General features: G+C 43.3%; 6 protein-coding genes and 1 pseudogene across 31 annotated transcripts; 5 read left to right on the top strand and 2 right to left on the bottom strand.

The window, feature by feature from the left end:
* The first annotated feature begins 5,719 nt into the window (after positions 1-5,719).
* LOC110524197 (retinal homeobox protein Rx1-like) lies at positions 5,720-16,615 on the top strand. The gene is made up of 4 exons (XM_021603619.3): positions 5,720-6,093; positions 8,000-8,390; positions 11,509-11,762; positions 13,002-16,615. Exons 2-4 carry the CDS (start codon positions 8,117-8,119, stop codon positions 13,440-13,442), a joined length of 969 nt encoding a protein of 322 aa, XP_021459294.2. The 5' UTR covers positions 5,720-6,093; positions 8,000-8,116; the 3' UTR covers positions 13,443-16,615.
* Positions 16,616-24,425: 7,810 nt separating this feature from the next.
* LOC110524198 (calcium homeostasis endoplasmic reticulum protein) lies at positions 24,426-38,342 on the top strand. 2 transcript variants are annotated; one of them, XM_021603621.3, is made up of 18 exons: positions 24,525-24,724; positions 27,817-27,990; positions 28,257-28,295; positions 28,993-29,156; positions 29,412-29,549; positions 29,783-29,934; positions 30,121-30,232; positions 32,229-32,318; positions 32,550-32,745; positions 33,033-33,193; positions 34,963-35,419; positions 35,636-35,886; positions 36,006-36,139; positions 36,225-36,311; positions 36,547-36,684; positions 36,889-37,044; positions 37,273-37,553; positions 37,687-38,342. In XM_021603621.3, the coding sequence occupies exons 1-18, from the start codon at positions 24,700-24,702 to the stop codon at positions 37,722-37,724; spliced, it is 2,793 nt and encodes a 930-aa protein (XP_021459296.2). In that variant the 5' UTR covers positions 24,525-24,699; the 3' UTR covers positions 37,725-38,342. The 2 variants fall into 2 exon arrangements, with proteins under 2 accessions (XP_090091572.1, XP_021459296.2); XM_090235446.1 differs by lacking the exon at positions 28,257-28,295 and having other exon boundaries at positions 24,426-24,724.
* Positions 38,343-46,358: 8,016 nt separating this feature from the next.
* On the bottom strand, positions 46,359-49,363 carry LOC118964630 (uncharacterized; annotated as a pseudogene). The gene is made up of 4 exons (XR_016496450.1): positions 49,295-49,363; positions 47,266-47,960; positions 46,800-47,186; positions 46,359-46,634 (listed from the first exon to the last, which is right to left on the bottom strand). The product of XR_016496450.1 is annotated as an uncharacterized LOC118964630 (transcript).
* Positions 49,364-50,332: 969 nt separating this feature from the next.
* On the top strand, positions 50,333-54,952 carry LOC110524201 (calreticulin). The gene is made up of 9 exons (XM_021603624.3): positions 50,333-50,613; positions 51,382-51,483; positions 51,764-51,967; positions 52,198-52,292; positions 52,394-52,603; positions 53,154-53,267; positions 53,510-53,653; positions 53,736-53,828; positions 53,968-54,952. The coding sequence occupies exons 1-9, from the start codon at positions 50,388-50,390 to the stop codon at positions 54,163-54,165; spliced, it is 1,386 nt and encodes a 461-aa protein (XP_021459299.3). The 5' UTR covers positions 50,333-50,387; the 3' UTR covers positions 54,166-54,952.
* Positions 54,953-55,519: 567 nt separating this feature from the next.
* On the top strand, positions 55,520-64,408 carry LOC110524200 (lysine-specific demethylase RAD23A). Its single transcript, XM_021603623.3, has 10 exons — positions 55,520-55,778; positions 57,323-57,404; positions 57,528-57,607; positions 57,862-58,253; positions 58,344-58,390; positions 58,494-58,621; positions 58,934-59,111; positions 61,156-61,385; positions 61,597-61,743; positions 61,872-64,408. The coding sequence occupies exons 1-10, from the start codon at positions 55,710-55,712 to the stop codon at positions 61,983-61,985; spliced, it is 1,467 nt and encodes a 488-aa protein (XP_021459298.2). The 5' UTR covers positions 55,520-55,709; the 3' UTR covers positions 61,986-64,408.
* A 112-nt stretch (positions 64,409-64,520) lies between these two features.
* On the top strand, positions 64,521-102,817 carry LOC110524202 (epidermal growth factor receptor substrate 15-like 1). 24 transcript variants are annotated; one of them, XM_036977987.2, is made up of 27 exons: positions 64,530-64,627; positions 65,732-65,773; positions 65,955-66,044; positions 66,582-66,629; positions 66,749-66,844; positions 67,062-67,127; positions 67,313-67,498; positions 67,636-67,881; positions 67,996-68,153; positions 68,235-68,412; positions 69,000-69,062; positions 70,072-70,160; positions 72,141-72,173; positions 72,342-72,414; positions 72,605-72,766; positions 74,255-74,452; positions 75,879-76,043; positions 78,183-78,288; positions 78,694-78,750; positions 79,375-79,532; positions 79,644-79,716; positions 82,831-82,985; positions 83,201-83,294; positions 88,614-88,634; positions 96,512-96,720; positions 98,663-98,679; positions 99,109-102,817. In XM_036977987.2, the coding sequence occupies exons 1-27, from the start codon at positions 64,601-64,603 to the stop codon at positions 99,176-99,178; spliced, it is 2,880 nt and encodes a 959-aa protein (XP_036833882.2). In that variant the 5' UTR covers positions 64,530-64,600; the 3' UTR covers positions 99,179-102,817. The 24 variants fall into 24 exon arrangements, 22 of the variants coding, with proteins under 22 accessions (XP_090091558.1, XP_021459306.3, XP_090091563.1 ...); XM_036977986.2 differs by having other exon boundaries at positions 96,512-96,673; XM_090235432.1 differs by lacking the exon at positions 72,141-72,173 and having other exon boundaries at positions 64,521-64,627; positions 96,512-96,673.
* A 10,070-nt stretch (positions 102,818-112,887) lies between these two features.
* LOC110524203 (Kruppel-like factor 2a) lies at positions 112,888-116,140 on the bottom strand. Its single transcript, XM_021603643.3, has 3 exons — positions 115,109-116,140; positions 113,960-114,890; positions 112,888-113,833 (listed from the first exon to the last, which is right to left on the bottom strand). The coding sequence occupies exons 1-3, from the start codon at positions 115,184-115,186 to the stop codon at positions 113,658-113,660; spliced, it is 1,185 nt and encodes a 394-aa protein (XP_021459318.1). The 5' UTR covers positions 115,187-116,140; the 3' UTR covers positions 112,888-113,657.
* Positions 116,141-144,179: the final 28,039 nt, after the last annotated feature.

Raw genomic sequence — 144,179 nt, forward strand, 5'->3', positions numbered from 1 at the left:
TTTTTAAACTTTAGTTTATTAGTCAATATTTTCTTAACTCTATTTCTTGAACTGCGTTGTTGGTTAAGGGCTTGTAAGTAAGCATTTCACAGTAAGGTCTGCACCTGTTGTATTCGGAAGATGTGACGAATAAAATTTGATTTGATTTAGTCACATTATGGCAGACAGAGAACAACTGATTTGGCCAGGAGCATTGTTCCTGAACAGCTTTTTATTACGTTAAAGTTAGGCAACCTAAAACTAATCTACATAGCATCTTAAACTTATCTTTAGACTTCAAATCAAATCAAAGTCTATTTGTCACATGCGCCGAATACAACAGGTGCGCTGAATGCAACCTTTCAGTGAAACGCTTACTTACAGGCTCTAACCAATGGTGCGAAAAAAAAGGTATGTGTGTGTGTAGGTAAGTAAAGAAATAAAACAACAGTAAAAAGACATTTGAAAAAAGAGTAGCAAGGCTTTATACAGACACCTGTTAGTCAGGCTTATTGAGGTAGTATGGACATGTACTGTAGGTATCTTAAAGTGACTATGCATATATGATGAACAGAGAGTAGCAGAAGCGTAAAAAGAGGGGTTGGAGGGTGGTGGGAAACAATGCAGATAGCCCAAGGTAGTATGTACATGAATGTATAGTTAAAGTGACCATGCATATAAGATAAACAGAGAGTAGCAACAGCGTAAAAGAGGGGTTGGGTCGGTGACACAATGCAAATAGTCCGGGTAACCATCTGGTTACCTCTTCAGGAGTCTTATGGCTTGGGTGTAAAAACTGTTGAGAAGCCTTTTTGTCCTAGACTTGGCACTCCGGTACCGCTTGCCATGCAGTAGTAGAGAGAACAGTCTATGACTGGGGTGGCTGTTGTCTTTGACATTTTTTAGGGCCTTCCTCTGATATCGCCTGATGTAGAGGTCCTAGATGGCAGGCAGCTTTGCCCCAGTGATATACTGGGCCGTACGCACTACCCTCTGAAGTGCCTTGCGGTAGGAGGCCAAGGAATTGCTGTACCAGGCAGTTATGCAACCGGTCAGGATGCTCTCCATGTTGCAGCTGTAGAACCTTTTGAGGATATCAGGACCCATGCCAAATTTTTTTTGTTTCCTGAGGGGGAATAGGCTTTGTCGTGCCCTCTTCACGACTGTCTTGGTGTGTTTGAACCAATGTAGTTTGTTGTTGATGGAAATTGAAGCTCTGAACCTGCTCCACTACAGCCCCGTCGATGAGAATGGGGACGTGCTCGGTGCTCCTTTTCCTGTAGTCCACAATCATCTCCTTAGTCTTAGTTACGTTGAGGAATACGATGTTATTCTGGCACCACCCAGCCAGGTCTCTGACCTCCCTATTGGCTGTCTCGTCGTTGTCGGTGATCAGGCCTACCACTGTTGTGTCATCAGCAAACTTAATGATGGTGTTGGAGTCGTGCCTGGCCATGCAGTCGTGGGTGAACAGGGAGTACAGGAGGGGACTGAGCACGCACCCCTGGGGAGCTCCAGTGTTGAGGATCAGCGTGGCAGATGTGTTGCTACCTACCCTCACCACCTGGGGGCGGCCTGTCAGGAAGTCCAGGATCCAGTTGTAGAGGGAGGTGTGTAGTCCCAGGTTCCTTAGCTTGGTGATGAGCTTTGAGGGTACTATGGTGCTGAACGCTGAGCTGAAGTCAATGAACAGCATTCTCACATAGGTGTTCCTTTTGTCCAGGTGGGAAAGGGCAGTGTGGAGTGCAATAGAGATTGCATCATCTGTGGATCTGTTTGGGCGGTATGCAAATTGGAGTGGGACTCCGGCCGCAAAACCTGAACCTATAGGGGAGGGTCTGGGTGGGCGTCTGTCCGCGGTGGCGGCTCTGGCGCGGGACGTGGATCCCAACTTCAACACAGTTTTTCTCCGCCTCATTGTCCCCCTCCATGGCCTCCTAAACAAGGCGACCCTCGCCGCCGACCTCGGACTGGGGACCCTAGAAATGGGTCCCGAATGGACGGGAGATTCCGGCAGCGCCGGACAGGCGGGAGACTCCGGCAGCGCCGGACAGGTGGGAGACTCCGGCAGCTCCGGAGTGAAGGGCGGCTCTGGCAGCTCCTGGCTGGCTGACGGCTCTGGCAGGTCCTGGCTGGCTGACGGCTCTGGCAGCTCCTGGCTGGTTGACGGCTCTAGCAGCTCCTGGCTGGTTGACGGCTCAGGACAGACGGGAGACTCTGGCGGCTCAGGACAGACGGGAGACTCTGGAGGCTCAGGACAGAAGGAAGGCTCTGGCAGCGCTGGACAGGCGGGAGCACCTGTAGGCAGAAGACGGAGAGACAGCCTGGTGCGGGGGGGCTGCCTGGAGCTCTTGAGCACCAGGCCTGCCCAACCTTACCTGGTTGAATGCTCCCGGTAGCCAGGCCAATGCGGCAAGGTGGAATAGCCCGCACTGGGCTGGCGAACCAGGGACACCATACGTAAGGCTGGTGCCATGTACGCCGGCCCGAGGAGACGCACTGGAGACCAGATGCGTAAAGCCGGCTTCATGGCACCTGGCTCGATGCCCACTCTAGCCCGGCTGATATGAGGCACCGGGCTATGCACACGCACTGGGTAGACTGTGCGCTCCACCGCATAACGAGGTGCCTGCCCGGTCCCTCTCTCTCTCCTATAAGCACGGGAAGTTGGCGCATGTCTCCTACCTGGCTTCACCACAATCCCCATGTTCCCCCCCAAGAAATGTTTGGGGCTGCCTCCAGCCGCGCTGCCGTGCTGCCTCCTCATACCAGCGCCTCTCTGCCTTCGCTGCCTCCAGCTCTGCCTTGGGACAGCGATATTCCCCTGGCTGTGCCCAGGGTCCTTTACCGTCCATAATCTCCTCCCAAGTCCAGGAGTCTTATGTTCACTGCTGCTGCCCATTACCACGCCGCTTGGTCCTTTTGTTGTTGATGTTTCTGTAACGGCAGATCTCCTCTTCGTCTGAAGAGGAGTAAGGATCGGACCAAGATGCAGCGTGGTAAGTGTCCATAATGTTTTTAATAAAGACAAATGAACACTTGAACAAAACAATAAACGATAACGTGAAATCTACAAAAACCGAAAACGTACCGTGTGGCGACAAACACACACACGGAAACAAACACCCACAAACCAACAGTGAAACCCAGGCTGCCTAAGTATGATTCTCAATCAGAGACAACTAACGACACCTGCCTCTGATTGAGAACCATACTAGGCCGAAACAGAAACCAAACATAGAAAAACAAACATAGACTGCCCACCCCAACTCACGCCCTGACCATACTAAATAAAGACAAAACAAAGGAAATAAAGGTCAGAACGTGTCAATTTTTCTACTTTTTTTTTTTTTAATTGTTGTTTGTGATTGTTTTTGCTGCCATTGACAAGCCAACATTCCCGTTAAAACTATTAAAGAGATTAAATTAAACTATTATTGGTAGTCTGGTAAACTTTCATTGGTAGTCTACAACCAGAGATCTCAATGTTAACTCTTCTTTCACTGAACATTCCACATTCAATTCAATTCAATTAGCTGCGCAACCACACTTTCACGTCTTTAAAATTGAATTTCATTGGAGCCAACACTGGATGCCATCTATAACTGACATACATAAAACAATTTCTGCCTGGGTTAATCCACAAACAAAATAAAAACGGATGTGCTGATCCACCATGGGCTCTGCCGCCTCAGCCATACTGTCAATGTATCATCAACACGTTCACTCCTATTTATAGAGTTTATCTTGTGCTTGCTACAAAAAAAAAGTTTGTTATGTTGTGATCATGTAACGATCTTCTTCATCTGAGGAACAGGAATAGGAAGGTTCAGACCAATATGCAGCGTGGTACGTGTCCATGTTAAATTTATTACAACTGAACACAAAATAACAAACGTGAAACAACGAAAATCGAAACAGTTCTGTATGGTGAAAACACAGACACAGAAAACAACTACCCACAAACACCAGGTGGGAACAGGCTACCTAAGTATGGTTCTCAATCAGAGACAACGATGCCAGCTGCCTCTGATTGGGAACCATACCAGGCCAAACACATAGAAATAGAAAACATAGAACACAAAACATAGAATGCCCACCCCAACTCACGCCCTGACCAAACTAAAATAGAGACATAAAAAAGGAGCTAAGGTCAGGACGTGACAGATCATGAGAAAATGATCATGTGATCTCGACAAAACAACTTTTGATATGTTGTGACCACAAAAAATATATATTTTGGCATATCGATAAAACAATATTTTTTTAATGAATTCACATGTCCTCACTGGACTTCCGTAGAGGTCCTCGGAAATCTCTGGAAAAGTCCTTAATCTCATTAAAGGAAGGGTTGATCTCTGTGGCACTCAACCTCTCCAAGCCCAGGCAAGGTTTCAGAGTGGCCAACTGGTGCAAATACTCTCTTAAAACAACAGCATCCTCCCAAATACCTCCATCGGCACAGGAACATGTTTATGTGACAAAAAGTTATAGATGGGCCAATATGAATTATGTTAGTAAATAATGTAATTGTTTTTGTTTCTTGTATTTTGTAACCTTTTTAGTCATATGCTAATCTTAATTTTGATTCCTCATGCATTATCACCGTGATTTATTCAAAATAAACCACAGAAAATTGATTCAAATAGTGTTATGTGACAAAATTCCATTCATTGTTTCTATGTGTCATAGTGATTTAGTATATGTGGATTGACCATGGTATGATCATGTAATGAACACTTGCAACAATTAGTCCAAGCCAATTGACACAATTCGGGTTAAATCCTTAATGAGCTGTTAAACAGGTCTGAGATCACTCCTCTTGAATTGATCTGGTCACTAATTGTTTATTTTCTTTATTGGACATATTATGTCCACTAGCCATCATACATTTTGTAGCTACAGGTTGTAAACATATTACTTTATGTTAATTATGCCCCATTACATAGGTGTGCTATAGATGTGTATAATTGGATGTTTTACAAGTTCAGTATGACCACATCCAGTGTATTAATGTAATACATCCAGTGTATTATTTGAAAACATTATTTTTTACATTACTATTTGTTAATTGAGGTACATTTTAATTTCATTGTTTTTAACCTCTCTCCAAGTTAGGCAAGTTAATTGCATTTAATTGCATTAGTTTTCCCCCATGTTTAATTCCCCTCATTAGTGATGGGTCATTGCTTGATTTACTACTTGCAATACTAATTGCCTCAAGAAGTAAAAGCTCCATGCTGATGACTGTCATTTGCTTTTCTGTTTTTCTATTGCAAACGAACAAACTGATTTGAAATACATATTGCTAATTATATTATCTGTCACTTTTCATGTTGCATAAATACATTTGAAATAGGTTGTAGCTGGATATTTACTTTGACTTCTGATTTAAGTTTAATATTAAAACGTTTTATTCTATAATACGTTAAATTAATATTTACTCAAAATTGAAAGCTTTTCAAAATGTTTTAAAAAATGTGTCAACATGAGTTCAGGTCTTCACGCTGTTCTCCATTCTCATGCACCATGTATAACTTGTCCCTACCAGAGTTTTTATGTAGTCTTTCTCTGGAATAATGAGGGGATTAGTGAAAACTTTCAGTCAGACCTTTGTCTTTAAAACAATAGATTTCTGAAAGAAAGTCTTGTCATGGCTTCATTAGCCCCAGCCTCCTCCTGTGGGGTGAATGTAAGCTACATTTACTGCAATTACTTGACTAGAAAACAACTGTCAATCATTCTTAAAGGGGAAGGATTCCAATTAATAACCTCTTTAATCCGCTCATTTTATTTCCATTCACCAGCACTAGGTTACTCTCTCTCTGCACTTTGAAAAGACTATAGCCTGCAACAAAACCACATTAGTTGTCAAGCTTGTTTTGTGCACACACGTTTTGTTGTGTTTTTCAGCGTATTATGCACATTGTTTTTGAAGAAAGGCTAGAGAGGATGCAAGGTAAAATAGACAGGGCTTGAGATTTGCGCGGCTTTGGTGTGCAGCACCCGGACAAGGGGCGTGAACTACCTCAGTAGTTGAAGTGAAGTGTTGGAGGAAACAGGTGGAATATTGACAGTTCAACTTCATGCGCTCAGCACGTCATTTCTTCAAAGGTATGTTCAAACCGCTATTACTATTACCACCGCAAATGTTTGTGACATTTAGGCAACTATAAAAGAAAGGTTAACGTTTTATTAGTCTAACATAATGTGTCTATATGACATTTAAATCGGAGGAGATGGACACTGAAAGTGAGAATGTTGTTAGTATTGGAAACCATTTTTGTTTTCCACAAAGTATAGAATTACAGTATCAGCTAAATATAAAATACAAAGATTCTGCATTTTAAGGACTATGCATTGTACTTTGTATATTTTAATACAACAATGATATGCCTAGTGCTTAAACATGTGCTCTTGAATATCATTCAACTATATTATATTGAATATCATAGAATACAATGCAACAGAGTACAATACAATACAACTATGCAAATGTATAATATGTAGGGCATAGTTACATTTTGTTAATTTCACATTTGGTCCTTTTAAGTTTATGTATATTTATTCAGTAAAGGGTTTCTTACCTCTACTGTATAAAGCAACGTATTACAATTTCATGGTTAATATTTTATAAATTCATGTTAACCAAGATTTTGCTCCAAAGCAAAGTTTTTTTTCTGTCAAATGTAACTTTTGCCCTAAACTTCAAGCTGTGGGCCTGTCCATGTCATTATAAACGTGTTAAATATAGCTATGTAAATAAGATATTTCAGAAAGCAATTTATCAACTTGTCTTTGATTAACAACAATATCAACAAGGCAGGTCCTACAGGCCCTAGTTCTGTCACACCTGGACTACTGACCAGTCATGTGGTCAGGTCCCACATAGGGGGACTTGGGAAAATTACAACTGTCCCAGAACAGGGCAGCACGGCTGGCCCTTAAATGTACACGTAGAGCTAACATTAATAATATGCATGTCAATCTCGCAAGGCTCAAGGTGGAGGAGAGATTGACATCATCACTAATTGTTTTTGTGAGCGGTACTGACATGTTGAATGCACCAAGATGTCTGTTTAAACTACAAGCACACAGCTTGGACACCCATGCATACCCCACAAGACATGCCACCAGAGGTCTCTTCACAGTTCCCAAGTCCAGAACAGACTTTGGGAGGCACACAGTACTACATAGAGCCACGACTACAAGGAACTCTATTCCACATCAAGTAACTCACGCCAGCAGTAAAACCAGATAAAACAAAACGGATACAAATACACCTTATGGAACAGCAAACACACACATACAAACTCACATACCATACACACTCTACACACACGTACACCTGTATTGTGTATTGTAGTAGAGTAGTGGCTTGAGGGCACACTTAATGGATTGTGAAATCTGTTTTAAAATCTATTTTAACGTTTAACATTTTTATTCTAATGTATTATGCCTTCATTTTTGCTGGCCCCAGGAGCAGCTAATGGTGATCCATAATAAATACAAATACAGATTGATTTTATGTTAATGCTTTATAATATACTAAAGTCTATCACGTCAATCACACCTATCAATTTCATTGCACTCAATGTGCTTGGTAATGAGTTTATGCAATAGAATAAAGAGGCTCTGTCTTTTATCATCCGCTTTATAATTATATCATGGCTCATTAAAAGATAAACCTCAGTGACAGATCCATGTTCTGATAGACAACACATATACCATAAACACCATTTAACTATTGCTGTATAGCACATTGTGACATCGGCTGACGTAAAAAGGGCTTTAGAAATACATTTGATTGATTGATTGATTTAGCCCCCCAAAATGTTTGCTGATATTTTGTTGATATTGAATAGATTATGTTAGTACAATTATTGATTGTATGTTATAGTGGTGGTAGGTAGTACTAGTAGTATATGAGAGTGTTTGAGAATGTTGATGTGGCACTACTAAATGGCAAAGACTCAAGACTGGCTTCTGATCATGTGATGACTGTGACTTTGTTTTGCAGGTGCACAGAACTTGTGGAGGACATCTTTAAAACTCATCCTTGGACCTGTTCCTTCACAAAGCCGAGCCAAGTCTACTTTCCCCCGCTAAAGGATAGAGAGAGCATCCAAACGTTCAAATGCATTTATCACTGGATACCATGAGCATGGTGGACGACAGCTGCCTCTCACCCAGTAACTTCCACGAGATGGTGAAAGGAGGGGGGGCGGCGATGGGGGGCCGCGTCCACAGCATTGATGTCATCCTGGGCTTCAGCAAAGACCAGGACCCCCTGCTCAGCCCATCTGGGGGCCCAGGGCTTCACAAAGTGGGCGTGGATGACCTGGGAGACCCTGGGAAGCAGGACCCAGCACAGCCCTACGGGCACCTCTCAGAGCAGCAGTCCTACCATGGTGAGTCTCTTAGGTGTGAGATAAACACTCCACTGGGCATACTGTAAATCACTGTTCTGATTCTAGGGCATTTATGGCCAGCCCACTCTCTGCATGTACAGTATATGTTTGAGGCCAAAACACATTAAGACACGTCGACACGTCGCTGGTGTTCATAAGTTATCAATCAAGCCCTCTCACTTCAAGCTTTGCTGCATTTGATAGGAACATACTGCATGTAGGAAGCAGCTAAGATTATGTCAAGGAGACAGAAGATTGATTGTATTAAATGTATTGTATTGATTACCAAGGGGGACATTTTATTGTCACAGTCATACAATAAGGCACATTACAGACTTAAAGTGTGGCATTAAAACACACACAATCACATGCAATCTAGATGGCAGGGGAAGACACCAAACAAATACATGATAATGTGTATTTTTCATTTAATTCTAATTTTCATACCAACATTTAATTTAAGTGGACCACAAAGTGTGTCGGAGGATCCTGTCTATGATGCCTGAACTTGCACACTTCCCTTTGTCTTTTTGTGATGTAATGATTAGCAGCTTTACTTAAGTCATTAAGACTTGATTATTTCCATTGCATCAATGCGTTGAGGCGACGATGACCTCAATGGCTGCATTGGTTGTAGCCTTGCAGAGAGTCCGGGTCGTTTCTCAACAGCTCACAGAATGAAATAGAACATTATATTGTATCTCTAGGGGGGGGGGCAGTAGATGACATGTGTCTGTACCTTGTAAATACTGTGAAATCATGCTGAGATTGAGAGATAAATCACAAAACAAGACGGTGAGGGGGTTTCATCCCAAATCCCATCCCCTTGTGGAATTCCCCTAATCTTCTCTTGGACACAGATGAGATTTTACAGTGGTGCAGTTTCATTTCATTAACATTTCAACTCTGCATAAAATGTGACGTTTTTTAATCTATGGTAGTTTTTACATTCTGGTTACTATCTATGGGGTCATAAAAACAAAGGTTTTAGTGAAACACGTAGCACAAACCAGCATTTGATGACTCATGAAATTACAACGTAATTGGAAGTGTCTTATGACAGTGTTGGTAATTATAAAATATGATCATAAGCACTGTTCAACCAGTGCAACAGCAATGGCTAAATTCTTGTTTGTTTCCACTTAATATTCAGCACTTATTTACATGTCCTTAACACATAACTGACTTGTTAGTCATCCCTGTTCCGTCTGAATGGGCATTTTGTACTACATCGCGTCACTTTGTCCCCTCCACATTGAGGTTTTCTGCTGGACTGTAAACATGACAAGGTCTTTAGACGGGCGGTTCCGACAGGCCGACAGGCAGGGAGCTGGTCACTGAACCCAGCCTGACCCCTCCATTGTGCCACTATGGGCATTGTCGTAGGCTGTTAATGAGAGATAGATCAATGGACCCCAAAATCCTCCTAGCTGGCCCTGTCTGGGAATTGAAGGTTTTTCTTGGCTTTCTGTCCTGATTCTATCAAGCACTGGCTTGATATGAAGATCCATTCAGCAAGGTTTGGGTTTGTTAGTTCCTACTCGTCATGGGTTTGAACTGGGTTGGGCTAGCCATATTTAGTTTGGTGATTGTGCAATAAGGTTTCTTTCATCAAGTTTTTGCTAAACACTGTAAAGTAATGGTATCCATAGTTGGGGTCGCGACCTGGTCGCCAAAATTTAAATAATATTTTATTTATTTATAATTTAACAAAGAGTACAGATTATTGTATGGGACGATGTACAAACGTTTTTCAGAAAAATAATTAGAAGAAAAAATATGAAAAAATATGAAAATGTAATGAATTGAAGGTTATTTGTTGATGTAAAAATTGAAATGTACAGTTTTTTAAGATTGTGCTTGGTTGGGGTGAGGTCTCGAGAAATTATTGGGGGAAAAAATTAAATTCTGAAATTCTGGTGAAAAAGTTTGAATACCACTGCTGTAAAGTGAAACACCCAAAGAGTCCCTATCTCTCCATGTGCTATACAGTTATGTGGTCATTGGGAACTGGTCATGAATATCACCCACAATACCAAACCAAACTGACAACCTATTACTTTTATGTGAGGGACAAATTACAGAATTGACAAGAGAGTAATGTTACCATTATGAAGTAATATTTCAAATGTGTCAATAAAGGCTGTCCCAATAAAGTGTCCCGATAGATAATGTGTTTACCAATAATGAATTATACCATACAGGACTAGTGCACAGATCACTGCTATGATGGCAGAAGCGTAGACAACTGATCTGATGGTCATCTTTGTGCCCAATATAATTTGATTACCCTTTTTTGATAATTCCAATTCAACAACCACGATGACAGCGTTTTATGGCTTTTACCTTGTAATGTTTACAGTATTTTCCTGATTATGGGACTGATACAAATGAAGGTCCTACGTAGATTACAGTTAAGAATACATGGAAGCTATCAGAGGAATTAACAGGCTGCATCTGTTTCCCTCTGAGGATTAGTGGAAACCTGCAGTGAAAGCCTTAGCGAGTCAGCGCCGTGTATGCTGTTCATGTATGCTGTTCATGTATGCTGCTCATGTATGCTGCTCATGTATGCTTCGTTACAAGGCAGGAGGACAATCTATATGTCTTTCTGCATGCGTAGAGTAAGGCACAACTTCAGCTTTATTTGGCCTACAGTAGCCTATTGTTGCAGGTGTCAAATGTGTGTGTCCTGGGACGTTTTCAGAACAAACAAGTTATTAAGGGTTTGTGGAGCTCATTTGAATATTCCATGTTTTCAGCTTTTGTCAACCCCTAACTCTTCAACAGCTAGACCTTTCTTCACTGTCTTTTTCCTATTTTCCCATTTCAATGATTTTTCATTCACATTGGCCTTTTAATTGTGAAGAATCCCTGTCTAGCGAAGACAGACGTTGATTAGACATAACATATGGCTATTGATGATAGGAGAGCCTGAAACCAACATTTGTCTCACAAGCTAACGATACTTAACTATGCAAAGCTTGAGAATGAACGACTTACCTTTGCAAAGAAAGCCAAAGAAGCTTGTTTGGTTAAATCAAAATGAGTCCAAGTCACTTTGTTGATGGTTTCATCTAATGTGAATCTCTTCCCTCTCTCGCTATGGGCTCTACAGATTCAGGACTGTACTCGGACAAGTGTGATGGGGAAATTAGTGATCTGAGGAAGAGTGTGGATAGCAATGGAGGGAAAAGTCCGGAGCCCTGCGAGGAAGAGCAGCCCAAGAAGAAGCACCGACGCAACCGCACCACCTTCACCACGTACCAGCTGCACGAGCTGGAGCGTGCCTTCGAGAAGTCTCATTACCCCGACGTGTACAGCCGTGAGGAGCTGGCTATGAAGGTTAACCTGCCTGAAGTCAGAGTTCAGGTAGGTTTGTCCACCACCACTTTTACTGGTACTGTGCTCTGCCCTGGTCAACTCCTCTGACTTTCTTGCCAATCATTGTGACTAGGAGTGGACTCAAATACTAACATCTCTGATCAGGTGCAACCTTGATCCAATGTGAATTCAGCCACCAGGTAAATTGATTGAAGCTGAATATCAATCATCCATCAAATGTATTTATAAAGCCTTTTTTACATCAGCAGGTGAGTTAAATGGTTAAAGGGCTTATGTTTTCTAATGAAAAACCTCAGTGGGTCAGAAATACCTTCTCTGAATCTTTAGATGATAATGGTGAGTGACGATAGGAGATCTTTACTGTTGGGCCGATTTCTAGATCCTCAGGAGCTTCAAGGTCACTCACAGCAGGCGTTACACTATAAATACAGACAAGTAACAAAGCAAGCTGTGTCCTGCCCACACAAGCTCAGGTCAGACATAAGAAGGTTGTCTTAGCAGGGCATAGTGCAGAAAAAAGGGCAAGGTCTTATAGCAAAATCTAAGGGCAAAGTCTTAAAGCACGGCAAAATGACACAGTAGGTATGGATGAAGGTCGAAATGATTAAGATTGGTCAGTACAGTTAAAATACTCTGTACTGTAAATACAACTATAGCTGTTGTTCACCAAGCGCCCAGGGCAATTGATTGGAGTGTATTACAATTGGCAAATTGCTTATTTTTCCAATCCAACAAAATGTAGAAATCCAAAATACTAACCATTCAAGAATACCACTGTTCAATTAGTTGATGATTATTTATTTAGATGGTTTACTTGAATAGAGACGATGCAGCTAAAATATTGATATTATGGACTTGACCTGCTGAGGGATGACGTTTTACTGTAGGGCCTGAACATGCTCCACATCAGCACATTATGCCCATAGGTGCTCTGAGACTCCAGTAGGTACCAAACTTTAAATTAAGACAAGTGTCACTGTCCAAACCTTGCTGACAATGGCTCAGGTCCCAGGTTCTCTAGGGACATCCCAACAATTGTGCAAGACAGCAGTGCAAAGGGGGCTAAGTCTTAGAGCAGGCCAAAACAAGGACAACACTGGAGGTCTCAGAACATTTCAATACAATGATTCTTTATTTATGAGGATACTAAGAAACCAAAATAGGTAGCTTGATAAAGCACAATTCTAAACCCATTTGGTACCAATTGGAACGATCGGTGCTGTAAATACTCTGGACTATAAATCCAAACCCTCTGCCTTCCTCTAGGTGTGGTTCCAGAACCGCAGAGCCAAATGGAGGCGCCAGGAGAAGATGGACGCCAGCACCATGAAGCTGCATGACTCGCCCATGCTCTCCTTCAACCGGCCACCCATGCACAGCAACATGGGGCCCATGAGCAACGCCCTCCCCCTGGACCCCTGGCTGACCTCCCCTCTGTCCAGCGCCACCCCAGTCCACAGCATCCCGGGTTTCATGGGCCCAGGACAAGGCCTGCAGGGTGGCTACCCCAGCCACAGCTTCCTCAACAGCCCACCCATGGGCCAAGGGATGCAGTCCATGGCACCACCCCCATACCAGTGTTCCGGTCCTTTCACCGACAAATACCCAATGGAGGACGTGGACCAGAGGAGCTCCAGCATCGCCGCACTGAGGATGAAAGCCAAGGAACACATCCAGTCCATGGACAAAACCTGGCAGCCCATGTGATGGTCTGAGGAGGGCTATTGAAACTGTTTCCAGTCATGATTGGGGTTTTGGGCCATGATAATGGCATTTTTCACACAACAGGATTGCAGTGATGGCACCAACAAATGCTCAGTTACGACTGATGATATTTCTAAGATTTCCAACACCAGTGACATTTCTACCCTTTGTCAGCACTAGAATGGTTCTTGGTCTCTTTTTTGATTTCCATACTAGTGATGTGAAGGATTGGAAGTTGATGCATATTTTGTGTGCCACTATTCAAAAAGGTTTTTAATCTGGATTCTATGACACAGAATGTCAAGAAAGGCCTCGCAAAGGTAACTACACAAACATCCATTTTCCAAAAGGACTGCAAAGACTGCTCAAATTAACAAGGTTATGATAGAATACTTTTTTTTTTTTTATGAACTTTTATGAAGCAACTGGAACAAGGATTCCACTGGACACTAATTGCCCTTGATGGCAACTTTTAGATGTTTTATCCTAATCTAATAGTTTGGATTTCATATAAAAGGCAACAAATACTTCCTTCTCAGTAATTCTATAAAAATGCAAACACTGTACACTCTAGTCAGGTTTTGGGCCAGGCCTAATTGTGCCATTAGCTAAAGATCTATAACCATTCTTGCTTGTGACAAAGCACAATGCAATGTCTATGTAGCTCAGACCACAACTTGTCCAGCCACTGAGCTACTTGACACAGAAAATCCCAAAGAGTATTGGGTATTTTAAGTTTGTAATGCAGATCACTCAGCCTGTCCATGTGTTAATTTTGTTACTCAATGGTCTTTTATTTTTTGCAAGAGTAGTTTTAATGTTTTTGTTCTTTGCTGTTAACCATTGAATCTAATAATAAGTATACACCAACTCACGTCCCCTCCAAATCCTTTCATAAAATACATTCTGCAGAGTGCTCACACACGGTCACATTTAACTCTGCAAATTAAGGTTTGTGTATTTTCCTAATTAATCCAATTGTCTAATTTATCATGAATTTTACAGGTCAATTAACCAGTAATTCTCTCAGTATTTGTGAATGGCCATGCCATGTCTCCCATAATAGTAGTTGAAGGTTGCGGCAGTATGAATCGCTATGTCTATGACCCTGAAACACAGAATCATTCATCCAGTTATAATGGTCAGGTTATTTCAACACCTGGAGAAGAAGGATACCACCGCCACCTTGGATGAAACACTACATTTCTGTCTGTCTCGACTGCACTTATAGTGGAGAGCCTCTGTCCACACCGTGGGTTGTGGGGTCATGGTTGAGATATCCTGGCTCAAGCTTTCAGGGAGCTTTCAGCTGGGGATGCGTAAAACAATCTGTCATGCTATTTCATTTGAGAAGACGAGATGAACACCTTCTAACACCCAATTAACATCTATGAAAGTGATTTACTCCTAGTCGTCATTGACTTGAGGAAGATTGATGGTTGCCCTGAGGCTAACTTCAGACTGCAAACACACATGTCGATATACACACCATAGACTGCACACACACACTGATATCAACACCTTCTTTCACGATCTGGTAGGCCAAACAATGTAAGGCTCTTCTTTCTTGAGAATTGTTCTTGAGGAGTGCTACATATTAAAAGCCAATCTCTGAATTTGATGGCACCCTCAGTATGTGACATCTTGATTCTCTGAGGAAGCAATAACTGTTTTAGTAATTTTTTTGGAGAGCTGCTAAACATGTTTGGGTCAGTCGAAAAGAGTGATCTATGGCGTAAGCCTCCTACAGTGAGAAGGGAAGCCAGGAGACCTCCCTCTCACACGGAAGGGGTGGGAATAGGACAGGGGGACAGAGCGAAAGAGGCCACTGAAGTAACTTTTTATTTTTTTTTTTTGCCTCAGTGGCTGTTGGAGAAGAAAACGTGTTGGCAGCTTGGCCTTCCGTCACTGTGTGTACGTGCAGAGCAGCAGAAGGAGAACGGTCTGATGTGTCACCCTACATAGTTTCCTCTTTGTTCGGCACAATTGATCCAAGCCATCTTCTTTGTCTAAAGTCCGAGGGGGAAAACGGTCACAGACTGCACTAAATAGGCCTCTGTAGCGAGACCCCGGGAATGAAAAAAGAGCATGAATAGTCTATTCTGGCATATGTCGAAGAGATACTACATGGGGTGTACGGGTCCATTGTGGCATAATGTTTTGATAATGACTATATGCATATTTCATATGGTTTATGTATGGTAAAAAAGACAATCTTCGACCACGTTGTTAAATGATAACGTGTCATATCAAGGGCTACATAGGATTAAACATTTCTGATGTAAAATAATTTAGCATTTTGATTTTGACAATACTTTTACCAGGTAAATATTATTCATCCTATTGCAATGTGCAAGTGGTAACATTTAATTACTATTATTTCAGTGATAGTGTGTAGACTATCACAATATGGAGGAAGGAAATTCCATTACACAAAAGTGGAAATGTTGTAGCATTTGTTTTGAAAGGAAACTCAAAATGTTGCCGGACATATGATTTGTTCAGAGTGACAGAGTAGAACGGTTTAAAAAAAGTTTCCACAGAATTGTCAGTTCATCCAACTTACTGTTTGACTGGAGTTTACAACGTATTAGTTCTGTGTTACTGCAGATATAAATATGTTTCTTTGTCATAGACAGTAAAAGCCCCATTGGTCAATACACAAAGTAATATTCAGATGTTTTACTGATGTGTTATGGGATTCTATGCTCACCTCTCACGCTCAACATTGCTGATTTGCTAATTACGTCGGCTGTTCTTTTTTTTCTAATTTAATTGCAGTTGTCTAGTTTTTATGTTATCAGTGCATACTCTTTAGCTGTTAACTCTAGTCAGGTATTTTCAGGACCTCACACCCAACATAGAAACAGGGTTAGTTTGAACATTAAACAATATGTTTAGAAATGTTTGTTCCTCATGTGATACTGGGATCAAGATTAAGCCAAAGTTTAGATATAAAAAATATTTTAAAAATGCACTAGAAACTTGGGAAGTTTATTTTAGGTTTATATCTGAAAATATACAGGACACTTTTTATATCCCCATATAGACATCCTATTCGTTATATGTTCTAGTTCTGTTACTGTTTACTTTTATTTTGTCTGAAATGTTGATGTCCATGTTCTAGAAAACTTTAATATCTACTTAAAAAAATAAACAAATATAGTTTGATAGAATTGTTGTCTTCTGTCTCCTTTATCCTATCTACTCTATAAATCCACTGACTGTGAATATCTATCTACTGTAAATCTCTGAATATAAATGGATGGCTATAGGACGGTATCTGAAGTATATTATTAGGCCTACTGTAGTATGTGAGGGATAGAGATAGGATCTGACACAGTGGAGAAGTAGCCTCTCTTCGTCCCAGCCCCTCCTCTCCTCTCCCCTGGTCCCTGGCTGGTGGCATGGTGCCAGCCCGTTAGGAAGATGAGGCTCCAATCAATCAGGCTCCCAGGGGGGGGGCCCGGCCACAGGGCCCGCTGCTCGCTAATTGCCCCTGGGCGCTGCCGCTGCAGCACATGTTCACAGTGGGCTGTACCTGCCGCGCTTGCCTCTCCAGCATGTGAACCACACTCCCGGACAGATGGAAGCCCGGGAGGACCTCTCACCAGGGGCCATCTGGGGCCAAAACGTGAACAGTGAACACAACAGTGTGGGGAATGTAAAAACAAAAACATGATTTTAATCTGAATATTCTTTTTGGATCTGTGTGTGTTTGTAACTACCTGGTGTTTTTTTTGTGTGGAGGTCATTTAATGACAGATTATAAACTAAACTGTGTTGGAGAAAATGTTTTGGCAGACAAACAATTAAGCAATCACCCTTTAACCTTCAGAAAATATTTTCTCTCATCAGTAAAGCACACGTGCTGCTATATTGTTATTGGAGATCCAATCTAAACAGTGTTCTCCCAGAGCCAAACAAACAGCACTCTGTGTGGATTTCCATGGGAGGACATGGACATCCTAATCATGAGGGGGTAGGTGGGGTGGGGGGGGGACAAGAGAGAGGGAGTGTTAGCAATAGAGAGAGAGAGAGAGACACCGAGACAAAATGTTAGTGTGGAAGCGAGAGAGAGGGAGAGCAAGACAGAGAGCGAGAGCAGGGTGGGAGTAGTGAGGGTGGGATGGCTGCTCATCAGGGTTAATGATGTAGAAAATCCCCCAATTAGAGCCTTTTCCTGCGGGCCAGGATGAGTTCAGAGCAGGGTCCTCTGACAGCTCAGGGATTAGTGCCTGGGCCAGGCCGGGCCTGAGCAGACACTGACTGCTGGACATCTTGGCCGGGGCCGGGGTAGGCATGCGTTGCGCTGGAGTGAGGGGCACAAAGAAAAGCATGGGAAAAGAGCAGCAGATCAACATAGAAGCTTTTGTTGGGCGCGCTGTGCGAAATCCAACCATCTCCTCCAATTCCATTCTCATTCTGAATCAGGGCCAACACAGTGTGTTTGTGATTTATAGTCAGCATGCTATGTTGTCCACACACGGTGTTGGGAATGCTTCACAAATTGACCCCCAGCAACCCAGCAACCCATAAAAACATTGTTTTCATTCTTATTGTCGGCGACAAAACATTTATGAGTTAATGGATTCTTGATGATAGTCTAGTGTAGTCATCAATGTCTAGTGTCTTATATATTGACAACGGAAATCCAAAAATGTCTGTCAAAATTATTCTGTCTTTTTCCCAGGATACGGTTTTCTCCAGTCTGCAATATTGATGGTGAATTCTACATTGAATCAGTACATAAAGAATCCTCAAACATCTGGATTGCTTAAAAAAACAAACATCTTGTCCACATGCTTCGCAATGAACAATGAATAAAAAAAGATGTCACGAATGCTTAGAGTCCTACATCTATCAAGACACACTAACCTGAGATTAATCCTTGACCCTAGTCCCAGCCAGCTGCTAAGAAGATTGAAGCTGAGCATCCCACTGTCTTCTCATGCTAGAGTACACAGTGTTATAATTTTCTCCTCCCTTTATCAGGGAAGGGGTTTCATTTGTCAGTGAATAAGCAAAGAAATGGAACCGTAGTCCAATAAGCAGAGACAATGAAAGGACGGCTAGAGATTATCTGTTAAATATGTTAAAGGTCCAATCATATGTTAAAGGTCCAATCATATGTTAAAGGTCCAATGCAGCCATTTGTTTCTCAATATCAAATCATTTTTGGGATTTTTGACTACACTGGGCCTTTAACAGAGAGGTACAGTATAACAAAGTTGTTTTGTGTGTTTTGGATCCCCTCTCCCTTTACCCTAGTTTTCTCCATCTCTTATGCTCTGTAAACACAAAACAAAACATTTATTTACAAGGTCAGAGCTACTGCAATGAAATAAAGATGGGACACCCGAAGGTGGCTGACCAGCAAGATTAGTAGAGCGCAAAAAATAAAAATGGCTTACTCCATGAATCACTCACTCAATTGTCAATTAATACAATAAGTTTGTAAGTAGCAACAACAAAGTCTCTAACGACTAATTAATTGCATAATCTATTATTTTGTTCCCTATTCCGGTGCCTCTAAAGGGGCCGGGCTGGAGTTAACAGGCTGATTGGGAGGACGCGTTCCTTAGTGGGGATAGTAAGGGAAAGGAGCGGAATTAATTGGGTTTGATTAAGAGAGCCTTTCAATGGGACACAGCTTTTTCGCATGACATAATTGGAGGTCAGTGAGAGAGGGGGGTGTGAGTGGAGGATTTGTAGGCTGGCGCCAGTGTTTAGTGTCCTCCCCCCTCACACTTGTAGAGAAATATGGTGTGTGTCTCGTGTTGTAAACCTCCATAGGCTCAATCACCAGAAAAAACACATTGGGATAGCGTGTCCGAGGGCCTGCTATGCATTCAGTGTACAGGAGGCTGCTGAGGGGAGGAAGGCTCATAATAATTACTGGAGCGGAGTGAATGAAGGATATCAAACACATGGAAAGAATATATTTATAAATAAATAATAAATAAATAAATATATTTATATATATATACACATACATACACATATACAGTTGAAGTCGGAAGTTTATATACACCTTAGCCAAATACATTTAAACTCAGTTTCACAATTCCTGACATTTAATCCTACAAAAAAATTCCCTGTCTTAGGTCAGTTAGGATCACCACTTTATTTTAAGAATGTGAAATGTCAGAATAATAGTAGAGAGAATTATTTATTTCAGCTTTTATTTCTTTCATCACATTCCCAGTGGGTCAGAAGTTTACATACACTCAATTAGTATTTGGTAGCATTGCCTATACATTTTTTAAACTTGGGTCAAACATTTCAGGTAGCCTTCCACAAGCTTCCCACAATAAGTTGGGTGAATTTTGGCCCATTCCTCCTGACAGAGCTGGTGTAACTGTCAGGTGTGTAGGCCTCCTTGCTCACGCACGCTTTTTCAGTTCTGCCTACAAACTTTCTATGGGATTGAGGTCAGGGCTTTGTGATGACCACTCCAATTCCTTGACTTTGTTGTCCTTAAAGCCATTTTGCCACAACTTTGGACGTATGCTTTGGGTCATTGTCCATTTGGAAGAACTTTTTGCGACCAAGCTTTAACTTCCTGACTGATGTCTTGAGATGTTGCTTCAATATGTCCAAATAATTTTCCGTCCTCATGATGCCATCTATTTTGTGACGTGCACCAGTCCCTCCTGCAGCAAAGCACCTCCACAAAATGATGCTGCCACCCCTGTGCTTCACGGTTGGAATGGTGTTCTTCAGCTTGCAAGCCTCCCCCTTTTTCCTCCAAACATAACAATGGTCATTACGGCCAAACAGTTCTATTTTTGTTTCATCAGACCAGAGGACGTTTCTCCAAAAGGTATGATCTTTGTCCCCATGTGCAGTTGCAAACCGTAGCCTGGATTTTTATATGGTGGTTTTTGAGCAGTGGCTTCTTCCTTGCTGAGCGGCCTTTCAGGTTATATCAATATAGCACTCGTTTTACTGTGGATATAGATACTTTTGTACCTGTTTCCTCCAGCATTATTTACAAGGTCCGTTGCTGTTGTTCTGGGATTGATTTGCACTTTTCGCACCAAAGTACATTCATCTCTAGGAGACAGAGCGGTATGACGGCTGTGTGGTCCCATGGTGTTTATACTTGCGTACTATTGTTTGTACAGATGAACGTGGTACCTTCAGGCGTTTAGAAATCACTCCCAAGGATGAACCAGACTTGTGGTCATCTACAATTGTTTTTCTGAGGTCTTGGCTGATTTATTTTGATTTTCCCATGATGTCAAGCAAAGAGGCACTGAGTTTGAAGGTAGGCCTTGAAATACATCCACAGGTACACCTCCAATTGACTGAAATTATGTCAATTAGCCTAACAGAAGCTAAAGCCATGACATCACTTTCTGGAATATTCCAAGCTGTTTAAAGGCACAGTCAATTTAGTGTATGTAAACTTCTGACCCACTGGAATTGTGATACAGTGAATTATAAGTGAAATAGTCTGTCTGTAAACAGTTGTTGAAAAAATTACTTGTGTCATGCACAAAGTAGATGTCCTAACCGACTTGCCAAAACTATAGTTTGTTAACAAGAAATTTGTGGAGTGGTTGAAAAATGAGTTTTAATGACTCCAACCTAAGTGTATGTAAACTTCCGACTTCATCTGGATATATATATATATACCAAAAATATTTATGGGGGATTGGAAATGATGCAGACAATTACATTGATGGAAGCCACAATCTATCAGCAATATTAAAGCTAATCTACCCCCCAAAATAAAAACTGTGTTTGATGAGTTCAATACCATTCCATTTATTCCATTCCAGCCATTACTATGAGGATGGCAGCTAGTCTAAAAGACGCTAGTTCGAATCCCGAGCCGACAAGGTGAAACATCTGTCGATGTGCCCTTGAACAAGGCACTTAACCCTAATTGCTCCGTTGATAATGGCAGACTGTGACCCTACTGTCCAAGGGTCTCTCAGGGGGAGTTGGGATATGCAAAAAAAACTATTTCCAATTCACACGTGTATAATACATACTTGTACATGTGTGAAATAGGACAAATACAAGCACCCACCCAATTATTATTATGATGAGCCTGTCCTCCCCAATTAAGGTGCCACCAACCTCCTGTGATTCAGTGTGAGATTATTGTGACTTCTGTTCTGCTACTTTAAAACCATTATTATAGTGCGTGGACAACACCCTCAATAATCCCAGATCGTTAATAATGCAGATGACGTACAAACACGTAAACAATACTTTTCGTGGACATGTCAGCCACACACCGCCATGCAGGAGCTGTTAGGGGAGACACACCTGGTATAATCAGTCTGCTCATTGTGTTTGTATAATCTTGTTACACTATAATCTATCACGGGGTAGGAGCGAGACAAGCCATCCCTACAGTAAATCCCAAAATATAATCCACATGCATTGTCCTCACGTCACATAACTAGATTATCAAAGACCTTATCCTAAATCTGTGCATTTTCCACTTTATCTCCACTTGAATGATTAACATTTGTGAACTATGGCAATTGGCAAGGGTACTTGCTCTGGCCCCAAAAGACTCCTAACGCCACCTATCGTTGGCATTTGAAAACGCATCTCCTACATTCAACTAATTTCCTGAGATTCCCAATATCAATGTATGGCCTACAACCAGTCAATACAGACACAAATGTGCTTACTGTACATTTCTGAAATAGCTTATTCCAGTTACTAATAAGCATGAACCCATTAAGGAAATGACTGTACAAACTTAAATCCCCTTGGATTTCTGAGGAATTTAAAAGTTTTATGGTTGTGTGGGATGAGGCAAAAGGTATGGCAAATAAGTTTGGCAGCACAACCGATTGGAACATATACTGCAATTGAGAAATCATTTGACTTAACTGAATAAAAAGAAGTAGAAACTGTATTATGAAACAAAGATAAATGGAATAAAGAATGATAGTAAAAAGCTTTGGAGCAACTTAAATGACATTTTGGGAAAAAAGACAAACTCAGCTCCATCATTCATTGAATCACATTGGTCACATTCATCACAAAAGCCACTGATATTGCCAACTACTTCAATAATTTTTTCATTGGCAAGATTAGCAAACTTAGGCATGACATGCCAGCAACAAACACTGACACTACACATCTAAGTATATCTGACTAATTTTAATGTAGAATTCCATAAAGTGAGTGTGGAAGAGGTGAAAAAATTATGACAATCCACTGGGGTCTGACAACTTGGATGGACAATTACTGAGGAAAATAGAGACGATATTTCCACTCATATTTGCCATATTTTCAATTAAAGCTGACTAGAAAGTGTGTGCCCCAGGCTTGGAGGGAAGCAAACGTCTCTCCACTACCTAAGAATAGTAAAATCCCCTTTACTGGCTCAAATAGCCGAACAATCAACCTGTAACCAACCCTTAACTAACTTTTGGAAAAAATGGTGTTTGACCAGATACAATGCTATTTTACAGTAAACAAATTGACAACAGACTTTCAGCACGCTTATAGGGAAAGACATTCAACAAGCACAGCACATACACAAATGACAGAGAGAAATTGATAGTAAAAATATTGTGGGGTCTGTTTTGTTAGACTTCAGTGCGGCTTTTGACATTATCAATCATAGTCTGCTGCTGGAAAAATGTATAGGTTATGGCTTTTACACCCCCTGCTATATTGTGTATAAAGGGTTACCTGTCTAACAGAAAACAGAGTGTGTTCTTAATGGAAGCCTCTCCAACATAATCCAGGTAGAATCAGGAATCCCCCAGAGCAGCTGTCTAGGCCCTTCACATTTGTTTATCTTTACTAACAACATGCCACTGGCTTTGAGAAATGTTAGTGTGTTTATGTATGCAGATGACTCAACACTATAGATGTCAGCTACTACAGCGACTGAAATGACAGCAACACTTAACAAAGAGCTGTAGTTAGTTTGAGAATGGGTGGCACGGAATAAGTAAGTCCTAAATATTTAAAAAACATAAAGCATTGTATTTGGGACACATCATTCACTAAACCCTTAACCTCAACTAAAACTTGTAATGAATAATGTGGAAATTTAGCAAGTTGAGGTGACTAAACTGCTTGGAGTAACCCTGGATTGTAAACTGTCATGGTAAAAACATATTGATGCAACAGCAGCTAAGATTGGGAGAAGAATGTCCATAATAAGCGCTGCTCTGCCTTCTTAACAACACTATCAACAAGGCTCTACGGGCCCTAGTTTGTTGCAACTGGACTACTGTTCAGGGGGTCAATGCAAATAGTCCAGGTAGCCATTTGATTAATTGTTCAGCAGTCTAATGGCTTGGGTGTAGAAGCTGTTTAGGAGCCTTTTGGTCACAGACTTGGCGCTCCGGTACTGCTTGCCGTGGGGTAGCAGAGAGAACAGTTTATGACTTGGGTGGCTGGAGTCTTTGACAATTTTATTGCCTTCCTCTGACACCGCCCGATATAGAGGTCCTGGATGGTAGGGAGCTCAGTCCCAGTGATGTATTGGGCCATACACACTACCCTCTGTAGTGATTTATGGTCAGATGCCAAGCAGTTGCCATGCCAAGTGGTGATGCAGTAGTTAAGGCGCTCTCAATGGTGCAGCTGTAGAACTTTTTGAGGATCTGAGGGCCCATGTCAAATATTTTAAGCCTCCTGAGGGGGAAGAGGTGTTGTCGCGCTCTCTTCATGACTGTGTTGGTGTGTTTGGACCATGACAGGTCCTTAGTGATGTGGACACCGAGGAACTTGAAGCTCTTGACCCACTCCACTTCAGTCCCGTCAATGTGAAATGGTGGCGTGCTCGACCCTCTGTTTCCTGTAGTCCACAATAAGCTACTTCGTCTTGCTGACGTTGAGGGAGAGGTTGTGTCCTGGCACCACACTGCTAGGTCTCTGACCTCCTCCCTATAGGCAATCTCATTATCATTAGGCTATGCAAGAAATGGTTAATTGTAAATAGGAGTCATCATATTTTGGGAGGGTGAAAAGTAGTGAATCATCATACCTAGTTTTAATGACGCGGAGGTTGGACTTACCTGTGTACTCTTTCAGTCCTCCCAGTGCTTGTTAAGACACTGGGGGACGCTGTAGCATGGTAGCTGCTTTACTCTGGACAGTGGCGCCCTAAAGTCCGCGAAGTACTTCCGGTACCAGAGTATCTAACATTTTGTAATGCTGCTGTATTTTTTAACCACACAGCTAGGTAGAATTTTCACAAATTAATTCCCTCCGTGGGTCTTTGAGGTTTTTCGGTCTCGCTGTTACTTGATTGAAGACAAACATGGATATTCCTACAGCTCCTGAGGGTTTGTATCTTTCATTTTGATTAGCTAAAAATGCTAACGTTACCTTGCTAAATTAGTTAGCATGCAAAAGCCAGCTAGGCATATGATTGCCGTGACCGATTTAGAATAGTTTTTGTAGCTAGCTTATTTTATTAACTAATTAATAATTTTAAAATTAGCTCCCTAACCTTCATGGACAGTGTTTTTTTTAAACTACATAGCTAGCTGGCGTCGATAGTATAGTCGCGCATGCGTCGATTTTGCCTGGAGAATCCGACATTGAATTGCATATAATACCGCGTTCAAACCAACTGGGAACTCGGAAACATACGAGGTCAAATCAGGACGTCAGTGATTTTCAGGTCGGAGTTTCCAGTTGTTTTGAATGCGGCATTATTGCATTGGATTCAACGTTGTGCATGAATTAGCGTTTGTATCAGGAAATGTTCCTCTTACGAGATCTACAAGCCAGAATGTTGAATATAATAAAACATGTGGGCTCCCGAGTGGCGCAGCAGTCTAAGGCACTGCATCTCAGTGCTAGAGGCGTTACTGGTTCGATTCCCGACTGTATCACAACCGGCCGTGGTTGGGAGTACCATAGGGCAGAGCACAATTGGCCCAGCGTCATCCGGGTTTGGCTAGGTGTGCCTTTATTGTAAATAATAGTAGTTCTTAACACTTTATTATTTTTTATTAACTTATTCAGGGCAGCCAAATTGAGACCAGGTTCTCATTCCCAATGGTGCCTTGTGTACAAACGTTTTCTCAAACTGGGAGAAAAATTAACATTACAAATAAAACAAGAAAATGATATAAAACTACAGTTTCAACAAATAAACCACTACAATCAATCGAAGCACCTGCAATCCTCAATTGCTTAATTCAACACCAGAGTCTTAAACTGTCCTAGCGGCACCAGGGAATCAAGATGCAAGGAATTTTGTAGGTTATTACAACAATGGGCGGCACTAAAAACGAAAGGAGGATTTACCTAAATTTGTCGAGACCAGAGTGACCAATCCTGTGAGTAGGTTTGGTAGCTCATTCTGTTCTACGTTAGCAACGAAGTTTGATAGGTTGGGAGCTTGTGTAGTAGAGCTTTGTAAACAAAACGGGAATAATGAAGTGATCTATTGGACTTTAATGAGGACCAGCCAACCTTGTGATACATGATGCAGTGATGAGTATTAAAACATTCACCTGTGATAAAGCGAAGTGCGGCTTCCAAAGGTTTAAGAGTACTTGCTGCTGCAATCTGGTCAAAAGTGTCACCATATTCAAGAACTGGCAGGAAAGTTGGCTGTACAATCTGCTTCCTGCTATTTAGGGAGAGGCAAGATCTATTTCTAAAAAATAATCCCACTTTATCCCACTTAGCTTTTTAACAAGCTCATCCATACAAGCTCACCCATACATACATACATACATACATACAGAAGAGTCAACAGATCATTCTCAAACCACTTGCGAGATGCAGGCTTATTTCAGTCAACCTTTACTGATTGTCTGGGCGGCTGGTCCTTTTGCGTGTAGTAATCTGAGACAATATCTCCACAGGAAAGTATAAATACATCAACTTTTCAAAGCGCTGGTAGTGCGTTCAGATCCCCATCACCTGAAACGTGTGCAGAACCATGTAAACTCGAGCTCGGCAAGTATGCATGTATGTATGTATGCAATGTATGTATGCAAGTATGCATGTATTTTCATCTTGTGCACATGCCTCAGGTGATCTACCAGAACGGTCTACCCGTGCTTTGAAAAGTTGATGTAATTATACTTTACTCTAGATATACTGATGGGAGTCTATTAAGCTGGCCCTGTTATGCATAGTTTGCACCGAATGAAGCAATTTTTTATTTAACTAGGCAAGTCAGTTAAGAACAAATTCTTATTTACGATGACGGCCTACCCCGGCCAAACCCTAACCCGGACGATGCTGGGCCAATTGTGCGACACTCTATGGGACTCCCAATCATGGCCGGTTGTGATACAGCCTGTAATCGAACCAGGGTCTGTAGTGACGCCTCTAGCACTGAGATGCAGTGCTTTAAGACCGACGGGCGCCACTCAGGAGCCCTGAAATTCATTACTAATTATTGACCTTAATTCATCCACCAAGTACAAGGGTGGAGTGGAAACTCGGCCATTTGTGGAATGAGTTCGACATGTGGGGTAGAGGAGTTTAATATATAAACAAATCACAACGCAATGGTGAGGTGAACAGTGTGATGGAATATTTTAAATAAAGGGTTCATTAATCATCGGCTTCCAAATAAACAAATTCAAAGATTTTTTTTATGCATCTAAAAAAAAAACGTTCATCAATGATCGCGTTTTCAAATCATTGACGTGTCCACTTCTTGAGCTTCGAATCCATAAACTAAAGGGTCTATCCGAACATATCCACCTGTGCTCAGTGTGTGGTGTGTGCCGTTGTTACCATTTAACCATGCAGATTGACCCCATTCCATACACACACCTTTCAAACAGGATGTACAAAAGCTTGTGCTTAGCATCAAAACAGTGCAGGGCCCTAACAAACAGTAAAGGCTCCTTTCCTCTCCCCATTCCCCCGCCCGTTTTGATCTAAATCGCAAGTCAAAATGACCTTTTATTGTCCCCACCACATTACCTGTGTAATGGTCATGCTGTTTAATCATCATCTTGATATGCCACACCTGTCGGATGGATTATCTTGGCAAAAGATAAATGCTCACTAACAGGAATGTAAACACATTTGTGCACAACATTTTTGAGAAATAAGCTTTTTGTGCATATGGAACAATTCTGGAATATTTTATTTCAGCTCATGAAACATGGGACCAGCGTTTTTATATTTTCGTTCAGTGTAGTAAAATACGGTATACCGCCCAGCCCTAGCGTCGATGTTGTCCCTCATGTACTTTTCTGCCCACCTTTACACAGTTACCTTGCACAGTACGTAAAGAGGGGTGCCCCAGGTTTCAGGGTCTCATAATAACCTGATCAAGATTGCTTTGCTTTAAATTATGTGCCGAGTTAGCTAACTTAACAATAATAGAACCCCTAAATGGATGTCATGCTGTCAGAAATCATGTGACTCACCAAAAACGTTTCTCTCTCCACAGATCAAGAGCTGAAAAATGTCATTGACAAACTGGCGCAGTTTGTGGCTCGAAATGGCCCCGAGTTTGAGAAGATGACAATGGAGAAACAGAAGGACAATCCCAAGTTCTCTTTTCTGTTTGGTGGGGACTTCTTCACCTATTACCGGTGCAAGCTTGCTATGGAACACCACCAGCGTATGTAGTTCATATAGCTATCAATTCAACTTGTCTTGTCTTAGATTCCAATGCCAACAGTCTTTTTTTTTATCCCATTTTGCAGCAGGTTTGGAACACAACCACCACGTGCAGATATTGTAGCCTAGCTTGTGACATCTGCTCACAATTTTTTTAGTCATTGCAGGAAGAAGACCAGACCTGAATTGATTTCTATATAATAGATAGGCTATATCTGTGGCTGTTTGTATGCCACTGTATTGTAATGTGTGCTTCTCCCCACGTAGATCCTACTACCCACGAGTGTGAGGAGTATAAATTGGAAGGTATTTACTGGGATGATAGAGGTCCCAACTTGCACATTTTACTCGACATTCATCTGGTGTTTTTGCATCACCGGTGCTTGAAGGCTTTGTTTTTGTATTGTTTATCATGTTTGTATTTTTCAATCATGATCATTTTAAAATGGAGGATACCCCGACTACTGGTGTAGATCGTATTCCTTCTATTTTCGTTATTGTCTAAAACATTCTCGTTTTAGATTTTTTTCAACCACAGTTCAAGTTTGGACTTTGCAAGGCCTAAGTATGTCAGTTTGCTAAGAGTTTTTGGTTTTCTTGATGCTTGTTGATATCAGATGCAGATTTATGTTTTTGTTCGTTGCGTGTGATTCTATGCTGCTGCAAAGTGTGACTTAAAAATCCACATGCTCTCCTGTTACAAAATTGGGTTTCAGAGATACTGCAAAATGCTTCATGGTTTTTCAATCTCAATTCTTTTGAAGTATAAAGCAATTGAGTACAAATGAAGATGAGGACATTCCTTTCATGAAGCTAGTTGCATGTAAAATGCCCTTGTTTTAGTACTAGCTTTTCTTTTGAGGAATTTTATTTCATTGTTTTTTTTAGGCCACCTTGTCAAGTACCTGTGCAAATGACAAAAAGCATCGAGAGTACAATGAAAATGTTTTCTTTATCATGCTTTTTATCCTTAAATCACTGACATTTTGGCCTTATTTTGCAGATCTTTATAATCCACCCGGTAAGGAAGTCCCAGATGTCCCTCCGCCAATTGCGATCCTGGCTCCGCCCCCCATTGCCCCTGCCACGCCCTCTCTGGATGAACTCATCCAGCAGAGCCAATGGAATCTGCAGCAGCAAGAACAGCACCTGCTCACTCTCAGACAGGTACGGGTCACTGTACCCCAGGGTCAGTCAGTCTTGATTAGTTGAGTCAGATATGTTAGTGCTGGGCTGGTGCAAAAACCTGCACACACTGGCCCTCCAATGTCACAGACTGACCATCGCTACCATATCCTATATTCTTTGGTCATAAAATGTGCGAGACAGAATACACAAAGTTTCCAAGCAAATACATTTTACAGCTGCTGTTTATTTCCCTAGATGTCCAGACTGAAATGGTTGTCATTTGTTTGATTCCAGGAGCAAGTGACGGCAGCCATAGCTCTGGCCATGGAGCAGCAGACCCAGAAACTGCTAGCGGAGACTCAGCAGGACATCTCTGAATTTGACAACCTGCTGCAGCCCATCATTGACACCTGCACTAAAGACGCCATCTCGGTACGTTCATGAATTTGTCATGACGTTCATGACGACATGAACAATAGATGAACTGGAGAATGCTCTGGTATATTTAGTCAGTTGTATGTTTCTCTCCGGTTCCTTCTGTAGAAAGGTTTGTGGTCATACACACATCTTCATTAACAGGGCTAATAAAGAACACTAGTATAGAACAACAAGGCCCGCACAGTGTTAAAGCTCCCAATCCGAAACTGATCTTTGTTTCCTCCCAGGCTGGTAAGAACTGGATGTTCAACAACGCCAAGGGCCCGCTGCACTGTGAGCTGATGTGCTCACACCTCCGGAACCGCATCACAGCCGACGCAGCCCACTTCGAACTCCGCCTTCACCTCATCTATCTCACCAATGATGTCCTCCATCACTGGTAGAAGCATGATGAAAATGAGGCTTTGTTTTTACTCTCAGAATGCCACACATACACCGACTGCGCTTCTTTGTATTTTAAACTCTTCAAACAAAACTAACTTGCTTGCGCTCGATAATGGAAGTAATTATGTCATGCATTGTATTCGTGGTTAGTTAAGTGAACCTTGTCTTGTTGTCCTACCAGTCAGAGGAAGCAGCAGAGGGACCTGCTGGCAGCGCTGCAGAAGGTGGTGGTCCCCATCTACTGCACCAGCTTCCTGGCTGTAGAGGAGGACAAGCAGCAGAAGGTTACGCGGGTAAGTGGACTGCCTGTTCAATGGAGACATTGTTCCATATAAACTCAGCAAAATAAAGAAATGTCCCTTTTTCAGGACCCTGTCTTTCAAAGATAATTCGTAAAAATCCAAATAACTTCACAGCTCTTCATTGTAAAGGGTTTAAACACTGTTTCCCATGCTTGTTCAATGAACTATAAACAATTAATGAACATGCACCTGTGGATCGGTCGTTAAGACAATAACAGCTTACAGACGGTAGGCAATTAAGGTCACAGTTATGAAAACTTAGGACACTAAAGAGGCCTTTCTACTGACTATGAAAAACACAGAAATAAAGATGCTCAGGGTCCCTGCTCATCTGCATGAACGTGCTTTAGGCATGCTGCAAGGAGGCATGAGGACTGTAGATATGGCCAGGTCAATAAATTGCAATGTCCATACTGTGAGATGCCTAAGACAGCGCTACAGGGAGACAGGATGGACAGCCGATTATCCTCGCAGTGGCAGACCACGTGTAATAACACCTGCACAGGATCGGTACATCCGAACATCACACCTGCGGGACAGGTACAGGATGGCAACAACTGCCCGAGTTACACCAGGAACGCACCAGGAACTCCATCAGAGCTCAGACTGTCCGCAATAGGCTGAGAGGCTGGACTGTTGTTGGCCTGTTGTCTGGTGAGGACCTGCCTTACATCACTGGCAACAACATCGCCTATGGGCACAAACCTACCGTTGCTGGACCAGACAGGACTGGCAAAAAGTGCTCTTCACTGACGAGTTGCGGTTTTGTCTCACCAGGGGTGACGTTCGGATTCGCGTTTATCGTCGAAGGAATGAGCGTTACACCGAGGCCTGTACCCTAGAATGGGATCGATTTGGAGGTGGAGAGTCCGTCATGGTCTGGGGCGGTGTGTCACAGCATCATCGGACTGAGCTTGTTGTCATTGCAGGCAATCTCAACGCTGTGCGTTACAGGGAACACATCCTCCTCCCTCATGTGGGACCCTTCCTGCAGGCTCATCCTGACATGACCCTCCAGCATGACAATGCCATCAGCCATACTGCTCATTCTGTGTGTGATTTCCTGCAAGACAGGAATGTCAGTGTTCTGCCATGGCCAGCGACGAGCCCGGATCTCAATCCCATTGACCTGTTGGATCGGAGGGTGAGGGCTAGGGCCCAGGTGCCTTGGTGGAAGAGTGGGGTAACTTATTTTTTTATTTTACCCCCTTTTTCTCCCCAATTTTGTGGTATCCAATTGTTAGTAGTTACCGTCTTGTTTCATCGCTCCCGTACGGGCTCGGGAGAGACGTAGGTCGATAGTCATGCGTCTTCCGAAACACAACCCAACCAAGCCGCACTGCTTCTTAACACAGCGTGCATCCAACCCGGAAGCCAGCCGCACCAATGTGTCGGAGGAAACACCGTACACCTAGCGACCTGGTCAGTGTGAACTGCGCCTGGCCCGCCACAGGAGTCGCTAGTGTGCGATGAGACAAGGATATCCCTACCGGCCAAACCCTCCCTAACCCGGATGACGCTGGGCCAATTGTGCGTCGCCCCATGCACCTCCCAGTCGCGGCCGGCCACGACAGAGCCTGGGCTCGAACCGAGAGTCTCTGGTGGCACAGCTAGCACTGCGATGCAGTGCCTTAGACTACTGCTCCACCCGGGAGGCCTGTGGGGTAACTTCTTACAGCAAGAAATGGCAAATCTGGTGCAGTCCATGAGGAGGAGATGCACTGCAGTACTTAATGCAGCTGGTGGCCACACCAGATACTGACTGTTACTTTTGATTTTGACCTCCCCTTTGTTCACGGACACATTATTCCATTTCTGTTAGTCAAATGTCTGTGGAACTTGTTCAGTTTGTCTCAGTTGTTGAATCCTGTGTTCATACAAATATTTACACATGTTAAAAGTTTGCTGAAAATAAACAAATTTTTTGCTGAGTTTAGATGTTGCCTGTGGTCTGAATGACACCCTCTGTTTCTCATTTCTCTCACAGCTCCTGCAGCTCTGGGAAAAGAATGGCTACTTCGACGAGGTGACGATCCAGCAATTACAGAGTCCAGCTGTGGGCCTGGGCCAGTATCAGGTGAGGACTGAGGCTTGTTGCCTAGTAAAGTGAAATACTGCAAGTCGGCTGACCATTAAAAGGATTGGACTTTGAGGTGAACCACATACACGTCCTACCCCATACCCCTAGTTCCATCAACATAGAATAACATTTATTTTTTTGAAATTTAATTGATTTACTCCGGCTAGGCCAGTCATCACTCGAGTGTTCTCTGTATAACACTAGCGGTGGCCCTCCCCTCTCTCCCAGGCCTCTCTGATCACAGAGTACGCTGCGGTGGTGCAGCCCGTTCAGCTGGCCTTCCAGCAGCAGATCCAGACCCTGAAGACGCAGCACGAGGAGTTTGTGGCCAACCTGACGGTGCAGCAGACTGCAGCTGCCGCAGCAGCAGTGAGCCAGCTAGCTGCAGCAGAGCCCGACGTTAAGGCAGTCACCACTCAGCCTGGTGAGGGGAGAGAGAAACATACTCGCGCACACACCCTCATAAACACTTTTGTTTGCATGTTGATGAGGCTGTTGGTCTGTCAGCAAAACATCACTGTAGGGATGCAGGTGACTGGTTTGATTGGACTTTTTAATCTGTCTCTCTTGCATACAGACCCACAAACACACACACACACACACACACACACTAAGCAATTCATGTTATTACGTTTACATGTTGATTATATATCTTTAGCCATATTTACCCTTTAACCAAATATCCTTCTCTCTGTCTTGTGGTGTCGACAGGAGAGGTGAAGGCATCCATGTCTGGCCCTCCTGGTGATTATGACGGAGCCCCGCCCAGATCAGACCCGGGTGCTAACAACACTGGCCACTCTGATAACTCCTCCTCCAAACCCTGGTTCGACCCACAACACATGCCTGGAGGCTGGAACCCCAATCAGCCTGTAAGCTTGTCCTACTGTGTTGTTTATATGCACTGTGTCACTCTTCCCTTTTTATAATGTACAACTCTCAAACTGATATAAGGAATAGTCTGTTGATATACAGTGCTAGTCAAAAGTTTGGACACCTACTCATTCCAGGGTTTTTCTTTATTTGTACTATTTCCTACATTGTAGAATAATTGTAAAGACATAAAAACTATGAAATAACACATGGAATTAAACAAATCAAAATGTATTTTATATTTGAGATTGTTCAAAGTAGCCACCCTTTGCCTTGATGACAGCTTAGCACACTCTTGGCATTCTCTCATCCAGCTTCATGAGGTAGTCACCTGAAATGCATTTCAAGTAACAGGTGTGCCTTGTTAAAAGTACTTTTGTGGAATTTCTTTCCTTAATGCGTTTGAGCCAATCAGTTGTGTTGTGACATGGTAAGGTGGTATACAGAAGATAGCCCTATTTGCTAAAAGATCATTTCCATATTATGGCAAGAACTGCTCAAATAAACAGAGAGAAACAACCGTCTATAATTACTTTAAGACATGGAGGTCAGTCAATATGGAGATTTTCAAGAACTTAAAAAGTTTCTTCAAGTGCAGTCGCAAGAACCATCAAGCGCTATGATGACACTGGCTCTCATGAAGACCGCCACAGGAAAGGAAGACCCAGAGTTACCTCTGCTGCAGAGGATAAGTTCATTAGTGTTAACTGCACCTCAGATTGCAGCCCAGATAAATGCTTCAGAGTTGAAGTAACAGACGCATCTCAACAACTGTTCAGAGAAGACTGCGTGAATCAGGCCTTCATGGTCAAATTGCTGCAACAACAAAAAAAAAACACCAATAAGAAGAAGAGACTTGCTTGGGCCAAGAAACACGAGCAATGGACAATAGACCAGTAGAAATCTGTATTTTGGTCTGATGAGTCCAAATTTGAGATTTTTGGTTCCAACCGCCGTGTCTTGGTGAGGCACAGAGTACGGTGAACGGATGATCTCTGCATGTGTGGTTCCCACTGTGAAGCATGGAAGAGGTGGTGTAATGGTATTACTAGTGACACTGTGATTCATTTAGAATTCAAGGCACACTTAACCAGCATGGCTACCACAGCATTCTGCAGCGATACGCCATCCCATCTGGTTTGTGCTTAGTGGGACTACATTTGTTTGTCAACAGGACAATGACCCAACACACCTCCAGACTGTGTTAGGGATATTTTACCAAGAAGGAGGGTGATGAAGTGCTGCATCCGATGACCTGGCCTCCACAATTCCCCAACCTCAACCCAATTGAGATGGTTTGGGATGAGTTGGACCCGCAGAGTGAATTGAAATCAGCCAACAAGTGCTCAGCATATGTGGCAACTGTTTGAAGACTGTTGGAAAAGCATTCCAGATGAAGCTGGTTGAGAGAATGCCAAGAGTGTGCAAAGCTGTCATCAAGGCAAAGGGTGGCTACTTTAAAGAATCTAAAATATATTTTGATTTGTTTAACAACTTTTTGGTTACTACATGATACCATGTGTTATTTCATCGTTTTGTGGTCTTCACTATAATTCTACAATGTAGCATCGTTAGGTGTCCAAACTTTTTACTGGTATTGTATTTACAGGTTTACTGTTTTCATAGTTGAACAGATAGGAACTACAGTCAATCTATCGAATCAGTCCTATGCAAACAAACTGAGTTGATGGATGAGTGAGTGGTGAAGGTACGGTAACATGGAAGATGAGTGTCCGTTTAAACACCCGTTATTTTTGTCCCCTCTCAGCCTCCGTTTGACCCTACCCAGGCGCCCCCGCCTTGCCCACCCTGGAACAGCCACGAAGGCATGTGGAACGAACAGAGGGGGGACCCCAGCTGGAGCGGAGGCCCTCCAAGGGGGGAGGGCGGTCCCTGGAGCGGAGGGGGAGGACAGAACGAGCCCCCTCCCAACTGGAGCGGTCAGTACGACCAGCCCCCCTGGAGCAACCAGGGACCCGACCAGCCCCCATGGGGCCAGAGAGAGCCCCCATTCCCCCGCATGCAGAGGCCTCCCCACTTCAGAGGGCCCTTCCCGCCCCACCAGCAAGGGCCCCCTCCCTTCAACCAGCCGCCCCCGCCTCCCCACAACTTCGGACGGTTTCCTCCACGCTTCATGCAGGATGACTTCCCACCCAGACACCACTTTGAGAGGCCACCCTACCCTCCACACCGCTTTGACTACCCACAGGGAGACTTTCCCGGAGGTAAGAATCCAGGACAGGTTCCACCATGGGAACTCATTATTCACTGTTTAACTTTTCTATGACTATTGTATAAACACCCTTCTGGCTGATTTTTCCTGACCACCATCCATAGTGACAGTACACATATTGATTTACATGATCATTTGGGACTGACCGTTCTATCTAAAACATGTCATTTAACTGAGTTGCTCCCCTTGCCCCTGCGTGTTGACCAAGACATGGGCCCCCCGCCCCACCACCACCCCAGCCAGAGGATCCCTCCTCCGGGCATGGGGGGAGGAGAGCACCCTCCCTGGGGGGGTAACCAGCACCCTGACTTCGGCCCCCCGCCCCACGGCTTCAACGGACATTCCCCCCATATGAGGCAGCGGCTGTCCCCGGCTCACGTCAACCAGGACGACCCCAGCCTGGTCCCCAACGTCCCTTACTTCGACCTGCCCGCCGGACTCATGGCCCCTCTAGTCAAAGTGAGTAGCACGGGATGAAGATTATTGCTTTTCAAGGCTACATTTTCCACATCTCACTATGTATTTCTCGGGCCCCAGTGATTTAAACAGTTGTTTTCCACCTGTTTTATATGCGTAAGCTTGAAGACCATGAATACAAAGCCTTGGATCCCAAAGACATCCGCCTTCCTCCCCCCATGCCCCCAAGTGATCGCCTGCTCGCTGCTGTGGAGGCCTTCTACAGCCCTCCATCCCATGATAGACCCAGGAACAGGTAAAACAAACATTTTCGCTTCATGTGCTTGAGTGATCAATGCAATGTGTTGGCTCTATTGATTGCAATGTCTTTTGCCGGTCAGTGAGGGCTGGGAACAGAACGGCCTGTATGAGTTCTTCAGAGCCAAGATGAGAGCCAGGAGGAAAAAGGGCCAGGAGAAACACAACAGGTGAGACCGGCTGCCTGCTAACCAGCCTTATGTCTCGCACGCACACACACATTTAATGGACTTATCTGTAGTACAAGGAGACTTTAGGTACCACTTAACCTAAAATAAATGTGCCTTTGAAATCCACAGGCAAAATACAAATGCTTTGTTAGTCTGGCTCTCTGTTTCCCATCTGTAAGTACTATATGAGAGATGAGTGCTCTAACGAAGTGTGTGTTCTCTCTGTCTCTCCCAGTGCCCACGGGGGTAGTCGTTCACACAGCCGTTCTCGTAGTCGGGGCCGCTCCTCATCTCGTTCCAGCTCCAGCTCCTCCAAGTCCTCCCGCTCCTCCTCGCGGTCCCGCTCTCGCTCCTACTCCAGGTCACGCTCCAGGTACATGCAGAGGGGTTTCTTCCTGATTTAACAGGAATTGCAGATTTCGTCAGGAATACTATCAGATACGCCTGTACGATACAGTGGAGATGTATTGGTAGACCGTTTTCCTCATTTGGTTGGCGGTTAGGTGGTGTTAAGTAACACTGTGGAGTGAACGTCGTCAAGTTTGACGGATCATGTTGTTTATCTTCCCCTCCACAGGAGCAGGAGCCGATCCAGGTCGTCCCGCAGTCGCTCTCGTTCCAGGTCTCGCTCCAGATCTCGCTCTCCTGACAAGAGACGGCTAGAGAAGCCCGGACATGCCTCTGCCCCCACCCCCGCCATCGCCTCCCAGAAGTCCCGTAGCCCCTCCCCTCCGTAAGTCCCTCTAATCTCGGTGTGCAATGTATCCTGCTCTTAACACATCATATCGCCTCTGGCATAATGCTTACAAATCGGTGCATATCAAAGGAATAGGGGCTTGGGGAGGGTCGGGACCGTAACTATGCCATTGACATAATGGAGACAGTCACTCTCACATTGAACATTTAAAGCAGAGCATTGAAGGCTGTAGATTACTGAATGTATTGGTTGTGATCTCCACAGCACTAATTCTGGGCTTGGAGCAGCCCCTTCTATCCTGCCTCCAGACAGCAGGCTGGGAGAGGAGAACAAGGGCCATCAACTGCTCATGAAAATGGGCTGGAGTGGTTCAGGGGGGCTTGGCGCGAAGGAGCAGGGCATCCAGGACCCCATCAAGGGGGGAGAACTCCGGGACAAGTGGGACCAGTATAAAGGAGTGGGGGTGTCACTGGACGACCCTTATGAGAACTACCGCAGGAACAAGAGTTACAATTTTGTAGCTCGCATGAAAGCCAGGGAGGAAGGTAGGAATTTATCAAGTGATCTCTGTAGGTCTTTTTGAAAATATTGCAATGAAATTCTGACATTGTGGACAGGTGTATTTGTAGGTGATATGACAAACAAAAATGTATAATAACCAATGTGTGTTTATTTCAGTGAATCGGGAACCACAGGAGCCCCCTCCCGCTGAATGACGTGCATCATAAAGCAAGCAACCCCTACCCAGAACACACCTCTTCATAATTAGTTGTTTGTACAGAATAATGGTTTTAACCGTACGTTTCCCTCTATCCGTTTGCAAAATACCAGAAAGTTGGGGTGCTTTTTAGTTTTAATGTTGCTTTTCTTGTGGAACTTGTTCATGTATTCTTCTCATGTTCCAGGATCAAGTCATCAAGACTTGGAGATGGACAGAAATAGTATTGTGTTGCTCTTTTGAAACAAAAAGAAAATCCCACAAAACATAGGAGTGCACATGGAATCAATGGGATGTCAGCTATAATTGTGAATCAGTTTACCCTCTACTAACCACATTACCTGGCTACCTAAACTCCTTGCTCCGCCCACGGTCGTTAGTTTCTTCTCTGCTATGAAGTATGTAGCAGAACGATAGAGCAGCGGAAGAATGAAGTTTAAGTCGTCAGGCAACTAACCACATACTGTAGAGAAATAAAGCATTTTAAATACTTGTTTTGACATTCTGTTTGGATAAATGCACTCACAATTAGTTAACCTCAACCTAGATTAAAAGAAATGTAAAAAGAATTGTCTGAGAAATTTCATAAAACCAATAAATTAAACCAAATTTCAAATGTCTACATATCCTCATTGATCTGTATAAAATTCGAAACAAGGTCGGATCATGACGTCATTGATCTTCAGGTCGTAGCTCTAGAAAGAGGCCGGATTTACTATTCCGAGTTCAAAACGTATTTTCCCAGTCGGAGCTCGTTTATTCCCGACTTCCCAGCTGTCTTGAACTCACTGAAGTCGCAGTGCCGAGTTAAGTTGTTTGAGCGCGGCACAAATCATGCTTCAGTGACAGCATGGCCAATGTTTAGAATTTTTAACTTGGAAAAGAGCCCCTTAATCACAGATTTGGGACACCTCTGTCACTGATTCCTTCCAAACCAGTCATTGTTGAATTTGCGATTTCCAACTTGTTGTGTAATGTTTATGTCCAATTGCCGATGAGCACCGATGTTTTATCTATAACTTCTCTTCATATGACAAGGATTAAAAATGATTTGCCAGTAGATTGTTGACTTGATTCATGATGACTGCTGGCCCAGATTACTAAAGTTTGTTGACATGATCAGTCCAATCAAAGCTACTGTACATATAACGTGATATGTCATTTTATCTGTGGCCAATGACTAAGTATTTGTGGATGGGCTCTTCTAATGTAACTATGGCAGCACCCAAAGGGCTAGAATTTTCGGGGTCTAGCCTTAGACTTGGGGGTGACATAGCGTCCCTATGAGTGTCAGAACACTGAGCCAATCACAGCGCAAGCTCTGTATTTTCTTCAGGCTTGACCCACCACCACAGAATGCACTGAGCTAGGCTGAAACACCTGCATTTTGGAGCTGCCTTACTCAAGAAAACAAGAGACCATGTTTGTATGTGTCTTTATTAACTCAATGATATATATATATATATATATATTTTTTTTTTTACATTGTTTGCAAACATATGTGAGACACTATTAATGCCAAAATAACATGCAAAATAGGGGGGCTCAAAACGGGTCTCCACTGATACATTTGAATAGATTGTCCTTTTTGATGATAGGTAATTTCCCAAGCCCCAATACATTAAATGTTTTTTAATAGAGAATGGTAAAGTACCATATATTCTCAGTGTCAGATGTAGTGGAGCTCCATCATTTCCTGAAGAATCTCCTCCAAGATTCAATCCCACTACAAATCTAGTCAATTCAGGAAAGGTGGAAAAACTCTGAAAATGTCAATTTTTGTCTTGGGTCATGATGACTACAAATGCACAGAAGTGTGAATTGCAATTGGGTCCACAGCAAATATGGTCGACAGTCCCTCAGATAAGAGTGACAAGGAGCGGCGTTTGACTATCAATTATTCCTTCAGTACTACACGAGTGTGTAGCGATTAATTTATGATTGGGCATTAGAGTAGCCTACCTCCTTGGTGTCCTCCAGGGTGGTGTATGTGTAGTCTGCAGGGACTGTAGGAGTGGAGGTGGCGGCTGGTCTGGACAAAGTGTCTGGTGAGAGCCAGCTGCTGCCTCAGCATGTTGAGTGCAAACACAGCAGGGCTGTATGCACTGAGGGCTGGGGATGAGAGAGACAATAGAGGTGTGGTCAGTAGGACGAAGAGCTGAGCCTTTCCTATTTAGATAAGAGATTATGCTTCAGGCATTGTGTTAAACAATGGTGACAATGAGGTCACCAAAACCAATGATGTATACTGAAATCAAATATAAATGCAACGTGCAACAATTTCTAAGATTTTACTGAGTTACAGATCATATAAGGAAATCAGTCAATTGAAATACATTAATTAGGCCCTAATCTATGGATTTCACACGACTGGGCATGGGTACAGCCATAGGTGGGTCTGGGAGTGCATAGACCAACCCACTGGGGAGCCAGGCCCAGCCAATCAGGATGAGTTTTTCCCCACAAAAGAGCTTTATTAAAGACAGAAAAGGCCTCAGCCCCTACCACCCGCAGGTGATCCCGCAGGTGATGAAGCCAGATGTGGAGTTCCTGACCTGACGTGGTTACATGTGGTCTGTAGTTGTGAGGCCAGTTGGATGTACTGCCAAATTCTCTAAAACGACATGGTTACACGTCGTTATGGTGGAGAAATTAACATTCAACTCTGGCAACAGCTCTGGTATACATTCCTGCAGTCAACATGCCAAATGCACACTCCCTCAAAACTTGACACATCTGTGGCATTGTGTTGTGACAAAACTGCACATTTTATGCCTTTTATTGTCCCCAGCACAAGGTGCACCTGTGTAATGAGCACGTTGTTTAATCAGCTTCTTGATATGCCACACCTGTCAGGTAGATGGATTCTCTTGGTGAAGGTGAAACGCTCACTAACAGGGACCTAAACAAATTTATGCCCAAAATATGAGGAATAGGCTTTTTGTGCCTATGGAAAATTTCTGGGATTGTTTTTTTCGGCTCATGTAACATGTGCACCATTAATCAACGTTTCATCAAAAGTGCCGGTTTTAGCTAATTTTCAACCGCAGTCCCTGGGCAGGTTATTAAAAACAATTACAATATAGACAATAGAAACATAGGACAAGCAAGACATATCATACAGACATAGCAACATAGAACAAAAGGCAGAAAGACAAAATTCATAAAAGCAACAAAGTGTTTCCACACCTCACAAGCTACAGACAACAGATAACATGGAAAGCGGCAACACACAGCTAGGGACCATGTTCGGAAATCTGATTGACCTTTAGCCATGTCTTCAAGCATTTTGTGAAAGTGTGATATGTGGTGCAGTTATGTGTGTGTGATGGCAGTGTATTCCAGACATAGGAAGCTCTCGCAGAGAAAACGGATTTACTAATGGTGCTTTTCCTTAAGGGAACTATACAGTCACCTCTCATGGCAGACCTTGTGGATCTGCTGCCATATGTTTGGGTTTCCTGTTTAACAAAAATACTGAGTGGAGGGGGAGCCAGGCCATTTAGGATCTTGAATACAAGACATGCATCGGTGTATTGCACAATATTTTCCCAACTCAGGAGCTCATGCTTTCTGAGGATGTAACAGTGATGATGGCTATTGGGCTTCCTATCAAGCACTTTGAGAGCCTGTTTGTAGACAGGCTGAATAGGTCTTCATGTTGTACAGCAAGCTTGGGCCCTACTAGTCAAGCAGTATGTTAAGTGGGGGAGTATCATAGATTTGAAGTACAGTTTTGCTACCTCTGTAGTCAAACAATTTCGTATAAATCGGAAATTAGCTAGGTTGAATTTGGTTATTTGAATTACCTTTTTCACATGCTTTTTAAAAGAGGTTGGAATCAAGTATGATGCCAAGGTACTTAAAATCAGATACCACCTGGAGCTTCTCCCCTGACACATCTGTTGCCCTCTTTGTGAAGAACATGCAAACAGTTTTTTTCACATTGAGATGCAAACATGAGTCACTGAGCCACTTTGTAACCTGGACCATTACAGTAGTGAGTTCTTTTGCAGCTTGTTGTTTGCTCTTTGCATGCACATACAGTGCCTTGCGAAAGTATTCGGCCCCCTTGAACTTTGCGACCTTTTGCCACATTTCAGGCTTCAAACATAAAGATATAAAACTGTATTTTTTTTGTGAAGAATCAACAACAAGTGGGACACAATCATGAAGTGGAACGACATTTATTGGATATTTCAAACTTTTTTAACAAATCAAAAACTGAAAAATTGGGCGTGCAAAATTATTCAGCCCCCTTAAGTTAATACTTTGTAGCGCCACCTTTTGCTGCGATTACAGCTGTAAGTCGCTTGGGGTATGTCTCTATCAGTTTTGCACATCGAGAGACTGAAATGTTTTCCCATTCCTCCTTGCAAAACAGCTCGAGCTCAGTGAGGTTGGATGGAGAGCATTTGTGAACAGCAGTTTCAGTTCTTTCCATAGATTCTCGATTGGATTCAGGTCTGGACTTTGACTTGGCCATTCTAACACCTGGATATGTTTATTTTTGAACCATTCCATTGTAGATTTTGCTTTATGTTTTGGATCATTGTCTTGTTGGAAGACAAATCTCCATCCCAGTCTCAGGTCTTTTGCAGACTCCATCAGGTTTTCTTCCAGAATGGTCCTGTATTTGGCTCCATCCATCTTCCCATCAATTTTAACCATCTTCTCTGTCCCTGCTGAAGAAAAGCAGGCCCAAACCATGATGCTGCCACCACCATGTTTGACAGTGGGGATGGTGTGTTCAGCTGTGTTGCTTTTACGCCAAACATAACGTTTTGCATTGTTGCCAAAAAGTTCCATTTTGGTTTCATCTGACCAGAGCACCTTCTTCCACATGTTTGGTGTGTCTCCCAGGTGGCTTGTGGCAAACTTTAAACGACACTTTTTATGGATATCTTTAAGAAATGTCTTTCTTCTTGCCACTCTTCCATAAAGGCCAGATTTGTGCAATATACGACTGATTGTTGTCCTATGGACAGAGTCTCCCACCTCAGCTGTAGATCTCTGCAGTTCATCCAGAGTGATCATGGGCCTCTTGGCTGCATCTCTGATCAGTCTTCTCCTTGTATGAGCTGAAAGTTTAGAGGGACGGCCGGGTCTTGGTAGATTTGCAGTGGTCTAATACTCCTTCCATTTCAATATTATCGCTTGCACAGTGCTCCTTGGGATGTTTAAAGCTTGGGAAATCTTTCTGTATCCAAATCCGGCTTTAAACTTCTTCACAACAGTATCTTGGACCTGCCTGGTGTGTTCCTTGTTCTTCATGATGCTCTCTGCGCTTTTGACGGACCTCTGAGACTATCACAGTGCAGGTGCATTTATACGGAGACTTGATTACACACAGGTGGATTGTATTTATCATCATTAGTCATTTAGGTCAACATTGGATCATTCAGAGATCCTCACTGAACTTCTGGAGAGAGTTTGCTGCACTGAAAGTAAAGGGGCTGAATAATTTTGCACGCCCAATTTTTCAGTTTTTGATTTGTTAAAAAAGTTTGAAATATCCAATAAATGTCGTTCCACTTTATGATTGTGTCCCACTTGTTGTTGATTCTTCACAAAAAAATACAGTTTTATATCTTTATGTTTGAAGCCTGAAATGTGGCAAAAGGTCGCAAAGTTCAAGGGGGCCGAATACTTTCGCAAGGCACTGTATATCACTGTATCATCTGCATACATTTGAATTTCAGACCCAGTACAGACAGAAGGCAGATCATTAATGCACAGGCTGAACAGGAGGGGCCCCAGTATTGACCCTTGGGGCACGCCCACATCATAGCTAAGAGTGGGCGACAGATCATTCTCACTCTGACACACTGAGTTCTGCCTTCAAGGTATGATTTCATCCATCTCAAGGCAACAGGGGAAAAGTTGAACTTGGACAATTTTGTGATGAGAATCTCATGGTTAACAGTATCAAAAGCCTTCCTTAGGTCCAGAAACACAGCCCCAACAACGCCCCCTTTGTCCATCTTGGACTTCACATTTTCCAGAAGAAAGCCCGTATCTGTGGAGTGTTTGCCCTGAAGCCAAACTGCATGGAGTGGAATGTGAAGGGGCTGCTGTTGAGGTGGGCAATCAGTTGTTCTGCTACACACTTTTCAAAAACCTTTGACACCACAGGTAGTATACTAATGGGCCTGTAGTTACTCACGTCAGCAGGGTCGCCTGATTTAAAGATGGCCGTTATTATGGCCGACTTCCATACCCTTGGAAACACCCCGAGACCAATAGATGTGTTGGTGACCTTAGTAATGGGGCTAATGAGTGACTCTTTGTAGTTTTTAAGAAAGGTAGAGTCCAGCCCAAACACATCTTTGGCTTTAGAGTTCTTTAGTGAGCTAATCACCTTGTTCACCTTTGACTCAGAAACCTCCCTTATGATGAAGACAGGTTGAGCATCATTTACTAGCACTGATCCCAAGATACCAGTGGAGGGGTTCTGTGTCAGTACCCTGACAGAGTCAATAAAGTAGGAATTGAAGGCTATTGCTATTTCGACTGCATCCTGTGTTGGATTGTTATTCACCATGATTTCTAGTCTTTTTGCAGTGTTACTATGGGCTTTCCCTGTTAACTTTTTTAGATTCTCCGAGATCAGTTTAGAATTTCCCTTTGCTTCACCAATTATGTTAATAAAAATAGTTTGCTTTTGCCTGTCTGATTTCTTTCAACACTTTATTTCTCAACATGGTAAACCTACGTCTGTCATGCTCTAATTTGGATTTTAGGGCTATTTTTAGAGCATAATCTCGTTCTTTCATCAATTTCTCCATTTAGCCAAGGAAGAGTTCTCTTTTGGCCGGGTTTGGATTTGATTTTCTTTAGGAAACCATTTATTGTAGTCTGGATTGTGGATAGAAAAACTTGACTATCAGCTTCCACGTCTGTATAGGACAAGAGATCATTCCAGTTAATTCCCCAAAATAGCTTAATTCACTCTTAGGTATTCTTAGTTGATCCGGCTTTCTAACAGTAGAGAGGTTAAACCTGCTCTTAGACAGCTTTCTGGCTATAAGTGTCAGATTATGATCAGATAGCCCAGTAACCATATTGAATGATTTATGTTTAGCTCACATAATATAACTTAAAAGTATGCATTAAGGTGTCTGTAATAGTATACATGTGGCAAAAACAAATGTAGATATTAGATGCATTTCTATAGCTCCCTTTAAAAAAATTACAATGGTGGGAGAGTGCCAAGATGGTATAGGCACAGTGGCTTCAAAACAGCGCCACCTGTCAATCATCTAGTGTATATATAAATCACTGGGTGAAACAGTGCATCAACTACTGTAGCATAAAATCCCAAAACTACTTTAGAAGTTTGAGGCTCAACTGAGAAATGTTATTATATGGGTTTATTGTTGTTTTTTTATGAGCGAGAATTCTGCCTCTATCATCTGAACCGTGGCTGTAAAGACACACCCTCCACGGGCTCTGCACTGACTCGCCATGGGTTAGATCCACATAGGCCATCCCAACCGCCGGCCCTTGGGCTGCCATACTTACACAGACAGGGGAATGACAGACAGGTATAAATGACACTGACTAAAATGCTAATGTTTTTCTTTGTTGCAAATGTTCCTGTACTTAGTTAGTGGACAAACCGGTGGACCAGGTGAAGGCCAGTCTGGTTGGGTCTGCATCTCGGACAAGGTGAAGGCCAGTCCGTCTGGTTGGGTCTGCATCTCGGACAAGGTGAAGGCCAGTCCGTCTGGTTGGGTCTGCATCTCGGACAAGGTGAAGGCCAGTCCGTCTGGTTGGGTCTGCATCTCGGACAAGGTGAAGGCCATTCCGTCTGGTTGGGTCTGCATCTCGGACAAGGTGAAGGCCAGTCCGTCTGGTTGGGTCTGCATCTCGGACAAGGTGAAGGCCAGTCCGTCTGGTTGGGTCTGCATCTCGGACAAGGTGAAGGCCATTCCGTCTGGTTGGGTCTGCATCTCGGACAAGGTGAAGGCCAGTCTGGTTGGGTCTGCATCTCGGACAAGGTGAAGGCCAGTCCGTCTGGTTGGGTCTGCATCTCGGACAAGGTGAAGGCCAGTCCGTCTGGTTGGGTCTGCATCTCGGACAAGGTGAAGGCCATTCCGTCTGGTTGGGTCTGCATCTCGGACAAGGTGAAGGCCAGTCCGTCTGGTTGGGTCTGCATCTCGGACAAGGTGAAGGCCAGTCCGTCTGGTTGGGTCTGCATCTCGGACAAGGTGAAGGCCATTCCGTCTGGTTGGGTCTGCATCTCGGACAAGGTGAAGGCCAGTCAGTCTGGTTGGGTCTGCATCTCGGACAAGGTGAAGGCCAGTCCGTCTGGTTGGGTCTGCATCTCGGACAAGGTGAAGGCCAGTCCGTCTGGTTGGGTCTGCATCTCGGACAAGGTGAAGGCCAGTCAGTCTGGTTGGGTCTGCACTGGGGCCTCTCTCACACACCTGGGCGAGCGTCTCTTCAAAACTTGAGACGGCATGATAGTTTCAGCCACAGAGTGGGAGCGAGATGACCTGGAATAGAAAGCCCTGCTGCCACGGAATTAATCAGCCATTTTACTGTAGTCTGTGGTTGATGTGGGACTGATTGTCCTTCTCTGAGACACTGGAGTACTTGTCGCTCCAAGATGTGTCTGAGACGCTGTAGTCCATGACCTCGCTGACCTCCCAACGCATCTTTGTCCCCGTCTCTGTCTCCCAGGTGCTCGGAGATCTCGCTGACACTACTCCGGTCTGTTTCAGTCTTGATCTCACTCTCAGTCACTCTTGTAGTCCTCCCTGGGCTCTTCTGATGGGATCCTCTCCTCACACCTCCAGTACCACTGGCTGTCATTATCACACACTTTTTTCTTTTTTTTTCTCCGACATTCCAAGCGTGACCGGTGCAAGGTCGTCCAGTGGCATAATATTAATGTTGAATTCTGCAGAGAAAACATGACTTCATGAATCAACTGGACTGAGTAAATTATATCAAAAACACTCTCTCTGGTTAACTACCACTCAAAACATTTTCTTGAAGAAAGTTTCTCATTTCGCATTGCTTTTCACTACAACTCTACAGACATTCGACAAATGACCTGGCTTACCATCAGAGACTCCACTTCTCTCACTGATGGCAGGTCCTCAGAGAAGAGCTCCGCCAAAACGTCCAGGGCCTCTGGGAAGAGCTCCACCAGGGAGCACATCTCACTGAGGGGTGACACTGAGGACCGGGAGGGTTTGAGGTGCCTGGCCCGTGGGGATCCCTGACTGCCTGGGGAGGGGGCGTAGGGAGGATAGGGCGATGGAGGGAGGACTACTGAGGCACTGCGGATGGAGAGAAAAGGACTGCGCTGGTCCAGGGCTCGGCTGGAGAAGCGACTGGGTGATCCGCTGCACGGAGGAGAGGGTGGAGAGCGGGACTGGGCTCTGACTGAAGATGATCGGTCTGCCAGTGGAGGTGAGGGGGAAACCTGGCTGCTTTGGATGAACAACTGTGGAATATAAGAAAAAGGACATATGGGTGGTTAGATTACACATTGCTGGTACTAAATTGCTACTATTGTGAGCTACCTTTCTAGTTGTCATCTGTGAAGATTCTCTTGCTTCTTTGTGCAGGCTATACTCTGACGACTCAAAAGAGCCCACCAGGAGTTTCCTCATATCCTCCTCATCTCTGTCCAGAGTCACACCTCTACCGGCCACCCTTATTGGAGTACCGGGTTTGGAACTACCCTATGGCGTGGCATCAAGATCCAGGCCTTTCTCCTTAGACGCTACAGCAGGTGATACATGCACTCTCTTCTTCAGGAAGCGTTTCCCCTTCATGCTGAGGTCACTGCTGGACTGGGCAGGCAGGGGCTTCTCCTTCTCCTGGGGGGCTGTTGGTATACGCCTATCAGCCAACAGCGCTGATCCATCCCTGGCCTGTTGACGATTTCGGATGCGGTTCTCTATGACAGCCAGTCGGCTCAGGGCCGCGCTCTGTGAGCTCCTCTGTGATGTGGACTCGACTGACTATGTCTGAGTCCAGCTCAGGGCTGGAGGTTGGCTGGTAGCTGCAGCAGGTGGAGGGAGAACCTGCTCCCCCCACCCCCTCGAAAGCCCTCTGGTGGTGGGTCATCCCTCTCCAGCTTTTTGTTGATGACGTCATTGGGTTGGTCACTCACCGAGTCCTCTAAGGATAACAATAGGTCGCTCAGGTCCTGGAATGGGGTTTGTCCGGCTTGTGAAGTGTTTCTCCTATTGGCAATGACATCCACATATCCCTGGGGAGATAACAATAATGTCAAACATTCTGTGTATACTTTCTGGCCACGATTCTTGGATTTTGGGGTAGGTAGCTAAATTACCAAGCATTGAGTGTATTAAGTGGTGGACTTTTGGTTGTCCTTTTGGCCACATTTGAATCAAATAAAATCGTATTTGTCACATGCGCCGAATACAACAGCTGTAGATCTGACTTTTTTACAGAACTGAAAAAGCGTGTGCGAGCAAGGAGGCCTACAAACCTAACTCAGTTACACCAGCTCTGTCGGGAGGAATGGGACAAAATTCACCCAAATTATTGTGGTAAACTTGTGGAAGGAAACCCAAAACGTTTGACCCAAGTTAAACAATTTAAAGGCAATGCTACCCAATACTAATTGAGTGTATGTAAACCTCTGACGCACTGGGAATGTGATGAAAGAAATAAAAGCTGAAATAAATCCTTCTCTCTACTATTATTCTGACATTTCACATTCTTAAAGTAAAGTGGTGATCCTTACTGACATAAGACAGGGAATTCTTACTGGGATTAAATGTCAGGAATTGTGAAAAGTCTGAGTTTAAATGTATTTGGCTAAGGTGTATGTAAACTTCCGACTTAAACTGTATATACGTATACCTGGTTCTACTAGCTAACTATTCAATAATACATTTGGTCTGCAAATCATTTTAGTTGTTGTTCGTCGTTTTGATCATAAAATAAATGCATGAGTCGAGAGTTTTGGAAACAGCAAAGCTATGCTTATCGTGGCAGTTAAAAATTAAAGTAAATTAGCTACTTAGCCTACTAAGAAGCCTAAATGTACAGTACACTGGTCAGCTAGAGCGCTCTGCTTTGCAAAGTCATGTAGACTACAACACGTACACAATTGCGCACAGTTACAATGTATCCACCTGATTAGATGTATCCGTTTTGAGATTAACCTTGTAGCAATTACACTGTGTCCAACTTCACCGTAAACGGCGACCCTCATACCCACGGGACCGAGTCGTGGTTTATCAGAGGGATAATTGGGCCCAAAATCTGTCTTCTCCAGCAGGTGGCGATTTTTGTATGGAGGTCAAAGAGTGTCGAATTTGGTTAATAAAACATGGAATGTATTATTTCCTAAGTGTGACTTATTTGATCGAATATAAGTTTCGTAATGATTAGGTTGTTACGAGTGCACTGATATAAGTAGGACACATGACACATGACATCCAGGCAACTTTGAGAAATAACACTTTATATCGAAGTTGGGCCTGGTCGTCACTAGTTACCACCCGCCAGTTTCTAATGTTTACGATAGGCCAAGCCAATTTTGACTTTGTGGCTGTGGAAACTGTTGTTTACACGCGTATCTTCCCTCTCCTTGGCTGGAATGGTGCCACATGATCTTGCCTCCTCCCGACTGCCTTCCATTTTTTAATACATTATTTCATATACATTTCATTGTTAGAGCGGCCCCTAGAGTATCTGGTCAAAATAATAGGTCATCTGTACGCGTCGACACATTCTACGGAAACCTGCATGGAAAACGTCATCTTTGAGAAAAGGCAGTTAATTTTTCTTAATTATTTATGTATTAACAGTAACATGCAAAACATAATAGCCAGAGGCATTCCACAAAGAAATTAGACATTTAAAAAAAAAATACAACTAATCCATATTATATCAACAGACATATAGCGAATACATGTTTTTGACATTTTGTTTTGTATACGTTTTAAAAGACTCTAAATTGTTTTCCAAATCAGATTTTTTTAATTAATAAAAGAAAAGGGCCTTTTTCTTCATAAATTGCGTGCGTTCTTTCTCCTCGCCTCGCCCATTAGAGGAGAAGGTTAGGGGGGCGGGACCTCTTACTTTTGGGTTTAAGAAGGGGCGAGGAGAGAGGATACGAGGAGGGTGCAATTGAGATTATCCCTATGGAGTCATGACGTCTGAGTTTTATGGTATGGTTAGTGACCAAGAAAGCCTTTATTGTGTCACATGATTTCGTGGTGTGTGTCAACCTTGAGCAAGGGTGTATGACGTTCAATTTACTTTATTGCGGTGTGGAAAGTTGTGTTTTATTAGGAATTTATGGAAACATTTGGACATAATGCACATTTGAATAATCACACTTGGTTCCAAAAATAAATTAATGTTCATCCTCAATCTTACAAATTTCCACAACATAAAACAATATTTTCTGTCCACAATCATTGCTCCTCGCAAATTCAGAGAAATTATTTCAAATATGGCCCGCTCTTCGATGTGGAGGAGTTTTAGAATTTGCCTCTAACCTCTGGTCCCAGGGTCAGCGGTTAGTTAAAGCTTTGGGATTGGGCAATATGATGCCAGACCTATGGCGAGGGACTACTTCGGCCTCGAGCCGATGTGTAATCCGAGCACTTCCGAAAGATAAATCGTGGTCTCATTTCATTGGACAAGATCTCGTCCAATGAGCCACGGCCATCTGTGCAGGAATAGGGAGTTAGAAATGATCATATTACCTGTTTCCTTCAGCGTTTATAACCGACTTTCAGTGAAAAGCAGCACACACAGTTTACCTGTACAGCGGGACGGTGAAAGCATGAGGGTCGCAGTGGCAATATTAGCAGTTTTTGCGTCGGTAGCTGTCACCATTGACGCTACTGTATACTTCAAGGAACAATTTCAGGATGGAGGTAAACGTGCCTTTTGTTTTTCTGATCATTCCTAAAATGTTTCTATATGATAGATAATGGTTTGGGGATCAAGGGCCCATACGTACCTCTTTTCTAGGTCAAATTTTAATCAACCATTTATGTTCTTTATACCTGGAATAGTCAATATCCAGACTATGGACTCCATTATGTCATTTCTATTGTTGAAACAACTTTTCTGTAATGTGGAACATGAGCTCTACACCCTGTTCGCCATGCACTCATTTAAAATGGACATCTTTAAAGTGAATGGATATCATAAAATATCATTATGGTCAGCCTTTTTTACACTGATCACTGTGTAGAAAACACACACCTTTTTTTTTTATTTAGAAAAATACATTTTGTAATAGTATCAAAGGGAAATAAATAAAAAAATTCCCCCCTCAAAATATAGAATTCAGCAGTGCACTGATCTGATCATAAGAAGTTCTTTCACTTGGCTTCTTTGACAGCCTGCAGTATTTATTCAATCGTGATCTTTATTTAACTAGGCAAGTCAGTTAAAAAACTATTCTTATTTACAATGACGGCCTACCCTGGCCAAACCCTCTCCTAACCCGGACGATGCTGGGCCAATTGTGCGCCACCCTATGGGACTCCTGATCACAGCCGGTTGTGGTACAGCCCGGGAATGAACCAGGGCCTGTAGTGACTCCTCTAGCACTGAGATGCAGTGCCTTAGACTGCTGTGCCACTCGAGATACTTCCCCAGATCCGGACTAATGCGATTGTAAATGTTGTTTTCAGATGCATGGAAGAGTCGGTGGCTTGTATCAGAGCACAAGTCAGACTATGGCGAGTGGAAACTGACTGCTGGGAAGTTTTATGGTGACGCTGAGGCCGATAAAGGTGAGCTGAATGGGAATATATTGTAGTTTGATCACGGCAAGATGTTTCATTATGGAGATTTTGCCAGATCTGAGTTTGCATATGCCAAATGGTTGGAAATGGCTCCTTAGATTGTGGATTGTTCGAAATGCAAATATATAAAATGTATTCTCTGGTCTCCAACCCTAATCAAAATGTAATCCACATGACACAGTACAGTATCACTATGCATCACTCACCTCCTATACCTGGGTTCAATTAAACCTACTGATGCTAATGTGTCTTCTTACCTGTCTCGCAGGTCTCCAGACCAGCCAGGATGCCCGTTTCTATGCTCTCTCCAGCCGCTTTGAACCCTTCAGCAACGAGGGAAAGTCCCTGGTGGTCCAGTTCACTGTCAAACACGAGCAGAAGATTGACTGTGGGGGCGGATATGTCAAAATCTTCCCAGCAGACCTAGACCAGGCAGCTATGCACGGGGACTCGCAGTATTACATCATGTTTGGTGAGTGTGTACAGAGCACCACTAAGTTTTTCTGACTGAGGAGTGACTTTTAGTCAGAGATGAATCCCTCTGTTATTTTCGTGACCCTCGGTCATTTACATTTTTGTCATTTAGCAGAGACATTCATTCAGTGAGACATTTTTTAGAAATGCCTGGATTTTACTGGTATATTCTGTATTTTATTGACCTAACAATCAATAGGTTAAATTCTTTAACCATCCATCCCACAGGGCCTGACATCTGTGGCTACAGCACCAAGAAGGTTCATGTCATCTTCAACTACAAAGGCAAGAACCACCTCATCAAGAAAGAAATCAAATGCAAGGTATGCCATTTTAAAATCCCTCAGCTTTGCATTCCTTTACTGCATATTACCTGCCAGGTCTGACCTCTAACCTCTGCTGTTCTCCCCTTTTGTCTTTTCAGGATGACGAGCTGACACATCTGTACACTCTGATCCTGAACCCGGACCAGACATACGAGGTGAAGATCAACAATGAGAAGGTGGAGTCAGGCACTCTGGAGGATGACTGGGACATTTTGCCCCCAAAGACTGTCAAGGACCCCGAGGCCAAGAAGCCAGAGGACTGGGACGACAGGGCCAAAATCGACGACCCTACCGACACCAAGCCAGAGGTGAGCCTCTTTGAATGAAGAGATTTGATCGAACATAAGCCAGCATGGATATAAGTCCTATCAGAATCAGGTTTGAGAAATGTTATGCAAAGTCTACAGTAACATATAATGAGAGGTACTGCTACTGGGAATGACAAAGCAATGAAGAGGTGGGTACTTTTTTCCCCCATTGGTGTCCAGGCAGTACTGTTTCGCTATTCAGCCCAGTGCATTTAGTCAGAAAACACAGTTCCACCAATCCACTTTGTCAAATGAACAGATGATCCCAAAGTTCCCCCAAGGCTAGTTACTCTTACATAAAGGCCACAAAATGGAATCAGCACAGTCTATAACGAGTTGATAGGTATCACATTTGCTTTTGCCACAGTATGGACCCATTGTGTTTAACAAATGGTCTTTCTTCCTGCATTTAACAGTAAATGGACTAAGGCCAATGAGCACAAGCTTTATTTTGTCCTGGTTTAGTTTCAGGAGTGATCTCTTTTGTCAAAGCACATTGTTTAGTTCTGTCACTGACCAAGTTGTAACTAATATTGAACTTTCTCACTAGGACTGGGAGAAGCCTGAGAACATCCCTGACCCTGATGCTAAGATCCCTGAGGACTGGGATGTGGACATGGATGGCGAGTGGGAGCCTCCTATGATCCCCAACCCAGAGTACCAGGTACAGACTGAGTTTGTACCAGTTGCTGATAACACTTAAATATAACTTTCATGAATAAGTTATAAATGCTTATAAAACTTTTATGTTAGTACGTTGTAGAATACGCATGTATGCATAGCATATACTTATAAATAGTTTAATTCTTATTAATAAGTTATCAGTGTTTTCCTTCCATGATTTTAAATCTGCATTATACAGCTAGTGCACCACAGGTAGTCTTATAACTGGCCTTATCTTTCCAGGGAGAGTGGAAGGCAAAGCAGATTGACAACCCTGACTACAAAGGTGCCTGGGTGCACCCTGAGATCGATAACCCTGAGTACACAGCCGATGCCGCCATCTACAAGTTTAACAACATTGGAGTGTTGGGTCTGGACCTGTGGCAGGTATGTTAGACCTCAGACAGTGAATGTTGTTGTTGAAGGGTAATTATGAGCTTGATGTTAAAGTTGCCTCTTTTTTTTATAGGTGAAGTCTGGCACCATCTTTGACAACTTCCTGATCGGTGATGATATAAAAGAGGCTGAGGAGTTTGGAAACGAGACATGGGGAGCTACAAAGGTAGGATTTTGTTATTTTCATAAGTTTCTGTTTTTCATAACTTTGTATGAGTTCAGTTTGATATTCATTTTCAAATGTAAGACACATATACCAGTCCCACAGCACTCTCTCTCAATGACCCATTTTCCTTTGCAAACAGGAACCAGAAAAGAAAATGAAGGATGCACAGGAGGAGGAGGAGAGGACAGCAAGAGAGGAGGAGGAGAAGAGCAAGAAGGACACTGCTGATGATGAGGGGGATGAAGATGAGGATGATGAGCCAGAGGAGGAGGACGATGACAGCCCAATGGAAGAGGAGGAAGGGGAAGATCCCAAGAAGGACAAGGACGAGTTGTAAATGAAACCGGATAGAGGACGTGTCTGTCCTGCCCGATCTCCTCGCCGACGGAGTGACTGCTGTGCATCATCACATTGAGTAATACCCTATGGACTTGGCACTCCTGTGAAAACCTATTTTTCAGGTGTAGGGGTGGGAAAGGGGCAGGCAATGTTTGCCTTTTTTAAGAGGTTCACTTTTTTTTGGAAAGAGTTTAGGGTTGAAGAACTGAGTTTAAGTTTTTAGTTTCCGTCAGTTTAATTTAAGATATTTTCCCCTTTGTTCAGAATGTGGTCTATCATGTCCATGTGTCCTACAGTTTCTCTAGGTGCTGCTGCCACCGGCTCCCTTGCTTTTATCATCAGCTACCATCAGTTCATCCCTTCAGTGTCAAAGAAAATGATTATTTCCCCAAATTTGTCATCAATCTTACCAGATGTTGTCTATGTTGGGAAACAAATCAGGGGCATATCAGTTGTTGTTTCTTTATACTTTTTCTCTAAATGATTTATTTTTATACTGTTGTATGCAGTACTGTACTATACATTATTATTATTATCATTAACATCTGTTTAATTTATTCCCACAATCGTCCTCTGTATGTCCAACCATTCCCATGCTCTGTGTTGTACATGTTGCCCCACAGGCCTTGCTTTAGTTGTATGGCAGCTGCAGAGATGACTGTATGAGACTTAAGGATCTAAACTGTGACTGTCTTTTTTTTGTTTTTGTTTCTCAAAACATGCGACTGTCCCCATGGCACACTGTCTTTTGAGTTTCAGTAAATAAATGAAGCTTTTTCTTTCAATAGTACTGTTAAGTATTTCTAGTAAAGTTAGCTCCTGATTTTGTGATATGGGTTGGTCTTAGCATTTCTAAAATGGGGTTGAAGACCTACCGTAGACACGCTGTCAAACAATATCAAAGTGGAAATCTCTAAACGTGTCTTGTGATGCTGATCTGGACATTTACCTTGAAGGCTGAGATACTACTAAGGCAAACTTTTACATGAGTAGAGACACTCTTGACCATGCTTGGGTGTGTTTTCCCATCCTGAGGACACTCCGAAGGCGATGGGCCTTTTCGCCTAAACTGTATTCTGGGACAATCCATACACGGATACTTAAATGCATGCAATTTTGACATTACTCAACACAACTCTTTGTTTCCATTCTAAGTTTACAATTCCTTGACTAATACTTTTATGAATGAATATTTATGTCAGTCATGTTTTAAATGCTCTTTTAAATCCCCCAAAATAATTTACTAAGTCATTTCGTTTTAAGAGGTGGGACTAGACGGCATTTGATATTGGGTAAACCATCACATGCACGTGCCATCGATTAATTTAGATCCACGAGGTACAGTATACCCCCTAGCCCCTAGCAGTATGTCTTGTCTCAGGCCGCAAGTAGATGGCGTCTGACTACACTACAACACAACCAATACAGCGAGATAGCTGAGTCACAGAACTAGGTAGGCTACTGTGGAAAAAGCAACAGTACAGAAACGGGTGTGAACACGGTTATAGAAGCACCTGGCAATTATCGGGAATCGTCTTGAAGATGTTGTCCATAACGTTGAAGACTCTTCAGCAGCAAACGTTTAAAATCGAAATAGATCCAGAACTAACCGTGAGTACTGAGTAGTGGAAGTTAGTGACTCTGGTAAATACGCTCGAGGCCGGGGGAGAGGGGCTTGGAGCAACCAGGGCCTTGGCCAATGCGATCTAATCTGGAGAGGGGGGTGCTATTTTATATCATGTTTTCATTGTTCATGTCACATTGTAACTGTTGGGTGTTGGTGTCAAATCGCGATTTTCGTTGCGGTTAAGAGATTACTTTGCAGTATCCTCATGAATGACGATGCAAGATTTCACGAGCCTGGTATAGGTACCACGGAGGCGCACTCGTGTACCCCTTTTTCTGGACTGTAGGAATTGGGTGGAGGGGGGCGTTCTGTACATTTGTTATGACAAATGTGTGTATTTGTTTATACACTTTAGGCCTACATCGAATTTGTGTTTTGTATAAAAGAGGCTGTTAAATTACCCCCCTCTAGCAATAACAGTAAATGAAAATGAGTAGACTAATAATAATAATATTAGAATAATAATGATAGTAATAATGAATAAAAATATGCATTTGATATCATCTACATTACAACTATTCATGTTCTCTATAGAAATAACGCCATACCCTATTAGTGGGCTATCGATTATTACAATTTTTACATTTTTAAAAGAAGATAATTACACCATATTATGATTGATTGCTGTTTTCAATACTTTTCTAGTGTCAACACATAGTCTGCTTTGCATATTCATCTGCTCTATATACCTGGCTTAATTTACAGGGGATGTTTCCCCTTTCAGAAGGCAACTACCAGAATACCTCACATAGCAGTAACCTCTAGGGTTCTACCTTAAGAGTTGCGTTCTACTATATAGTACTGCTGTCAACGAGAATGCTTTCCCTGTCAACTCACCTGGTAAAAAGGTGTAGCTACATACACCTGATTAGCAAGACCCTGATTTGTTTAATCGGGTGTGTTAGCAGTAGCACAGGTCTTGAACAAAAGCCTGCATACCCCGAGGGTCCACGGGACCAGAATTGAGCAACGCTGCTATAGTGTAACCTTTAGATGTAAATAGTAGTACTGAAAGTGCCCACTAAAGGCCTTAAGTATGACTGTGCACAAGCTATGGTATCTGTTTTATAAACTCTTTCTCTGGGCCTATAGTGCTGATTGACTGGTTACATTACTGGCAACAACACTGTGGTTAGCAACTCCACAGCTCCGTTTTAAAACGGGAACGTTTATTACTGTATCATTAACTCGTGTAGTAAGTGTCAACTTTAAAAATACATTAATGGCTTATCACATAAGGGAATGTAGATCGATTGAAATGCATCTGTCTATAAGTGTATCTGTATACTTCCTCGAACGAACTCACAACAAGGTGAAGTAATGACTGAATGTGAATTACAATTTTTCACTCCAAATCCCATAATCCTCAAGGATTCTGCTTTATGACTGAGATGAGACATATCATGTGTCACCATGTTACGTTCCGGAGAGATGATCAGAATGTCCTGCCCAATAGAGATACAACTAAATGGGCTCTATCTCTAGTCCTGTTTAACAGCTTGTCATTCTGTCATTCTGTTATTGGCAGGTAAAAGCCCTGAAGGAGAAGATTGAGGTTGAGAAAGGGAAGGTTGGCTATCCAGCCGCAGGGCAAAAGCTCATCTATGCAGGTAAGCGAGGCATCTTATCTCTAACTGCATTGTTGGAGTAATCTTGACTATCAATCTGACACCTCTGGAATGTTGTAGCCTATATATTTATTTTAACAGGTTCTTCTTGTTGGGTTATTATAGGCAAAATCTTGAATGATGACATACCTTTAAAAGACTACAACATTGACGAGAAAAACTTTGTGGTTGTCATGGTTACAAAGGTAAGATTTCAACACTGTTTTAATGAATTGGTTGGTAACCATTCATATGTGAGGAGAATATGGAAATGATTCCTTTATAGTAAAACTTGAATAAAGGACAAACAGGACAGCCATTAATGTGATAATAATACTGTCATTACAGCGTTAATGATAGTAGAAGCAGGAGTTTATCATTTGTATTATCTAAAGATGAGATAGTTGTTTGTCGTCACTGTGGTCATCTCTGGGCAGTCCTTTCTGTTGTCTCCCTACAGCCCAAACCTCCAGCTCCTCCACAGATTTCTCCTCAGGCAACCCCAGCCCCAGCCTCTAGCCCTGCTCCCGCCCCTGCGCCTCCTGTTGTTTCTGGGCTGTCCCTGTCAGACATTACCTGTTCTACTTCTCCTGCCCCCATGGAGATCTCAACCCTCTCCCCTACACCCACACCCGCCCCTGCCTCAAACCCCACAAAATCAGTGGAGCCCTCCACACCCCCATCCCCTGCACCAGCCCCTGCTTCTATTCCCCCTGAAGCTCTGGGGGCCAATGCAGCCCCAGCTCCTGCCGCAGCAGCATGCCCCGTCCCTGTCTCACCCTCAGAGGACAAGCCTCACGGGGAGCACCCCGAACTGCCCCTCGCCACTACGCCAGCCCTCTCCTCCTCTAGGTATTGAGATATGATAACATATTTTGGATGGCTACCATATTTTTTGTTAATAACTGTGTCTGTTTTAATCAATGTTTTTTCTCTCAACAGCCTTGTTGATGACTTAAGTCTCTTGGAAGAAGCAGCATCGATACTGGGTAACGAAGAGTCTAGTCTAATCTTTCACATCACAATATCATGCTTCGTCTTCCCGTGGATTTATGACCCTGTATCCTATTCCCCTCTCTCGCTGCGAGCCAGTGACAGGACAAGCGTATGAGAATCTGGTGTCTGAAATCATGTCTATGGGATATGAAAGGGAGCAGGTTATTGCAGCGCTGCGAGCCAGTTACAACAACCCAGACAGAGCCGTGGAGTACCTGCTAATGGTGAATTTCTATCCTATCAGTGTTTTAATGGTAAATTAGTGTATTATTACCTGTAAGCAGTGGAGACAATTCCAACGTTACATTCGAAAACTCAGTGCCAGACTCTACTGACAATCTGAAAGCAGTATGCACACATAATACAAAAGGATTTTCAGTCCCAAATCTGTACACAGTTCACGGTATGTTTTTCCATCTATGTGCCTTACAATGAGAAGCTCTTTGATCACTTGCAAAAGAGCAATATAAATGCACTTCATTAGTATTACTTCATTTTCCTGAGGGATCATAAATTCTTCTCTCCACATCCTCCAGGGGATTCCGTCCGAGGCTGACCTTCAGCCAGTGGAAGCGCTCCAACACAGAGTTCTGGCCAACCTCAATCCCACTGCCCCAGTTCCTGCCCCAGCCTCTGCTCCAGCCTCTGCTCCAGCCTCTGCTCCAGCTTCTGATCCAGCCACAGATATAGCCCAGCCCCCACCAGCAGCCACCAGTGAGACCCCCCCCCCAATTTTTCTTTGATAGGGCACAATTTAGACTATTTGATCGGAGACGTGCATGATGTAAAAAGAAAGGTCTGTCCCATAACATTTTCATGAATATGGTCTCCAGTTTGTAGGCTACAAGTAAGCATTTCACTGTTAGTCTAGTCTAGCGACTCCTGTGCTGGGCCGGGTGCAGTGCCCGCTGACACGGTCGCCAGGTGTACAGTTTTTCCTCCGAAACATTGGTGCGGCTGGCTTCCGGGTTAAGTGGACATTGTGTCAAGAAGCAGTGGTTAGGTTCTGTTTCAGAGGACACACAGCTTTTGACCTTTATCTCTCCCGAGTCTGTACGGGAGTTGCAGCGATGAGACAGGACTGTAACTACCAATTGGATACCACAAAATTGGGGAGAAAAAGGGGTCGATTTTTTTTTATGTTTACTAATTTATTACAAATTAAAAGTTGAAATGGCATGAGTCAATAAGTATTTATCGCCTTTGTTGTGGCAAACTTAAATAAGCTCAGGAGTACAAATGTGCTTAACAAGTCACAAAATAAGTTGGATGGACTCACTCTGTGTGCAATAATAGTGTTTAACATGATTTTTGATTGACTACTTCATCTTTGTAGCCCACACATTATCTATAAGGTCTCTCAATCAAATTTCAAACAAAGATTCAACCACAAAGACCGGGGAGTTTTTCCAATGCCTTGCCAGGAAGGGCACCTATTGGTAGATGGGTAAAAAAAAAAAAAAGCAGACATTGAATATCCCTTTGAGCACGGTGAAGTTATTAATTACACTTTGGATGGTGTATCAATACACCCAGTCACTACAAAGTTAAAGGTGTCCTTCCTAACTCAGTTGCCGGAGAGGAAGGAAAACACTCAGGGATTTCACCACGAGTCCAATGGTGACTTTAAAACAGTTACAGAGTTTAATGGCTGTGATAGGAGAAAACTGAGGATGGATCGAAAACATTGTAGTTACTCCAACATCTAACCTAATTGACAGAGTAAAAAGAAGGAAGATTGTACAGTACATAAATATTACAAAACATGCAAAATATTACAAAACAAGGCACTAAAGTAATACTGCAAGAAATGTGGCTAAGCAATTAACATTTTGTCCTGAATACGTGTTTTGTTTGGAGCAAATCCAATACAACACATTACTGAGTAGCCACTCCATATTTTAGAGCATAGTGGTGGCTGCATCATGTTATGGGTATGCTTGTAATCATTAAGGACTCGGGAGTTTTTCAGGATAAAAAATTAATGGAATCGAGCTAAGCACATGTAAAATCCTAGAGGAAAACCTGGTTCGATCCGCTTTCCACCATACACTGGGAGTTGAATGCATCTTTAAGCAGCATAATAACCTAAAACACAAGGCCAAATCTACATTGGAGTTGCTTACCGATAACAAAGTGAATGTTCCTGAGTTGCTGAGTTTTGACTTAAATCAACTTGAAAATCAATAGCAAGACCTGAAAATGGTTGTCTAGCAATGATCAACAACCAATTTGACAGAGCTTGAAGAATTTTGAAAATAATAATGGGCAAATGTTTCACAATCTAGGTGTGGAAAGCGCTTAGAGACTTACCTAGAAAAACTCACAGTTGTAACCGCTGCCAAAGGTAATTCTACAACGTATTGACTCAGAGGTGTGAATACTTATGCAAATTTAGATATTTCTCTATTTAATTTTCAATGCATTTGCATAAATGTCTAAAAATATGTTTTTACTTTGTCATTATGGGGTATTATGCATAGATGGGTAAAACAAAAAGTACTCCATTTTGAATTCAGGCTGTAACACAATTTTGGGGGAAATAAGTCAAGTATGAATACTTTCTGAAGGCACCACTGAAGGCACCGTTTTCATTGTTTTTAGGCAGAATTATGTCTGGTGTTATGTGTTGTTGGAGGTGTGTCTTGTTCAGTTTAGTTTGGAAAATGCAGCACTCGTCAATCTACCGCCCTAGGCTGCTCAGTACTCTGTTTCATATAAGTTTTTGAACTTTGTGCCCATTCTTGTTTTGGAACAGGCGCAGTGTCTTCAACCCAGCAGCCCCCCTCGTCTGGTGGGCTGACTGGTGGGCTAACTGGTGGGCTAACTGGTGGGCTTACTGGTGGAGGTACTGGGGGTGGGAACCCTCTGGAGTTCCTGAGGAACCAGCCACAATTCCAGCAGATGAGACAGATCATCCAGCAGAACCCAACTCTTCTTCCTGCCCTGCTCCAGCAGCTGGGCAGAGATAACCCCCAATTGCTGCAGGTTAGTGGGGAGACCGGACATCCCAGTGTCTGCATGCTGTCTCTCTCCATCCACGTAGCCCTGCTTATCAGCTTGGCTTTCCAGACACAAGCTGGACTGATGGAAGGCTGGGGATATTCTGTGGTTTAGATTCTGTTTTGTTTTAGCCTACTGAAAAGGAAATCCTATTTCTATTCATAAGGGTTAGTAGGGAGATGTTCTTTCTTTGCAGCAAATTACCCAGCACCAGGAGAGGTTTGTGCAGATGCTGAATGAGCCTCAAGGAGGAGAGATGGTAGAGGAGGGAGCTGAGGCCCAGGGGGCGCCACAGACTAACTACATCCAGGTCACCCCACAAGAGAAGGAGGCCATCGAGAGGGTAGGAGTATTTATGGTTACTAATTATGATTTAACTCATTAAATATTACGTTATCTATTGGTATGCTCCCTGTGTGTTATTGGTTATGTGTTTCTGATCTGACTGTTGCCAATGTGTTTTCTTTACAGTTGAAAGCCTTGGGATTTCCAGAGGGACTTGTCATTCAAGCATATTTTGCATGTGAGAAGAACGAGAATCTAGCTGCCAATTTTCTGCTCCAACAAACATTTGATGACGAGTGAACGTGCCTGCCTTGGCATGAAGGGGAAGAATGGAGGGCTAGAGAATGAGTAATAGTGCTCCAGAATGTGCTTTTGAAGGAAGGAGTGGAAAAAGTTACCCAAAGTGACTGGTCTTCCCGGATGCTTTTCATTGGACAAAGACGTGATGTGTTGTTACTGTCAGCTAGGCCTTCTCCATTCTGAGTGTTAGATCTCCGTGGTCTCTCTCTCTCTCTCTCTCTCTCTCTCTCTCTCTCCCTCTCTCTCTCTCTCTCTCTCTCTCTCTCTCCCTCTCTCTCTCTCTCTCGCTCTCTCTCTCTCTCTCTCTCTCTCTCTCTCTCTCTCTCTCTCTCCCTCTCTCTCTCTCTCTCTCTCTCTCTCTCTCTCTCTCTCTCACTGCTGCTATTACTGCTCCTTGTGCCGTATCCATCTATAGAGTTACAGTGGGCAGCTTGCCCTCACCATATATTGCTTTTCAACCCCTCGCAAATAAAACGCCAAGCATACATTAGCTGGTTGATTCATATTTGTAATGTGAGCCTCATCTCCTGGGAAAATATACTTGAGTGTCCTGTGATAAAATGACAAAACCAGCAAAATGGCCACGGATCTCAAATGTGTTGTTTGTTTTCTAGGCCGAGGCTGCGAATCCGACATTTCTCGACCCTCCGTTCTGACAGCTAAAGGTCCCGAAGCTTCTGCGCATGTGTGTGATTCTCTACTCTACTCACAGTCTCTGCTCTTTTAATACAGAACCCCCCCCCCCTTCACATTTCTCACTGTCCATCGTGAATGATAATTCTTTCATTTTTACCGGTGAAATGCCCATGCAGAATCTGCATACCAACCTTGTGATCTCAATCAGTTTCATGGGGATATGCATTTAGATCTTCTTATACCGTGTTGTTTAGAATTATGTACAGTGATTGACTTTTAGAGCAGACGGTACTTAGTTTCAATCAAAGCAAATATAATGCCAAGTGGCGCACACTTGTGTTTTGGCCACACGAGAGAAAAATCCGACCCTTCACACAATCATCTTAAAATCTCATACGGAATTAGGTGTTTTTTGTCTTGTCTTACAGTAACGTTATACTATGCTATTATATTTGGCCCTGTTATGTTGAACACTATCATTATGTGATGTTGCAGACATTGATTCAGCTTTGATCTAACTGTAGTAATAAAGCCCCGTTCACCAGAGCAGAGCAGCCTGTTCTCTATGAGTAGAGCGGAGACTGTACGTAAAGAAGAGAATTCCGCACATATGCAGAAGCTTCTTATTTCTCTCAGCTGATCATTACTGTCCAACCTTTCCAATATGTTTGTCTTCGTCAGACAAAGGGAACTGGGATGTTTAGCCCGTGAAGTGTCCTATTAATGTTGGAGAGTTGCTTTGTCACTTTATTTGACTGTTACAAAGGAAACATTTCTTTGTAGAAGAGAAGGATGTTCTGTGATTGATGTGTCATCGTATTCAAATATTATTACACTGTAAAATGAGACATGGTAGATGGTAGGGAATATTTGGATTTGGTTCCAGATGTGTAGTTTCACTGTAAGGTACCAAATGATTTTACAAAAGGAAGTTTTAGCCACATAGTTGTTGTTTTTTCTTCGATATCATTGCTCAACAGTTGAAGGTTAGTTAAAGCTGAAAGTCAATTGAGCCATGTCCTTAATATTATTTTATAATCACTTTAAGCATATAACAAGATTCTGCTCTCTCCGGACACTTTTTTTGTGTGTGTGTTTTGATTGCCCCTGATCCTTAATGTATTATATCAAAAGAAATCATGCTGCAAGTTTTTTAACCATGTAATTGCTCTTTCATGCCTCGTGGTTTGTCTCATTTTGTTGAAGAGTAATTGTTTGTTTGTGCAAAGTCATGTACAGCTTTCAAAGGTCTATCGTTAGTCAATATGTATTTTTGTTTTTGCATAGATGAGTGCTATAGGATTTCTGTTGCCTATCAACAGTAAACACCCATCTCATAAAAGGTGCTAGAGTGAAGGTAAGTTCTGGAAGTCCTATAAGCCAAAAGAAAACAAGTAAACATCCCACAAAACTGGCCTTGGCTTTTTATTTTTCTCTTGTGTGTAGATGGGAAAGATTGACCCAGCAGAGTTTCTGACTGTACATGGAGTTGATTTCTGCTTTTGCAAAAGGAAGCACTTTAATGTGAAGACTGTTGCTCTGAGATATGTAGGGTTGGTTAATTGCATGAGTTTATAACAGAGGCTCTAGCTGAGCTATGGCATGCTGTGGAACCACAGGAGTGATGATTTCAGCATCTAACTTTTAGTTTTTTTGTTTTCTTTTGTTTTCTTTGAAACTACAATAAAGCAAAAGGGTTTTAGACTTAAATGCACCACTTGAAGGTTTATTTAAGGTTATTATTTCAGCGTTATGTCAAATAAATAGCTTTTTACAGAGCTTTAAAATTGTGTCATTGATTACAAAAGGCCTTGTATCTGGAAACAATATGACAATTTCCACACATTGAATGAGACTGTCATGTCAATTAATTCACGTCGTTCATCAGGGCCTTGCACGTCGCAAGCGTGTCCACTAGGTGGTGGTGTTGTCTACGAGCTGGAGGGTGTACTGTGTGCGTTCCCGCAGCAACAGGGAAGATGGCTGCACTCGCATCTCTCACCCAGGTAATGTAACAGGAATTAAGTAAATATGCGGAGGACATTCAGTCAAGCTGTTGTGCATGCCGATGAATGAGCTGCAGTTTTTAGTGGTGTGCTTTTAATCTAATTTGAAAGGAAGAAGGGGGTGTTAAGCTAGCTTGCTACCAGTATTAGCTGGATGGGACAAGGCCTTATCAGTAACGATAAGCTTGCAGATAGTACCGTAGACTAGCCAGCTGGCTAGTGGGCTAGCTACCGCTAGCTTGCTTTCAAAATGAACAAGTTAGCTAGCTAGCTAATGATCGTTAGATGAAATATAATTATAGGAATGTTTAATTAACATTTCAATTTTGACACAAGACAAAGGCGCAAGAGTTATGCAACCAGGAAAGACCAACGTATTGTAACGGTAGTGCTAAACAAAACTAGCTAGCTAAACGGTCTGACTACTAGGGCATCAGTGTAATAACACAGTCACACGAACAGTTCATGTAATACCATTGTAGCTATATAAGAATGTACTGAAAGGCGATAGGTGTGTAACGTTAGTGAGTAGTGAAACCAGATGGCTAGGGTATAACGTGGTTATGTGATTATGGATGGTGACTGATCAGGTTGTGTGCTTACGGTGCTGGCTACATTGGCTGTTTTTTTGCTTCAGTAAGATGCCGCAATGTATTGTCCTAACTTGTAGATAGTTTTTCAGAACACAAGCTATGTGTTGTTTCAGCCAGTTTTGGGAATCACAATCTCAAGAGTTTGCATCAGGAGTCACAGAGGACCAATTTTGGTTCAATCACATTAGCTACATGATGCTTCTAGTTTTTCATCTAATGACAAAGATAGGCTTTTTGCCAATTTACAAGTTACATTATGCTTTAAAGAGCTCCTCAAAAGGTACTCAAAAGTTTTAAAGCCTATTAGATGACATTAATATTTGATGACATGGGACAGGAAATCCCTCTCTGGCTTTTGGTTGTGATAAACCCTTAAGTGGATTTTTAAAGGGGAAGTCCAGATGTCAGTAATAGGTTTTGTGGGGTGTGTCACGCAATTTGACTCAAGACAATGGTTTCCAGCAGCCATTTGAAATGATTTGACTAATCTGAATAACCTTTTCCCAATCAGCTGTCAAGTGGGAACCCTGTGTACGAGAACTTTTATAGACAGGTAAAACACGTTTTATAGTTTGGTTATTACATAGGCTAGTCATATCAGCATAGATTGAGGAGAATTGAACTTCTTTATTGTTCAATGGCTGCATTAGACAACACTAAACACATTCAACAGTACAGTGGAGGTGTGGATAGAAACATGTTAACAGTTTGATTTGCTGTGTGGTTTTTGCAAGGTGGACCCAGGAAACACGGGGAGAGTAGGGCCCACGGAAGCTGCGTTGTTCCTGAAGAAATCGGGTCTTCCTGATGTCACGTTGGGAAAGGTGGGTACTGTGTGGTGCTGCTGGCCACTGAAAGCTTTGGGCAGCGGCATACCCAAGGGAACAGTCCCTGACACTTTAGACTGATAAACTGCTCTGAAAGCAGCCGACAGTGACCAGCAGGAAATCATGTTTATTAGAGTTGTCTATGTCATCGAGGAGTAATACGACCATCGACATACATGCGCGCATGCTTCATTCAGTACCCCCAGAGGAATATTACTGGAATAGATGTCCACATCTTACGTCATTGCCTGGTCTGATCAGATCAACGTCTTTTATATATCAGAAGCTTTGGGGCGTGCAGTTGTTTCAGCTCCGTTTGTATCCAGATGTTGTATTGTTACCTTTTGTTTGTCATTCTAGCCCTGCTTTGATCCACATTTATGCAGCCCGTCTCAGCTGGTTCACTGGGAATTTTATGCAGATTGCTTGTTATTTCCTTTGTACACTTTCCCTAATGATTATTGCATATTGAGGCGTTACCTGATGTTTTCTAAGTTAGGCCTAATCCTCTTGTTTGTGTTTGTCTCCCTTCAGATCTGGGATTTGGCAGACCCAGATGGGAAAGGGTTCTTGGACAAACGGGTAGAAAATGAATCATTTCCTCTATGTGTGCGACGCCTTTGATACTGGGACCCTTGAGGGGAATTGAGCTGCTATTTGTACACCCATAAACAATGCCGTTGTCCCGTCTTCTCTTATAGGGGTTCTATGTAGCTCTGCGGTTGGTGGCCTGTGCACAGAGCGGACAAGACGTCAGCCTCTCGAGTTTGAACCTCACTATCCCTCCCCCCAAATTTGTGAGTACAATCCTCACTACACACAGGTTTCATGATAGTTTTATGATGAGGGGATTTATGCTAGGAACACAAGCATTTAGCTACACCCTCGATAACATCTGCTGAACATGTGTATGAGACCAATAGCATTTCGTTGGATTTGATTGATATGTTTGGTTGGGAGATTGTGAAGTAAGTGTTAAAGTTGAAGGTTGTTTTTTTGGTTGTTGGGGTACAGAAGGACACTAGCAGCCCATCTCTCAGCACATCATCCGTCTCTAGTGAACCCCACTGGGCTGTGAGGGTGAGTCATGTAGAAATCACCCTGGACCATGTGTTTGTTTGATGAGAGCATACTAAAATGAGTTTTTGTATATTAGAAAAATTGCATTTTATTGTGCAAAAACACAGAACAGAATTCAGAGAATCATGAGTTTACCTTTGCTTGTCAATGGCTTATTGTTATTTTTGGTTCATTTCCTATTCCAGCCTGAAGAAAAGGGTAAATTCGACGGCATATTTGAAAGCCTTGCACCAGTCAGTGGACTCCTCTCTGGTGACAAAGTAAAACCAGTTCTAACCAACTCAAAGCTACCTCTGGACGTGTTAGGAAAGGTTTGGGATCTCAGTGACATTGATAAAGATGGACATCTGGATCGAGATGAATTTGCGGTGGTAAGGTTTACGCCAGTAAATTGTGGAATGAATAGATCTGAATAAACAAATGTTTGCCTGTGTATGAGATCGTAACGCCTCTTATCACTAGTAATAAGTGTAACTTCCATCCCCATCTTTTGCCTTCTGTTCTCCAGGCCATGCACCTGGTCTACCGGGCCTTGGAGAAGGAACCGGTCCCCTCTGTTCTCCCCTCCTCTCTCATCCCTCCAAACAAGAGAAAGAAGTCATTGGTGGGCTCCCTTCCTGGCATGGTGCCCATGTTGCCCGCCAGCCCCCCGCCCCCCAAGGACAGCCTGCGCTCCACCCCTTCCCACGGTAGCATGAACTCCCTCAACAGCGCCGGCAGTCTCTCCCCCAAACATTCTCTAAAATCTGCACAGGTAAACACACACATACGTTGAGCAAGCTATCTTGATTGGCGACAAAGCAATCTCTTAACTTGTTAGTGTGTAATGTGTTTTCACATATGTCCTTTCCCTCCCCGTGAACGTCAGCACTCAGGGAACTGGGTAGTCCCGGTGACAGACAGAGGGCGCTATGATGACATCTTCCTGAAGACAGACTTGGATGTAGATGGCTTTGTCAGCGGCATGGAAGTCAAGGACATCTTCATGCACTCAGGGCTGCCCCAGAATCTACTGGCACACATATGGTAGGAGAGACTGACTGATGCCACCTGATTCCCTGACTGAAGTTGACTGTATTACTCATGTTGTTGTTATTCTGTGTCCAGGGCCCTGGCAGACACCAGGCAGATGGGGAAGCTGACGCGGGAGCAGTTTGCTCTGGCCATGCACTTCATCCAGCAGAAAGTCAGCAAAGGCATGGACCCTCCTCAGGCCCTGACCCCTGACATGATCCCCCCTTCAGAGAGGGGCACTCCCGTGCCACTGTGTACCACTCCCTCCCATGTACGCATACACGCACCACACACATGTACAAGAACACACACACACACACAGAGCTTTTATGTGAATTTTCAATACTTTTTGGGGAGTAAACATTTAGTTCCATTCCAAATCCTATTTTCCCTTAACCTAATAAAATAAAAAAAAATCCCCTGACACTAACCTTAACCCTAAACCTAACCATTAAGCCTAACCTATTCAAACAAATACAGAACACAGATTATTATTGTTTTTCTACCGATTATTATTGTTTTTCTATTATTGTTTTTCTAATGTTCTGTCGGAACATTTTGGTCCTGATAATGTAGGAAAACACACACACACACACACACTTTCTATTTTCGTGCGCAGACACCCTTAAAGTGCTTGTATTTCCACTTTGTGACGGCGGTTATCAGGTTTACCTGTTCAATTGTTGGGAGCAAATATAGTGTACAACGTCCTTTCTGTTCATACACTTTGAGACAAATGACAGTTTAGGGAGATCTAATCGTGTGTTAATGTCTGGGATTGACACTCAGTGTGTCTCATGGCTAGGAATCATTCTTGTGTTCAGTAGTAGCTCTTCATCCCCTTGTCTCTATCCACAGAGTATGTCTGGGTACATGACTCCCGTGGGCTCTGAGGTGGCCGCTCTGTCTGAGATGAGGCGGGTGAGTTCCCATATTTAGCTTGTTGAAAATGCGTCGGAATTTCCAATGTTCCTGCTTACAGGTGCTTGGTTTGAAAGATGGAAGGGACAATACAGTTGTAGGATCTTCATTTGATCATCACCCTGTTGCAGGACATTTAAAACGTAGTAAAAAGGCTTCTGAACTTTGTGTTTTTCCACTTTGGAATCTCGGACTTGATGTTGCCTTGCGAGAAATGTATCGACCCCTACAAAAAGGTCCAATGATTATGATCCACATAATAATTCGCAATTCCTGTTGCTGCAGGATGATTATCCTGCTGTAGCACACCGGCTCAAATTAAGATCCTACATCTGAGACACTCTGATAACAAAGTATTGTGCTGTGGAGAGAGCATCTTCTTGATGGACAATAACTATTAATTGATTGATTTGGTATGAAAGCATATTTACGTGGTTTGTATGTGGTTTGCAACCTGGAGCTCTGTGAAGTGATGTGCTTTGTGTGTTTTAGAGGCCCCTAAACCTCGTTGATTGCTGCTGTCCTGCTCTAGTCTGGTGCTTAGACCCCACCAAGAGCTTACCGCACACTGTTTTCTTCTTTACCCAAACCTAAACGCTGCTGAATGCCGCTTTCTGGGTTATATCTCTGTATCAGCAAATAATGTTCAAGTTCTGGGTAGGTAACTGGCGAAAAACCCAACAAATGCTTTCGATGGCTCGCTAGACAGAATCTCAAAGAGATGCAAAGCATTTGTGAGAACTCAGTGACTGTGAACGGTGGTGTGACTTGACCTCCTGAGTTTTCTGACCGTGGCGGCGGTGAACAACTCCCCTCAGGCCTTTTTCACCCTCGCCCTGTCACCTGTCCCTCTGTGGTGCTTCCTTCCCTGTTGTCTCCGTCTCTTTACCATGGTTTGGTCTGGATGGTTTGGTGTCGTGGCAACTCTGGCTCTCTCTCAGGTCAGCTGAAGAAAGGGGCTCACTTTCTTTCTCTTCTTCTCTTTCTCTTTCTGTCTGTCCATCCACAGGACAGCTCCAGTTCTGTGGGGTCAGGGTCAGAGTTCACTGGAATCAAGGAGCTGGACGACATCAGTCAAGAGATCGCTCAGCTGCAGAGGTGATTCACAACACACATTTTCTTTCAAAGTGATCACAAGATAGTTTTGGTTTAACTTATTCACTGTTGTTTGTGCTACTGACAAAGATGTAGCAAATCCAGAATCTTAAAACACACAATATCACAGAGAGTCTTAAAGGATGTGGTTTTCCAGATGTTTAGCCATTTTTCTTTGTCAAATTCTTCTAGCTTATGAGTTCCACCTTTCATTTCCTTGTTCGTCAATCATCACTCAACAACTTGATTAAGTCAGTGCAGTTTTAGCAATAGTTTAACCTAAATGGAATAAACAGAGCAACTATACTCTATAAATAAATCGACTATCTACTAAACAGATTAAAGTGAGCATTCCATTTGAAACAGGCACCGTATAGATATTAGGTTCGTCATGATGGCAGTCATTTTACTAACGATACGATAGCAGGCCAAGTACTGTATCACGGTAGTATTGCGGTACCACGCCAGTGTCCTAGCGTCCGGTTCGCCCCCGGCCCCGTTTTCCAAACATGCGCATGTTCTATACAAAAAACCTGTCATGGATATTCACACTGACTGTGATTTGGCTGGAGGGCTGGGAGGAAGGGATATATACATGCATAATGATCTGCATGTCATTGTGGCAGTAAGGGAAAAACACTGCATGAAACCTTTACTCTTCAGCTAACACACCCTCCCTCCCTCCCTCCCTCCCTCCCTCCCTCCCTCCCTCCCTCCCTCCCTCCCTCCCTCCCTCCCTCACACACTCTCTCCCTCCCTCACACACTCTCTCCCTCCCTCACACATTCTCTCCCTCACACTCTCTCCCTCCCTCACACACCCTCCCTCCCTCCCACACTCTCTCCCTCCCTCACACACTCTCCCTCCCTCACACACTCTCTGTTTCCTTCACACACTCTCTGTCTCCCTCACACACACTCTGTCTCCCTCATACACTCTCTCCTTCTCTTACACACTCTCCCTCTCTCCCTCACACTCTCTCTCCCTCACACACTCTCCCTCACACACTCTCTGTCTGTCTCTCCCTCACACACTCTCTGCCTGTGAAATTATATCAAAATGCTCGCCCTATCGCAGAGGATGGAAAAAAGGGTAGCTTTAGTAATATGAGTCATATTCTTTTTGAAGCGTTTGAGCTGCATCCCCGCTCGCCACCACGCCAAAATGATATTTAAAAAACTGATGGAGGAACAGATGTACAGGGAGAGTGGATGCAGAGAAGCAGGTGAGTGATGGCTGGAAGGGGATGAGACTGGCTGATTACAGTTGCCACACGTGACATGCACATGAATGTGAAGTAGACGTTATTGAACCTGCGCATACAAGAGACTAGTTGCTGTTGCTTGTGTAACAGTATAGCTTCCGTCCCTCTCCTCGCCCCAACCTGGCCTCGAACCAGGGATCCTCTGCACACATCAACAACTGACACCCACAAAGCATCGTTACCCATCGCTCCACAAAATCCGCGGCCCTTGCAGAGCAAGGGGAACCACTACTTCAAGGTCTCAGAGCGAGTGACGTCACCGGATGAAACGCTATTAGCGCGCACCACCGCTAACTAGCTAACCATTTCACATTGGTTACACTTGCATTTTTTTAAACAGAATTTGTCAACCAAACGGACTTTATAAACATTTTATAACAGGCACAAGCGGGTTCTTTAGATCTGTATGGCCGAGAAATGATAGGCTCATATGAAACGGGGTTCTAAAACGTTTTGCATAAGTATCGTGGCGTTTTTGTACCGTGATATTACCGTGGTACCGGTATACCGTGCAACACTAGTAGATACTCCATGTGGAACACAGTAGAGTAGGTGATCAAATTGACACTTCAAAGGAGAAGAATGGTAACAGCCGGGTGTGGATGAGTCCTTCCCCCTCAACCTCATCCCGCCTCATCCCCCACTCCAACCCTTTTAAAAAAAATGTGTGTATTTGATCAATCTTTTGTTTTCACCACTTACTCTTCATGCTGCGTCAGCACTCTTGCTTTTACACACTGGAGTGCCCTCAGGTAACCCTCTCTTGGCTGTCCCAGTCCTTTTTCTTTTATCGTCATGTTGTGTCTGGAGGGAGAGAGGGGTGAGGAAGAGGAGAGGGAGGTGGAGGAGGAGGGGGGCGGCTGGCTTTTTCTCCCCTGTGGCGCTGTGTGTTGATGGGGGGGTGTTTCCCTCTCTCTCAGGGAGAAGTATACCTTGGAGCAGGACATCAGAGAGACAGAGGAGGCCATCAGACACAAGTCCTCGGAGGTGCAGGTGAGCAGGCGTACCATTTCCTCATGAAAAAAGGGAATTGTTTTTTTTTTTACATACCATGTATTTTTTAATGCTGTATACTGATTCTCCAAATGGAACGAGGTAGTGCAGCACCGTGTCCAGAGTTCCCTTGTCTTTTCCCAGATTGTCATTGTTGTGCTGATTACATGTGTGTCTGCGTGTTCGTCAGGAGATGCAGAACGACCTGGACAGAGAGACGTGCAGCTTGCAGGAGCTGGAGGCCCAGAAGCAGGAGGCCCAGGAGCGGCTGGAGGAGATGGACCAGCAGAAGGCCAAGCTGGAGGACATGCTCAACGACGTCCGGATCAAGTGCAATGAGGAGTCCCAAATGGTGAGAGTAAGGGATAATGGGAAGCAGAGGAGTTTGACAGTGGTCTGGTAGTAATCATGGAAGCAATATAGCTATCGTGCTTGTAGAACAATTTTAGAGTTCAATAAATAATGTTTTGTTGTTGGATTTAACTGTCGAAAATGCTGTTATAGAGGCCATTTCCTTAGTAGGTGACATCAAGAGGTCAGCATGTGGGAGAAGTGGGTGCTCAGGATGATAGACGAGTTTCCCACTAGTAATTACCAGTTTGAGGGCCGTTCAAGAGGATTTCTCCCAGTCGTATGTGGTAAATTCCCACTTCCATGTCACTGCCTCCTTCAATACCAGATGCGCACTAGTGACTCTCATAAAGGGGGCACATCTCCCGCTCTGGGGTGATGTGACGGGATGTCACTGTTAATTAGTAAGCGCGACACAAACTTGGCCTTTGGCTTGCTCATATAGAGCGGCTGCTACCTGTTTGCTGTTTGCTGAAAAGGGTGCAAGAGGGAAGTTCGTAAACGTGGCTCAAGGACTTTCATAAGGCGCTGCCTGAAACCAACTATCATCAACCACAGAGAATGGGCACATAGAAACCAAAGACTGTACAAAATATCAACGTAGTCAATGTAAACATGTCAACATATTTGAGATGTTGGCAGCTGCGTAGGCTATTGTCATTGAGCGTGGCATCATACCGTTAATGTTTGATCCACAACTCTCTGTCCATCGCCGTTGTTGGAACCTACAAGGAAGCCATAACGTTCCCAAACGGAAGATTTCAACTGTGATAGAGGATCCTCCAATTGTGGTTTATCGCCATCGTACAGAACTATTCTGGATAAAAAAGATAAACGCAGCATGTGAAGTGTTGGTCCCGTTTATCATGAGCTGAAAGAAAAGATCCCAGAAAATGTTAAATCGCACAAAAAGCTTATTTCTCTCAAATCTTGTGCACAAAGCCCTTTTATTGGGGGGAAAAAACATTCTGGTTGGCTGGGCCAGGCTCCCCAGTGGGTTGGCCTATACCCTCCCAGACCCACCCATGGCTGTGCCCCTGCCCAGTCACGTGAAATCCATAGATCAGAGCCTAATTGATTTATTTCTATTGACTGATTTCATTATATGAACTGTAACTCAGTCAAATCTATGAAATGGTTGCATGTTGCGCTTCTATTTTTGTTCAGTGGTACTTCCCGGCTTCGACCTCACAAAAGAACAGTTTGAAGTGCCCCGATTAGGAGTTGAATTTTGATTGCAATGTTCGCATCCATTTGTTTGAACGGAATAGCCCGAGAGAAAGAATATAGCTCAGATTTACTGAAGAGGCATAGCCTACAATGCAGTGTAGACACAGCCTGTAGGACCTACTGTTTTATATGTTTATGTGTTGTACCGTTACAGCCCTACAGCCTACACTATCAATCTGGTAGGCATCGCATTCATCCTCCACTTTCTCCCACCCCCCCTCCCACTGTCTCTTGCTGTCAATCTCTTTCTCTACCCCAGATTTCATCCCTGCAGAATCAGATCCACTCCCAGGAGACTGACCTGCACAGCCAAGAAGAGGAGCTGAGTCGAGCCAAGGCAGACCTGAACCAGCTGCAGCTGGAGGAGAGCCAGCTGGAACAGAGCCTAACGGCTGGCAAGTTCCAACTGGAGACCATCATCAAGTCCCTCAAAGCCACCCAGGACGAGATCAACCAGGTGAGAGAGAACCAGGTAGAGGGAGAGGAGAGGCAACAGACATGCCCCCAGTCAGAAGTCATGCAGAAGTCCCAGACACCTGTTGCGGTTAGGGTTAGGTACAGAGACTCATCACATCTGATTCACCAACCCAAGCTATCCTGGCGTTTGATATTTTATTGTCACATTGTCCATTCCAGCATGGTTCCAGCACAGCTATAGTGGATGCATAACCAAGCCAGCTCAATTCACCTCAGCATGGCTCGGTTTTGTCCTATAGTGAGTGTGAATCAGGCTAATGTGTCTGGGATGTGACAGGACCTGATGCAAGACACTTCCTAATGTGACCACCAGGGGGAGTTTTTGTGTCACGAATTGACGAAAATGACCAGATTCAATATGTGCTTGGTCTTCTCTTCTGGGAGATATTCAGCACAGACTGGGAAATGAAGAAGTACTTAATACATTTTCAGTGAAATTCTAGTGAAGTTGTTTTTAAAGTGCATGTCGTCATCGTTAACCCCTCATCTGGAGATATCTGCCCTCCGTCAGATTTGGGTGTGGCAGTTTCAGTGTCAAATGTACTACCTCCGCTTTCTGCAGCACACTAATCATCATATCTGGCATGACTTCCACAGCCCACACCTCCGATCTCACATCACGCTCTCACATCACCCTGAGAAAGGATGCTGATACATAGATGGCTGTGTTCTCTTTTATAGGGTGGGGGGGGGGGGGGGTAAGTGAGAGACGTTACGTTGAGGTAAGTGAGAGAAAATCCATTCCGATCTACTCTCATTATGAACAAATAGCAGCGCTTAGCTACTTCTATAACCTGCAGCGCCAAATCATGTTGACTAATATCCTCATTCATCACTCTTCTCTCATTGAATTCAAAACAAACTGAGATTACAGTATTGTAGTCCAAGACCACCATCTGTGAGGAGCTATGGGGAATACCCGCAATCAGCTGTAGCCACTGTGAACGGAACCATGTGACGCCTGCGCTGAGACTCTCCTCCCAGGGTGCCCTGCACGAGGCCATAATGTGAGAGGGTTTCTCTTCACAAATGACTGGTCCCATTCCGGCCTTGTCTTAGCCGTGCATTCTGTCTTATGAAACACCGCGGTCAAAAGGCCATTGAGTGGGTCGTAGAGCCACGCCGGTTGATCATTTCCTCGGCGATCACCTGCAATAATATGCACTCACTCTCCGTTCCTTAGAAAAGCTATTCGGCCACTATATTGAACGGAAAGTGATCCTTTTGGGAGGGTGGCTCATTTTGATGGAATCTCTCAAAGACACATTCAAATGAAAGTCATCACAACCTGATGTGCAAACACATGCGTTCACATATAACTGTTGTTCCCCTAACAGCCCTAATATCCTCTGTGTTGAAAGAAACCCTATATTAACCTACTGTTCTGTGCTGCTCTGTTCCTCCAGGCTCGCAGTAAGCTGTCTCAGATCCAGGACAGCCAGCAGGAGATGACTAAGAGCATTGAGCAGTACAACAGCAACCTGAACGGGACCCACGGAGGCAGCATGACCAACCTGGCTGACATGAGCGAGGGATTCCACGACCGCGAGAATGGAGGTTTCGGAGCCATGGTGAGGAGACCACATTGCTCAGGAGGTTCAACTCTGGGCCCTGTAACTACGACCCAGAGTTTTTCCTAAGCATGTAGAGGTGTATATATAATACACTACGTGGCCAAAAGTATGTGGACACCTGCTCGTCTAACATCTCATTCCAAAATCATGGGCATTAATATGGAGTTTGTTCCCCCTTTGCTGCTATAACAGCCTCCACTCTTCTGAGAAGGCTTTTCACTAGATGTTGGAACATTGCTGCTGGGACTTTCCATTCGGCCACAAGAGCATTAGTGAGGTTGGGCACTGACGTTGGGTGATTAGGCCTGGCTCGCAGTCAGCGCTCCAATTCATCCCAAAGGAGTTAGATGGGGTTGAGGTCAGGGCCCAATGGCGGCAAGCTCTACACCACTCCAGCCGACGCTTGGCATTGCGCCTGATGATCTTAGGCTTGTGTGCGGCTGCTCGGCCATGGAAACCCATTTCATGAAGCTCCCGACGAACAGTCCTTGTGTTGACGTTGCTTCCAGAGGAAGTTTGGAACTCGGTAGTGTTGCAACCGAGCACAGAGGACGTTTACCCGTTGCTCGCTTCAGCACTCGGCAGTCCCGTTTTGTGAGCTTGTGTGGCCTACCATTTCCGCGGCTGAGCCGTTGTTGCTCCTAGACGTTTCCACTTCATAATAACAGCTCTTATAGTTGACCGGGGCAGCTCTAGCAGGGTCTAAATTTTACGAACTGACTTGTTGTGAAGGTAGCATCCTATGACGGTGCCACGTTGAACATCACTGAGCTTTGGAGTACGGGCCATTCTACTGCCAATGTTTGTCTATGGAGATTGAATGCCTGTGTGCTCGATTTTATACACCTGTCAGTAATGAGTGTGGCTGAAATAGCCAAATCCAGTCATTTTGAAGGGGTGTCCACATACTTTTGACCATGTGGTGTATATAAAAGTGGTAATTTGAAGTTGAATGCTTGGTGTCTAGTGGAGACCTGGTTCAACCTAGAAAGGCAGTACTCTGCTGAACACATCTGGTACATTTGGACTTGAACAACGGATGGCAGCTAAGGTGTAGTTCATTTCAGCCACATCTGCAGATCATGGTAACATGATGAGTCATTGTCGGCTGCTGGCCTGGGTGTGAAATTGACCTGTGTGTCACCGGAGATGATCAGATAAAGAGAAAAGATAAGTGGAATATGCTAAACCTTTGCCTGTAAAGAAAAGAGGTATCACTTCCCTAGTTTAGTGTCAGAAATGTTTCGTTCAAACGAGCGGCTCCGGGGCATGCAGCATCTTAAGTGGTTTATATTAATCCCATAGTTTGGTTATATCTTATTTAATGTAATTATCTTGTTTAATGTGATTATCTCTGTTATTTTACTTGGCAGCCCTCTCTGTTGTTCCGTCTTAAGCTTTATTACCTGTGCGTTTTGAAAAGGCTCGGACACTTAGCGCTTATTCTTGGCCCTAATTCTGGGCGGCGTTGGATGTCATGGCGGAGTGAACACAGGGATCACGGTCAGGCCTCTTATTGAAACGAGGAGAAGTCCTGCTAATGAAACATAACAAGTTAGCGTTTTCATAGCCAGGGCTCGCCTGGCACGTGAAGGCAGGTTTTCGAGAGAAACCAGAGACCCTGAAGAATGTGGGGCCTAACAGATGGTTGTTTCCTACCGACTCTGGGGGCTTTTTCATTGGGACCAGCTGAGTGCAGTGGGGCGCAGCAGACACAGAATGGGCAAATTGCAGAAGAATGAAAATTCCCTTTGTGTTATTAAAGTGAAACTCAAGCCCCGGGCGCTCTCTGGTCTGGTCAAGTCTGGAAGCAGCAACAGTGGAGGCTTTTCTTCAGGCTCACATTCCTCTCTCGTCGAGGTCTCTGTTAGTGTTGTTGAACTCACATTCCTCCACTTGAACCTGAGTGGGCCCTTATTGAAATATGAAGTATTTTGATTTGATAGCTGTCGTGTTTGACAGCTCGGCAAGACTTATCGGCCGACTGAATAAACAATGGAGTCGACGTGCGTTGGTTTGTCTCCTTAATGCCTGTCTGAGGGGAAAATGGTTGGAGATGGTGGCACAGTTGTAAGTGTAAATAAACCAAGGCTCTCCAGATCCAAACAGACAGAAATGTTATTCTCCCATTCTCAGGAGGACCCATTTAAGGTGAAGACATCTGGGTTCTGTAGCGTCCCTCAGGAGATGCACACAGACCCCTTCCACTCCGAAGACCCCTTCAAGACAGACCCGTTCAAAGGTGCCGATTCTCCTCTCCCTCTCCTCTCACTCTCTCCCTTTCCTCTCCTTCTCTTTCAACGACCTCTGCAATCGCTCATCTCTCCCCGTTATCCCTCCGTCCTCTCCTCAGATAGTCCTGCTTGAGTTTCCTCTCCTCCTCACTCAAATGTTCCCACAGGGCTCTCATCCTCCCTATCCCGACATGATTTGTAGTTTCACCAGAAGCAATATGGACTCCTCTGCAGCTTGGCTAAGACGTTGTTTTTGCAGTTCTGCCTTTGTTTTCCTTAAGTGTGCTCTATAATTTGTTTTTTATCCTTCTGTGTTTAGATTCCCCCTTCCAACGTTTTAGCTGTTGTCCTCTGTGCCATAGCCTCTGATTGTCTTCTCCCCCTCATCCCTCATCTCAACTCCTCTCCTGTAGGTGATCCCTTCCAAAACGACCCTTTTGCAAAGCAGCCATCACTACCAGCCCCTGCAGGTATTTATTTATTCATAACCAGAAAGAGCCATACACAATTAAACAAATACATGGACTTCCATACAATGCCATCCTCCTGTTAAGTTGATGACATTCTGGAACTTTGAAAAAACAGGGTCCAACCGGGCTTGCTTCAACGTCCCACTTCTCACTCTTTGTAATATGCGACATCCATTCCATAGAAAATATTTGCCGGCTGTTGAATGTTTATCTTAATGGTGATTGAGTTCTTGCATTTGTCTGGCGTAATGGAGAATGCCTACGTTCTCAATGTTGACAATAGCAAAGCCACGGACAGTTGGAACACCCAGCATTTTTAAAACTGATTAAAAGAATATGCATCATTTCCTAACAGTTTCCTTACCAACAATAAATGGAACTGTCATAAGGGGAATGAACATTGAACATAGTGACTAACTGGGTGATATGATTCCTACTGAAGAGGTTAACCAAATTGGACTCGCATTATCTCAGCTACTACATGGCTTACGGTCCGGATGCTCCAGTTCACAGTGAACCTAATTCACATCGCGTCCCTATGTGAAGGATAGGGTACCGTCAGACTAGCCTATGTGAAGGGAAGGTCAAGTCTGATCCACAGCCTGCTACACTGAGCTGTCCTAGATCTCTCTCACCACCCAGACCCCTTTGGGGGGGACCCATTCAAAGAGACGGACCCCTTCAAAGCTACGTCGGAAGACTTCTTCAGGAAGACCACCGTCAAGGCAGACCCCTTCAGCACCCCCGACCCCTTCAGTAAAAGTGCCACGCTCCCCACCAAGGTACTGTGGCACTTTCTGACCCTTGGAATGTGTTTGTATATATTTATATTAAACTCAGTTTATATATGGGTGAATATGTATGTAACTGTTTCTTTCTGTTTGTTCTTGAAGACAAGTCACTTTACAACCAGCGCAGACCCTTTCATATCCATTAGCCCAAAACCCACCAGAGGCCCAGGACCAGGTACTTGCTCAAATGTCTTTCTCCTATTCTACCCCCCCCCCATCTCCCTTTTCTCAGGCATGACTTGTAAAAGTCTGATTTTTGTATTCAGAGAGAAGGGCTTGTTTCAGTTGCACAATGCATTAGTTTACTTTCACACCTTTTTGCCCAAGCCTGCTGTTTTGACTATATCGGCCTATAGGCCTGTGGGCTGGTGAGCAGGTGTCAAATAGCTGTGAAAAGAGTTCCCATGTTTAACATCCATTTTCAATCATTGAATCCTTGTTTTTCTCACATTTTTAGTGTAGACCTCAGTAAAAAAAATATCCCATAATGCCAGGAAGTGTGATGGTTAACAAATCAGTTTTCAAAGACATCAATGCCTCAGATAGAATTTGTATGGATAAGATGGGTCAAATAATGACCCTAAACGGTTTTAAGATTGGGAAACAGTTGAGGTTCTTGTGTGATGTTATATATATATATTTTTTTTTACGAAGGTTCCCATTCTAAGCAGCACATGGATCACTTAAAATTCACTTGAAACAGCCCCAGTAAAAACAGGAGATGCATTGTGGCTTGGGCCCAGAGGATGGCTTGTGGCTTCTGAAATAGCCTAGAGAGGCCTTGGACAAGGCAATCTTTAACTGTGTAAGTTAGTAAGTACTGTAGCTTAGAGAGGCCTTGGACAGGGCAATCTGCAACTGTGTAAGGGTGGAAATACTGTAGCCTAGAGAGGCCTTGGACAGGGAAATCTGCGACTGTAAGTGTGTACGTCCCACTCTCAATCAACTCTTCATTTCTACCGGGTTGCACAAGAAAGTCCTCTCTTTATTTTCCCTAGGAAATTGCTGTAGTCCATATAAACACATTACGCCATGCAGTGTTGAAGTCCCATAGCCATGCTAGAACACTGTGGCAGTTGGATGTTTGGGCTCCCGAGTGGCGCAGCGGTCTAAGGCACTGCATCTCAGTGCAAGAGGTGTCACTACAGTCCCTGGTTCGATTCCAGGCTGTATCACATCCAGATGTGATTGGGAGTCCCATAGGGCAGCGCACAATTGGCCCAGCGTTGGCCGGGGTAGAATTTGTTCTTAACTGACTTGCCTAGTTAAATAAAGTTTACAGTGCCTTGCGAAAGTATTCGGCCCCCTTGAACTTTGCGACCTTTTGCCACATTTCAGGCTTCAAACATAAAGATATAAAACTGTATTTTTTTGTGAAGAATCAACAACAAGTGGGACACAATCATGAAGTGGAACGACATTTATTGGATATTTCAAACTTTTTTAACAAATCAAAAACTGAAAAATTGGGCGTGCAAAATTATTCAGCCCCTTTACTTTCAGTGCAGCAAACTCTCTCCAGAAGTTCAGTGAGGATCTCTGAATGATCCAATGTTGACCTAAATGACTAATGATGATAAATACAATCCACCTGTGTGTAATCAAGTCTCCGTATAAATGCACCTGCACTGTGATAGTCTCAGAGGTCCGTTAAAAGCGCAGAGAGCATCATGAAGAACAAGGAACACACCAGGCAGGTCCGAGATACTGTTGTGAAGAAGTTTAAAGCCGGATTTGGATACAAAAAGATTTCCCAAGCTTTAAACATCCCAAGGAGCACTGTGCAAGCGATAATATTGAAATGGAAGGAGTATCAGACCACTGCAAATCTACCAAGACCTGGCCGTCCCTCTAAACTTTCAGCTCATACAAGGAGAAGACTGATCCGAGATGCAGCCAAGAGGCCCATGATCACTCTGGATGAACTGCAGAGATCTACAGCTGAGGTGGGAGACTCTGTCCATAGGACAACAATCAGTTGTATATTGCACAAATCTGGCCTTTATGGAAGAGTGGCAAGAAGAAAGCCATTTCTTAAAGATATCCTTAAAAAGTGTCGTTTAAAGTTTGCCACAAGCCACATGTGAGACACACCAAACATGTGGAAGAAGGTGCTCTGGTCAGATGAAACCAAAATTGAACTTTTTGGCAACAATGCAAAACGTTATGTTTGGTGTAAAAGCAACACAGCTCATCACCCTGAACACACCATCCCCACTGTCAAACATGGTGGTGGCAGCATCATGGTTTGGGCCTGCTTTTCTTCAGCAGGGACAGGGAAGATGGTTAAAATTGATGGGAAGATGGATGGAGCCAAATATAGGACCATTCTGGAAGAAAACCTGATGGAGTCTGCAAAAGACCTGAGACTGGGACGGAGATTTGTCTTCCAACAAGACAATGATCCAAAACATAAAGCAAAATCTACAATGGAATGGTTCAAAAATAAACATATCCAGGTGTTAGAATGGCCAAGTCAAAGTCCAGACCTGAATCCAATCGAGAATCTGTGGAAAGAACTGAAAACTGCTGTTCACAAATGCTCTCCATCCAACCTCACTGAGCTCGAGCTGTTTTGCAAGGAGGAATGGGAAAAAATGTCAGTCTCTCTATGTGCAAAACTGATAGAGACATACCCCAAGCGACTTACAGCTGTAATCGCAGCAAAAGGTGGCGCTACAAAGTATTAACTTAAGGGGGCTGAATAATTTTGCACGCCCAATTTTTCAGTTTTTGATTTGTTAAAAAAGTTTGAAATATCCAATAAATGTCGTTCCACTTCATGATTGTGTCCCACTTGTTGTTGATTCTTCACAAAAAAATACAGTTTTATATCTTTATGTTTGAAGCCTGAAATGTGGCAAAAGGTCGCAAAGTTCAAGGGGGCCGGATACTTTCGCAAGGCACTGTAAATGTAAAAACAATGTACATGTAAAAATGTTGTAGGATCAGGTTTTCATGTTAGTTTGCTTATTACAATTATGAGCTGAGCGAAAAGGTGTCATGCCAACTACTTCAAATTCTCACTTTCTTTCACCAGCTCATTTTGTCTAGCCTATTTTCAAGCTTCTCCTTTTTCTTGACTGAAACTGTACAGGGTTTATATACACTCAGGAGTCAAACAGTGAAACCTTGATGCAACAGTGTGCGCAACAGTGTGCCAACCAGCAATGACTCTGGAAGCACAGCTCATATCAGTCATGTATCATGGAGAATCCTTTTGAAAATGTGTGTATTTGTTCTCGATAACCTACACATCCTTGAATGTTTCATGTTGACATTTTCTCAGATCTCTTTGGCACGCTCGACCCCTTTGGAAGCAGTACTGCCTTTGGAAGCAGTAACAGCTCATTTGGCAGTAACAGTGGGTTCGCAGACTTCAGCCAAATGTCAAAGGTCAGAGACCCGATGGAAGGAAGAGGAGGCTTTCCAGAATACCAGCAGGTACTTCTACCAAGGACTATGAACTGTATAGCATATATTTGTTCATTTCCTACCCAGGGGTGCACAAAGAACCGTTTGTGTATTTTTACTAATTTCCTGATTCACCGTCTTCAATGCACATACATCAGTCTTGTTATGAGTTGGCACTTGACAGTTGTGAAATGTCTGTCTGTCTCTCCCTCTCTCTCCCGCCGTCCTTTCCTCCCCATCTCCAGTCTGGGTTCGTAGATGACCCCTTCAGTAGGAAGCAGGACGGCCCAGCTCTGCCGCCCAAAAAGAGCATTCCACCCAGACCCAAACCACCCAGTGGTGAGTAAGGCCTGAGGGAAAACAGGGAGAAGTGGAGGGGGGGAGTAAGTGGGAGAATAGAGATGGAGAGTGATTGTACAAGAAAGAGAGAGAGAGAGACGAAGAGAATTGTTGTGCCACAGAGAGACAGAGAACGAGAAACAGAGAGAGGTAAAGGGGACATTTTTTTTTTATGAGGGGGAGGTAGTGGGTTAACCAAGGACATATAATGCCACCAACCTAGGTTTCACTATGAATAATACAACGCCCTGCACCACTGGGTGATTCAGCTACCACTTTCACTGTGCCATGTCATCATATAGATTAATTTACTATTTTACATGAATTATTGTAGCAGCATTACTCTTTGCAATATAGGTCCATTTCATTTTACAGATGTAGGATTTTAATTTGAGCCAGTTTGCTACAGCAGAATAATAATCCTGCAGCAACAAAAAATATATATTATGTGAATTATAATGAAAGGGAATGGAAACACTAGGCTTAAGAACACCCGCTAACTGTAACTCGCCAAATTGGCATTGTTGCATCATCGGTGGGAGATTTTTAGAATTTCTGAATTTACTGAGATGAATACCTCTGCATACATTAATGAGCATACTTTGCAGGTTTCAAACCATATACATGTATGAAAACATGGTACATATTTTGAAAGATAAGAAACGGCCCTTTCAAATGATATCTCATTCAATAGAACCACATCAATCAATCAAATCGTAATCAGTCAAGAAAAAACACCTGTGAAGATGTGTATTATAAATGTGTTTTTTTGTCACGTGTACGCTAAGAATCGGGAAGCAAGTTTAGGGAGTAAATTTAATAAAAAATAAACATGTAACAAAACAAGAAACACGAGTAGTGTACAGACATGAAACATATAAACAGAAACAGAGTCAATAACGCCTGAGGAAAGAACCAAGGAGAGTGACAGATACAGGGGAGGTAATCAGGAAGGTGATGGAGTCCAGGTGAGTGTCATGAGGCACAGGTGTACGTAATGATGGTGGCAGGTGTGCGTAATGATGAGACAGCTGGCGACGTTGAGCGCCGGAGTAGGGGGGGGTGGGTGTAAACGTAACATTTTTCTCAAACAACTGCCATTTACACAACTTCCTAATGAAGATAGAGAAAAACTTAGAGCATATTGAGTTTTCCTTATTTTATAAGGATTGATCCTCTGAGATCAGAATAGTAAAACCTTTTACTGTGAATGAGTTACAGCCATTTTAGTCACCGGAAGTATTTTTCTAGAATCCTATGGAATGTTCTGTGATCGGACACGTTCTCATCTGGATAGTATATTAAACACATATATGCACTAAAACATATTACAAATACCATTTAGTCTTACATGTGTTAAGGAAAGACATGGAGAAGTTATATAATATCAATACATCTATAATTTTATTGAAAGAATAAGGTTAGGATAATACATTGTCTCATTCAAGCCTGAAAAAGGTGCAAGTTACATCATACTCTCACATTCCACTAGGCCTATAGCCTAATACACAAAGAGTCAGGACGGGAAGAAATTAAAAGCATGCAAGGAAGGGGAAATGACCAGTGACACTCTGATCTACTTGGTGAGGACTAAGAGACCCATTACTAGTACTTACAGTTGAAGTCAGAAGTTTACATACACCTTAGCCAAATACATTTAAACTCTGTTTAAACTCAATTCCTTACATTTAATCCTAGTAAAAATTCCCTGTCTTAGGTCAGTTAGGATCACCACTTTATTTTAAGAATGTGAAATGTCAGAATAATAGTAGAGAGAATGATTTATTTCAGCTTTTATTTCTTTCATCACATTCCCAGTAGGTCAGAAGTTTACAACACTCAATTAGTATTTGGTAGCATTGCCTTTAAATTGTTTAACTTGGATCAAATGTTTCGGGTAGCCTTCCACAAGCTTCCCACAATAAGTTGGATGAATTTTGGCCCATTCTTCCTGACAGAGCTGGTGTAACTGAGTCAGGTTTGTGTAGGCCTCCTTGCTCACACACGCCTTTTCAGTTCTGCCAACAAATATTCCATAGGATTGAGGCCAGGGCTTTGTGATGGCAACTCCAATACCTTGACCTTGTTGTCCTTAAGCCATTTTGCCACAACTTTGGAAGTATGCTTGGGGTCATTGTTCATTTGGAAGACCCATTTGCGACCAAGCTTTAACTCCCTGACTGATGTCTTGAGATGTTGCTTCAATATATCCACATAATTGTCCTTCCTTGTGATGCCATCTATTTTGTGATGTGCACCAGTCCCTCCTGCTGCAAAGCACCTCCACAACATGATGCTGCCACTCCCGTGCTTCACGGTTAGGATGGTGTTCTTTGGCTTGCAAGCCACCCCCTTTTTACTCCATACATAACAATGGTCATTATGGCCAAACAGTTCTATTTTTGTTTCATCAGATCAGAGGACATTTCTCCAAAAAGTATGATCTTTGTCCCCATGTGCAGTTGCGAACCATAGTCTGGCTTTTTTATGGCGGTTTTGGAGCAGTGGCTTCTTCCTTGCTGAGCGGCCTTTCAGGTTATGTCGATATAGGACTCGTTTTACTGTGGATATAGATAATTTTCCTCCAGAATCTTCACAAGGTCCTTTTCTGTTGTTCTGGGATTGATTTGCACTTTTCGCACCAAAGTACGTTCATCTCTAGGAGACAGAACGGGTCTCCTTCCTGAGCGGTATGACGGCTGTGTGGTCCCATGGTGTTTATACTTGCATACTATTGTTTGTACAGATGAAAGTGGTACCTTCAGGCATTTGGAAATTGCTCCCAAGGATGAACCAGACTTGTGGAGATCTACAGAAAAATGGAGGTCTTGGCTGATTTCTTTTGATTTTCCCATGATGTCAAGCAAAGAGGCACTGAGTTTTAAGGAAAACCTTGAAATACATCCACAGGTACACACCTCCAATTGACTCAAATGATGTAAATTAGCCTATCAGAAGCTTCTAAAGCCATGACATATTTTTCTGTAATTTTCCAAGCTGTTTAAAGGCACAGTCAAGTTAATGTATGTAAACGTCTGACCCACTGGAATTGTGATACTGTGAATTATAAGTGAAATCTGTCTGTAAACCATTTTTGGACAAATCCACCGTCGCTGGACCAGACAGGACTGGCAAAAAGTGCTCTTCACTGACTAGTCGCGGTTTTGTCTCACCAGGGGTGATGGTCGGATTCGCGTTTATCGTCGAAGGAATGAGCTTTACACCGAGGCCTGTACTCTGGAGCGGGATCGATTTGAAGGTGGAGGGTCCGTCATGGTCTGGGGTGGTGTGTCACAGCATCATCGGACTGAGCTTGTCGTCATTGCAGGCAATCTCCTCCCTCATGTGGTACCCTTCCTGCAGCCTCATCCTGACATGACCCTCCAGCATGACAATGCCACCAGCCATACTGCTCGTCCTGTGTGGGATTTCCTGCAAGACAGGAATTTCAGTTTTCTGCCATGGCCAGCGAAGAGCCCAGACCTCAATCCAATTGAGCACGTTTGGGACCTGTTGGGTCTGAGGGTTAGGGCCATTCCCCTCAGAAATGTCCGGGAATTTGCAGGTGCCTTGGTGGAAGTGTGGGGTAACATCTCACAGCAAGAACTGGCAAATCTGGTGCAGTCCACGAGGAGGAGATGCACTGCAGTACTTAATGCAGCTGGTGGCCACACCAGATACTGACTGTTACTTTTTATTTTGTCTCCCCCTTTGTTCAGGGACACATTATTCAATTTCTGTTAGTCACATGTCTGTGGAACTCGTTCAGTTTATGTCTCAGTTGTTGAATCTTGTTATGTTCATACAAATATTTACACATGTTAAGTTTGTTGGAAATAAACGCAGTTGACAATGAGAGGACACTTCTGTTTTTTGCTGAGTTTATGTGTCATGTGAGGATGATGGTGTGATTTCCCCGCAGCCGTGTTTGCAGCCACCGTGGTGGCAGCTATTGACTGCCTGGTGCACAGGTGACAATCTTCTCAAAAAGGTCTGAGCACTGACAGTCCACCACAGTGTCCTGCAGACAGAGACAGAGAGGGAGAGTATTTAAAATATCTAATTTATAGGCCTATTAGTACATAACAGTAATACATAATTGACAGTTACCTTCCAGTCAAAAAGCTTGGTTGAGAGGCAGCAGCATCACATGGTGGCTCCAACTTCCTCTGGGGCTCCAACTTCCTCTGGCTCCTCCATTTCAATGTCATCCTCTTTGTCCTTGTCTTCCCCAAGTAGCGATGAACCTTCTGCACATAAAAAAGGGTGTCATGACTGCAAGGGAATTGTACAAGTTACCAATCAGCTTGCAAGGTGACAACGTTACATTTTATTATCCAAAGGTTTCCACTCACATTTGAGAAAATGTCAAATAACTGAAATAATATTATAATGTATGCCTGTAAGTAGCAATGAACCTGGATAATTTACCAAGCCCACTACCAGTCTGAGCTTTCAAAAGTTATTAAAGCTAGCTATGGGGTTAGGCTTCAGGCTTAGGTACATTCATTCTTGCAATCAACAGCCAGAAGGCTTTCAATTTTTAGCTATCACAGATATAAAGACTCATAATATATCAAAGATACCTAGCTATGTAGTTAGCTAGCTAGCTAATAATTACTGTAGCTACCTAGCTATATGGGGATCCTAGCTCCTGCAGCAGCCCTCTCTTCTGCCTGGCTGGCTAGCTAATTCTAATCCCTAGCCAGTTTGTTTTAGCTAGGTCTAGCTCATACCAAATGATAAATGCTATTCTAAATCAAGTAGGCTAGCTAGTTACCTTGCCTTGTTTTGGCCTCCCGGTGGCAGCATTCACTTTCAGTCTCCATGACAAAAAACTCAATTTGCTCACTTCTAGTAACAGTCGTTACTATGGCAATTCAAGATGGAGCTACCCATACCTCTAATAAACATTGTTCAGATCAAATGACTTTAAAATAGAGATGTTTCTATGTTACAAGCATGTTTGCTATTAGTGGATTGAATACATCACTTTGCTCAGCTTAACTTCCAGAAGTGTTTCCATTCCTCTTTAATTGACATTTTTGTAGGGGTTGATACATTTTCCGTTAGGACAAATCAAGTCTGAAATTTCTAAGTGGGAATTACAAACGTTAGAATCATTTTTATAACTCAAATACACTACACGTTTGTATTTCCTGTTGTGCAGGAAAGTTCTCAGCAACAAATGAGTGATCAAATTATGATCCGACATCTGTGTTATAGAATTGTAATGGTTTACTATCCCTTTGTCTTTCCCCCTCTGTGGTCTTTGTCACCTCACTGTAAGTGTTCCCCTCTTTTGTTTTGTTCTTCTAGTAAAACACACAGAAGAACGTTGTGAGTATGGATGGCATGGCTTATCATCACATACAGTGCATTCGGAAAGTTTTCAGGCCCCTTGACTTTTTCCACATTTGTTTCATTACAGCCTTATTCTAAAACGGATGAAATTGTTTTTTCCCCTCATCAGTCTACACTAGAGGTTGACCGATTATGATTTTTCAACGCCGATACCGATTATTGGAGTACAAAAAAATCAGACACCGATTAATCGGCCGATTCTTTTAAATAATAATAATTTTGTAATAATGACAATTACAACAATACTGAAGGAACACTTTTCTATTACCTTAATATAATACATCAATGAAATCAATTTAGCCTCAAATAAATAATGAAACATGTTCAATTTGGTTTAAATAATGCAAAAGCAAAGTGTTGGAGAAGAAAGTAAAAGTGCAATATGTGCCATGTAAAAAAGCTAACGTTTAAGTTCCTTGCTCAGAACATGAGAACATATGAAAGCTGGTGGTTCCTTTTAACATGAGTCTTCAATATTCCCAAGTAAGACGTTTTAGGTTGTAGTTATTATAGGAATTATAGGACTATTTCTCTCCATACCACTTGTATTTCATATACAGTGCCTTGCGAAAGTATTTGGCCCCCTTGAACTTTGCGACCTTTTGCCACATTTCAGGCTTCAAACATAAAGATATAAAACTGTATTTTTTTTGTGAAGAATCAACAACAAGTGGGACACAATCATGAAGTGGAACGACATTTATTGGATATTTCAAACTTTTTTAACAAATCCAAAACTGAAAAATTGGGCGTGCAAAATTATTCAGCCCCCTTAAGTTAATACTTTGTAGCGCCACCTTTTGCTGCGATTACAGCTGTAAGTCGCTTGGGGTATGTCTCTATCAGTTTTGCACATCGAGAGACTGACATTTTTTCCCATTCCTCCTTGCAAAACAGCTCGAGCTCAGTGAGGTTGGATGGAGAGCATTTGTGAACAGCAGTTTTCAGTTCTTTCCACAGATTCTCGATTGGATTCAGGTCTGGACTTTGACTTGGCCATTCTAACACCTGGATATGTTTATTTTTGAACCATTCCATTGTAGATTTTGCTTTATGTTTTGGATCATTGTCTTGTTGGAAGACAAATCTCCGTCCCAGTCTCAGGTCTTTTGCAGACTCCATCAGGTTTTCTTCCAGAATGGTCCTGTATTTGGCTCCATCCATCTTCCCATCAATTTTAACCATCTTCCCTGTCCCTGCTGAAGAAAAGCAGGCCCAAACCATGATGCTGCCACCACCATGTTTGACAGTGGGGATGGTGTGTTCAGGGTGATGAGCTGTGTTGCTTTTACGCCAAACATAACGTTTTGCATTGTTGCCAAAAAGTTACATTTTGGTTTCATCTGACCAGAGCACCTTCTTCCACATGTTTGGTGTGTCTCCCAGGTGGCTTGTGGCAAACTTTAAACAACACTTTTTATGGATATCTTTAAGAAATGGCTTTCTTCTTGCCACTCTTCCATAAAGGCCAGATTTGTGCAATATACGACTGATTGTTGTCCTATGGACAGAGTCTCCCACCTCAGCTGTAGATCTCTGCAGTTCATCCAGAGTGATCATGGGCCTCTTGGCTGCATCTCTGATCAGTCTTCTCCTTGTATGAGCTGAAAGTTTAGAGGGACGGCCAGGTCTTGGTAGATTTGCAGTGGTCTGATACTCCTTCCATTTCAATATTATCGCTTGCACAGTGCTCCTTGGGATGTTTAAAGCTTGGGAAATCTTTTTGTATCCAAATCCGGCTTTAAACTTCTTCACAACAGTATCTCGGACCTGCCTGGTGTGTTCCTTGTTCTTCATGATGCTCTCTGCGATTTTAACCGACCTCTGAGACTATCACAGTGCAGGTGCATTTATACGGAGACTTGATTACACACAGGTGGATTGTATTTATCATCATTAGTTATTTAGGTCAACATTGGATCATTCAGTGATCCTCACTGAACTTCTGGAGAGAGTTTGCTGCACTGAAAGTAAAGGGGCTGAATAATTTTGCACGCCCAATTTTTCAGTTTTTGATTTGTTAAAAAAGTTTGAAATATCCAATAAATGTCGTTCCACTTCATGATTGTGTCCCACTTGTTGTTGATTCTTCACAAAAAAATACAGTTTTATATCTTTATGTTTGAAGCCTGAAATGTGGCAAAAGGTCGCAAAGTTCAAGGGGGCAAAATACTTTCGCATGGCACTGTACCTTTGACAATTGGATGTTCTTATAGGCACTTTAGTATTGCCAGTGTAACAGTATAGCTTCCGTCCCTCTCCTCGCCCCTACCTGGGCTTGAACCAGGAACACATCGACAACAGCCACCCTCGAAGCATCGTTACCCATCGCTCCACAAAAGCCGCGGCCCTTGCAGAGCAAGGGGAACAACTACTCCAAGTCTCAGAGCGAGTGACGTCACCGATTGAAACGCTATTAGCGTGCACCCCGCTAACTAGCTAGCCATTTCACATCGGTTACACCAGCCTAATTTCGGGAGTTGATAGGCTTGAAGTCATAAACAGCTCAATGCTTGAAGCATTGCGAAGAGCTGCTGGCAAATTCACTAAAGTGCTGTTTGAATGAATGCTTACGAGCCTGCTACTGCCTACCATCGCTCAGTCAGACTGCTCTATCAAATATCAAATCATAGACTTAATTATAACATAATAACACACAGAAATACGAGCCTTTGGTCATTGATATGGTCGAATCCGGAAACTATCATTTCGAAAACATTAACGTTTATTCTTTCAGTGAAATACGGAACCGTTCCGTATTTTATCTAATGGGTGGCATCCCTAAGTCTAAATATTGCTGTTAGATTGTACAACCTTCAATGTTATGTAATAATTATGTACAATTTTGGCAAATTAATTACGGCCTTTGTTAGGAATAAATGGACTTCACATAGTTCGCAACGAGCCAGGCGGCCCAAACTGCTGCATATACCCTGACTGCTTGCACGGAACGCAAGAGAAGTGACACAATTTCCCTAATTATAAGAAATTCATGTAAACAGGCAATATATATGCAGGTTTAAAAATATATACTTGTGTATTGATTTTAAAGATAGGCATTGATGTTTATGGTTAGGTTTGGTGCAACGACAGTGCTAAATCAGCACCCGTTTGGCGAAGTAGGCTGTGATTCGATGAGAAATTAACAGGCACCGCATCGATTATATGCAACACAGAACACGCTAGATAATATCAACCATGTGTAGTTAACTAGTGATTATGTTAAGATTGATTGTTTTTTATAAGATAAGTTTAATGCTAGCTAGCAACTTACCTTGGCTTCTTGCTGCCCTCGCGTAACAGGTAGTCAGCCTGCCATGCAGGCTCCTCGTGTAGTGCAATGTGTAGTGCAAAGACAGGTGGTTAGAGTGTTACACTAGTAACCGAAAGGTTGCAAAAACAAATCCCCAAGCTGACAAGGTAAAAATCTGTCGTTCTGCCCCTGAACAAGGCAGTTAACTTCTTGGCGCACCCATCCCGTTAGCGGAATCATTTTTGTCAACATCCGCTGAATTGCAGAGCGCCAAATTCAAATTAAATTACTAACAATATTACATTTTCATGAAATCACAAGTGCAATATAGCAAATTACAGCTAAGCTTGTTGTTAAACCACCTGGTGTGTCAGATTTCAAAAAAGCTTTACGGTGAAAGCAAACCAAGCTTTTTCAATAAGAGACAGAGAGAAAATGTCTGCTCCAAGCTGTTGGTGCATGCAAAACTCTGCTGGCACCCAGCCATCCACTGATGCGATGTGATCGTTCTCGCTCATTTTTCAGAATATAAAGCTGAAACTATGTCTAAAGACTGTTCACACCATGTAGAAGCAATAGGGAAAGGAATCTGGTTGATATCCCTTTAAATGGAGGGAAGGCATGCAATGGAACAGGGAGGTTTCAAAATAAGAGGCACTTCCTAGTTGGATTTTCCTCATGTTTCCGCCTGCAATATCAGTTCTGTTATACTCACAGACAATATTTTGACAGTTTTGGAAACTTTAAAGTGTTTTCTATCATAATCTGACAATTATATGCATATTCTAGCCTCTGGGCCTGAGAAATAGGCAGTTTCATTTGGGTACGTTTTTCATCCAAACATCTAAATACTGCCCCCTACACTCAACAGGTTAACCCACCGTTCCTAGGCCTTCATTGGAAATAAGAATGTGTTCGTAACTGACTTGCTTAGTTAAATAAAGGTGTACAAAAAAAATGGTGTCCAAAAATACAGATTTCCGATTGTTATGAAAACTTGAAATCGGCCCTAATTAATCAGCCATTCCGATTAACTGGTCGACCTCTAGTCTAAACACAGTACCCCATAATGACAATGCAAAAACAAGTATATGACATTTACATAAGTATTCAGACCCTTTACTCAGTACTTTGTTGAAGCACCTTTGGCAGCGATTATAGCCTTGAGTCTTCTTGGGCATAACGCCACAAGCTTGGTGCACCTGTTATTGGGGAGTTAATCCCATTCTTCTCTGCAGATCCTCTCAAACTCTGTCAGGTTGGATGGGGAGCGTCGCTGCACAGCTATTTTCAGGTCTCTCCAGAGATGTTCGATCGGGTTCAAGTCCGGGCTCTGGCTGGCCCACTCAAGGACATTCCGAGACTATGTCCCGAAGCTACTCCCGTGTGGTCTTGGCTGTGTGCTTAGGGTCGTTGTCCTGTTGGAAGGTGAACCTTCGCCCCAGTCCGAGGTCCTGTGCGCTCTGGATCAGGTTTTCCTCAATGATCTCTCTGTACTTTCTGCTCCGTTCATCTTTCCCTCAATCCTGACTAGTCTCCCAGTCCCTGCCGCTAAAAAACATCCCATCTTGGTTTCATCAGACCAGAGAATCTTGCTTTGCATGGTCTGAGAGTCCTTCAGGTGCTTTTTGGCAAACTCCAAGCGGGCTGTCATGTGCCTGTTACTGGGGAATGGCTTCCGCCTGGCCGCTCTACCATGAAGGCCTGATTGGTGGAGTGCTGCGGAGATGGTTGTCCTTCTGGAAGGTTCTCCCATCTCCACACAGAAACTCTGGAGCTCTGTCAGAGTGACCATCGGGTTCTTGGGCGGCCAGCTCTAGGAAGAGTCTTGGTGGTTCCAAACTTCTTCCATTTAAGAATGATGGAGGCTACTGTGTTCTTGGGGACCTTCAATGCTGCAGAAGGTTTTTGGTACCCTTCCCCAGATCTGTGCCTCGACACAATCCTGTGTCGGAGCTCTACGGCAATTCCTTCGACTTCATTGCTTGGTTTTTGCGCTGACATGCACTGTCAACTGTGGGACCTTATATAGACAGTTGTGTGCCTTTCCAAATCATGTTCAATAAATTGAATTTACCACAGGTGGACTCCAATCAAGTTTTAGAAACATCTCAAGGATGATTAATGGAAACAGGATACACCTGAGCTGAATTTCAAGTCTCATAGCAAAGGGTCTGAATAATTATGTAAATAAGGTATTTCAGTTTTTTATTTGTAATACATTTGCAAACATTTCTAAAAACCTGTTGTTGCCATGTCATTATGGGTTATTGTGTCTAGATTGATGACGAAAACGTTGTATTTAATCCATTTTATAATAAGGCTGTAACGTAACAAAATGTGGAAAAAGGTGTCTGAATACTGTATCTTCTGACTGTTAGAACATAGTTCACTAGAAGCTGTTGTAAGGGACCTGTATAATCTTTGAAGCCTCAACTCAGCTGGTGTTGCCTTCTTACCTCTGCATGATAAAAGGAGAATATGCTCGTCATAGATCAAACAGCAATGCTCGCTGCAGCTCAGAAACATTGTTTTTGACTGGCCTGAAAACCCCTTTTTTTTTCTCCACCGTGAGTTCTACTAGGTTGTAAACAGGAAAAGCACTTCATGGGTACAGATACGTTCATCATCTCTGCCAAGCAAGTGTCCTTTTCATTCTCCTTTTGAAGTTTGAATCAACAGAACAGTTTTGCAGTTGCCTATGCGGTAACTCTGCTCCACATAGAAGCGACTCAATGTGCTTTTTATCCATAAAGTTACTGAGTGAAAGTCTTATTTCACCATTTAAACCTCACAAAGGAAGTTGAATGGGCCACGCTAATCAAGATTTCACCACCTATTATTATTAAAGGTGCCCTGCTTTATGGTTAAACCATGTATGCAATATGCAGTGTAATTTCACTGTAGCCTAGGTACACTGTACACATTATAGCATAGTAGTCACAACTTTGATCCATTAGATTTAAAAAAATATATAATAGTAATGAATTGTCGCTAATCATCCCCTATCTGTAAAATCCTTGCCTGAGATTAGTGTTAGATGAGTAGAACTGTATGACTGTTGCTTGAGAGCTCAACCCTGATGCCAGGCTGCAGTGAGAACACAGAGCAACATGCCCCAGGAATACACAGATGATCTGTGGTTGGCCATGCTGACACCAGATCGCCCGATGTTCTCAGCTCCACCCTTCCCCACTTCCTCTGTTTCCACTGTGTGCACACACTCGGGTGAGCAGTGTGGCTTCTCTGGCAACCTCTTGCCCGACTCTGGTCACACTCTGTGCCCTGGCCAATGCCATATCTAAACTGCTTTCACACCTGGGTTTATGTATCCAAATTAGAGGGGTTGAGCAGAATTTGCAACAAGTGAAAGGTCACGACATAGAATGATAGTTTGATGTAGATATCTCTCGTTTTTCTAGGTAGTTTCTGAAATGATTACATAGCAATACTTTAAAATTGTGCTGTGAGATACAGTCTCATGAATAGGACATACGATATATGCTGTGAGAATAATATAATAAACGTTATTTGTGGGGCTCTGAGATGTGCCTTGTGCATCACATTGATAGACAGCATTGATAATGTGCTGGTATTTTGGAGCAGGGTGGAGCTGACGGTTTGTGGTGAAGAGTATGTGCCATTTACTGAAAGAGAGAAACTGATTGCCTGGCTGTTCAGTGGGCCTGTGAACTGCTAACCTTGGCAGGCCTGGTATAAATAACAGCTCGATTGACAACGTGGTTAACACCTTCAGAAGCAACAACAACCAGTAAGTACTACATTCCCACGGCCCACAGACTCTGCCAGCAATGACTGGCCTACAGAGAAACAGCTTGGAAACATCTCTACCATGTTAACATGGGCTTATTTTAGAGTAGTCACGGTTCAGTTAAATCATTTATGTATTTAAGCGATGTGGAAATTAAGATAGAGAATACAGTGAGTTGGCATAACTAAGGCCAGGAGTTTTTGCTGACAAACAGGTATAACTCTGGGCCATAGTTAGTTGTTCTTGGGCAGGTCATGTGGTCATTAAAAACTCCTGGCCCTAGGCATGTAGCATCTAGGCCTGACAAAAACTCTAAAATCACCCACTGAGGAGAGATCTGATGAACTTGTGAACTGAATCCTGTGTTGGTTAAGTGGGCATGAACTCTACCCATCTGCTCACCATAAAACCCAACATAAAAGAGAAAATAGCTCTCGCCATTTTTTTGATATGGACTTTATGCAGTATATTGACCCATGTCATTAAATGCGTGTTTAATTCATACCATGCTGGCATGTTGTTTCAGCACAATTTTGTATCTGCATTGTTTGTGTGCTCTCTATTTTGTTTAAGTTGAGCTGCGTGTGGTTTTGGTGCACCACCAGTGTAGCTGAAACTGCTGTGGTTTTCAAAGCTTTTCATAATAGAATGCTCTATTTCTCGTGAGACGAGAATTGGAGGAGTGGGGGGGGGGGGGCAGCATTTGTGGGGGTTGGAAGGCTGTTGCGAGCAAACGTCACCTAATAATTGTAGTTGACTTCATAACCACACACACTGTGGTCTCTTCTGCAGGGGAAATGACTGTCCTTACTGTCTTAATGTCCTTAGGTAAAAGCACCCCTGTCAACATGCCTGGAGGAGCGGGCGACTCGACCAAGCCCTGCGACCCCTTCCAGCCGTTTGGCAGTGACGGCATCGACCCCTTTCAGAGTAAAAAAGGGGTCGGAGACCCGTTTAGTGGCAAAGATCCTTTTGCTCCATCTGCCTCAAGTAAAGCCTCTAAAGACTGTTCCTTGGGTTTTGCAGACTTCAGTTCTGTAAGTTGAGCTCAGTGATACTCTGTCTCTGTCCAGACCAGTCTTTATATACCTAGCCAATACCTCTGCTTAAGTTCCCACAATGTTAACTGAAGGATCTAGAGCGGAGGCCCTGGCTGTTTATCAACTCATCTTTCTGTGTCCTGGCCTCCCTTCACTGTGCAGACATCTATGTTAATCAATGACCCACCATCACTCCACACAAAGACCAGAGCCAGGCATCTTCCCACTCAGACCCATGGCAAATTAACCACCATGTAGGCTAACTGTTGACTATGGCATAATCACTAGCAATAACTGCCGTTCATGATCATCTGATCATCACTTTAATTAATTGTGTGATCCAACCCTACCTCATATCTAAGAGGATGACTGAACTCCCACACATTTTTGCCGTCTAGCTGTTTTCTGAGTGTAAGCCTGTCAAAGGTTCCACAAGACTCACTTATCTATACTGTGCTATGATTTTGGTTGGGGGGGGGTTCTCAACCTATGCTTTGTAGTTGGTTGCACACCACCTACAATGCATTCGGTATTGTGCAGTAAAGTGCAGAGCTGCATTGCAGAAGTGGTCCCCGGTGCTCGTGCAGGAAAGGGTGTCGGCCCTTTTTGTGGTTTAATGTGTACGCCGCGATTGGAACATAAAAAAAAATCTATATCTATATTTTGCCATGTGGTTTGTTGTTGTGTAGTATGCTAGAGGCTTCCCAAAACAAGCACAAACGAGAAGTATTATTTCCATCACCTCTTTAGCAGTCCAATAAGTGGATTCTGGCCGTGTGAAGTATTATTCAACTAGCCAGTCGGCGCTTTAAGGTTAGGGTTGAATAATCCAGCCAGTGCGGTGCTATGGCCTGGGCTGTCTGTCTAAACCAACCAATGGGTGTCTCACACAGTGTAGCCATAATCCAGGATTTATTCAGGATCTTCTTATCTGAATATTGACCTTTTCCATCTCAGCTCCCGGCATCAGCATTCAATCAGTCAGTCACTCAGTCTGTGCGTACCCAAGGCCAGGCTAGGCCGTAAAGGGGAGCCCATCCTGTGTGGTTTAGTGACTGACAGCTCCAAGCCACTGGTCTGGCTGTGGGATCTGTTGACACGGGAAGCAGTAGTATCACTACTCAGCTCTCAGTCCTGAGTTCTTACCCCTCAGGTCTATGTTATGTTTCAGTCATGTATGTCCTACTAGTGTTTAGATACAGTATTAGTGTGTATCAGTGTTTTGTCTTTTCTTTAGGCTTAGTTTGCTCAATCTGTTTAGTGTTGGTCTGTCGCATGACATCGGTAGCATAGATCCTGCTTTACCATCTCTGACTTGTACCAAACTACTCCCAAAGTTGCCAAATCTATTTTAACAGAGTCAACTGCCCATACTTTATTTAAACTAAAGAGGTATTATGTTCCACATTGAAGATATTATCTAGACAAATACCAGATGAACTTGGACCCTGAATTGAATTATAAATATTTCAAGGAAACAAATATAGCTATTAAATGCCTCAATGGACTCTGTTCCATATTTATTTTGGTCAGCATGATTCCAAGAATTGAATGGCCTCATTTGACCCTGACATTTGAATCAGATCTAAGGATGGCAAAGCAGTATCTTAGAATGTGTGTGCGTTCTGATATGCATGGGAGAGTTCCTAGCTATACTTGACTTAGGTTAGATCTCATACTATCACTTTAACAGAGAATCAAAAATGGTCATTTCTGTCCTTCCCATTTTCTCCCTACATGTCGTCTTTGCATGTTGTTCAAATATGCTTTTAGTTGCTCATTCATTTTCATTTGGGAAACGAACTGAAACGGTCCTCCATGTCGCCTTCTCATAGTTAGTTGATGCTGTTTCGTAATGTGCTCGGTGTAAAATGGATGGTGTGATACACGATTAGTGAATTGTTTGTTTGGTGTTTTGTAATTCATTTTTCTCTCGCAGGGCCAGAAAAAGTTAAGGTAAGAATGTTTAATAACGCTGTCAAATTGAAAAGTGCTTTGTTTTTGTGTTTCGCTCACGTACTTTAGGCTCGGAGCACAACCACTCAGGTTTAACAATAAGAAGCACCTTTCCTTCAACAGCAGAACATACATACATTGAACATTAAAGTACCGATAGGGATAGGGTCAGTTCGATTGTCTGTGTAGTGGGTATATTTTGTGTGTGTTGATGCTTTTGTGTATGTACATGATTTAGTTATAATAGTAAATTACAGTCATCTATGTCCTCTTACGGTAGCCAGGCAGAAAGGGAAGTTTACTCTTAATGTACAGGATAAGGTTCATTGAAATCTAATACTCTGACAAAACACCTCCTAATGTGTGTTTTGGACATGGTGTGACGGATGAATCCTTTATTAAATGCCTCTTCTCCTCTTCTCTCTGTAGTTTGGAAATGAGGCCCAGCAACTGGAGTGGGCGAAGCGAGAGAGTGAGCGAGCGGAGCGGGAGCGGCTGAAGAGGCTCCGGCAGCAGGAGCAAGAGGACTTAGAGCTGGCCATCGCTCTCAGCAAGGCCGAGATGTCCCACGGGTGACCTGGACTGGACACACGCAGACACACATACATAGAGATATGCACAAATAGACAAACGCACACATAGACAAACTAGCGTTACTAGTTCAGACACTCACACACACACACGCATAACACATTCGTATACAACTCACAAACCGTACCCCACACACTGTGAAGGACACATAGCTGGCCATTTCCCTCAAGGCCGATGTGCCCAAGACATGACCGCTTCCTCAACCACACACACAGACATACGCATGCAGACACAGACCACCGCTACAACACACATATACAAACTCCACCTGATACGCACACACAGATACACACACCTCGCCACACATTCCCCAGACCGACAAACTCTCAAAGCAAAACAATAGCAAAACAGAACTTTTGGGGTCGGCCTGGACCCTATGTGGAAACAGAACTGGATGTTACTTTACGGTGGGAGGTTGGAGTGGAGGGTGGGAACCAGCAATCACAATCTCTCTTACTGTTTTTAATTGATAGGTGTGGAGGGGAACGGATGATGGCCCATGATTTGTGAAGGAGGTGATGCGCTGTTTAAATGCACTATAGAGGCTGGCTTAACATGTAAAGATGAGCAGAATATGTGTCTGTCTGGTGAGGGAGCATGGATCCCCTCACTTGACCGACTAGAGCTCTGGCAGATGTGAAGAAGGGAATAGCTAAAGGTTATGGCGGGATGCTTTTGAAGATCGAGACATTATTTTAGTATTGGTTTATTATGTGAATGTGGTGAGCCATGGGAGGAGTGCTGGAGGCTTCAAGTGTTGTGTGAGAGAGAGGTCTGCTTGGACCAGAACAAATTGTACAGATATATTTTCTTTCTCGCCGAGTGTGAGATAGTAGATGCATTGTTTTTTTTACAATATTTCAGTGCTTCTTCAGCGAACATAGGGAGAAGGAATGGATGCTTAGTTGTGCCTCTTCTGACAGTTTAAGTAAGTTCAAAAGGCTGTGATTTACACCAAACAACCACAAAAAAAGACTAGATGAGGGAAATTCTTTCAAGTTTTACTATGTTTTATTATAGAGGGTTTAATTGCAGATTTGTACGATTTTTATTTAATTTAATTATGTGGTAAGTGTTATTTTATTATTTGATGTAGTATTTGTTAAAGGACTGAAACAATATTGTTAATTACAAGTTGTAAGAACTGCAAAAATGGATAAACCTGCAAGCACACGCTGCAGAGAGGTCAAAGAAAGTAAGGAATGGCCTGTGGTTTTCTTCAGGCTAACCATCAATGATATGCAAATTCATTAGGTCACGTAAGTTTCACAGCTATAACGTGAATATTCAACGGTTTGCGGTACAGTGTGTCATAGTTTGTTACAACTTTTATTTTATTTTAGCCGCATTGTCTTTTACTTGATTTTCTTGCTGATGGTACTGCCTAGCACATTAAACCTGTGGTTCTAACTTCACTTTCAAACTCAAAGGGCAATTCCACCACTTTTCAATCTCATTTTCATTATCAACAGCGCAATACCAGTGTTTACATGTGTAAAAACGGCACTACAGATTAAATAAGTCACGATGAACTTCGCAGGGTAGTGAAAGTGCACGCCGCGGTGATCTTGATGCTCCTTTCCAATAAATATCGAGGGTCTTATTCTGGTGACATGATGATCGATGCTTGTCTGCCGTTTGACAAGTAAAAATATTCTCGCTGTTGTCCAAAATAATGTCATCATGTCAACTAGCCTACCCACACTGTATCTGCGAGCTGTTGGCTAGAGCTCTCGTGCCAAGACCAGAGTGGGAAAATGTGCTATTGAACGCAACAGTTTTTGTGACAAAACTATCGGACGAGTTGAAAATGCGATGGAAACACATTCAACTTTAGATTTTTATTCAGTACACTTAAAACGAAAAATGACATTTAATGTGCATTGCGTACTGACTTTTGTCCACAACAAGTCCGTTTGGTGGAAACACACCCCTAGTGGGAAAATACGCATATTTTCATTATGCAGATTTTTGAGTATTCGCATTAAAATCGGTCGCCAATTGGATGGAAACCTAACTACAGAGAAGCATTTTTTAGGACCTTTCTTCTTATCTTTTTAACCACAGATCATAGAAGCGCGTCCTTTTCACATATGTAGACAATGGTATGGCGCTGGTCATAATGAATATGAGGTTGAAAAGTGGCAGAATTGCCCTTTTAGCTTTGAATTGAACTGAATAGAGATGTTGATAAAAGTAGCTCATATGAAAATGACAGTTGCACTCATTTCCCCTTTGTTTTATGTTCTCCTGTTGCATTGAACTATATGTGTCCTACTGTACATGTGTCCATTACCTTTAATAAGCTTCCATGTAATGCCATTGTTGTCCCCTACTATTGGAGTAGTCTGAGTGAAAAGACCTATCCTGAGCCATATGTTGTGAAAATGTATTATTAAAGCTACGTTCTCCTTTGGGTTGGGGAAGGACATGATTTAAGTTACAATTCTGCGGTATGGACCATTAACACTGCCACTAGGTGGAAATTGCAATCATCTCTCCCTGATATTTATTTGTTTATGTTTACATATCAAACTTCTTTGCTGTCGTGGTTACAACAGTGTAATAATATTCTATGAGAAGAACCTGTTCTGGTACAGATCTGACCTTTAATCGGGCTGCTGTTTATAGCTGAGGTAACCTGTGGTCGTCTGCATGCAGCCCTGTGGTGTTTTAATCACAGGTCAGACGCCCGAAGCTTGGAATGCCAACACTCCCGCCCTTACCCAGAATGCTCTGTGTCAGAACCCCTGTAATGTGTCCTCGGGTTAGGGGAAATCCACAGTGAGTGTGCTTGGTTGGCCGTAGACCAGGCCACAGCTCTCTCTGTTCATTGGTCACTTCATGCCGCTTTTTATACCTTAAACATCCATCCATCCTTTCTTACTCCATTCTTTGAAGTTATCATTGATCTGTCACTATTGGATTGGTGAAAGAAAGGGTTCCATGATGTATCTCAATCACCCATCTAATCATGTCAGATTAGGGAGGCAGGATGGAAGGATGCATTTTGAGAGTATTGAAACAGGGCCCAAGTGTTCTCTCATCCACTACCTAGTGTTCTCTACGTACTTACCACTCATGCTGTATTTTGTCTTTGATACCACCATTGTGCAATAGATGTTATTTTTTATTTTCTCGTTGTTCGGGTGTTCGAGTTTGATCATGTGTATAGGGATACATGCAGAGAGGCCTGTATATCTATTGTACAAGCCAAACAGATTGTAGAGGGCTTTTCTTTTGGTTTTCTGGTTTTCTGACAACTGATCTGACTTCTAAAGCTTGGTGCATTCCATTTCCATTTGGCCTGCCTTTGACTGTCCCTCCTATAGATGAAAATAAGAAATAATCCAGCTGTCTTTCTGCATTGTATAAGATGTACACAAACTGTATATTATGTCCGTTATATTTGTTTCATGAGAAGTGGAAAAATGTGTGTAACTTGAAACAGGATATATGCAAAAATACAAACGCTTGGATTTATTTGAAATGCTAATCCCCTGTACATGGTCATTGTTTACTAGAATAAACATTTCAGTTAAATTGATAGGTCTCGGGTTTGTGTTTTTTTTCTTTTAATTCCATTGATTTGGCTTTTGTACTTATATTAGGACATCACATTTAATTTCACATGTTTTATAGATTATATCATATGATTCGTAGTCTTAATACAAATGCACAAACCCCTGTCTGTCTAGGCTGTGTTTAAAATCTCCTTTGTGTTCATTTGAACCGGTATACATAGCATACAGGCAGTTGAAATTGTGTTTTTACTTTAGTATGAATCTTAAGGATTCCATCAGTGCCGCAAGTGTAGTGATTCCTATGTTGTTGAATCTTTGTTGGTCCATGGTGTGTAATGAGGAGCAAAGAGATGCTGCACTCGACACATTTATGAAATTGCTTATTCCAGTTACTTATAAAACATACAACCATTAAGAAAATGACTGTAAAAACGGTTAAATCCCTGTGGATTGATGAGGAATTTAAAAATTGTATGGTTGAGAGGGATGAGGCAATAGGAATGCTGCACAACCGATTGGCAAACGTATTGTAAATTGAGAATTCATGTGACTAAACTGAATAAAAAGAAGAAGAAACTACACTATGAAACAAAGGTAAATGACATAAAGAATAATAGTAAAAAGCTTTGTAGCATCTTAAATTACATTTTGGTAAAAAAGGCAAACTCAGGTCCATCACTCATTGAATCAGATGGCTCATTCATCACAAGACCAACTGATATTGCCAACTACTACTATGATTTTTTCATTGGTAAGACTAGCAAACTTAAGCATGACATGCCAGCAACAAACGCCGACACTACACATCCAAGTTTCTGACCAAATTATGAAAGACAAGCATTGTCATTTCGAATTCCGTAAAGTGAGTGTGGAAGAGGTGAACAATTTATTGTTGTCTATCAACAATGACAAGCCACCGGGGTCTGACAACTTGGATGGAAAATTAATGAGGATAATATCAGTGTCACAGCTTTCTTCCTGGGAAGGAGAGGCGGACCAAAACGCAGCGTGGTTATAGTTCATGGTTCTTTAATAAGAAAACTCAAACATGAACAAACTACAAAACAATAAACGTGAAAACCGTAACAGTCCTAACTGGTGCATAAAACACAAAGACAGGAAACAATCACCCACAAAATACCCAAAGAATATGGCTGCCTAAATATGGTTCCCAATCAGAGACAACAATAAACACCTGCCTCTGATTGAGAACCAATCTAGGCAACCATAGACTTACTTAGACACCTAAACTGAACACAACCCCATAAATCTACAAAAAACCCTAGACAAGACAAAACACATAAATCACCCATATCACACCCTGGCCTAACCAAAATAATAAAGAAAACAAAGATAACTAAGGCCAGGGCGTGACAGTACCCCCCCCCCCCCAAAGGTGCGGACTCCTGGCCGCACACCTAAACCCATAGGGGAGGGTTTGGGTGGGCATCTGTCCACGGTGGCGGCTCTGGCGCGGGACGTGGACCCCACTGCACCATAGTCTTAGTCCGCTTTTTTAGCGTCCTTTGAGTGGCGACCCTCGCCGCAGACCTTGGCCTAGTAACCCTAACAAAGGGCCCACCTGGACTGAGGGGTGCCTCATTACTGAGGAAGCTCAGGACCGAGGGGTAGCTCAGGACTGAGGGGTAACTCAGGACTAAGAGGTAGCTCAGGCAGGTTGACGGCTCTGGCAGATCCTGGCTGAATGGCGGCTCTGGCGGATCCTGGCTGACCGGCGGCTCTGGCGGATCCCGGCTGACCGGCGGCTCTGGCGGATCCCGGCTGACCGGCGGCTCTGGCGGATCCCGGCTGACCAGCGGCTCTGGAAGATCCCGGCTGACCGGCGGCTCTGGAAGATCCCGGCTGATCGGCGGCTCTGGAGGATCCCGGTTGACCGGCGGCACTGGAAGATCCCGGCTGACCGGCGGCTCTGGAGGATCCCGGCTGACCGGCGGCTCTGGAGGATCCCGGCTGACCGGCGGCTCTGGCGGCTCCATGACAGACGGGAGACTCTGGCGGCTCATGACAGACGGGAGACTCTGGCGGCTCATGACAGACGGGAGACTCTGGCGGCTCATGACAGACGGGAGACTCTGGCGGCTCATGACAGACGGGAGACTCTGGCAGCTCTGGACAGATGGGACCCTGGCGGCTCTGGACAGACGGGAGACCCTGGCGGCTCTGGACAGACGGGAGACCCTGGCGGCTCTGGACAGACGGGAGACCCTGGCGGCTCTGGACAGACGGGAGACCCTGGCGGCTCTGGACAGACGGGAGACTCTGGCGGCTCTGGACAGACGGGAGACTCTGGCGGCTCTGGACAGACGGGAGACTCTGGCGGCTCTGGACAGACAGGAGACTCTGGCGGCTCATGACAGACGGGAGACTCTGGCGGCTCATGACAGACGGGAGACTCTAGCAGCTCTGGACAGACGAGGCGCACTGTAGGCCTGGTGCGTGGTGCCGGCGCTGGTGGTACTGGGCCGAGGACATGCACAGGAAGCCTGTGCGGGGGGCTGCCACCGGAGGGCTGGTGCGTGGAGGTGGCACTGGATAGACCGGACCGTGCAGGTGGCACTGGATAGACCGGACCGTGCAGGTGCACTGGAGCTCTTGAGCACCGAGCCTGCCCAACCTTACCTGGTTCAATGCTCCCGGTCGCCCTGCCAGTGCGGCGAGGTGGAATAGCCCGCACTGGGCTGTGCAGGCGAACCGGGGACACCATGCGTAAGGTTGGTGCCATGTACTCCGGCCCAAGGAGACGCACTGGAGACCAGATGCGTAGAGCCGGCTTCATGGCACTTGGCTCAATGCCCACTCTAGCCCGGCCAATACGAGGAGCTGGTATGTACCGCACCGGGCTATGCACCCGCACTGGGGACACCGTGTGCTCCACAGCATAACATGGTGCCTGCCCGGTCTCTCTCGCTCTCCGGTAAGCACAGGAAGTTGGCGCAGGTCTCCTACCTACTTCCTGTCGTCGTCGTCCCCCCCCCCCCCCCCAATAAATTTTAGGGGCTGACTCTCGGGCTTCCTACCGCGTGCTCGTTTCTCCAACTCCATTCTCCTATAACCCTCCTCGCACTGCTCCAGCGAATCCCAGGCGGGCTCCGGCACTCTCCCTGGGTCGACCGCCCACCTGTCTATCTCTTCCCAAGTCGTATAGTCCAGATTCTGCTCCCAAGTCCAATAATCCTGACATCGCTGCTTCTCCTGCCGCTGCCTGTCACCACGCCGCTTGGTCCTGTTGTGGTGGGTGATTCTGTCACTGCTTTCTTCCTGGGAAGGAGAGGCGGACCAAATCGCAGCGTGGTTATAGTTCATGGTTCTTTAATAAGAAAACTCAAACATGAACAAACTACAAAACAATAAACGTGAAAACCGTAACAGTCCTAACTGGTGCATAAAACACAAAGACAGGGGGCCTCCCGGGTGGCGCAGTGGTTAAGGGCGCTGTACTGCAGCGCCAGCTGTGCCATCAGAGTCCTGGGTTCGCGCCCAGGCTCTGTCGTAACCGGCCGCGACCGGGAGGTCCGTGGGGCGACGCACAATTGGCCTAGCGTCGCCCGGGTTAGGGAGGGCTTGGTCGGTAGGGGTGTCCTTGTCTCATCGCGCACCAGCGACTCCTTTCTAGTATGCTTAAATTGAATATTTTTTACATTTTTAATTTCACCTTTATTTAACCACGTAGGCAAGTTGAGAACAAGTTCTCATTTACAATTGCAACCTGGCCAAGATAAAGCAAAGCAGTTCGACACATACAACTACACAGAGTTACACATGGAGTAAAACAAACATACAGTCAATAATACAGTAGAAAAAGAAGTCTATATACAATGTGAGCAAATGAGGTGAGATAAGGGAGGTAAAGGCAAAAAAAGGCCATGGTGGCGAAGTAAATACAATATAGCAAGTAAAACACTGGAATGGTAGATTTGCAGTGGAAGAATGTGCAAAGTAAAGATAGAAATAATGGGGTGCAAAGGATGATTGGCTGAGAGAAATTGATCATAAAAATATTCTAGGGGCTGTTTTGTTAGACTTCAGTGCAGTTTTTGACATTATCGATCATAGTCTGCTGCTGGAAAAATGTATGTGTTATGGCTTTACACCCCCTGCTAAATTGTGGATAAAGAATTACCTGTCTAACAGAACACAGAGGGTGTTCTTTAATGAAGGCCTCTCCAACATAATCCAAGTACAATCAGGAATTCCCCATGGCAGCTGTCTAGGCCCCTTACTTTTTTCAATCTTTACTAAGGACATACCACTGGCTTTGAGTAAATGTATGCGGATGACTCAGCACTATACATGCCAGCTACTACAGTGACTGAAATGACCCTTAACACTTAACAAAAATCTGCAGTTAGTTTCAGAGTAGATGGCAAGGAATAAGTTAGTCAGGTGCCACAAAAATGGACTTAGGAAAATTGCAATTGGCTCAGAACAGGGCAGCACGGCTGGCCCTTGGATGTACACAGAGAGCTAACATTAATAATTTGCATGTCAATCTCTCCTGGCTCAAAGTGGAGGAGAGATAGACTTCATAACTACTTGTATTTATGAGAGGTATTGATATGTTGAATCGACCGAGGTGTTTGTTTGAACTACTGGCACACAGCTCGGACACTGATGAATACCCCACAAGACATGCCACCAGAGGTCTCGTCACAGTCCCCAAGTCCAGAACAGACTATGGGAGGTGCACAGTACTACATAGAGCCATGACTACATGGGACTCATTTTACATCAAGTAACTGATGCAAGGAGTAAAGTTTAATTTAAATAACAGATAAAAATACACCTTGTGGAACAGTGGGGACACAAACATAGTCACATAAGAACACACACATGATGTTGTTTTATTTCTTTACTTACCTACACACACACACATACTTTTTTCCCTCCGCACTATTGGTTAGAGCCTGTAAGTAAGCATTTCACTGTAAGGTCTACCTACACCTGTTGTATTCGGCGCACGTGACAAATAAACGTTGATTTGATTTGATGATACATATGCACTATACATGGATTTTGTACTGTAGATCTGTGGTAGTAGTGGAGTAGGGGCACACAGTGTGTTGTGAAATCTGTGGATGTATTGTAATGTTTTTAAAACTGCCTTAATTTTGCTGGACCTCAGGAAGAGTAGCTGCTGCCTTGACAACAGCTAATGGGGATCCATAATAAATAATACAAGCCTTAAATATGACTCCAATGGTTGCTGTTTCATGTCAACCTCAGTCTGCTATGATCTAGTACCAGTATGTACAGTAAATCTACATAAACAAACGAAAGGTTCATAGACTTTATTTACCCCCCCGGGTGTGTTGGTTCATACTTCCTGACCTTTTGAATTAAGACTCCCTCAAACTACTAAATACTACATCTGAAGCTCCAGACAAGATGCTCATTGATGGTCCCCCAAACGCCAGACCTGCCAAAAAGCAACACCAGGCAGTAAAATGTGCAGTGAATTACAGTCGTCTATATTTCAAGGATACAGCTGCAAGTGTGAAAATAATTCTGCGTCAACAGACTACATTTTTGGACATATTACTTGAAACCTAAGCAAGTCCTGTGTTCGGAATGTTAACTGTGTCCGTATGAAATAACAGGAAATTCCTAGGTACGTTTTTATTTACCTTATGTTAATGCTAGTGTGGAAATGAAATGGCCATTGCTTTTAAGGAGGAAAATGGGTCATGGAGACTTATTGAAGATATGATCGCCTCACAAATTGTCCCTTCAGTGTTTGTATCCATATTTGTGCGTTCTTTTTCGGGTATTTACCAGTGTTGACATTTACTTTTACCAAGAGAGTGACTGAACTGACATGTTTTCTTAGCAAGCACTTGACATTTTATGAGCAGAAAGGTTGCACATGTAGTCATGTTGTCACTAGCAGCATATTTCAACACAAGTGTTTTCACCAGGCAAATAGTGGCACCACACCCCCCTTTTTAAAGAGGTTTCGGGGAAATAATAGGATATTCCTTCCCAGCTGTGGAGGAGCTTGGGTTGCTAGTTTAATGCCTCATGATGTTGGAGAATGTTTACACTCCACATGTGCACACACACACACACACACACACACACACACCCTTAGGGGAGTTGGGGGTCCTTAGCTGTCAAAGGTATCTGTAAGGGGACCTTCACCCTGCTGGGGCTGATACACTGAGACCCCAACTCTCTGACAGCTAGCTAGCTGGTGGCCATAGTGTTTCTCGGCCTCAGCTCCAAGAACTCGGAATGGCTAGGAAAACAATTAAGAGAACCACCCCTCCTGTAACCAATCTGCTATAGTTAATAGATAATTAGCCCTGGTCCTCAGGAGCAGGAGCAGCAGTTCCAGTCCCCTTAGCCTAGTCTATTTAATCAGCTGTTGTGAGGGAGAGAATGGGGCTTGCTGCTCCAGAGCAGGGCTGCCCCAGGGATGTTGTGGAAAAAAACAAACTCAATAGGACTGACTGTCAGGGGAGGAATGCTGGCTAAAACAGTCCAGATTGACCCTCTGAGTACTCTCTCACTCCATGTAATTCATAGTCTGACGCTTATCTTTGAGAAATCTATCTTTTGGTCTATGCACTGAAGCAATACTAGGCCTACATGCAGCTGGCGAGGGGAGATGTTTACCATTTAACTAAGCTGATGTTGGTATGTATGTTTTTATATAATGTGTCCTTAATGTATACATTTCTATCAAATGAACCGATACATTAACATATATCAATGAATATAAACATACTGTATACATCAAGTGCCTTGCAAACGGAATTGTATATTTCCGACCTCAAGCGCATAATGATCCTCAGGAAAGGTGACCCATCATGTCATGTGTCTGTTGGGAAAAGACCCAACTCCTTCACTCTACATGTAGTATCACTCTACAAAGGCCTGTCTTTAGCCAGTGCCAAAGTTAATCCATGTTGTTCCTCCATTGACCGGATGAGTGTCTTCCACTGAGGAGCTTCCAAACAGCTCCAGTAGGTGGTGTACTCATCCCATGACATTCCCACTTTTCCCCACGTGGTAAATGGCCCTTGGCTGCCGTGAAGTCTAGGAATCCACTGAGATAAACTCTTTCCTGGTATGATTGATGTTGTACATTTGACTCAGACAGGATGTCAATATGAGATGTTGGGTCTTCACATTGAGTATGGAGGCCAGGACTATCGTGTTCCTCAGAGTCTTGGTGAATATACTGTTGATCGTCATTACTGGAAACTGAAATGTGTGTGTGCTTGGTTGCCCATTGGAGGCCAGCTGTGATAGTGATCTCTACACACTCACTCACTCACTCACTCAAGGGCCCGTAAGTATTTCACTGTTAGTCTACCCCTTGTTGTTTTAAGAAGCATGTGACAAATAACATCTTATTTGACTCACTCACTCACCCTTCATTTTCAGCACTCAATGCTCTTTCCCCCTTTCCGAGCTTTATAAAACTCAAACATATGTCTATAGCTTGTGCTGTAGAGCTTTAGAAAGCTGCCTTCTCCATGTCCTCTCTATGGACTTACTACTTTGTTGACCTTTTTTTATGGAACCATCCCCTGTAGAATTGTATACAATTATGCTGTTGCTTATGAAGATACTCTGTGTAAAGCAGCATATATGCATGATAAACTGCAGCTAAATGCAGCCAACCATGTTTATGGATAGTTTCTCTGACCTGGCAGAAATTCTGAAAGTGCTCACTTCAGACTAAAGTATACCTAATATAAAACAACTTTAAATAGGCCTACATACAGGTAACTGCCAAAATAATGGAAACACTTGTGATACTAAGTATATTGAAAGCAGGTGCTTCCACACAGGTGTGGTTCCTGATATAATTAGGCAATTAACATCCCATCATGCTTAGGGTTGTGTATAACAATGCTAGGCAGGCCATTATTTTGGCCACCATGGCTATGCCCCCCATCCACAGGGCACAAGTGGTCACTGAATGGTTTGATGAGAATGAAAACAATGTAAACCATATGCCATGGCCGTCTCAGTCACCAGTTCTCAACCCAGTTGAACACTTATGGGATATTCTGAAGCTGTGCCTGAGACAGAGTTTCTCCACCACCAATGATGGAATTTCTTGTGGAAGAATGGCATCGCATCCCTCCAATAGAGTTCCAGATATTTGTAGAATCTATGCCAAGGTGCATTGAAGCTGTTCTGGCTCGTGGTGTCCCAAGATACTTTATGTTGGTGTTTCCTTTATTTTGGCAGTTACCTGTACATCTGCACATGCATACATCTGCACATCTGTAACATTAGGAGATAGTCCTAAAACTATGACAATCACCTACTTTGACCTTTTAGAACAGTACTTATCACTAGAGGAACAGCTCTGATACACCAACCCTAAAGATCATAACAGCATTCGTGCCTCTTGGCTCTGTAAATGTTCTTTGATTTTGATCTCTAGCATGCAGTTTCAGGTGTGCCATGGCAAAGAGCCAGTGAACACTGTGTGTTATGAATGGTTTCGTACTAAGAGATACAGATACATTTTCGGCTGAATCTGGAGCAGAGTAACTTGAGTGTTATTGTGGCGAAAGGAGTTTCAAAAGCAAGACATGCACTTCGAAAAACACCATCCGTTAGATCAGATTCAGAGATAATTCTGAATGACAATGATGTGCTGTATATGTGATGTGGAATAGATGTAAACATATTGTAATGAAGGAAATTCATTTTTGTAAGCCTGTAATTTGAGCCATCTAAAGGGGAAACCAGATAGCAATGAAAGCCTGTGGAATACACATTCTTTTCTTGTTTGTTTATAGATAGACAGCTTGCATGGATGACCGAATGCATTAACCATATGGATACATGACCTCTGTCCCCTAACTCACACTTCAATCTTCCCACACTCGCTTCTAGATGTTATTATTACACTGAGCAAAAAGTGAAATGAGAATGTTTGATTTTTCACTTGAGTAAATTGGCTAATCATAGTGGCACTCTTACTTCCTCTTTTTTCTAAACTGGCACGGGCACCCAGAAGATGATTCGGTCCCTAAAAAGTTGTAACACTTGAAGAAAAAGTTGTCTTTTATGCTTCCCCATCGAGCCAATGTAGAGACATTGTTGTGAGCTTGTCAGTTCACAAAGGTTGCCCATTTCTCTTCTCTCTCTCTCTCTCTCTCTCTCTCTCTCGCTCTGCCTGTTTTATACATAGCCAAAGTACATAATTAGGCCCATAACACAGTAAAGAAGCGTTTATTCTGAAGGCACCTAACTACACCTGACTTATTGTGCAGGAATGTTGTCATGTGACCCAAATACACAGGCTGAAGGCCCCTGATTAAGAGATGGATCATGGGTAAAATGTTGTTGTACTCTGGGCCACTTCATGTGATTTTAACTCCTTGCTCCTTCCAGAGTGGAGGTGCTTTGTTTTTTGGATAGCATACCAACTTAAAAATGCACTTTGAAGAATGTGCAACCATGTTTAAGTGATAGCTGCTCGTTACTGTTTCATGCTTTATCAACATTGATATAAGACAACGGAGCCTTAACTCAGAGGCTACTTGAAGTGAAAGGTTTGATTCTATGGAATATTTAAGGAACAAGTACATTCATTGTGAGACTCAAATCCAGGCTAACAGATGCATAACCTTCGTGTCACTCTCTTCTAAGCCCCACTGAACTTTCCACCCCGTCCCATTGGTTCTTCTCATTGAGGCAGGGACTAGGGTTCCTTTCTCTTTCAGTGCGGCGTGCCCCTGTGCCCAGACCCAGAGAGGGGACATCTATATTAAGTCTCTGTAATTATGTAAATGTGATGTTTGTATTTATAGGCTGTATGAGCCACAAGACTCTGGCAGTGGCCCTGTGACAGATGGAAAACATTACACTCACATTCATATTGTAAACTGCTCAGGCCTGAACTGGCCTATAGGATAGCTGGCAAGCCATTCACACAGGGACAACTATAGCTTATGGTTGATGTAAAGATACAGGAAGTATGGTTGACTGGTGTGATGTTACAGTATGGTGTGATGATGATACACAGATGTCAGGGCTGTTCCGTTTTCCTTTGTCAGGAAAATAGACAGAAAGCCACAAGTATTTCACTCAAAGTCAAGAATAATGTTGTTCAATTAGTTTAATATGTACATTAGAATAAACTATTTACATTATATAAAAATGTATTTACATGGCATTAATACCTTTACTCAGAAAACCAAACAGAACAGTTTTAAGTCACAAGACGTTTAGCCCTTTGTCATGTTGAGATGGACAACTATTTCCATAGTTTTAAAGACCCTGACATCAAATGTTATTCAACAGATAAATGCACACACAGAACATTCAATTCTAGCCTCTGAAGACTGGAAGGCAGTTTTAGATCAAAACATTGTCTTAAAGCTTATTTCATGTTCTGTTTACAGTTATAACACTTACATAAACTTTGTTTTTTTTTGCCATTAGAAAATATGGCACTCGTAGGATGCATATAGATATTAGAAGGCACTATCGTGACTATCAAAACACATCATGTTAAACAATGTAATTGTCAGATTCCAGTTGCGTCAGAGGTGTATAGGGCCAGCCTCATATGTTGACTTGAATTCACAAATGCAAACATCGTGTAATGCATGTTTAAAGCCTTTTATAGAAATATTATTCGATAAAAAATAACAAGTAGTACCAGCTACATATTTCAAAAATAGTATTTGTATATAGAATTCGTTAATTGGTCAAGTCGGACCACGTTTTATGTTCTCATGCTGTTTTCCTATTACCCCCCCCCCCCACAATTTAAATAAACTAAAATACGAAATACATATTTTGGAGACATCTTTCTTGATGTTGTTCTTGGTTCATTTGGTATAGTCCTCAATCGTATGTGGTTTCTCACATGTGTCGCTTCATGTGCAGCGCGAGGTGGTCGGACCTGGAGAAGGCGCGCTCACACAGGTGGCACTGGAACGGCCTGTGGCCAGTGTGCTTACGGAAATGGCGTGTCAGCTCGTCGGAGCGGGCGAACTTCCAGCCACAACCCTCCCAACTGCAATGGTATGGTTTTTCACCTGTTGAATTACACAATGGAAAAGACCATAAGTATACTGACATACAACGCAGTTCTTTGCAACACATAGAGCCAAGTAGTTCAAGTTTGCAATAAGCATAGAGAGAAAATTAGGAATATTCCTTACCGGTGTGCGTTCTGTGGTGCGCTTTCAAGTGCGAGCTCTTGGTGTAGGTTTTCCCGCATCCAGCGAAAGTGCATGTGTGAGACGCTGTGCGCTTCCTTGGCCAGGAGCGCCGACCTCTCTTTGGCTTTGAGTCCATCATCTCCAGCGGGGAGGACGGTGGAGTGAGTAGCACTCTCTGGTTGGTGGGCTGCATACCCATTCCGTCTTCATACATCCCGAACTGGTGTGCGCTCTGGTACGGGAGCTGCATCTGTTGGGACGGGTGAGAGTGAGGGTATCCCGCTGCGGAGCGGTAGCTCTGGGGGAAAGTCATAGAGTGGCACATCTGGGGCTGACACTCGGAGCTCATCAGGTCGTCTGGGCTGAGAGGTGGTGTCATGTTCCCCGTAGCCTGTGGAGAGTTGGCTAGTCTCGGCTGCTCGAAGGACATCATGCACGAAACGTTCCCCTCCTGCTTGATCTTTGGGCAGCTCTGTGGCACCATGCCCATAAGCGGTCCGTAACTGTCCATGGACGGCTCGACCTTGATGTTGTCTACAAAGTCCTGATTTGGGAAGGCAGAGGAACTGACTAGAAATCTCCCATGGATGCTGTTGCCGGAAAGCTGGTGGCAGAAGCTGCTGTCAAGCTCAGTGCGCAGGAGCTCAGCCATCAGGCTGTTGTAAGGTGGAGGTGGGCTGCTCATCTCGGGCAGCGGGTAGGTAGACTGCATCCCGGAGTGATACATGTTGTTCTGCTCTCCTAGCCTGTACTCTACTCCCGTCCCGGAGGATGGAGTGTTGCTGTCTGTGCCCGTGGAGTTAGAGAGAATAAACTCCAGATCCAGGAATTTATCGAGCTCTTCTTCGTCTTTTCTGCCCATGCAGTTGTCCATGCTCTCCACCACAGCACAGCTGGAATGCACAGGCCTGTCCATCTCTCCCTTCCACCTCTGAAATAATAAAGGATACCATTAGTGAAATTATAATATAACAAAAATAAAACTCTCTATAGATTTCGGCCAACTGTTTAATTGCCAAACTTCACCAACAAATATGGGTTGATTCTACAGCTGTACTGAAATGCTATTTCTTTATTATTACATAAATTGACCAACAACATGTAAAACAACCAACAAACATCTCTAAATTGATCATCCAATATACTTACATTTTCCCAGCATTTTTCCTTTTGGTTCGCAAATGTAGCGATGGATGGTAAAATGGTCCCGGTTAAGGCCATTTCCATACGTTGTAATTTTCTTGAATAAAAAACGTAATTTCTGTCTAAGAATATTAGCAAACGCGATGTAGACTGGAGTCCACACGATAAACTATTTGTAGTAGTATAAACCACTACTTCTCACTTCAAGTACTGTTTCAGAGTCATGTGAAAGTTTGATTGGTAGGAGTTCCTATACCTTATAAATATTGTAGCTGAAAAGCTGGACCAATTGTACGAAGCGGCGGAAACACGCACTACACGTCCCTAAATTTAGCCCTATATAAAGCCAGTGAGCCCAGTGAGCGCTTGTAGTCTCTTTGCTTTTCCTCTTGCGCTCGTGCGAGCTTTAAAGACACCTCTATACAAGCCCCTCCTGCACAGAAACGAGTTTAACAAGTATAACCGTAATGCTGCGCCTGGCAAAGTCCGCCCCCTTGAAAAAAGAAGAGTAAGCAATTAACACCTTACGAATAGGGTAACGATGCCGAAAGATGCACGCACGGTACGAGAGTCAAAGTTACGCATTTTGGATGAAATATTACGCAAATATTACGCGTTGTATTTCAATATAGGCTAATATTAGTACATCACAATGCATTACATACCTTCTCCTTCAACCCGATAAAATCCTCATACACAAAAACCAAAACACACGTTTTTATCTCCAAACACATGAAAGACATGTCCAAGGCGCATGCAGGGTAGTTCTCCGAGCAGCATAGAGCATAACGCACTCCGTGTTGAAAGAGATATACTGCAGGATAGGTTATGGAGACGTTGGAAACAGTGCGTTGTCCTCTCAATTGTAGACCAATGGAGTGTGATTACAGGATAGGCTATATGGAGAGTTGTTATATGGAAAAGTTGTTATATGATTACACTTCGTGTAAAACATCTCAAAATACATATATATATATATAAATATAACCACATATTCCTTTTATCATAGACCTTCGTACACCTTTCATTTGGCAGATCAGTTGGCTCTCCCATCACCTGACCAACTCATCTCTCTCCTCCTCAGCTCATTTGCGTATCATCAGCTTGTGAGAAACCCAGTCACCCAGCGCAGCAGGCTTTAAACAACGCTGCAGCCACCAGGCGCCAAGTATGCCTACATCTGAATATTTTCACTCTTTCAAACTCTCCCGTAAACACGCGCCAAAAAAAGCGTTTAGCCTATAGGAAGCCCCATTCAGGTGCAAATAATGAGGCTGAATGAGCGGCTGCTGAGCCTGCTTTGTCCAGCGAGGTATTCACGCTGGTATCGGGTCTCTTGCGCCAGTTTCACAAACAGCCTTCAGTTAAGGATAAGGCAAACTGCAAATATCATCCTCAAATGGCATGCACTGAGTAGGATGTAGGATTCATTTTGTTATCCAAATGTCCTAGTCCTCACTGCTTGACAATTGATACTGCCAATGTTGTTACATTCATAATAGTGCACTGCTAGTTGCAGGTGCACCCGAATGATACCTTTCTTTTCTCACAATGGAACTGAAGTGTTTTGTTTCTTATTTCTGTGAAGTGTCAACTGTGTGCATGTGTCAAAACCATTCTCACTTTCTATCTGTTTGTGTGTTTACATAGTATTCGGGGAAGGGCAGTACATGAATAGGCTTACCTTATCATCCACCTTACATAATTCATATCCCTCTGGGTCTTAACCATAAAGGCCATGTAATGATTCATCTGAGCTTCCCTAGTCAGCCAACCAAATATGGTCATTCCGATGCCATGAAGTCTACAAGCAGTAACCACCGCCATTAATGTTTTATTTGCCTGTTTATCTGTTGAACCTCAATTAAATTGCCAAAGCACTGGTACTAATTTTGGTTCCTTTGTGCCAGTACAACTTGGCTAACCGGTTGGCATTTCACAGTTGGGCTCTAGCAAACGTCTGACTATATTCGTATTTATTTGAGAGAGTTCACAACTAACCAGTTACCAAAACATGCACGTTACCCCTGCTGTTCCTCAGTTGAAATAACCCCAAATACAGCCGACCATGGATGAAAATCCTCCTAAAGTCTGTCAACAAATGAGAAAAGTGATTACAAGCCATATGGATATGATCTGATTGTCGGATACAACTGTATCCCACAGCATGAAAGGAGCAGCAGTTACACAAGTAATTATATTGCGAACAACCACCATGGACATAAAGAAACATGGGTGTGGCTTTAATCTGCACTTTACAACCTGTTCTTTCCTCAGGCCACCGTACCTTCTGTGTATTAATTATAGGTTGGAAATCTGGGATGATGTGGTTTACGTACGCTGCTCGTACATGTGTGACATGCCAACATAATTAGAAAATATTTTGCGCCTACTGTGACTTTCTATCAAGTCAGGTGTCGCAACAATGTTCTAAAATAGACTGGATTAAACTAGAATTGGTGTGTTTCCTTTATTTGTACCTGCCTAACATTGTATGATCCGGAAGAACTCAAGGCCCCTGTCTGGACCCAATTCATAGTCGTGGCTGATTATTGAGCTTCGGCGAGATTCTAGAAACATTGTTCCGCTCATCTTAACGTTTGTAGGACATTTTTTTTAAAAAGGCTCTCGGTGGGGCACAGCACAGAAAGGTATCGGAGCCCGTGTCTTACAGGAACTCTAGGCCTAATGGATGAACATCGTCCCCAGTAGACCTGCAGCTATTTACACATCTACCTCCCCTCTCTACACTTTCAGCCCCCCCCCCCCCCCCCCCCCCCGCATTAGTAAGAGTGCATTGAAGAATATCCTTATCCTATTTCCCCTTGTTTGATGATTCAGAGCGGTTATGCAAGGGAAGCGGTTTGTTCGATGGCCAGACATTGTTTCCAGTGTATGAGAGGGTTGGTGAAAACTGCACGTCTCCCGGGTCACCTCAACCTTGTGATTGGTTTAGTGGTTAGATTGATGTGAAACATCAGTGATGTGAAGTCATATTAGTGACTCGCAAAGTCCAGGCATCTCTATGACAATAGAGTATTGCAGTAAATAGGCTACTCGGAATGTTGCCCTTTTTTTTCATGTCTATCCATGAAAGTTACTATAGGAGCTCAGAGATGGATATCATCCATTTTGTTGATAGCTAACAGGTACAGGTACCAGCTTTCCCCAACGGTTTCCACTGTAGTTTCCTTTAGCTTCCTTAGAATGATGTCCAGTCAGACCATTTTTATATCTGACCACTTGTTTAGGTTATAAGGAATTTCAGTGTTGCAGATCACAGAGCCAATCCCGATAGGCTGCAGTCCACTCGTATGACTACAGGGGAACGGTGTGATTCAGCAGCACTGACATAGTAGTATCAGACAGCAGGTATGAACTATTCACTGCCCCTGTGGGTCAACCCCTGATAGATGACCTAAACAGAGGCCACAACTGTTGCTGATTAGGTGGTTAGGTGGAATTCAATACTCACTGGTTATGTGTGAGTAGTGCTATATTAACGCAGGCTCATAACTTTCAGAGGGACGGCTCCTTGAGTGGTTCTAAATATTTAATTCAAGTGCCATCCTAAGTTAATGTATCTGTAGTCATGGAGGATACATTTTGCTAGCTAATTATTTGCTTCGCTTTGGCACAACTGAAGAGAACATAACATACTCTGCTGAGTACTTTTATGTACCGCCCCTACCCAGGCAATAAAAAGTACATTCCCATGTACAGTAATTCACTTCCCAGACGCTGCCTTTTGTATTAGTTATTAATGGATAGCATGTTGAACACTATTTCCCAGTTGGTCGCCATATGAATGTGAGGTTATAGCATGTGCTTTACAACTCTGGCACGGAGGCAGTTTCCTGGCACGTCATAGTACGATCAATGTGGAAGACATATATCTTCCTAAATAGTGAGTCCCATCTCCTCTGTCCTCCGTGTTTTGTTTCCAAACGATGCGGCTCATTCAAGTGAAATAGCGTACAACCACCTGCATCTGTCCACATAGCCCTCACTGATGATCGTGTACATACTTTCGGGCACTTTAGTGTCCCAAGGCAGCAGCACCACTCGTCCCTTCATGGCCAACAATTTTGACTGAGTGTGTTTTTGCGTGATGTCACTTTGTGTCAGTGTTGATATCCATGTTTTAATAAAGGGTTGCCTCCTAAGGCTAGATAGTTTACACATGTGATAATCAGTGTCCATGCCATAGTTTTGACAAGGATTTACAACTCTGGAGTTGTAGCCCTCAGGTCTACTATCTTAGCTGCTGTACATCTTCAGCTTTTATTTGTAGGCTACAAAGTAAAAGAGATCAATGTGAAAGTATTTTCCCAAGAGGCTTATCTGAATCATGTTATCTGTGTCCTTATTTCTTATTTGAAACAGCTCTGAATTTCTCGCTGTCTGAGAGTTATGAATGCCTGGTTTGGATATAGTGGGCCTCCACATTGCATATTTTATGTCTTTGTTAAACTTCTTGGAAACACCTGCTCCCCTTCTCCTCTTCCCTCCGCACGGCAGGAAGGCTGTCCCGTTTTCCGTGTGTGCTTTCGGGAGAGGGAGACGGAGAGCGCTGGACAGAGAAAGAGCACCAGAGAGCCCCTGCCGGTGCCGAAGAGAGCGAGTGAGAGTTCTGAGAGTGTGTGGGCTCCTGCTCGCCTCTTATATAGGCGGGTTATTTTTAAACACACACCCCTTGCTTATTACAGCGTTTCCTCTCCGGGCCACGCAGGAAGCCCGCTTGGCTCCATATCCTGCTCACACGCGGGCCGATTCAAAGGGAATCAGGGAACGATAGCGCTGAGACGGCCAGGCTCCGAGAGGGAAAAAATAAAAAAATGGGGGGGGATTAATTTTCTTCTCCAAAATTCTGGCACATGTACAGAGTCTGAGAGAGCGGGTCTCAGCGGCCGGCTGGGGCCTCTTCCAGGCCTTGTTAAAGATCACCTCTCTCGGAGTATCTCAGTCTGAAACAGTGGCACTGATAAGTGCGAGACTGGCTGCTCCTGTTTACATTTTTATGTCCCTGGGGGAATCTGTCATGCTCTGGGGTTCCGACCTGCCAGCAGAGAGACAGAGAGAGAAACATTCCTCTTCTGTGACTGAGGCAGGCTGGAGACCGTGTGCCTGTGTCAAAACACAGAATAGCATAATGGGAGGGCGAGAAGGAGAGGGGAGAGAGAATTCCATGCATACTAGTGCTTTACACTGGATGGGTGGGTTCATTACCGTTATACAGTGCTGTATTCATGGTTTTATAGAATATGTATGGTCCATTCTGAGAACAGGTTGGAAATGAATCAGCCAATGTATTTTCTACTCTATTATTGCCAGCACAGGCAACTATTCTCTGTTAGCCTGAGTTGAGTGAGTGGTTTCATATGTGAAATTGGTCAAAAACAACATATGGTCTGTTCGAAAAGTCCCTCATGTAATCTTTTATAGTGTTTAACTCTGGGATGTTTTTAAGGATGTTCATGTCTGTTAGCAATTTGATGGTATTACGTTTTTAAAGGGGATATATATATACAGTGCCTTGCGAAAGTATTCGGCCCCCTTGAACTTTGCGACCTTTTGCCACATTTCAGGCTTCAAACATAAAGATATAAAACTGTATTTTTTTGTGAAGAATCAACAACAAGTGGGACACAATCATGAAGTGGAACGACATTTATTGGATACTTCAAACTTTTTTAACAAATCAAAAACTGAAAAATTGGGCGTGCAAAATTATTCAGCCCCTTTACTTTCAGTGCAGCAAACTCTCTCCAGAAGTTCAGTGAGGATCTCTGAATGATCCAATGTTGACCTAAATGACTAATGATGATAAATACAATCCACCTGTGTGTAATCAAGTCTCCGTATAAATGAACCTGCACTGTGATAGTGGTCCTCAGAGGTCCGTTAAAAGCGCAGAGAGCATCATGAAGAACAAGGAACACACCATGCAGGTCCGAGATACTGTTGTGAAGAAGTTTAAAGCCGGATTTGGATACAAAAATATTTACCAAGCTTTAAACATTCCAAGGAGCACTGTGCAAGCGATAATATTGAAATGGAATCAGACCACTGAAAATCTACCAAGACCTGGCCGTCCCTCTAAACTTTCAGCTCATACAAGGAGAAGACTGATCAGAGATGCAGCCAAGAGGCCCATGATCACTCTGGATGAACTGCAGAGATCTACAGCTGAGGTGGGAGACTCTGTCCATAGGACAACAATCAGTCGTATATTGCACAAATCTGGCCTTTATGGAAGAGTGGCAAGAAGAAAGCCATTTCTTAAAGATATCCATAAAAAGTGTTGTTTAAAGTTTGCCACAAGCCACCTGGGAGACACACCAAACATGTGGAAGAAGGTGCTCTGGTCAGATGAAACCAAAATTGAACTTTTTGGCAACAATGCAAAACGTTATGTTTGGCGTAAAAGCAACACAGCTCATCACCCTGAACACACCATCCCCACTGTCAAACATGGTGGTGGCAGCATCATGGTTTGGGCCTGCTTTTCTTCAGCAGGGACAGGGAAGATGGTTAAAATTGATGGGAAGATGGATGGAGCCAAATACAGGACCATTCTGGAAGAAAACCTGATGGAGTCTGCAAAAGACCTGAGACTGGGACGGAGATTTGTCTTCCAACAAGACAATGATCCAAAACATAAAGCAAAATCTATAATGGAATGGTTCAAAAATAAACATATCCAGGTGTTAGAATGGCCAAGTCAAAGTCCAGACCTGAATCCAATCGAGAATCTGTGGAAAGAACTGAAAACTGCTGTTCACAAATGCTCTCCATCCAACCTCACTGAGCTCGAGCTGTTTTGCAAGGAGGAATGGGAAAAAATGTCAGTCTTTCGATGTGCAAAACTGATAGAGACATACCCCAAGCGACTTACAGCTGTATCGCAGCAAAAGGTGTCGCTACAAAGTATTAACTTAAGGGGGCTGAATAATTTTGCACGCCCAATTTTTCAGTTTTGGATTTGTTAAAAAAGTTTGAAATATCCAATAAATGTCGTTCCGCTTCATGATTGTGTCCCACTTGTTGTTGATTCTTCACAAAAAAATACAGTTTTATATCTTTATGTTTGAAGCCTGAAATGTGGCAAAAGGTCGCAAAGTTCAAGGGGGCCGAATACTTTCGCAAGGCACTGTATATTTTTACTGGATTAAGCCACTCAACGTAGTGAGTAGGTGTGAGGACATTTCTAAAAGGCTCAGATAATTTGACAGTGTACCGGAGGAGGGTTTACATACTCAACAGGAGGCTTGGCCATTTAACAACACGTCTGAATGAGCAGAAACGTGTATCTGGTTGGAACTTGAGTGAAACACTGGGGCATTTTTATTAACATTACCCGCTGGGCACAGACGCCAATTCCACGTTGATTCAACGTAATTTCATTGAAATGATGTGGAAACAACGTTGATTCAACCAGTGTTTGCCCAGTGGGTACAGTGTAGGTCTGTTTTTGCTGCACACTAAAGAGATCTCCTCCTCTTAAAAAACAGGACGTGCCAGAACAACACGAAAGGCCTTATTCCAAGATTGCCATGTTTTACGGAGTCCATATGGGTCTAATTGATTTGGTTATTCACTGGGGAGAATAAGGCAATTCATTAGCTGTTAACACTTCAAATCATACAGGTCTTGTTGCGCCACAGATACATACCGTAATCCTGGCTGTTGGAAATGTTTTTATTCTCGTGTGGTGAAAACGGGCCTTCTATTGAAGTAATGAAAACAGACAGACTTACTATTTTTCAGTTTTCCTTATGTTTGCTCTCAGAGTTGCGTGTCAACAATGTACAAGTTCTGTATGAACTTTTTCAGGCCCAGTTCAAGACATCTTGCCACCATGCCTGGGGGCCGTGTTGCTGATGTGTTTGGCTGAGTCAGTCAGTTTCTCTGTGTGACCTCCTCCCATAGTGATGATCACGCCATGCTATGGTGTTACTGCAAACACATGAAATTGGGGATCCTCATATGATCCTTTCCATGATGCTGAGTTCAAGGCCGGAGAGAGAACTGAGATCCAGTCAAAAGGCAATAACTTCATCACTTTGTTTTGGACAGCCATTGTGGCAATACCGTGTTGTGGACCTGGGTATTTATTGTACAAAGAGGAGCAAGGAATCTGAAAGCAAAAGGGTTTCAACCATTAGAATAGGAAATCATAAGCCTAGGTTGAGACGTTTTGGAGTTGAACCTGGCAGTGTTCGTGTAATTTCAACGTTCTAGATTCCCCTCCGTTCTAAGTCTCGAAACCACAGGATTGCTGGAGGATCTGCCAAAAAACAGTCTTTCCTTTTTATTTAGGAGCGGGAATTACAGAGCGACTTGTTACAATGCAGAGTCGAGTTTCTAAAGCAGAGGCAGGCCACAGGGTTTTTATACACAACTCAGACCGCAAACTCGCACACACTCGAACATGTCGCCTTAAACTGTGCCAGCTGTATAAATATTATAGCCTGGTCTCAAACACAGGTTCTTTTTTTTATTCCCACTTTGAACTCACCATTGTACGATTACTGCTTTGTAATGCACTATGGCATTTCTGTACCTAAAAAACTGATGTTACCAATCCACAAATTTAAGAGACATTCCTTGGCACAGAGGAGGAGGAATTTTTCGACACTCCTTGATTCTTTTAGTGGGATACTCCTTCAAATGCTACTTGAGAGATCCTTTGATATTACAATATTTTCCTACTTTGTCATCCCTATCATCGTCAAGGTATTCATACGTGTCAAAACGCCACAAGTCAAGAGCAAGTCATAACAAGGATGTTCATTGTGGTGTACTGTACTAAATATATATATTTATATATATATTTTTATTATTATTTCTTTTTCAAATAGATCTTTATTTCACAGTGTATTATTTTACCTCGAGTATATTAAGTCTCTTTTTTATATAGTTATCTCCACATGTTGGCCAACATTAACCTCTGTCAAAGATGTATCACTGTAGTCAGCACTAAGCAGGTTTCACTAGGAGGGGATTGTTTCCTGTTGCCATGGAAAGCACTCACACATTTACATTTCTTTGCACCATCCATGTCATAAAGCTCAATTGAGCAATATCTGTGAACCGTGTCACTTCAAAATGGTATGCTTTAATACCTTATATCATAGCTTGTGTCCACTCCATTTAAACTCCAGCCAATCCATTTTTTCCCTCAGTTTATGTCATTTAAGCCCGAAGTGAGGTATCATAACAGATTCAAATGCCCAAATTTGAATCTGAGGATTTATAACGGCTGAATTGAATTGGAACCTTGGTGACATAGAGACAGAATCAGGGAATCGGATGAGAAACCATAAGTAAAAGCCAATGGAACAACCCTTACCACCAACCCTTACCACCATTAAATGAGTTATTCCATGTCTTTCAGGTGGGTCTCTGGGAGTATACTCTGCTTGGAGGGCATCATGGGAAAAATCTACGCTCATGGTGTTCCTCATCCTTACTGGGATCAGACAGGTGTGCTTTTTCCAGAGTTAAGTATTTTTAAAGGCCAGACACACTTCTGTTGGACACATGTGGATGAGCCATAGAGCTTCCCATCTCTTTGTGTGGCACCCCCATGTTATTCTTTCCTTCACAAACACAGCTACTGTACCTTGTGAAGAGGAAACTGTTGTTAAAGCCTGGAGATCTCTGGTGATGTTCTCTGGTATTGGTATGCATCGCCTCCAGATGAAGGATTATAAACCAAAACGTATTGACTTTTAATAGCAATTTAGTACTTAAAGAAATGTGACGTCTATTTTCCTCCAAGAATGGTTGAATATATAACTCTTCTAAAGTACATTCAGTTTGTTCTCCTATGTGTGCAGCATGGTGATTGTTGTTTAAGTTATGAATGAGACACTTTTCAGTTTGACGTACCAGAGGTAGGCCTATCACACTTTGACTCTTGTTTTGACTCCACTTTTAATGGTGTTAAGCAGGGCTATCAAACTCATTTCATGGAGGGTCTAGTGTCTGTGGATTTTAACAACACTTTTAGCAACACTTTAACTAGTTCCCTTGAATGCAGCTCCCTAGCAACTCAACAATCACCAGCTGCTACTAATTGCCAATCAGCTTCTACTCCTGTTGCAACACTTTTAACTAGTTGCCTTGAACGCAGCTCCTCAACAAGCGTCAGCTGTAACTCATCGCTAATGAGCCTCCACACCTGTTCCCACTCTCCTTAATCACCACTGCCATCCTACTAAAATCTTACCAACTCCTCCTCCTCTTGTGCTGCATGACGCTGTGTGTTACTAGACTTATCACGGTTTGCGGCCTTCGCCAACTTCTATCTATACTTAGCTACAACAAGTTAGGTCACTTCTAATATAAACTTACTGGACAGTTTATTAGGTACATTTCCCCCTGTTCAAGAAAATGGAGCACTCCTAGACAGTGAGTCATGTGGCCATGGATTGCTATATAAAGCAGGTAGACAGGCATCCAGTTACTGTTGAATGTTAACATGGGCTAAACGAGTGACCTAAGTGACTTTGAGCGTGGTGTGGTCATTGTTGCCAGGTGCGCCGGATCCAGTATCTCAGAGACGTCCAACCTCCCGGGCTTTTCACACACAACAGCGTCTAGGGTTTACCGAGAATGTTGTGACAAACAAAAAACATCCAGTCATCCCTGTGGGCGAAAACAGCTCTTTGATGAGAGGTCAAAGGAGAACGGCAAGAATCATGCCAGCTAACAGCTGGGCCACAAACAGACAAATAACTGTGCAGAACGGCATCTCAGAACGTACAACTTGTCGATCCTTGTCACGGATGAGCTATTGCAGCAGACGACCACACCGGGTTGCACTCCTATCAGCTAAAAACAAGAAGAAGAGGCTCCACTGGGCACTCGATCACCAACACTGGACAATTGAGGAGTGGAAAAATAATTGTCTGATATCCTTATATGAACTGTAACTCAGTAAAATCTTTGAAATTGTTTAATGTTGTGTTTTATTTTAGATCATTGTAGGTCCTAAACGATATCACCATCGATAAGAGACATTACTGTGCAGCCGTATTCATCGACCTGGCTAAGGCTTTCGACTCTATCAATCACAACATTCTTATTGGCAGACTCAACAGCCTTGGATTCTCAAATGATTGCCTCGCTTGGTTCACCAACTACTTCTCCGATAGAGTTCAGTATGTCAAATCGGAGGGCCTGTTGTCCAGACCTCTGGCAGTCTCTATGGGGGTGCCACAGGGTTCAATTCTCAAGCCGACTCTCTTCTCTGTATACATCCAAGATGTCGCTCTCGCTGCTGGTGATTCTTTGTTCCACCTCTACGCAGACGACACCATTCTGTATACCTCTGGCCCTTCTTTGGACACTGTGTTAACTAACCTCCAGATGAGCTTCAATGCCATACAACTCTCCTTCCGTGGCCTCCAACTGCTCTTAAATACAAGTAAAACCAAATGCATGCTCTTCAACAGATCGCTGCCTGCACCTGCCCGCCCGTCCAACATCACTACTCTGGACGGTTCTGACTTAGAATATGTGGACAACTACAAATACCTAGGTGTCTGGTTAGACTGTAAACTCTCCTTCCAGACTCACATCAAACATCTCCAATCCAAAATTAAATCTAGAATCGGCTTCCTATTTTGCAACAAAGCATCCTTCACTCATGCTGCCAAACATACCCTCGTAAAACTGACCATCCTACCGATCCTCAACTTCGGCAATGTCATTTACAAAAGAGCCTCCAACACTCTACTCAACTAATTGGATGCAGTCTATCACAGTGCCACCTGTTTTGTCACCAAAGCCCCATATACTACCCACCACTGCGACCTGTATGCTCTCGTTGGCTGGCCCTCGCTTCCTACTCGTCGCCAAACCCACTGGCTCCAGGTCATCTGCAAGTCTCTGCTAGGTAAAGCCCCACCTTATCTCAGCTCACTGGTCACCACAGCAGCACCCACCCGTAGCAGGTGCTCCAGCAGGTATATCTCACTAGTCACCCCCAAAGCCAATTCTTCCTTTGGCCGCCTCTCCTTCCAGTTCTTTGCTGACAAAGACTGGAACGAACTGCAAAAATCTCTGGAGCTGGAGACTCTTACCTGCCTCACTACCTTTAGGCACCAGCTGTCAGAGCAGCTCACAGATCACTGCACCTGTACATAGCTCATCTGTAAATATCCCATCCAATCTACCTCATCCCCATATTGTATTTATTTGTTTATTTATTTATCTTTCTCCTTTGCTCCCCAGTATCTCTACTTGCACATTCATCTTCTGCACATCCTACCATTCAAGTGTTGAATTGCTATATTGTAATTACTTCGCCAACATGGCCTATTTATTGCCTTATCTCTCTTATCTTACCTCATTTGCACATGTTGTATATAGATTTTTCTACTGTATTATTGACTGTATGTTTGTTTATTCCATGCGTAACTCGGTGTTGTTGTATGTGTCGAACTGCTTTGCTTTATCTTGGCCAGGTCGCAGTTGCAAATGAAAACTTGTTCTCAACTGGCCTACCTGGTTAAATAAAGGTGAAATAAATAAATAAAAATAAAGTTGCAAAGTAGTTAAAAAGTAGTAAGTAGTCCTTGATGTGATTCAAAAATGAAAATGGTTTCTAGTCCCACCTATCCTCCCTGACCAACCTCCCAAGTAACCTTCTGTCTTATGTAACCATACCAAACGTAACATGTCATACTAATAGGAATGTAACAGATTAAAATGGATGATGTTATATCTAATATTTGAAGCCAGGTTGTAGCCAACATGAGCATACCATGAGCATACTACGCCCTTAGAAAAAAGGGTTCCAAAAGGGTTCTTCGGCTGTCCCCATAGGAGATCCCTTTTCGGTTCCAGAAAGAACCCTTTTGAGTTTCATGTAGAACTCTCTGTGGAAAGGGTTCTATATGGAACCCAAAAGGGTTCTACCTGGAACCAAAAGGGTTATCCTGTGGGGACAGTCGAAGAACCCTTTTCGGATCTAGATAGCACCTCAAAAGGCAAACAGAGTCTGTGGAGACATGCTGTGTCATCCAAAACAGTTGAACGGTGCAACAAAAAAAAAGGGACTAATCTTGTTTGGCGTTCCGTTGGAACCAACTAAGAAAATGAAACTGTGACAGAGGCTCGCTTGTTAAACCTGTGCCTTTCACTGTGAGTGGTGAATCCAGATGCCTCTGCGGTTGAGCTCTGCTCGGTCAGACCAAGCAACCTCTGGTATCATCGTTTCACACTTCTTCACGGCACACAACAGTGTTTCGAACAGCGATTTGAGCGACCTGGTTTGCAGTGTAGCTGCAGATACAGGATGTGTGGTCTGTCAAACCACGAAAGGGTTTCACAACTAGGCCCCTTTTCTTGGTGGGCAGGCTTTCTGGCTTTCTGACACACGCCCAACGCTTCACACTCCGTGCACATAGATGTTTACCAGATAATTCACAAATATGCACTGTTAAGAAGGAAACCGCCATGAACACCTTTACAGGAACTTTACCTATAGAAATAAAATACATTTTTGCATCATTTGAATGTTCTTTAAAGCAGAATTATCAGTACACCAATGGTTGAGTTGGTGCACACGGTGTATTCTATTCCCACAAACCCACACTCACCACCATTGAGAGAGCATTGTATGCTATGCTAGTGGTTTTGAGACAAAACGTAGAAGAAATTATGCTATCTAGAACCTAAAAGGGTTCTTTGGCTGTCCCCATAGGATAACCCTTTGAATAATAATTTTTAGTTCCAGGTGTAACCCTTTCCACAGTGGGTTCTACATGGAACCCAAAAGAGTTCCAACTAGAACCAAAAAGGGTTCTCCTGTGGAGACATCCAAAGTGTATAGGAGTGTATAGGACCTAGGTGAGAATGCAAAGACCATCTTGGTACTGCATGCAATTTACTGCTTGGTGGGTATCCTAGTCCATAGCCAGGTCAGGAAACATCCAATGTCGTGGTAATGTAACAATGTAAATGGAGATTTTTCCAGGGTGGTCTCACAGTCCAAACACAGGGAGCATATGGGATAAAAACAGACTGAGCTGCAGGTGGGTGGCTTTAGGGCTTCAAACACACACATAATGGCATGTTATTGTTTTTGAACCATGGAACATTTGGACCTGGTATAATAGTGGGTAGGAGCAGTGCTACATGACAACCTGGGAACTGTAAAGCACCAGTTAGTCTGTCTGTGTTTGTCTCTTTTGGTAAGAAAAAGGAAAGCATCTCTTTTTGTGGGGCAGGATGCTTGCTTGTCTTTCTCCTAAAAGATTATCTTCTTCCTTCTCTTCTTTCTCTGGTCAATAGGTTTATCCAACATGCCAACAAAAAAAATCGGTGTGGTAAAGAACCGAGAATGAGCTGGAAAGTTGAAATACTGAGTATGGACGTTTTATTTCGTATTGATTTTAAATACATTTGTGGGTGAGAACCAGATTTAAACATGCTTTGGTGTTGATAGAACAGATGTATGCTGGTACTTGCAGATCTGGAGCTATTAGTGTTTGATGTGTCAATCTATAGATCATGCTTAAAAACACTGCCTAGTCATATTTGGAAATCGAGCCTTCCAAATTTCCCCTGAATTCAAATCTCGTCTAGTCTGTTTCAACTGAAACCTTGGCTCAGCAAAGAGGATATGGAGGTTGCAGACAAGTCAAAGTATAGCGGTGGAAGGTCCAAATAACATGCCTGCCAATGGTGGACGTAGAAATTAGGAAAGCAAAATGAATGCTCAGGACATGCCACACGTTTGCGCACGCACGCACGCACACACACACACACACACACACACACACAAACACACACACACACACACACACACAAACTGGTGTCACTACAGTAGCAGCGCTGTTTAAAGTGGTGGGTGTTCCTCTGAGCAATTCATTAGGCGTCCGTGTTGCCTTCATGCCGCCAGTAGACAGCCAGTTTTATTAGTGGGGGTAATTACGCAGTCTCTAGATGGGGGGGGGGGGGGGGGGCAGCCGCTCAGCTTCTGCAGTCGAACCTCAGCCTCACATTACTGCTCACATCAACGTCATCATTTGATGACTTCAAACAGCCAAACATGCTCTTTTCCCTGCTTCTGGGGGCTTTCATAGCTCTGGTCTCCTCTTTCATCTAGAACGCATCAGTATTTTCCTGTTGCAGAGCCCGTCCCAGATCAGTGATTAGGGGATAATTTACTGTCTGGATGACGGGACAGGGGACAGTACTGTACACAGAGGAGGAGAGGAGAGACGTTGTCTTAATGGTGTTACTGTAACTTCACTAAGATCTACTCAATCAACCTGTCTGGTGAAGTGGTAGTTGCATGTCTGGCGGCCACCGTGATGTGTGTGTTTTGGTCGTGAAGTTAAAAAGTCAAAACACACCAGAGATGAAAGTGAGTAGCCTACACCCGTCCTGTCATGCTTACTGGTGTAACTGACGTTTGTTATGACTATAAAGCCCCCAAATTGGCCTGTAATGTCAGGGCCTTATAAGGTGAATGAGATGAAATCAAAACGAGGCAGGAGACATGTTAAACAGTTGGCCTTGCTCACTGACTCATGACACACTCAGTTTGTGTTTTATCCTGTATGCGAGAGAACAAGAATCCAGTCCCAATACTTTCTTGATTCCTATTACATTTTGATCACTTATTAGGGGGTCAAATCAAAGTTGATTCTTATCTAATGTGATATTTTTCGGAGTTTTGAAATAGCCACTAAAGTTCCTCTTGTTGGCGTGGGAAATTCAGCAAACCCACACATTTTCTTGTGCACGGTGCACCTCTTCCATAAACTAGCTTCAAGGAGTGTGGCTTTGAACACCGTAGGAGGTTATGAAACCATCAATGTTTCCTTTCTGAAATATTCACAGATAGGAGATTATTTTCCTTCTTTGATAGAAAGCAGAGAGGCCTTTTTCTTCCCTGCATGCTTAATCTGCCTCACCTTGGCAAACAAGCAATGACTTAACTCCTCTTGAAGGAGTGTTGAATCGCCACAGTTCTCTCTCAGGCACAGAGGGCCATTGCTGTATGTTTGTGCATTTTTTGGCTTAGTCGCTAAGCTAGTGTCTGGCTGTGTGTTATCTTGGATCAGTGTTGTGCAGCCTGTCCCGTCTTGTTCCAGTATTGATCTAAAATGGTTAAAGGTATTTGGCCCCATCTTCTCGCTGTTTATATGGTATCAAATGTCCTTCACTGTAGGATCTTAACCTCTGACATCATCAATCCACAGTCTTGTATTCATTATGCTGTGATGTTAGCGTTCAAGTACTTCTGTGATATAACCATGGTATGTTAACCATGATATAATCACGGGATGCTCTCCTTGTGTGTGTGCAGGGGAACGTTTTTCTCATACGAAAGCTGGGAGCTTGGCAACAGCATGCACTGCTATAGGACATAGTTCACAGGTCTCATCAGGCTTTTGTAGCCATCGATCACATGGTCTTGGTTGGTTAACCTTTACTGTGAGGATCTGGAAAGTGACACTATCACAGCTACAAGACCTTAATGGCTTCTGCTGTCCACCTCCCTCAAGCCTTCACAGATTCTGTTCCATTAGTCGTGTCAGTCTTTAGATGCTTGCCACAATGTAGTGGAGTCACAACTGGTCTGCCCATTTCCACCAAGTCTGACTGGGACTGACTGTAACGGCTATTGATAATATGCCTACTGAAAACAATGGACATTTAAAACTTGTAGTGTATTTGAGGTTTATGAAGGCTTCTGAAGTTTGAAGCTAGTTTCCACTTTGACATTTCGGACTTGATTTTCCCCTGCAGAAAATGTGTCAACCCCTACAGAAAATGTCCATGAATTATAATCCACATAATAATTCCTATTTCCTGTTGCTGCAGGATTATTTTATTCTGTAGCAAACTGGTATAAATGAAGATCCTACTTCTGTATAATACGTGATAGACAGTTACCAAAAATCCCTGTACAATCAGTAGTCATAATCACACCTTAAGTCCCAACTGTAGTTATTGTTGAAACGCCTTTTAACCTCTTTCAAAATGAGTTAACAAGCTCCAGATTTGTCAGTGAAACGGTTTCAAAAGTGCAACCAGGCAAATTGTCACACCCAGTGTTTGGCTGTCTGAGATTTATTTTGAGTGCCTAGGATTTGATTTGTACCTTATTCCATGCAAGTCAGAGTATTGGTGCTGTTTTTGTACAACAGTAAAGTAGCTTGAGTTTAGAGTCAAAGTCAGGTCTGATAAGACACTACTAAGACTTGTAATCCAACTGGTTGCACAACTCAACATTTGTTTTCTTTCAAAGGTGAAAGGTAAAAAAAATGAGTCTATGGTGTTTTCCTCTTGTACTACACAACCACTTCCTTCTCAACGATTCTTCTGTACATGAATCGTGTTTGACTGCAGGAGCACAACTGTTTTTACTGTTCTCTTCTCAATATTGTTACACCCAGCCCCTCAACAACACCCAAAAAACCTCACCCTTTAACCCAGAATGAGTAATCGAAGTCCCCTTGCATAATACAATTGTGATGTGTTGTCTCATTTAGCTAACTTAAGATGATTTGTTTTATTCTTTTATTTAACCAGGCAAGTTAGTTCAAAACAAATTCTTATTTACGATGATGGCCTAAGAACAGTGGGTTAACTGCCGTGTTCATGGGCAGAACGACAGATTTTTGCCTTGTCAGCTGAGGGATTTGATCAAGCAATCGTTCGGTTACTGGCCCAACGCTCTAACCACTAACCACCTGCCGCCCCTATGAATGGATAAGAACGTCTGCTAAATTACTAAAATGTAATGATGTCCCTTTTGCAGACAAAACCAGGAGGTCCCAGCATATATAACATGCTTGTGGTCCAGCAGAACGAGGGATTCAAGTCGATCTGTTAGTTAAAATGGAATAAATAAAACATTATCCATCACATTCCTAGTTCTCTGTTTTTGTCTTCTGGCCTTTTGTTTTCCTATGATGCTAGGATGTGTAGACCAATGAATGGACTCTGTGACTTAGTGAAGTGTTGTAATGCCCTAGAGCCAGAGCTGTGGCCAGGCTGCTGTCCACAGTCATGCAGAAAAACAAGCATGTTTAACAGAGGTTCCTTTTTAGGACTGTTCTACCAGCCTTCTTCGCCACTAATTCATTGTTATTCCTCCTCTCACTGGCTCCTGTTTAGCCATACCACCCATCCATTCACTGCACTGCTTTAACTTATCAACTCCACACAGTCAGCACAATGGAATCTCTAGGTGCCGTTGAAGAGAGAATCAAAAAGAGAGAGAAGAGGGGAAAAGCAACGTGACTTTGAGGTTGTGCATAGACCCAGTCTTACTCATGGTGTGAGTAAACAGACAGCAGGAAAGCTGCTTTGTGGGCGACACTGAGAGAAAGAGAGAGCAGCCACACAGAAAACAGTTGAGCTGAGTTGTAAAGCCTGTTCAAATGAGTCAAATATCTCTCTGGTTTAGAAGAAGTGGAACATATTTTATTGCAAAGTGCTGATTAGTGGTTTGGGACTAGCCAGTAGCACCTGTTGTTATGTTTGGAGCTGGTCTCCCAAGAGGAAGTGTGAGGGATCCAAACCCCCCTTCTGCTAAAGCCCCAGTCTTTACAGGCAGCCATTACCCAGTGTACTCCACCACAGACAGGGCCCAGGGACAGGGCCAACTGTAGTCACCCTGTGGATGCCAGCTATCTGGAATGGAACCTGCTGGGATAGGAGTGGGGCTGTTGTGTTGGAGACCTGCAGTGGGCTTGCGGTCAAGTCCATTTGTCAGGTGAATTGAAATCATTCAAATTAGTTAAATTATTGAAGAGTGCCATTTAATTTGATCAGGATTAGTTCTTTCTTGAATTGGAATTTTGATACAGCTCAACTGTTTTCTGCAAACCTGTTGCGCAGTTATGCTCGGCGTCCCGGCCCGGCCAGGAACTATTTAGTTTGTTTTTGAAAATGTCGTACTTACCCTAACCTGCTACAACACATTTTTCACACTTTCATCTCAGCTTGGTAGAACTGTTGGACAACACCAGTTATCTCCTGAACAAGTCTTTTTTTTGGGCGATAGGTGCACCAAAAGACTATTCTATAAAGATCCTTCCAGAGGCTGGAATAACACAGGCTAGCCGTAGTCATCTCTGCTCCTCTCAGCTTGTTTCTCTAGTTATCAACTGTTCTGTAACAAGGAAAGTCATTTAAAAACATGTTCACATTCACAGTAACGGCCTGGCCAATAGGCCAAAACAGCTGAAGAATTTAAATCGAAGAGTAGCTTGGTAACAGCATGAGAAAGGATGACAAGTAGAAAGACGACCTGTAGTCACTGAGGCAGTGTTTACTGTTGTGTGGAACAGCTGGTGGTTATGCAAGCACTGAGAAGTGGAGGCTTCCACAGGCTGGTACAGAGAGAGGATCTGCACCGTGGCTGTATGGGCGCAGCGCACAGAGCCTTCTCCCTCCCTGAGGCTTCACATATGGTTGGTTAGAGGACTGACTGTGTTTTCAACTGGCACTCAACCATATTGTGAAAGTTTAAAGGGTCAGGTAAGAGTTGTTTTGCTTGGTTCAAGTCAAACAAGGCCTTGATGTGCCAAAAGGGAGCAACAGGTGCGCTTCTCTGGGTTGTACGCCTTGGTTGGATGCTTTGCCTTCAGTATTTCCCAGTACCTGTGGCTAACCTTACAGAGACCTCCTGGTAGGGACTTCAGTGTTCCCCTATACTTTCCCCCTAGGTGGGGCATATACTATAGGCCCGAAAACAACTTCCTGGGTTGCACAGTAAAGTTTTCAACTGAAACCACTAGGTCAGGGGCAACTGAACTAGGTGGGACTGGGGGTTGGTAGTGGGGCATGGCATCCTGCCCAAGTCATGGTTGGAGAAACACTGCATGTATACAGGTGTTTTTAGTCATTTACAAATGTATATGGAAGTATGTATATGTGAGTGTGTTTTGGATGTGTAAACACATGTGTATGTTTGTGACTGTATTGTACACGTGTTTACAGTACGAGAGTGAAAGCATCTGGCTGTATAGCACTTAAACACAACTGAATCCGGGGCTCATTGGCCTAGCAAGCAAAGCCTGGGATTGGCATCCCACAGAGAGCTAAGAGGGGAGAAGGGAGTAGAGGGTTGGGGAGAGAAGAGCAGTGGGAGTAGAATGGGGATTGCTCCATCCTGGCTGTCAGCTGTTGGTTCCACATCTGCAGCTCATTAGGGCCCCTCGCATGATGAAACTAGTGAGGGCCTGCCATTGCCCCCCCCCCCCCCCCCCCCCCCCCACACACACACACACACTTTACTCACTTGCTAACAGCTGTGTGGGTTTCCCCCTCTGTAACCATGACGACCCATATCCTCACAAAACAAACCCCCACTTGCGCCTCCCTTACTCATCTGGCCCTCCTCACTCTCACCATTCTTTTTCTTGCGCTTTTCCCCCAGAATGTTACATCATACTTTATCTGTGCGAGCATCTCTTGACGTCCCAGTGAAGTCACTCCACATAGTTAACAGACAGATGGCGGTGAGCTCCACATGACCACCTCATATACGTAGTAACATATGTATTTGCTCATTTGATAGAATTTGTGAACCATGAGCTGCCCATACATATCAAGCGCAACATGTCTCTGGTAGGAATGTAGACTTCTTTAATTGTGTTATTTACCAAAGTCAACTGAACTGATGTTGGTTGGAAGATCCATTCATACAAAATGCCTTTACCCATTAGTACGTCACAAATCACTGTCATTTGTTTTGAGATGAGATACTACAGTACAAATCAGTGTTTGGAACTGAAGGAAGATAGATGTGTGAGGTTTTTGCTGCAGGGGTGCTGTTTCTTAGAAATCTGTTGATCCTCACCATGCAGCCGGAGTACAGAGAAGCTGAGAGTTGGGTGTGTGCAGGGTATGTTGATGGGCCCATCTGCACAGTATTCTGCACACCACACTGGTAGGCCACACCTGCCACAACCCAGAACAACAGGGTGACCTAGCCTGCCTGCCTTCAAAGTGAAGCTCCACTGTGGTTTGTAAAGTTGAAGAAATGGGGACGTGAATCTGTGCACTTGCGGTTATACAAACCTGTGCCAAAGCACTTTTGTTTGTGTAGTGTGTTCATTACCAAAGATGAGAAAAACAGCAAATATTATAAGGAACCCCTGTTGTGACATGCTGAACTATATTTTTTGTTGGTCTTCATGAGTAATGATTTATCAATACTATCAGTTCCCTTTCTGAGGAACATTGAGGCTTGGCTGCAACACAGTTTTGTCCTCCAGTTAAACTTTAGGATGAGTAACTGGACTTCCCCATTAAAATGTATGCCATGTTGTGTGTCTCTACGATGCCTAATGCAGACGGATGTCTCTGGTAACAGGTTGGCTGACAGTGAAGATGACACTTGGTGATGGACAGAGAGTGATTTTGATGGTCAAATGTAAGGGTCATCCAGTTTAAGGCCTGCCCAATCACAGTTATTGCACAGCCTGTGGCTTGTCTGCTGTCAGTGCTTCAGAGTGAGATCTAATATTGGAGTGATAGACAAAGTTTCCTTTCCTGGAACATACACTGAGTGGAAAAACATTGCTCTTTCCATGACATACAGTGCACTCGGAAAGAATTCAGACCCCTTGACTTTTCCCCCATTTTGTTACATTACAGCCTTATTCTAAAAACGTATTAAATCGTTTTTTCCCCCTCACCAATCTACACACAATACCCCATAAAAAAACAGAAATACCTTATTTACAAACGTAATCAGATCCTTTGCTATGAGACTCGAAATTGAGCTCAGGTGCATCCTGTTTCCATTGATCATCTTTGAGATCTTTCTACAACGTTTCCACCTGTGGTAAATTCAATTGATTGGACATGATTTGGAAAGGCACACACCAGTTAATATAAAGTCCCACAGTTGACAGTGCATGTCAGAGCAAAAACCAAGCCATGAGGTTGAAGGAATTGTCTGTAGAGCTCCGAGACAGCATTGTGTCGAGTCACAGATCTGGGGAAGGGTACAAAGTAACTACTGCAGTGTTGAAGGTCCCCAAGAACACAGAGGCCTCCATCATTATTAAATTGAATAAGTTTAGAACCACCAAGACTCTTCCTAGAGCTGGTTGCCCGGCCAAACTGAGCAATCGGCAGAGAAGGGCCTTGGTCAGGGAGGTGACCAAGAACCCAATGGGCACTCTGACAGAGCTCCAGAGTTCCTCTGTCAAGATGGGAGAACCTTCCAGAAGGACAACCATCTCATCAGCACTCCACCAATCAGCTCTTTATGATAGAGTGGCCAGATGGAAGCCACTTCACAGTAAAAGGCACATGACAGCCCGCTTGGAGTTTGCCAAAAGGCACCTAAAGTACTCTCAGACCATGAGAAACAAGATTCTCTGGTCTGATGAAATCAGGATGGAACTCTTTGGCCTGAATGCCAGAGTCACGTCTGGAGGAAACCTGGCACCAACCCTATGGTGAAGCATGGTGGTGGCAGTATTATGCTGTGGGGATGTTTTTCAGTGGCAGGGACTGGGGGACTAGTCAGGATTGAAGGAAAGATGAACAGCACCAAGTACAGAAAGATCCTTGATGAAAACCTCCTCCGGAGTGCTCAAGACCTCTGACAGGGGTGAAGGTTCATCTTCCAACATGACAACAACCCTAAGCACACAGCCAAGGCAATGCAGAAGTGGCTTGTCCTTGAATGGCCCAGCCACAGGCCAGACTTGAACCCGATCTAACATCTCTGGAGAGACCTGAAAATAGCTGTGCAGCGACGCTCCCCATCCAACCTGACAGAGCTTGAGAGGATCTGCAGAGAGGAATGGGAGAAATTCCCCAAATACAGGTGTACCAAGCTTGTAGCATCATACCCAAGAAGACTCAAGGCTGTAATCGCTGCCAAAGGTGCTTCAACAAAGTACTGAGGAAAGATCTGAATACTTATGTAAATGTTATATATATAAACATTTCTAAAAACCTGTTTTTGCTTTGTTATTATGGGGTATTGTGTGTAGCTTGATGAGCAAAAAAAACAATTTAATCAATTTTATAATAAGGCTGTAACGTAACAAATCTTGAAAAAGTCATGGGGTCTGAATACTTTCCCGAATGAACTGTATACTGACCAGGTGAATCCAGGGGAAAGCTATGATCCCTTATTGATGTCACCTGTTGAATCCACTTCAATCAGTGTAGATGAAGGGCAGAAGGCAGGGTAAAGAAGGATTTTTAAGCTTTGAGACAGTTTGGATTGGGTTATGGATGGATTGTGTATTTGTGCCATTCAGAGGGTGAATGAGCAAGGCAAAATATTTAAGTGCCTTTGGAACGAGGTATGGTAGTAGGTGCCAGGCGCACCGGTTTGTGTCAAGAACTGCAACGCTGCTGTGTTTTTCAAGCTCAACAGTTTCCTGTGTGTATCAAGAATGGTCCACCAACCAAAGGACATCCAGCCAACTTGACACAACTGTGGGAAGCATCGGAGTCAACATGGGCCAGCATCCCTGTGGAATACTTTCAACACCTTGCAGAGTCCATGCCCCAACGAATTGATGCTGTTCTGAATGCAAAAGGAGGCCTTCTCAATATTAGGAAGGTGTTCCTAATGTTTTGGACACTCAGTACGTTCATAAACTTTCTTGTGTGTAAGTATCAGAGAGAAAAACCTGACCTTGTAATATCAAGGATTGCTTTGGTCCTAGTCTGTGACTTTTCACAACCTCTGTAAGGACCAATTTGTATGTAAGTGTTGACCACAACGAGTGTGTGCACATGTTATAAATGGCATGTAAATGGGCTCATGTGCCCATTTAATTTAGCATATCCTCATTATATAAATTATAATTATAACCTCAGTTGTTAAAACGGTACAAGATGACATACAGGAACAGCCCCCCCGGCTCATCTCTCTCACCTGTTGCCTCTGCCAGAAAACATCCAAACATGCCACATAAAGCTGCTGGGAACACATTGTCTGCCTCAATGACGTAGCCTGAATGGGGTCTCATTCTCTTGTTAGATGCTCAATAACGGAGCCTGAATGGGGCCTTGCTCTCTTGTTAGATGCTGTCAGTTTCACTAAAGCACATTCATCACCTTAACCTTGAGGCCTAGTCAGAGATCTGCTGGGGCAATGGCCACACCACCAGAGAGTGTGGAGGGAATCGCGTGCCAGAAGAGTTGGCAGCGCTCCAGACATCGCGCATGGACTACTGCCAAACACTGAGACAAGGGAAACGCTGTGGACAGACACACACACACACACACACACACACACACACACACACACACACACACACACACACACACACACACACACACACACACACACACACACACACACACACACACAGGAAAGTGTGCACTCATACACACATACGCAGTGAAGCACAACCTGGGTCAATGTTTTACATTTTACATGTTTTTGTTCAGGGACAGGGGTCGGCAAAGATTCGTCAGTGCAGTAAAAATTCCTGGGTCCAGTTGTAGGTCAATATAGTGGGATCCAAAGTCCCAGTAGCCCGCGCTGCTTTCCACTCAACCAAGCAACCGCCACATCCCTTAGGAGGGTTGTTCCAACTATTCTGACAACCCCAGACTGACAGGCGTCAAACCTGGACTTCATACTGTATTATCTTGTACCTCCATATCCTCCTGACTGTACTTAAAGCATATATCTGTGTTTTATTCTCTGTACTGGCATATCAGGATTTTTAAACCTGGAACATAATTTTGTACCCAGATGGTCTCTTCTCCATATGAGGTATGCTTTGAGTAAAAATGGTATTTCAGAGGATGCTAGTGTGTGTGCGTGTGTGTTATTGTGTGGGCTAATGTCATGTGTGTTTGTGCTCTTGGGTACATCTATAAATATGGGTATCTTTAGCTTTTCTCTGAATAAAAAATTGAGCTACGGTCTCTTATACTTTCATCTTTGTTTACTTTCTTCATTTTGGAAGTCCGCTTGTAAAAATACTGTATAAATAGTAAAGGAACCAAGTGTATTTCAGGTCCACCCACAGACAACTAATATATATTTTAGGGCACACATATTTTTAGTTCCTGAGAGACTCATCTAAAAACCTTTGGGAATTCGACCCTGGAGTCATTATTGAGAAGGTTCACATCCTATTCGTATTAGTATACCTATTCAATAGCATCATTGAGACTACATAGAGACTTGATATCTCTTTTGGAAGTATTTCCTGTCCAATATCACATATGAGAGAAAAGTAAATCCTCTTTTAAAAAACAGAGCCCAATCTTGTAGCAAATCGGAAAAAGCCTGCAATGGTCCCCACCCACTATCACTCATTCCATGAAGACGAAGAAAAAAAACCATATCAAAACAAGACAAAACAAAACACTGAGCCTCTAATGCACCCAATAAATCAAGGCAATTCTGATTAAACAAATGAAGCCAGGGCCTAACCACAATCTGAGCGTGTATGTGTTTAGACTGTGTTTATCTGGTCATTACTGTAAGTACTGGGTATGCTTTGGGCCTGGATGCCTACTTCAGTGTGTTTTACAGACCGGGAGGCTGCGAGCTGAGCAGGACGCAGCAGGGAAGGCAGCCACGTCTTGATTACGGAACGCTCAGTGATTGTTATGATGAACAGTGCTTTTCTTGGAATGTTCGCGCACGTTGTGATTGTTTTGTGTCCGTCGTCTTCCGAGTCCCTTAGTCTCTTGGCAGCGTCTCTTGCTAATTGGGGGAACTTCGTCAGAGCCCCCCTTTATACCCTCTGGCACTTTTGTAATCTGTCACTAGCATTTTTTGGCAGCGTCGGGGTGCTTTTCCACTCAAGGTTTGGATGGTGAGGCTGGCAAAACATAATAATAAAACAGCGCTTGGATTTCCCCCTTTGATAAAGAGTTTTTGCTGTTGCCATGGGGTGTAGTTACAGTGGGATGAAGTGATTTCTAAGCAGTTTGGCAGCTTACTGATCATAGTTCTGCTTGTGTTGAAAGACTTGTGTATACAAATCTTACTCTGACGCCTGCAGCTTTTAACAGGCTCCGAGACAGCGTGCGTTTGATTTATCCGATCCTTCTTTGGTTTTCATTGTGGTCTCCAAATTAAATGTGGATTACCACCATACATACCCTCTCTGAAATGACAGTATACAGTAAGAAGTTGTTATAGTCAGTGATAGTGTAGTTACAGTCCTATTGTTGCTCTGGATAATATAAGGCCTAGCATAGATTTGACTATAGTTGTTAAATACCATAATCGTTACTGACTTTTGAATGTTATCATGTGAAGACTTCAATGGACCTTGATAATTGCCAGCTGTTAAGCAGATCATGCTACCACCATGTTCAGAGAGGGTCACAAGGTCCATCTCTTTGGGCTTTCAGGAAGAGCCTTGTAATGTATTGGAATTATGACCAGATAAAGCCACTCACCAGTCAAATACCAGTGGTATGCACATCTGCTTGCATTGTATGAAGTTACAGAGTCCGATTGGAGTGCAGAAAGCTATTTTGTGGATATCTGTGAAATGAATCCATACTATAGTGATGCCTAACATATCTTGGCTTTTGGAACTATTTTTGAGAAACATTGTATTAGAGTGACTAAGCTACCAGCAGACTCTTTCGTTTCCTTAAACACAGGCAATGGAGAAACAGTACATTAGCCGAGAGATTTGCAGAGGGACAACTTGGAATGACTGTATGCTCTCTCCTTTTATACCCCTTAAAATAGCTGCTCTCCCATTGGCTGAAAGAAGGTTCTCACTGAATCACACGGGGCCCAATTAGAGAGTAGCACTTCCTGTTCTGTGAAAGATGTTTCCTGTTGATAGTTAAGTGCCAGGGGACCACACATTGGTGAGCTGGCAGTGTTTTCGTGACCTTTGTGAGCCCTACGGAAACGTTGACGGCGATAGCACTGTGCGGTGTGTATCGACACATGGCCTGTGGGGCCGCATGAGAATCTGTGTTTTGGTCCCGAAAGTAAATACGTTGTAGCAATGTGCCCTCAGCCCAAGCCCACGTGTCGAGCACTGCACTCTAATAGCACAGACACAAGGCCCATATCGTTCGCTATTGTTGGACGTTCTTGGTGGCTCTTCCAAGCAGGTCTCCACAGTTCTGATTGTGTTCAGCTAAAACAGTGCAGGCCAAGAACCTACAGAGGAGATGTGGTGTGCGCACACCCCAACCTCGACTTCCATCTTGCCCCTAAAAAAGTATTGGCTTCCTCGAAGACCCCGGCCGGCACTCAGCCTATGAGCAACTATAACTCTTCCAGGTCAGATTTATTGGCTACAGAGATGCAGAATCTTCATTCCGTGCACATTGCCACCCTGTCCACTAGCAGCTGTTGTCTATGTTTAGAATAATTTTATCTGTGTGAACTGTGTTCAGGAAGTGAAAGAAAAACATTTCTGTAATGTTTTATAAATGATTGTCCAGCTTACCATATTGTTCCATGGTGTCATGAACATTACCAAGTACCAGGATATTTTAGCCAAAATACCTGGTTTCCTCTGCCATGAGGCTGAAACCTGGCCTTCCAGCAAGACAATAACTCCAAGCACACATCAAAATCCACTAAGAAATGACTAGTTGCCTACAAAATTATCCCTTTGCAATGGCCATCTCAGTCTCTGGACTTGAATCCCATTGAAAAGGTGGTTTGAATTGACGAGGGCAGTTGATAAGAACAGACGAAGGACATCAAGGATCTGGAAGGATTCTGTATGGAGGAATGGTCTAAGATCTCTCCCAATGTGTTCTCCAACTCATAAAACAGCTCAGTGTTGTTATCATCGTAAGGGGAGGGTGCTGGAGTATTGAAAACCGGGGATCCAATCATTTTGACCCCTATCTTTTTCGAGATTTATTTGTATTACTTAAAATAGCATAATATAAGGTAAAACAATATATATACAGTGCCTTGCGAAAGTATTCGGCCCCCTTGAACTTTGCGACCTTTTGCCACATTTCAGGCTTCAAACATAAAGATGTAAAACTGTATTTTTTTGTGAAGAATCAACAACAATCATGAAGTGGAACGACATTTATTGGATATTTCAAACTTTTTTAACAAATCAAAAACTGAAAGATTGGGCGTGCAAAATTATTCAGCCCCCTTAAGTTAATACTTTGTAGCGCCACCTTTTGCTGCGATTACAGCTGTAAGTCACTTGGGGTATGTCTCTATCAGTTTTGCACATCGAGAGACTGAAATTTTTTCCCATTCCTCCTTGCAAAACAGCTCGAGCTCAGTGAGGTTGGATGGAGAGCATTTGTGAACAGCAGTTTTCAGTTCTTTCCACAGATTCTCGATTGGATTCAGGTCTGGACTTTGACTTGGCCATTCTAACACCTGGATATGTTTATTTTTGAACCATTCCATTGTAGATTTTGCTTTATGTTTTGGATCATTGTCTTGTTGGAAGACAAATTTCCGTCCCAGTCTCAGGTCTTTTGCAGACTCCATCAGGTTTTCTTCCAGAATGGTCCTGTATTTGGCTCCATCCATCTTCCCATCAATTTTAACCATCTTCCCTGTCCCTGCTGAAGAAAAGCAGGCCCAAACCATGATGCTGCCACCACCATGTTTGACAGTGGGGATGGTGTGTTCAGGGTGATGAGCTGTGTTGCTTTTACGCCAAACATAACGTTTTGCATTGTTGCCAAAAAGTTAAATTTTGGTTTCATCTGACCAGAGCACCTTCTTCCACATGTTTGGTGTGTCTCCCAGGTGGCTTGTGGCAAACTTTAAACGACACTTTTTATGGATATCTTTAAGAAATGGCTTTTTTTTTTTTCTTGCCACTCTTCCATAAAGGCCAGATTTGTGCAATATACGACTGATTGTTGTCCTATGGACAGAGTCTCCCACCTCAGCTGTAGATCTCTGCAGTTCATCCAGAGTGATCATGGGCCTCTTGGCTGCATCTCTGATCAGTCTTCTCCTTGTATGAGCTGAAAGTTTAGAGGGACGGCCAGGTCTTGGTAGATTTGCAGTGGTCTGATACTCCTTCCATTTCAATATTATCGCTTGCACAGTGCTCCTTGGGATGTTTAAAGCTTGGGAAATCTTTTTGTATCCAAATCCGGCTTTAAACTTCTT

The sequence above is a fragment of the Oncorhynchus mykiss genome, chromosome 5 (genome assembly GCF_057628025.1).
Source record: "Oncorhynchus mykiss isolate SJ-2025 chromosome 5, ASM5762802v1, whole genome shotgun sequence".
NCBI lineage: Eukaryota > Metazoa > Chordata > Actinopteri > Salmoniformes > Salmonidae > Oncorhynchus > Oncorhynchus mykiss.

Bases quoted from the DNA above. Each gene is read 5' to 3' on its own strand.
- LOC110524202 (XM_021603627.3), top strand. From the start codon at position 64,601: ATGGCTGCACTCGCATCTCTCACCCAG. The intron at 72,174-72,341 runs GTAACCCTCTCT...CCTCTCTCTCAG, and splicing joins ACACACTGGAGTGCCCTCAG to GGAGAAGTATACCTTGGAGC. The intron at 72,415-72,604 runs GTGAGCAGGCGT...CGTGTTCGTCAG, and splicing joins ACAAGTCCTCGGAGGTGCAG to GAGATGCAGAACGACCTGGA.
- LOC110524198 (XM_021603621.3), top strand. From the start codon at position 24,700: ATGGATATTCCTACAGCTCCTGAGG. The intron at 28,296-28,992 runs GTATTTACTGGG...CTTATTTTGCAG, and splicing joins TGAGGAGTATAAATTGGAAG to ATCTTTATAATCCACCCGGT. The intron at 36,312-36,546 runs GTGAGACCGGCT...TGTCTCTCCCAG, and splicing joins GGCCAGGAGAAACACAACAG to TGCCCACGGGGGTAGTCGTT.
- LOC110524203 (XM_021603643.3), bottom strand. From the start codon at position 115,186: ATGGAAATGGCCTTAACCGGGACCATTTTACCATCCATCGCTACATTT. The intron at 114,891-115,108 runs GTAAGTATATTG...TTATTATTTCAG, and splicing joins AGGAAAAATGCTGGGAAAAT to AGGTGGAAGGGAGAGATGGA. The intron at 113,834-113,959 runs GTAAGGAATATT...GTAATTCAACAG, and splicing joins GCACCACAGAACGCACACCG to GTGAAAAACCATACCATTGC.
- LOC110524197 (XM_021603619.3), top strand. From the start codon at position 8,117: ATGCATTTATCACTGGATACCATGAGCATGGTGGACGACAGCTGCCTC. The intron at 8,391-11,508 runs GTGAGTCTCTTA...TGGGCTCTACAG, and splicing joins AGAGCAGCAGTCCTACCATG to ATTCAGGACTGTACTCGGAC. The intron at 11,763-13,001 runs GTAGGTTTGTCC...GCCTTCCTCTAG, and splicing joins TGCCTGAAGTCAGAGTTCAG to GTGTGGTTCCAGAACCGCAG.
- LOC110524201 (XM_021603624.3), top strand. From the start codon at position 50,388: ATGAGCCACGGCCATCTGTGCAGGAATAGGGAGTTAGAAATGATCATA. The intron at 51,484-51,763 runs GTGAGCTGAATG...CCTGTCTCGCAG, and splicing joins TGACGCTGAGGCCGATAAAG to GTCTCCAGACCAGCCAGGAT. The intron at 53,268-53,509 runs GTACAGACTGAG...TTATCTTTCCAG, and splicing joins TCCCCAACCCAGAGTACCAG to GGAGAGTGGAAGGCAAAGCA.
- LOC110524200 (XM_021603623.3), top strand. From the start codon at position 55,710: ATGTTGTCCATAACGTTGAAGACTCTTCAGCAGCAAACGTTTAAAATC. The intron at 57,405-57,527 runs GTAAGCGAGGCA...GGGTTATTATAG, and splicing joins GCAAAAGCTCATCTATGCAG to GCAAAATCTTGAATGATGAC. The intron at 61,386-61,596 runs GTTAGTGGGGAG...CTTTCTTTGCAG, and splicing joins ATAACCCCCAATTGCTGCAG to CAAATTACCCAGCACCAGGA.